Below are 143571 nucleotides of genomic sequence, written 5' to 3'. Positions count from 1 at the left end.
GTCTGTTCGGTATCACCGGATATCATCACCCCATGTCATGGCTAATTCATTTTGCTATCTATGGAAAACACTGTTTATGGTAAGCAAACTTGATAAATGAGCAGGATAGTGCATGGCATGGGAATTCACAGAGCAATCTGAAGATCTGATTTTAAACAGTGAGCTTTTTCATTACCATTAACTAAATGGCAGTCCTCACTTTATTCTTCTTGGGGTCCAGTCAAATGTCTACTCTGGGCAGCTTTCTTGTTGGCCCTTTTTTTTTTTTTTTTAAACCTTTTTTGCATTGAAAATGGAAAAATTGAGACCTATCGCATTTATTGGCGCAGATCTTTACTCAGTGAAAGGTAGGTGAGCACCCTACTGGGCACAGGCCTCAGATACTATCTGTTTGGGAACATTTGCCACCAAGACACAGTCACAAGATATAGTTATGAAATGTATGTTTACCTTGGCTTGGAAACATCCCCCGGTACTAGGCAGGTGCAGTTTACTTCTTGGCATAGACCTGAAGTGCTCACCCTGTGTGCACCATGGAGGTAATGGAGCTGTTCTCGTTTCAGGCTGCAGTCACGTTCAACGATGTTGCTATGTGTTTCTCAGAGGAGGAATGGAGGGGACTGGATGACTGGCAGAAGGAGTTATACAGGAATGTGATGAGGGAAATTCATCATGTTTTAATTTCTCTGGGTAAGTTTGCGCTCTTTATCATTTGCTTTCTTTTCCTTTTTGGATCCACTTTTGGTTTATTTCCAAGTACTTTAGAATGGGTGCTAGATGTATGGAACAGCCTACATTTGGAGCCTGGGGGAGCAAAAAAGGTTAGAATTTAAGACAGCATGGAACACGCACAGGGGTCTCTAAAAGATGGGGAAGGCAAATTGGAACTTGAATCAAAAAACAAGCCAAACCTTTTATTTTTTTTCCAGAACTGGAAGAGAACCTAAACCATTATTTGAACCAGAACAAGCCCATGAAAAATATTTAGGTTAGCAATTCAGAACAAGGGTTTAAAAACTGATGTGATGCATTCACTGGCTTGAGAACCAAAATAGATCAGCATATGGACAGAAATCTAATATCTGGGAGAATGTAATAATGTTGGGTTTGATAGAGAAATAAGCATTTCAAATTCATTATTTAGTACTTACAATTCATTTTCTGTTTCATGTATGCTTCATACTACTTATGGCTAACACTAGTTGTAACAGGTTAGATCTATTAGCTTGTTCTGCCCTATTTTGCAAAAGATTATAATGACCCTTACAGTTAGATTTTCTCATGTGATCCCTAATTGAACTGCTTGATTCATATGTGCTGAACTAGTTACTCAGCATTGATTGCCCTGGACCTGGAACCTAACCAGAACCACTTTAGTCACAGCTGGAAGTGGAACCAAAGAATGTAATTGTTTGTTTGACTCCTGGGGGCATGATCTGTAGTAGAAAAAATGAATAGACTGGATAGGCCTAGCAATCTTTATCTACTCTATTTATATTAAGAAAGGTAGAGGGGGTATTTTTTTGTTTATAATCCTCTTTATTCATCTTATGCAATGCTCTTGATTAAACAAGTTTTTTAAAATTATTTTCTCCCTTAGCAGCCTCTACTGCTCCCCCTGCCTCAGATAGCATGCCTAGGTAGCTGAAGGGCTGGAGGGGCATGCCAGTGGATCCTCATTAGTGGCAGCTCTCTTCCAACCGTCTCTAGGTCTGAGCGCACCACCTGCATTACACACCTAATACCAACCCTCTCTGAACTTGCCTGAGCCGCAAGGGGCCCAGCCCAGCAAACAGGTTTTAATAAACTTGAAACCATTTGATATGTTAAGGTTTGAGATTGCATTTCCAGCCCATTCAGGCAGAAAACTTAACATTTCCTAGCGTGTAAGCAGATGGACTCAGTACCAGTGGGGTTATGCTCCTCTGCCAGCAGATGGAGACGGATCAAGCTGATGTCACAGTTTATATAATCCTGCAGTTTCCCTAGCCTGCCAGTATTCTGTCTCCAGCAGATGGTGGACATACATATCTCTATGGTGATTGCTGTGAATTTTGAAAGGATAATTTTTATATTGAGAAATGAAAGTTGAGAATTCCTGAGGTGATTTCCGTGGTCCCTCAGAGGCATGCCTTGGTCCAATAGCCGGTTCCCGGCATGGGCTTAGCTGCTTGTACAGCTGAAAGCCAGTGGGTGTAGAAGACTGAGCACAGTAGTGACGGTAGATGCCCTCTCCCCCTGCATCCGAAGACAGTCTCTGTACTCAGCCGGTAAGTGCTGAGCCCTGGTAAGTTTAAAAAAATAAATAAATAACTTTTACCTGCAGAGACAGAGGGTTTTAGGCCTTCCTTCGGTCTTCATACTCTGTGTGCCGTCCCGATATCGTTCCTGCTCCCATTGGGTTTACGGGAACTAAGCAGCCTGGCAGGTTGAGCAGCCCAGGTGGTCTTGGCCGCATGGTAGTCTTTTCTCACTGTGCTGCGTGGTTGGCTGCGGCGGCGTTTTCACATGCACTTGTTCTTGCTTTATTGCCTTGTACAGGACGTCTGTGTGTGCCACATTGGGCGCGACCTTTGTGTACATAACCTTTTTGTGTATGGTGATACGCTCCAGCAGAGCACACTAGTAGTGCTTGGACCCTCCTAAGGACAAGCGCCCGTTGCGGGGGGCCCCGCAGAGCGCGGACACGGACTCCTCCTCGCCGGAGGACGCGCAGTCTCCCTCAACGCCCCTGGGAGGGGCCGAGGAGGCGGAGGAAGAGATGGCAGCGCTCCCTGGCTCCGGTAAAAGCCCTGCAGCGGGTGACGGTGATGACCCGAAAGTGGTCAGGCTGTTTCGGAGAGAGGAACTGGGACCACTGATTCCGGCCATTCTGCAGGAGCTAGGGGTGGAAGCCCCCCCAGTACTGGCCCGGCAAGGGGCAAATATGGATCCAGTGTTACTGGGCCTCCGTGGTCCAGTGGTGGCTAAACTTCAAGGCACACATCAACAAAACAACTAAAGACTGCTTCTATAAACTCCAGGTTCTGAAAAGGATAAGACCTCTCTTCCACGCTCAAGACTTCAGAACGATCATCCAAGCAGTCATTTTTTCGAAATTAGACTATTGCAATTCTCTATTGCTAGGTCTTCCCTCATCCTACTCCAAACCACTACAGATGGTACAAAACTCAGCAGCCCGACTACTGACAGGTGCAAGGAAAAGAGACCACATATCTCCCATCCTGAAAGAGCTTCATTGGTTACCAGTACACTTCCGTATCATATACAAAGCCATATCTGTCATTTACAAAACCATACATCAACTCACCACCCTTGATCTACAAATCCCTCTCCAAGTGTACAACTCGAAAAGACCTACCAGAGATGTTTTAAGAGGCTCCCTCAGAGTTCCCCCTGCGAAAACAACCAGACACATTACACTAAGAGATCGTGCCACCTCCACAGCTGGCCCTCTCCTTTGGAACTCCATTCCTACAGATCTCAGACAGGAGCCCTGCCTCCTAACTTTTAGGAAAAGACTTAAGACTTGGTTGTTCAAGCAAGCTTTCCCAGACACAATCTAATGACACAATCTAATGACTCCTCAAAACATTCAGCCCTTAACCATGCCTTTTGTATATAGTATTTAATTTGTATATTGTTTAACCATTTCTATCCTTTCCTCTCTCCTCCTTCTTACGCCAAGTTCTGCTACCCTTGTTAAATGTAACTGCATCTTCGGTCACCATAGTTCTAGTTTGATGTATTTACTGCACTCCCGTTTTATGTAAACCAGCAAGATATGTTTTCATGATTGCCGGTATATAAAAACCTTAAATAAATAAATAAATAATGTTCCGGGAATGGGACACTCCGGAATTGGGCCTGAAGGTGAGTAAGGCCATGGATAAACTTTATCCGCTGCCGGAGGACGCGCTGGAGCTTCTCCGTCTTCCCAGGGTGGACGCAGCCGTCTCGGCAGTTACGAAGAGGTCGACCATTCCAGTAACAGGGGCCACGGCATTGAAGGACATCCAGGACAGGAAGCTAGAACTCCAGCTGAAGAAGGTTTTTGAGGTCTCGGCCCTTGGAGTCCGCGCAGCCATATGTAGTAACTTTGCCTTGAGGGCAAGCTTACGCTGGGCCCAGGTACTCCAGGCCAATACGGGTCTCTCAGATGAGGAGTCAGCCCAAGCTAACCTCTTGGAGTCGGCGATCGCTTACAGCGCGGATGCGCTATATGACTTGTTGCGCACTTCGGCCAGATCTATGGTCTCGGCAGTTACAGCACGTCGTCTCCTGTGGCTACGGAACTGGGCGGCGGATGGTTCCTCCAAAGCTCACCTAGGTTCGCTGCCGTTTAAGGGGAAGTTGTTGTTTGGCAAGCAACTAGATGATCTGATGCAGTCGCTCAGCGAGAACAGACCATTTAAGCTCCCGGAGGACAGACCTAGGTCGTGGAGTTCCTTCCCCGCTTGGACACGTTTTCGGGGCGGCAGACGGTCGCGCCCGCAGAGATCTTCTGGTTTGTCTTACCGTTCCAGAGCAGCCAAACAGTCGTCGTGGACTCCGTCCTTTCGAGGGAAAAGATTTGGGAAGCAGGGCGGAACCCCGTCAGGTTCGGGACCTAAAACTTCCCAATGAAACGCGTGTGGTCCATTCCTCTCAACAGCTCCCAGCAGTGGTACCAAACGTGGGAGCCAGGTTGGCGTTTTTTTCCGAGGAATGGACAAAATAACGTCGGACCAGTGGGTCCTCAGCGTGATAAGTCACGGTTACGCTTTAGATTTTGTATGGATCCCGGCGGACAAGTTTCTCGTCTCGCCCTGCAAGTCTCGAGAAAAGAGAGTAGCGGTGCAGGAAACTCTCCGCCTGGAAAGCTTGGGGGCGATAAACCCAGTTCCTCCCGAACAACACTGCAAGGGGCGGTACTCCATTTACTTCGTAGTGCCCAAAAAGGAGGGTACGTTCCGGCCGATTCTGGACTTGAAAGGGGTCAACAGATGTCTTCGGATTCCACGATTCAAAATGGAGACGATTCGCTCGGTTGTTGCGGCAGTTCGTTCAGGCGAGTTCTTGGCCTCCTTGGACCTCACAGAAGCGTACCTTCATATAGGCATTCAGCCGGAGTATCAGAGATTCCTTCGGTTCTGTATTCTGGGCAGTCATTATCAGTTCAGAGCTCTTCCCTTCGGTCTGGCTACGGCACCACGCACGTTTACCAAGGTAATGGTAGTGGTGGCAGCCCAGCTCAGGAGGGAGGGGTTTCTGGTGCACCCCTACTTGGACGACTGGTTGATTCGCGCGAAGTCCCAGTTGCAGTGTCGGGAGGCGGTCGCCAGAGTCCTTCAGCTCTTGCGCTCTCTGGGATGGGTGGTCAACCTTGCCAAGAGTTGCCTAGAGCCTACCCAGACCCTGGAGTATCTGGGAGCGCTGTTCGACACGCGGCAGGGCAAGGTCTTCCTATCCAAGGGGCGGATGCTCAAACTGCAGGGACAGGTGAGGCGACTGCTATCTCTGCAGATCCCACAGGTTCGCGACTTCCTAACGGTCTTGGGCTCCATGGCGTCCACACTAGCGTTGGTTCCTTGGGCGTTCGCTCATCTACGACCCTTGCAATCAGCATTGCTCTCCCGCTGGAAGCCAGTGTCCGAACAATTCCACCTACCGCTGCCACTCACGGAACGGGCGAGGCGCAGTCTCGACTGGTGGCTAGCGCCGGATCATCTGATGAGCGGAGTTTCCCTGCTCATGCCCAACTGGACGGTGGTCACCACGGACGCCAGCCTTTCCGGTTGGGGTGCGGTCTGTCTTGGACGATCGGTGCAGGGACAGTGGTCCAGGGAGCAGTCACGGTGGTCCATCAATCGCTTGGAGACCAGGGCGGTGACACTGGCGCTGCAATCCTTCCTTCCGCTAATACGGGGGAAGGCGGTCAGAGTGTTGTCGGACAATGCAACGACAGTGGCGTATATCAATCGCCAGGGCGGAACACGGAGTCAGCTGGTGGCGGAAGAAGCGCATCAGTTAATGTGCTAGGCGGAGCAGAATCTCAGCAATATTGCCGCCTCTCACATAGCCGGAGTTGACAACTTTCAAGCGGATTTCCTCAGCCGGCATCATCTAGATCCCGGAGAATGGGAGCTGTCGGAAGAAGCGTTTCAGCTCATCTGCGACCGGTGGGGATCTCCTCACATGGATCTGATGGCCACCTATCACAACACGAAGGCGCCTCGGTTTTACAGCCACCGAAGAGAGCCGGGGGGCTGAGGGAGTCGATGCCCTAGTACTTCCCTGGCCAACAGACATGTTACTGTATGTGTTTTCTCCTTGGCCTCTGATCGGGAAAGTTCTACGGAGAATAGAACTGCATGCGGCGGAGGTGATTCTGGTGGCGCCAGAGTGGCCGAGACGACCGTGGTTCGCGGATCTTCTGCTGTTGGCGGTGGACCCTCCCCTTCGTTTTCAAGGGTCCGCGGCTTTTCTCCACCAAGGCCCCGTTTACTTGGAGGAGGCGGATCACTTCTGTCTCGCGGCATGGCTTTTGAGAGGAAACGTTTGAAGAGTAAAGGGTATTCGGATGCGGTAGTAGCCACGCTGTTGCGGTCTCGGAAGCAGTCCACGTCCTTAGCCTATGTTCGGGTGTGGGCGGTGTTTGAAGGTTGGTGTAGAGATCACAAGGTAGATCCTATGAAGGCGGACGTCCCTGACGTACTGGCTTTTCTCCAGGGAGGCCTCTCGAAGGGCCTCTCTTGTAGTACCCTACGGGTCCAGGTAGCGGCGTTAGGTTGTCTCAGGGGTAAGGTGCGGGGGGCGCCTCTGGCCCTGCACCCGGATGTTGCTCATTTTCTTAAGGGTGCTAAGCATTTACGCCCTCCGTTGCGGCAACCTTGTCCGTCCTGGAATCTTAATTTGGTCCTCTCGGCTTTGTGTTCGGCGCCTTTTGAGCCTATCAAGCGGGCGATGATAAAGGATCTTACGCTGAAGACGGTTTTTCTTGTGGCTATCGCGTCGGCGAGATGTGTCTCAGAACTGCAGGCTCTGTGTTGTAGGGAACCGTTCTTGAGGATCTCGGATTTGGGAGTTTCCTTGCGCACGGTTCCCTCCTTCTTACCAAAAGTGGTGTCGGCGTTTCACTTGAATCAGTCGATAGAGCTCCCCGCTTTCCCGGTGGGGGAGCTGACGGAGCCGAAGGCAAGGGAGCTAAGGAAGCTCGATGTGCGGCGGGTTCTCCTCCGCTATCTGGAAGTGACTAATCCTTTCAGGGTGACAGACCACCTCTTTGTCTTGTTCTCCCGTCCGTAGAGGGGTGGTACGTCCTCTCGAGCTACAATTGCCCGTTGGCTTAAGGAGGCCATTGGTTTCGCATATTTGATGCAGGGCAAGTCTGTTCCCGGGGGTCTCAGGGCCCACTCGACTCGATCGCATGCTGCCTCCTGGGCTGAAGCTTCACAGGTGTCGCCTCAGGAGATTTGTAGGGCGGCTACCTGGAAGTCGTTACATACTTTTACTAGACACTACTGGCTGGATGTTCAGGCCGCTGACTCTGGGGGGTTTGGTGAGAGGGTACTCCAAGCGGGACTCTCTGGTTCCCACCCTCGGTAAGTGGCTCTGGTACATCCCAGGTATCTGGACTGATCCGGGTACGTACAGGGAAAGGAAAATTAGTTCTTACCTGATAATTTTCGTTCCTGTAGTACCACGGATCAGTCCAGGCTCCCGCCCGTATTGTCTCTGCTGTCAGTGTTGAAGTAACGGAGAGCCCGCTCGTTGGATTATTGGATTGAATATGCACATTCTTGTTTTTCTCCTATCGTTCTGGGAGTCCTGTTCCAGTTGGGAGTTCGTGAATGCGGCCCTTGTTGCGGGCAGTTTAGCTAGATGTTCATTTTCTGCTTTGACATTACGTAAGACTGAGGGGCTGTGGGTGGCACCTTGCTATATGTAGCTGAGCCCGAGAGATCTTGCTCTGTCTCCATCTGCTGGTGCGGAGTCACAACCCAGGTGTCTGGACTGATCCGTGGTACTACAGGAACGAAAATTATCAGGTAAGAACTAATTTTCCTATATATACCATAAAACAACCCAAAAAACCCCAGCAACCATTCTGTAGACACCATAATCATCTACCTACTTAATGTAGACTTCCCACCTCAGCAGCAGTTCTACTTAAATGAATCAGTCTGCCTCAAGTATCTAACTTCCCATCCCCTTCTCACCCTGTAACCCTATAAATAATGACTTTTTGTTTCTAAACCAGGTCACATTATTGTGAATTCCGAGATTTTATTCAGGTTTAGAAGAGATGAAGATCTTTTCCCTAGGGAACACTGTGACTTGGAGGGAAAGGCGTGCCTTAGTGCTGTCACCCCAGGTAAGCTGACAGGGCGGGTTTTTAAGCAGCTGATTGGCTTTGATGAGGGAGGGACATCTTGGCCATGTCCCCTTTTCAATGATTCTTCACTGTTTTGTAATGGGTTATCTTTATTTAGCTGCACTGTATGGTCAGAAACTGTCATATACAGAGATGTAATTCTACATCACCTACCAGTTGAAAGGGAATGTTTTTTTAGATCTTACCTTAGCTTTTCACACTGTCTCGCGTGTGGTTTTGTTGTCTAAGCTCTATGATTTTGAGATCCGTGGAACAGCTTATAGCTGGTTCCTTGTACGTACCTGGATCAGTCCAGACTGCTGGGTTTTGCCTCCCTTCCAGCAGATGGAGACAGAGAAAAACTTGTAGAGCACCCCCTCTTAACCTGGTGTGCTACCTGCAGCTCCTCAGTATTTTTCTGTCTCCAGCAGATGGAGGTGGTGCAAAACCTGCGGTCTGCACATTTTGATTGATGTGTAGACAATTCTCCTTTAAAAAAAAAAAAAAAAAAAAAAAAAAAAGAATTAGCAAATTAAGCTGAGTGACAGGAAAGTTTAGAAACAAAAAAATCACAGATCAAGCAGAGCAGCCGCAGCAGCCTCCCGGGGGGGGGGGGGGCTGGCAGATCTCGGTGAGACCATCCCCCCCCCCTGGTTGCAGGTATTTAGGAGCTGGGGTTGATGATCCCGCGTAGCTCCTTGATGGTAAGGCATTGGGGGGATTACCTGTAGTCCAGTCCCTCCTCCCTACTCAGTCCCAGTTGCATTAAAACAAAAAAAGAGAGCTTTTCTTTTGCCTTATGGTTTCGGGCTGCTGCTCGTTTTTTTTACATTAAAGACCGCGCCGGGAGACACAGGCAAGGGGCTTGCCTGTGGGAGCACTGGGGTTGCAGGGCCCATGTTTCTGCTCTTATTTCTCCCCCCCCCCCCCCCCACTTGAATTCTGCATCCTTGTCGATGTACTGCCTGTGGGGAGTCTGATTCGCGGCTCTCCCATTCAGGCCTCTGTATTCGGTGCCTTCCCAGCGGGGAAGGCACCTCGGAGGTGCTGCCTAGGTCTCGCAAGAGGCAGGCCATTCCGGGCAGTCAGGCCAACCCGTTCCCCCTAAGTGCGGGAACGGTGGCCATTTTGAATACCTTCGCCGAGGCACAGGCAAAAGCATTGGGGGGAGGGGAATTCCTGATCTTTCTCCAGTCCCTGGAAGCCCAGAGGACCGGCAGGAGCAGTCCAGGGAGGGCTCTGACGGAGATCATGATCCCCTACCGTCGGGGGGGTCCCTGAAGCTTTTTCACTGGACTTTGTGCTATTCATGCACAAAGCATTTCTAGCCACCCAGGCACATCAGACTGGAGCTTCCATACAGGGGCAACCTGAGAGGCCCCCAAGTAAGGTTCCCTAGAGTCGAGTCCCAAGGCTCTCTGCGCATCAAAAAGCTTCGCAACTCTTCCCTTCCGAGGGTGGGAGCCCCAGTACCTGACGCTGAGGGTGCTGGTCTGGCGGATGCCTTTACATCTCCTACACCCCTCTCTAGAGGGGATCTGGATGAGGACCCCGGCAAGGCGCCTCCTTTGGAAGGCAATGATCCGAAAGTGGTTCGCCTGTTTCATAAGGAGGAATTGGACTTGCTTATCCCGTGGGTCCTGCCGGAGCTCGGGGTGGACCTTCCTCACGAGGTTCTGCCCCAGGATTCGGTGGACCCGGTCCTCATGGGACTGTGGGGTACATCTAGAACTTTTTCCTCTTTATCCCATGCTCCAGCAGTTAATGACACAGGAGTGGGACGTCCCAGAGGCAGGCAGGCCTCAGAGTGGGTCGAGCGATGGAAAAATTGTACCCGTTGCCTGAAGAGATCTTGGAACTCCTGAGGTTTCCCAAGGTGGATGCTTCAGTGTCGGCGGTCACAAAGAGGACTGCAATACCAGTGGCTGGAGCAGCAGCCCTGAAGGACCTTCAGGATAGAAAGCTTGAAGTTCTACTGAAAAGGATTTTTGAGGTTTCCGCTCTGGGTATTCGGGCGGCTGTTTTCAGTAGCTTTATGCTCCAGGCGAGCTTACGATGGGTTCAACAGTTCTTAACTTCTCAAGAGCTCCCGCCTCAGGAAGCGGTGCAGGCAAACGTCTGGAGGCTGCGGTGGCATATGGTGCGGACGCCTTATATGACATCCTGCAGACTTCCTCCAGGACGATGGCGGCCGCAGTCTCGGCCAGGAGACTTATCTGGTTATGCAACTGAGCTGCTGATGCTTCTTCTAAGGTCCAGTTGAGCTGTTTGCCTTTCAAAGAAAATTTGTTTGGAGAGGATTTGGAGCAGTTGATTAAGTCGCTGGGCGAAAATAAGGTTCACCGGCTCCCAGAGGACAAGCCCAGACCCTCCAGGGGTTTCTCTGCTTCCCGTGCTCGTTTTCAAGGCCAAAGGAGTTCCGGCAGAGCAGGGCACCAGTGGCGACAGCCCTCCGGGCAGGGCACAGCCATGGTCTCATTCCTTTCGTGTCCGATGGCCCATTAGGGAGGGGGTCGGTTCCGTGCCACCGGGATCCAAATCCACTCAATGAGATTCAGTCGGCCATTCCTTGGTTCCCAGGGTGGGAGGACGGCTGTCCAGTTTTTATGAGGAATGGGTCAAGATAACCTCTGACCAATGGGTTCTAGAGGTCATAAAACACGGCTACGCTTTGGAATTTTCTCGGCCCATCTAGGACCTCTTTCTTGTCTCCCCTTGCGGTTCCTGCAAAAAAAGGTGCTTTGTACAACACTCTCGACTGGCTGCTGGCTCTGGAGGCCATAGTGCCAGTCCCTCTGACGGAGTGCGCAAAGGGACGCTATTCCATTTACTTCATCGTCTCAAAGAGGAAGGGGGTCCTCCTGGCTGATCCTTGATTTAAAAAAGGTCAACAAGGCCCTCAAGATTCCACAATTCTGGATGGAGACCTTGCGCTCCGTCATAGCGGTGGTCCACAGTGGCGAGTTCTTGACTTCCCTGGACTTGACTGAGGCGTATCTACACATAGCCATTCGCAAAGATCATCAGAGGTTCCTTCGATTCAAGGTCCTCGGCAAGCATTTCAGTTTTGTGCCCTGCCATTCGGTTTGGCGACGGTACTTCGCACATTCATCAAGGTAATGGTGGTAGTCGCAGCAGCTCTTTGGAAAGAAGGAGTGCTAGTTCACCCATATCTGGATGACTGGTTTATTCGGGCAAAGTCAAAGGCACATTGCAAGGCAGCGATCAGCAGAGTTATGGGTCTCCTAGAGTCTCTGGGATGGGTGGTCAATCGGGCAAAAAGCAACCTTCTTCCGTCCCAGGTTGTCTCTTCCTGTGCCCAAGGTTTGGGACGATTTACAGGTCCTTGGTTCCAAGGCATCAACACTTGAGCTGGTCCCTTGGGCGTTTACTCATTAACGACAGAAAAGTGCGCCAAGGGAGAGATAGAGAAAAACCGTGCCGAGACCAGAGGCGTCGCACGCCGAAGGGGGTGTACAAAAGGGCATGCCCCTTTGTATGCCCCTTCGTACACCACTACGAAAGCTACAGCTCTTTCTACCGATTGTGCACCATCGGGCTATTCGGGTCCTCTCCGACAATGCAACGACAGTGGCTTACATCAACCGTCGGGGTGGAACCAAAAGCCAGCCGGTAGCCGCGGAAGAGGAGCAACTCATGGACTGGGCGGAAAAGCATCTCGCCGTTCTGGAAGCATCACACATCGCGAGCACAGACAACGTTCAAGCGGATTACTTGAGTCAACAAATCATTGAGCCCGGAGAGTGGGAACTCTCCGAAGAGGCGATGGCCCTCATCATTCGCAGGTGGGGAGTTCCCCATCTGGATCTGATGGCAACTCAAAGGAATGCCAAGGCCCCTTGCTTCTTCAGTCGCAGAAGGGAGCATGGAACAGAAGGGGTAGATGCATTGGTTCTTCCGTGGCCGATCACAGTACTCCGCTATGCCTTCCTGCCATGGCCACTCGTCGGAAAAATTCTTCACCGTATAGAGGTGCACACAGGCAGGGTAATCCTAATGGCTCCGGAAATCCTCTGTGCCCGTGGTTCGCGGACCTAGTCAGTCTTGCAGTGGACGGTCCCCTGTGGTTGGGTCATCTTCCTCATCAAGGCCCTATATTTTTCAATCAGGCGGATCGCTTTTGTCTAGTGGCCTGGCTTTTGAAAGGAGGTGATTGAGAAAGAAGGGTTATCTGGAGGATGTCATTACTACCTTTCTACAGGCTTGCAAACCTTCTACCTCACTGACGTTATGTTAGGGCGTGGAAGGTGTTCCAGTATGGTGCAAGGAGCATCTTCCTCGCCATTCTTTGGTGCTGCAGATTCTGGCGTTCTTACAGAAAGGCTTAGCTTAGTGGGAGCACTGAGAGGAAAGGCCACTGTTCGAAACAGGATGCTGGGCTTGATGGACTCTTGGTCTGACCCAGTATGGCATGTTCTTATGTTCTTGTCCTTTAATTCCCTTCGGGTCCAAGTGGCAACCTTGGGATGTCTTCTGGGCAAGCTTGGTGGTAGTTCTCTCGCATCACATCCGGATGTGGTCCGTTTTTTGCGGGGGGGGGGGGGCGAAGCATTTGAATCCTCCGGTCTGTCCTGTCTGTCTTGGAACCTGAATTTGGTGCTTAAGGTCTTGTGTGATGCCCCTTTTGAGCCCCTTCAATGGGTCTACCTTGAAGGGCCTCACTCTAAAGGCGGTGTTTTTGGTGGCTATTTGCTTGGCTTGCGGGTTATCCGAGCTCCAGGCCCTTTCTTGTAGGGAGCCCTTTTTGCGCATTTCTGATTCAGGGGTCTCTCTCAGAACAGTTTCCTCTTTCTTGCCGAAAGTGGTCTCGTCATTCGATTTGAATCAGTCTGTGGAGCTTCCTGTTTTTTTCTCACATCGATTCGGAGACACCGTATGCTAGGGAGTTGAAGCGTTTGGATGTCAGAGAGCTCTCCTGCACTATTTGGAAGTCACAAATTCTTTCCGGGTTTCGGATCATTTGTTCATCTTGTGGAATAGAGCTCTGAAAGGTCAACAAGCATCCAAGATGACTATTGCCCGATGGTTAAAAGAAGCAGTCTAGTCAGCTTAAATTTTGTTGTGGCCAGCCTATTCCTGAGGGCTTGAAAGCACACTCACTACGCTCTCAGGCTGCTTCTTGGGCTGAGTGTCAGTTGGTGTCACCGCAGGAGACTTGCAGGGTGGCATCCTGGAAAATGTTACACACTTTCGCTTGTCACTACCGTTTGGATGTCCAGAATCCAGGGGATGGTAGTTTCGGCAGTGGTGTTCTTCAAGTGGGTCTCTCTACGTCCCACCCAGTGTAGGGAAGCTTTGGTACATCCCAGCAGTCTGGACTGATCCGGGTACGTACAGGGAAAGGAAAATTAGTTTTTACCTGATAATTTTTGTTTCTGTAGTACCATAGATCAGTCCAGACGCCCTCCCTTGAAAGGTTTATCAAGAGAGTCCGCTCTGATGTTGAAGTTTTTGCTGAAGAAACCAAAAGAAGGCTACAGGTTTATTCTGTTTCATTATTCAGTTCGACAGTTTTTTGGTTGGTTTTTTGCTTGATCTGCAATTTTTTGCTAGTTTCCTACAAGTTTTCTGCTTTGATACTGATTATACTGAGGAGATGCAGGTAGCACACCAAGTTAAGAAGGGGGGGTGTGCTCTACAAGTTTTTTTCTCTGTCTCCATCTGCTGGAAGGGAGGTAAATCCCAGCAGTCTGGACTGATCTGTGGTATTACAGAAACAAAAATTATCAGGTAAGAACTAATTTTCCTTTTTGATTTTTCTTGGGGACGGGATGTAAATTTTATGTTCATTTGACTAATAGGACCGCTCAACTAAGGTCGTTACAAATAGGGGGGGGAGGCCTTATCAGGCTCCCTATTTAATATGTATTTAACACCACTTGTGAAGCTTTTAAGATCCATGGGAGTGAAATTTTAAATTTCCTAGCGTGTAGCCAGATGGACTCAGGACCAATGGGTTATGCTCCCCTGGCAGCAGATTTCAAAGCTGACGTCACCCTAGATTCACACCCCTGCAGTGACTTCAGTGTTTCTCTATCTCCAGCAGATGGTGGATGTACCTCTCCCTATGGGGATTGCTGTACTTTTTGGAAGGAGAAATTCTACATTTAATTGGAGAAAAAATTGAGCCTTGCTATTCTGCGGTAATACCTAAAGGTCCCTCCCCAGCTGAGAATTCCTGAGGTAATTTCCGAGATCCCTCAGAGGTGTGCCTTGGCCCGGTAGCTGGTTCCCGGCATGGACCTTTTTGCTTAAGCAAGTGCAGAAAGCCGAGCGCGGTGGTGACGGCGCCCCCACAACCAGAGATCGTCTCTGTACTCAGCCGGTAAGTGCTGAGCCCAGGTAAGTGTAAAAAAAAAAAAAAGAGAGAGAGGAGAAAATTTACTTCCCGATGCTGGAAGCCATCCAGGAGTTGATTAACTTGGACTGGGATGCCCCAGAAGCCAGTTTTAAAAGAGGTCGGGCCTTGGAGGCCTTGTACCCTCTGGACCTGGTGGCCAAAGAACACCTGCATTTCCCAAAAGTGGACGCCCTGGTTTGCGCCATCTCGAAGCAAACAGCCCAGTAGATGGAGGAGCAGCCTTGAAGGATGCACACGATAGGCAGTTGGAGTCCATCCTTAAGCATGCCTTTGACGTGACAGCAGTGACACTGCAGATCGCTTCCTGTTGTGCCCTGGTGGTTTGCTCGTGCCTGCTTCTCTCGAGAGAGGCAGATAGCTCAGGAGCGCAACTGATGTAAGCTCTTATCTAGTGCGTACTTCGGCCAGAGGAGTAGCCTCAGTGGTGGCGGCCAGAAGACAGCTATGGCTGCGAAATTTAAGGCTACCTTTACAAAGATGCCCTTTAAGGGATCCCTTCTATTCAGAAGCAAATTGGAAAAGCTAGCCAGTAAGTGGTGTCAATCTCCAGTGCCTCGGCTACCAGAAGATAAGAAAAAGAGGTCACAGCGCCCCTCGCCCATGAGGGGTCGGGCCAGGAACTTCCACTGCTTCCAGCCCTACAGAAACTCATCATTTCAGATATCTCGGTCTTCGGGAAGGTCTCAGTCCTTTCGGAGCCAACAACCAAAAAGAGGAAATGGTTCGGGCTCAAGTTTGACCCAAATTTCCCAATGAAGTTTGGCCGACCCATCCATGGGACGAGGAGATAGGGGGCCAACTATCCCTCTTCTATCAGAGGTGGGTCAAGATCACAATGGACAAATAGGTACTGGACATCATACGAGAAGGATACGCTGTAGAATTTCGCAGCATCCCTTGGTGCATGTTCATCATATCACCTGGCCTTTCCCAGCACAAAAAAAACTGGCAATGGAATCTACATTGGATAAGGCTTCTCAGTTTGAGGGCTAAAACCTTGGTACTTATACCCCAGGAAAATACGAGGTGGTGTTCCATCTTTTCATATTACCCAAGGAGGGAGGGTTCATTTCGCCCCATCCTGGACCTCGAGTGTCAATTGTCATCTGTGGATAATTCATTTCCGCATGGAAACTCTTTGCTTCGTCATAATGGCCATATAACCAAGAGAGTTCTTAACATCCCTAGACCTCTCGAAGGCCTACCTTCATATCCCAATTCGTCAAGACCATCAGTGTTTCCTACATTTTGCGGTACTGGGCTGCCATTATCAGTTCCGGGCGTTGCTCTTCGGCCTGGCAACTGCCCCCAGAAAATTCTACAAACTTACGGTGGTTGTAGCGGCGGCACTGAGGAAAGAAGGGATCCCGGTGCACCCTTACTTAGATGACTGACTGATCTGGGTGAAGTCTTTGGAAGAGAGCCTTCAGTTGACCAGCAGGGTCGGGTCCCTGCTTTAGGAACTCGATTGGAACGTGAACATGGACAAGAGCAGTCTCAAGCCCTCCGAGTCCTTAGAGTACCTGAGAGTCCGGTTCAACACCAAGCAGGACCCTTCCTGCTTGATGTTGAACCCTTCCACCCTCCCTTGAGGATAAGGAAACTGATGTGCCAAGTGCGTCGGTTAACGAACACAATGTGCTCCAGGTTGTGGAGCTATCTCTAGGTCCTCTGCCTCAAGCCGTCAACCCTGGAGGTAGTATCATGGGCAAAGGCACACATGCAGCCACTCAAATGCTCCCTGCTGTCACGTTGGAATCCACTGTCTGAAGACTACTCGATGCGCCTCCACCTACTGATGGAAGTATGTTCTTTGCTCCAGTGGTGGCTACAGGAAGTGCATCTAAGCAAGGGTGTAAACCTGTCCCCAAACGGATGCAAGCCTCCGAGGATGAGGCGTCCATTGTCAGGAATTAACAACCCAGGGGCAATGGACCAGGTAAGAGGCGCTGGAACATGAACCGCCTGGAAACCCAAGCTGTCAGATTAGCATGTCTGTAATTCAGCCACAGGCTTCTGGGATAAGCAGTCCGCATGATGTCTGAGAACGCAACAACAATAACCTACATCAACCTCCAGGGTGGAACCAAAAGCCACTAAGTGTCTCTAGAGATAGGCCCTCTTATGGAATGAGTGGAGTTAAATCTACAAGGGATTTTGGCTTCCCACATTGCGGGAAAGGACAACATCAGAGCAGACTTTCTCAGCAGGGAGAGTCTGGATCCAGGGGAATGGGCGTTGTTGTCCAGAGCCTTCCAGCTCCTAGTAGATCGCTGCAGCCTCCATCGACCTACTGGCCACATCTCACAATGCGAAGGTGTCCGTCCCCCCGTCCCTCCCGATACTTCAGTTGCAGAAGAGAGCACTACCAAGGGATCAATGCCCTTATCCAGACCTGGCCAGAGGAGGTCTTACTGTACGCCTTCCCTCCATGGCCTCTGCTGGGCAAGGTCATTTACAAGACTGAACATCACAGATGATTAGTCATGCGGAGGCTTCTGGTGGAGAACCCCCTATGCCTCCCCCCACACAGGGACCTTCTCCAACAAGGTCTGATCCTTCACGAGGACCCAACTCTGTTTTGTCTTACAGTCTGGCCCTTGAGATGGCTCGCCTGACGAAGCATGGATATTCAGCGGCTGTAATCACCATCTTGCTCCAAGCGTGGAAGTTCTCAATGTCCCTGACTTTCGTGCAGATCTGGAGAATATTTGAGTCCTGGTGCAAGGAATGCAGGTGCCCCCTCAGATGACAAAGATTCCTAATGATTCTGGAATTCTTACAGGACGCCTGAACAAAGGACTGTCCCTCAACTCCTTGAAGGTCCAGGTGGCAGTGCTCTCCTGTTTCAGAGGCGAGGTGAAAGGAGGCTGCCTGTTCACACATCTGGACTTGGCCCGTTTCCTAAAAGGAGTTAAACACCTCTGGCCACCCTTAAAATGGCTGTTCCAACTGTAGACATCTTAGCTGGGCCTTCCTTTCGCCTGCTGCGTGTTCTGTCTCTACGCCTGTTAATGCTGAAGATGTATTCTTGATGGCGATATGCTCAGCTCATTGCATCTCTGAACTACAGGCGCTGTTATGTCAGAAGCTGTACCTCCGGTTGACTCCTGGAACATTCCATCTTGCCAAAGGTAGTCTCGGAGTTTCACCTTAACCAGTCCATTTCCTTACCGTCCTTAGATAGGTCTTGTGCACAGAGCTGGTACACAAGACTGGACCACTTGTTTGTTCTCCAAGGTGAAAAGAAACAAGGCGAGGCAGCTCCGCGAGCTATCTTAAAATGCTGGATCAAGGAGGTGATCTCGAGAGCTTATGTAAAGACAGAGAGAAGTCATTACCCTTTCAGGTTAAAGCTCATTCCACTAGGGCCCAGCAGTATCCTGGGCATAAGCTAAGCTACTGTCTCCCGTCGACATCTACCAAGCGGCGACGTGATCTTCCTTGCACACCTTCTCCAGGTTCTATCGCGTGGATGTTTGGCCCCGAGAGGAAGCAGCCTTTGCAAGGGCGGTGCTAATCAGATTGTGGACAGCCTCCCGCTCCGTCTGGGAGTAGCTTTTGTACATCCCATTGGTCCCCAGTCCACCTGGCAACATGCTAGGAAATGAAGAAATTACTTACCTGATAATTTTGTTTTCCTTAATGTAGACAGATGGATTCAGCATCTTGTCCACACTGCCCAAGAGCGGTGCCAGGGAATCGCCCATGGGGTGAATCTAGATTCCAAGAGGTTATGGGTAAACTGTCACCCAGTCCCTAAATCAGGGTGTCTATAATCTTCCTTTGATTCAGCGCTTATGTTTGGTTGAGTACAGTTACGGTTATCCATTTGTAATCAAATTTTAATCAAGTTTGTCAATAGTATGTCCACAGTGGCTTTTGAAGAGAATACTGGAAGGCTGAGGTCACTGCAGGAGTATATCTAAGGTGACGTCAGCTTTGAAACCTGACTCCGTCTCCATCTGCTAGCAGGGGAGCATAAACCCATTGGTCCTGAGTCCATCTGACTACACTAAGGAAAATGAAATTATTAGGTAAGTAATTTCTCCATTATTGTAACATATTGTATAATAGTTTATCTCTGAAAACTTTGCTTGTGTTATAAATCATCCAGAACACTGTGGCTAGTCTGTTTCAGAAAGTCTCTTTCCGAGCCCATATTACACCTACTTGGGTAACCAATGAAGGCTCGCCATTCTTACAGATAATTAAGTTTAAATGCCTTATCATGTTTTTTACAGCCTGTCAAAATGGTGGTCCTAAATATCTAGAGCTACTAATTCATTAGAAGCCTAGAAGGTCATTACATTCATTGGACCAAGATTTGTTAATAATTCCCACTGTTTAGACTTGTCGATTATGCAGCTTTTGGAAGAGGGTTTCTGCCCTTGGTCCAATCCTTTGGAATAGCCTTCCAAGTTATCTGAAAAAGGAAACAGAATTTAAGGAATTTTCATAAAGGTTTCAAGGCTCTACTGTATCAAGAAGCTTTTCAGGTTTAATTGAAGGTACTGTCTCACTCTGGATCTTATTGAAATGTATTGCAGAGAATTTTTTTTTATAATTTTGTTTACTTAGTGTTTTATGTTTTATACTTTTATATCTGTTTTACATACTGTTTTGAATGTGTTGTGTGATCTGCATCAGACAGCATTGCTGAGAGATTGCGGAATATAAGTTTTATAAATAAGCCTTTACAGCTGGCAGTTGGGATATATATTTGCAGTCTGAACTGGAATAACTGGTTAGATTGGATGAATCAATTGGGGTTTTTTTGGTGGGGGGGGGGGGGGGGTTGCTGTCATCTACTATGTTACATGGCATGGTCAAATTCTGGCAAAAGCCTTGGTCATAAGGACTTATGCAAAGCACTGTAAGTGCAGTTTTTCAGTACATAATCTAAAAAAGAATCTATCTTTGTGTAACAGGTTATCCAGTTCTCAATCCTGATGTTCTGCTACGGGTTAAGCAAGAGCTTGAGCCCCCCTTTAGTGACCTACTGGAGTCCGAGGGACAAGGAGACTTCACTTCTCCCCCTATCAGTAAGTAAAAAAAAAAAAATGACTAGAATAAGACATGAGAATGTTAAATCTCAAGTTATGACACAATGCCCTTGTTAGGCTGAGGGTATGCAATCCTGAAAAATAACGTACAGCTTGCTAATGGATCCCAATTGGACTACAAAACTGTTAACATGAATCTGTAGCACAAGTTTCGCTTACAAAACAAACTCCAGTCCTCTGCTGTTTCTTTACTGTTCAGTCATTGTTAAGCAAGAACTTTCAGTTCTCTTAATATTAAAATACACTAATTTATTCAAGACCAGATGGAGTGATTGACACTTAAGTTGAAAAGTGCTCAGGCAGTATGACAGCATCATTTGGATTTTTTATTTTAGTTTGCATTTTCATCTCTTTATATCAGGCTATCCCACTGCCAGTCCTGACGTTTTGTGGAAGGTTAAAGAGGAAATGTCGTGCTACAGGGCCAATTGTAAAACCACTGGAGAACAAAAGGGCAATACAGGTGAATAGATATTCTGGGTAGCTTTCCTATAGTTCATGGAATTCAAATTTCTCTTACAATGTTACATACTTCAAACTCATGTTATATGTGAAATTTGTTTACCCTTCTACCTATGGGCAATTACAAAACAAATGAATAAAATTGGAAATACCAGCAAGACAGCAGAATAACCTTGGTTAATACACAAACCCCTTTCCAACACACTCAAAACTTGAGATCCCTGTACATACCCAGATCAGTCCAGACTTCTGGGTTTTGCATCCCTGTCAGCAGATGGAGCAGAGAAAGTTTTACTGACACTGCTACATGATCATGTATGCCACTTGCAGTTCCTCAGTATTTCTCTGTCTCCAGCAGATGGTAGAAGGTGAAAAAACCTGCAATTCTGCAGTCAGGAGACTAGTTTGATCTTACAAGCCTTCCTCCCATGGGTTGTTTGGGTTCTAGTGGATCCTTCCCTCGTTGCGGATAATACCCTTGTTTTTACCTAAGGTAGTATTGGCGTTTCATGTGAATCAGACTGTGGAGCTTCTAGCCTTTCCTGTTATGGACTCTTTCAAACCTCATGCGAGGGAGCTTAAGCTTTTGGATGAATGCAGAGCTTTGTTGTGGTATCTCAAGGTAACAAATGATTTCAGGAGCTCTGATCATCTTTGTTTTGTGGAGGGGTTCGAAGAGAAGTTCTCAGGCATCTAAGACTACTATTGTGTGGTGGCTCAAGGAGGCCATTGGGTCGATGTACATAACCAAGGGTCGTCTGGTTCCTGAGGGTTTGCGAGCCCACTCTGTGTGCTCTCAGGTAGCCTTGTGAGCAGAGGCTCAGATGGTTTTGCTGCAGGAAATTTGTAGAGCAGCGACTTGGATGTCGCTGCATACTTTTGCAAGCCACTGTTGCTTGGATGTGGGGTATCTGGAATCCCGGTCTTTTGGCGAGAGGGTTTTGTGAGCGGGACTCTCCAGGTCCCATCCTAAGTAAGGAGCTTTGGTACACCCCAGGAGCCTGGACTGATCTGGGTACGTTCAGGGAAAGGGAAATTGGTTCTTACCTGCTAATTTTTGTTCTTGTAGTACCACAGATCAGTCCAAAACTCACTCGATCTGAAAGGGTGGAGAGTCGTCCATCATCCAATTTTATTGGTATGGAATACAGACTTGTTTTTCAAAAATGTTTGGGTTTTTTTTTAAATTTGTTGGACCCCTTCGCTCTGGACATGGGCGGAGATGTGGACACACATGTACTGGTAGAGGGGGATGATCCACAGATACTTCGCTTATTTAGCAAGGACGAGCTGGATCCTTTAATTCCACATGTGGTGCGGGAGCTGGAGATCCCGGCACCACAACCAGAGGCAGATTCTTCTCCTGAAGATTCTGTTTTAGCGGACCTTCGAGATCCACCGCAAACTTTTCCATTTCACCCTAAGTTGTTTCAAATTGTATCCAGGGAATGGGATTTCCCCAAAGCCTCATTAAGGGTCAGCAGGGCTATGGAGAAGCTTTATCCGCTACCGAGCGAATCCTTAAACCTTCTCAAGCTTCCTAAGGTGGACTCTGCGGTCACAGCTGTAATTAAGCATACCACCATTCCCGTGACTGGCTGAACGGCGCTTAAGGATCTTCAGGATCGGAAGCTGGAGATCTTACTGAAGCGCATTTTTGAGGTCTCTGCGCTCGGTGTCCAGGCCGCGGTCTGTAGCAGTCTCATGCAGAGGGCCACTCTCCGCTGGGTTCAACAGTTGCTTCCGGCCCAGGAGCTCCCCCCAGAGGTGGCAGAGTAGGCCAACCACATGGAGTCTGCAGTCGCCTACACAGCAGACGCCTTATATGATCTTCTACGAACTTCTGCACGCACTATGTCATCGGCGATCTCCGCAAGGCGGCTACTATGGCTCCATAACTGGTCGGCAGATGCCTCCTCCAAATCCCGGTTGGGTTCCTTTCCCTTTAAGGGAAAATTGCTATTTGGGTTGAGCTGGAACAGCTTATTAAGGACTTGGGGGACAACAAGGTTTATAAGCTTCCTGAGGACAAGCCCAGACAGTTTCGCCCTTCCGGCGTGTTCAGGGGCCGTTTCCGTGGTCAGTGCCGTTTTCGTGCCGGGAGGGATTCTTCCTTCTCACAGATAGTCGGCGTCTCGATCACAGGCATGGGTGCATTCCTTTCGAGGCAGGAGGCCTCAGCGTTCGGGGGCCTCTCATAGTTTTACCCCCAACAAGACCCCACAATGAAGGGGCGCCGACCCATTCCTCCGTCCCACAGGTTGGGGGACGGCTGTCCCTGTTTTGGGAGAAATGGGTCAAGGTAACATTGGACCAGTGGGTTCTCGACATTATAAGTCACGGTTACGCTTTGGATTTTGCTCGCCCGTTCAGCGATCTGTTTCTAGTGTCGCCTTGCAGTCCCCCTGCAAAGCAACAGATGATTGCGCAGACGTCTCTGTTACGAGCACTGGGAGCTGTGGTTCCAGTCCCATCAGCCGAGCGTCGAACCAGTCGTTATTCTATTTACATCGTGGTTCCCAAGAAGGAAGGTACGTTCCGACCAATCCTGGACCTGAAGCAGGTCAGTCGGGCCTTGTGCGTTACGCGTTTTCGGATGGAGACGCTGAGGTCGGTTATTGCGGCCGTCCACAAGGGCGAGTTTTTGGCTTCTTTAGATCTGACGGAGGCTTACCTACACATAAGAATCTAAGCGCATCATCGGAGATTTCTCAGGTTCATGATTCTGGGGAAGCATTATCAGTTTTGTGCCCTGCCTTTCAGTTTGACGACGGCCCCCAGAGTATTCACCAAGGTGACGGTAGTGGTCACGGCTTCCCTCCGGCAGCAAGGAATTTTAGTTCACCCCTATCTGGACGATTGGCTCATCCGAGCGAAGTCGGAGGCACTTTGCAAAATAGTGGATTAGTCGATGTTGGACCGACTGCGATCGTTAGGTGGGATAGTCAATTTCACCAAGAGCCAGCTGGTTCCGTCCCAGGAATTGGAATTTCTGGGAGCCCGATTCGACACTTATGCGGGCAAGGTTTTCCTCCCCCCACCAGCGGATGGAAAATTTAATGTCTCAAGTTCGGCGCCTGTTGGTCCTCCCTTTGCCTACGGCATGGGACTATTTGCAAGTTCTTGGACATATGGCATCTACTCTGGAGCTAGTTCCTTGGGCCTTTGCTCATATGCAACCTTTGTAGAGAGCACTGCTTTCCCGCTGGGATCCCAAGTCGAAAGACTATCATCTGCCCTTACCATTAATGGAACCGGCCAGAACGAGTCTCAGTTGGTGGTTGGTACCGCGGCACCTTCTTCAGGGGTGAATTTGGAACCTCCACCTTGGATCATCGTTATGACGGATGCCAGTCTGACAGGTTGGGGAGCAGTCTGTCAATCCAGGTCAACGCAGAGACGGTGGTCCCCTCGACAGGCCAAATGGTCCATCAATCGGTTGGAAACCAGGGCAGTTCGCCTGGCCCTACGTCAATTTCTTCCCTTAATCCATCACAGGGCAGTCAGAATTCTTTCTGACAATGTGACAACCATGGCTTACATAAACCGACAAGGGGGTACAAGAAGTTGTCTGGTGGCCTCTGAAGCGGATTTGTTGATGGCCTGGGCGGAACGCCTCCTGACCCGTATCGCGGCTTCTCACATCGCAGGTGTGGACAATGTCCAGGCGGATTTTCTCAGCTGACAGCATCTGGATCCAGGAGAGTGGGAGCTGTTGCCTGAGGCGATGCAGCTCATAACTCCCCGCTGGGGGACTCCACGCTTGGATTTGATGGCGACTCGGCTGAACGCCAAAGCGGCTCGCTTCTTCAGTCATGGGAGAGAGCACAGGTCAGAAGGGGTAGATGCTCTGGTGTTTTTGTGGCCTCCAGACATTCTCCTCTATGTGTTTCCCCCTTGGCCACTGGTGGGAAAGGGTCTAAGGCACATAGAATCCCACCGGGGTCTGGTCATTCTAGTGGCTCTGGAGTGGCCACGAAGACCGTGGTTCGCGGATCTAATCAACCTAGTGGTAGACGGTCCTTTGCGTCTCTGTCATCTCCCGGATCTTCTGAGGCAGAGTCCTGTATTTTTCGATCAGGTGGATCGCTTTTGTCTAGCGGCTTGGCTTATGAAAGGAGACAACTGAGAAGCCGTGATTTCCAGTCTTCTTAGGGCGCGCAAGACCTCGACTTACCTTGCCTATGTTAGCGTCTGGAAGGTTTTTGATTCATGGTGCAGTGGGTTGAAGGTGTCCCCACGGCAGACCTCTATACTACATATTCTCACGTTTTTGCAGGACGGCTTGAAAAACTTGCCTACAGTTCGCTTCGAGTGCAGGTGGTGGCCTTGGGCTGTCTGTGGGGTAAGATTGAAGGCTCTTCCATTGCTGGTCATCCGGATGTTGCTCGTTTTTTCACTCGGGGTCAAACATTTGCACCCTCCGGTATGGGTACTTTGTCCATCCTGGAGCTTGAATTTGGTTCTCTGTGGTCTCTGCGCTTCGCCGTTTGAGCCTATCAAGCATGCCACCTTGACGGATTTGACTCTCAAAACAGTATAAGAACATAAGAAATTGCCATGCTGGGTCAGACCCAAGGGTCCATCAAGCCCAGCATCCTGTTTCCAACAGAGGCCAAACCAGGCCACAAGAACCTGGCAATTACCCAAAAACTAAGAAGATCCCATGCTACTGATGCAATTATTAGCAGTGGCTATTCCCTAATTAAACTTGATTAATAGCCTTTAATGGACTTGTCCAAACCTTTTTTGAACCCAGCTACACTAATTGCACTAACCACATCCTCTGGCAACAAATTCCAGAGCTTTATTGTGTGTTGAGTGAAAAAGAATTTTCTCCGATTAGTCTTAAATGTGCTACTTGCTAACTTCAAGTATGTCTATTGCAGGAGAGTCCGCTCGTATTCTTGTTGTTTTCTCTTTACAGTTCCTGCCGCTGCGTTGGCTTCGGCAAGTTCTCGGGTTACAAAAAGGAAGACAAGTTTTCTTGTATTTTTAGAGTTTTCTTACTTTATCTAGTCATTAGTTTAAAAAAAAAAAAAAGTGGATGAATTATGTTTCATTCTGCTTTGATATTGATTATACTGAGAGATCGCAGGTGGCACAAGAGTATATCTGGGGGGTGCTTTTCAGCTTTTCTCTGACTCCATCTGCTGGAAGGGAGACATAACCCTTCAGTCTGTACTGATCCTTGGTACTACAGGAAGGAAAATTATCAGGTAAGAAACTAATTTTCCTCTAGATTTGAGGAGCTTCCGCTTGTACCTTAACAGGGAAAGGAAGGAGGGTAGCTTTGCCCAAAAAGAAATAAAATGAAGCAAGAGTTTCTTGGCAATTATAGGAGAAGCTTACTTCTCAGTAAGAATTTAGGTTTCTCAAATGTTAATTTATTAATTCTTCCAGGTAAACCTAGACCTTACATGCTAGCATCTGGAAATTCAGTATTAATGTTTCTCCAAAGACAAGGAGGATTGTAGTCCTCACACATGGGTGACATCATTGAATGGAGCCCCGGTTCGGAACTTTGATCTCAAAAAATTCTAGAACTTTCAAACATGCCCTAGTGAGCATGTGCAGTTGCAGTCATTGTCCTGCCCCCCTAGGCAGACTCCCTCAGTCTTTTTTTTTTTTCTTTTTCCCCCGCGGAGCTGTGTGGTTGCAGGAGCCATCTCTCTCTCGGTATTTACTTTGCGCACTCACAGTTTTTGTAAGTGAATTTTTCTAGAGCTGCAGCTGTTTTTTGGTTTTTTTTTCCTTTCCCTTATGGTAGTTTTATTTTCTTTTCCTTTTTCCTCTTCTGCCAGCCGCATGGCGGGCCTTAGTTGCTATTCAGTCTGGCAGAGTCTATTATTATCCCTTATTTTTATAACTTTTTAAATTTTTTCTTAAAATAGTCCTCCATCCATAGAGATTATCACAACCCAGACTCTTGAAAATAATTTGTTTACATAGCCCAACACGGCCAGTGTTTCGCTTATTAGCTTCCTCAGGGGCATGCGAAAAACATTTGAACAAGAGTCTCTAACCTGTAAAAAAAATAATACTACTAATCTTTAGAATAATAGCATCAAGAAGAAAATGGAAAAAGTACTTATCTTGAATCAATAGGGCTACCAATTTAAACGGGACATAAGGTTTAAAGAGACGCGAGCCTCGGCTTCAGTTCCTCCTCTTTGTTCCTGATGAGATGGTTGAGACGTTACGTCTCGTTTAAATGGATGGAGGACTATTTTAAGAAAAAATGAAAAAGTTATAAAAATAATTTTTGAAGTATTAAAAGATGATGAAGGTGAATGATTAGAAGACCGGTTGGTGTCTTTTACTTATAAGTCACACAACATCAGGCTTGCTGACACCTTCTTAGGCTATAATCTAAAGTATTTGTTGGGTTCCATATTGTTTGGATTTGACTTTGTTTGTTGTGGTTAACTGCTGACTCCCTCTGTTTAAGTTGTGTGAGACTTCAATTACCCCAGTATTGGCTGGGTAAATTTATCATCGGGACACGCTAGAGAATTAAAGTTCCTGGATGGAATAAATGATAGCTTTATGGAGCAATTGGTTCAGGAACTGACGAGAGAAGGAGCAATTTTAGATCTAATTCTCAGTGGAGCACAGGATTTGGTGAGAGAGGTAACTGTGGTGGGGCCGCTTGGCAATAGTGATCATAATATGATCAAATTTGAATTAAGTCCCCAGCGCACCCACGATTTCACATCGGATTCGGCTTCACCCTTGCATCTGCCTGCAGGGAGGGCCTTAAAGAGGCCACCTCCATTTTCTTCACATCGGAGAAAGTTATTTTTCACTCAACGCACAATTAAACTCTGGAATTTGTTGACAGAGGATGTGGTTAGTGCAGTTAGTATAGCTATGTTTAAAAGGATTGGATAAGTTCTTGGAGGAGAAGTCCATTACCTGCTATTAATTGAGTTGACTTAGAAAATAGCCACTGCTATTACTAGCAACGGTAACATGGGATAGACTTAGTTTTTGGGTACTTGCCAGGTTCTTATGGCGTGGATTGGCCACTGTTGGAAAAAGGATGCTGGGCTTGATGGACCCTTGGTCTGACCCAGTATGGCATGTTCTTAACAGTGGCCAATCCAGGCTTATAAGTACCTGGCAAGGACCCAAAAACTAAGTATACCCATGCTACTGATGCTAGTAATAGCAGTGGCTATTTTCTAAGTCAACTTGATTATTAGCAGGTAACAGACTTATCCAAACCTTTTTTAAACCCGGCTACACTAACTGCACTAATCACATCCCCTGGCAACAAATTCCAGAGTTTAATTGTGCGCTGAGTGAAAAAGAACTTTCTCAGATTAGTTTTAAATGTACTACATGCTAACTTCATGGAATGCCCCCAGTCCTTCTATTATTCGAAAGAGTAAATAACCGATTCACATCTACCCGTTCTAGACCTCTCTTGATTTTAAACACCTCTGTCATATCCCCCCTCAGCCATCTCTTCTCCAAGCTGAACAGTCCTAACATCTTTAGTCTTTCCTCATAGGGGAGCTGTTCTATCCTCTTTATCATTTTGGTCTCCCTTCTCTATACTGTCTCCATCGCAACTATATCTTTTTTGAGATGCGGCGACCAGAATTATACACTATTTAAGGTGTGGTCTCACCATGGAGTGATACAAAGGCATTATGACATTTTCAATTTTATTTACCATTCCCTTTCTAATAATTCCCAATATTCTGTTTGCTTTTTTGACTGCCGCAGCACACTGAACCGACGATTTCAATGTGTTATCCACTATGACACCTAGATCTCTTTCCTGGGTGGTAACTCCGAATATGGAACCTAACATTGTGTAACTATAGCATGGGTTATTTTTCCCTATATGCATCACCTTGCACTTATCCAGATTAAATTTCGTCTGCCATTTGGATGCCCAATTTTCCAGTCTCACAAGGTCCTCCTACATTTTATCACAATCTGCTTGTGATTTAACTTCATTGAATAATTTTGTATCATCTGCAAATTTGATTACCTCACTCGTCGTATTCCTTTCCAGATCATTTATAAATATACAAGCCGTTAAGCCCGTTAAAACGGGCTACATCCCTCTGTCTCTCACCTCCCCCTCATTCTCTCTCCCCTACCTCCCTCCCACCCACTCACCCACTCCTCCCCAGCCTCCCTCTCCTCTCACTCAGTCCCTCCCTCCCACTCAGTCTCACTCACTCCCTCCCCCTCTCTCCCTCTCACTCACACTCAGTCCCACTCACTCTCCCTCAGTCCCACTCCCTCCCTCCCTCTCCCTCAGTCCCACTCACTCCCTCCCTCTCCCTCAGTCCCGCTCACTCCCCCTCACTCAGTCCCTCCCCCTCACTCAATCCCTCCCTCTCACTCAGTCACTCCCTCCCACTCTCTCTCTTCGTCCCTCCCACTTAGTCCGTCCCTCCCTCCCTCTCTCTCTCTCCTCCCTCCCTCGCTACTGGCCGCTGCCGCCCGCCACCGCCGCCCGCTACCGCCGCCACTGCCGCCCGCCGCTACCGCCTCCGCTGCCGCCCGCTACCGCCGCCGCCGCCCGCCCCCCGCTGCCGCTACCGCCGCCGCCCCGCTACCGCCACCGCCCACCACCGCTGCCGCTACCGCCGCCGCTGCCGCCCGCTACCGCCGCCGCTACCGCCCGCTACCGCTGCCCGCTGCCGCTGCTACCACCGCTGCCGCCATGTTTTTTGGTTTTTTTTTGACGCTGCCTAAGACTGACGTGCTCGCCCGCACATGCGCAGTAGAGCTGCTCTCTACTGCGCATTTGCGGGCACGTCGGTCAAGCTTCATTTATCTAGTTAGATTGAAAAGCATGTGTCCCAGTACAGATCCCTGAAGCACTCCACTGCCTCAGGGATCCTCACAAAACCCACCTGCCTCCCCTGAGACTTGATTTCTCCATATATTAGCTATATCATGAATTGAAGAACTCTGCCTAGGGGGCAGGGTGATGACTTCAGCTGAACATGCTTAGTAGGGCATGTTTGAAAGTTCTAGAATCTTGGAAATCAAAGTTCCGGACTGGAGTTCCATCTGATTATGTCACCCATGTGTGAGGACTAACATCCTGCTATCCTCTGAGAACACCTACGCTTAAACTAATCTCCCAAACAAAACATATAGGAGGCAGCAATCAAATGTTTTGATGTAGGTAAATATGTGCTTACCTGTGTAAAAATATGATTTATTTTTGCCCTCTTTTCTTCCCTTATGGATAAAAGTATGTGCTTGTGCACTTTTTGAAAATTGAGCCCAGTGAGTGCAAGTGACAAAGCAGAGGCACAGCAGCAGCAGCATTCAAAACTGATTTTGGTAATGTAGGTTTTAAACAAGTGTTTTTTTTTGTTTTAATTTTCAGATCATCCACTTTTCACATCTAATGCTTCATTAAACATTAAAGAAGAGCAAGTGCCATATTGTACAGAGCACCACACGGAGACAGAGAACATGAATTCCACAGCAAGTAGGAAATAATTTGCAGGTTTCTGTTTTCTGCGATAGTATGTTTGGTTGACCTGCCATATCTGAAAGAGTGCTGTATGCTGAAAATTTCCATTTGAATTCATTAGTAATTTAAAAGAAAGCTGTACTTGCTTGTGTACCATGCAGCATCTGAAAAATGCTCACAAGTAGTCATTCTCCTCTGTACTAAGTGCAGTTCTAGTAGGCATATTATTCCTGGAGAAAACTGGAGTCAATTGGCTGCAATATGTTTTTTTAAAGGACCAACAAAAAAGATGTTTCTTAGCATGTAGCTAGATGGACTCAGGACCAATGGGGTTTATGCTCCTCTGCCAGCAGATGGAGACAGAGTCAGGTTTCAAAGCTGACGTCACCCTATATACACTCCTGCAGTGACATCAGTCTTTCAATATTTCTCTGTCTCCAGCAGATGCGGACATGCTTTCCCTATGGGGATCGCTGTACCGTTTGGAAGAAGAAATTCTACTTTTAAATTGGAGAAAAGATTGAGCTCCGTTCTACTGTGGCAACACCTAAAGGTCCCTTCCCCAGTTGAGAATTCCTGAGGTGATTTCCGAGATCCTTCAGAGGTGTGCCTTGGTCCGGTAGCCGGTTCCCGGCGTGGACTTTGTTGCTGAAGCAGCTAAAAGGCAGCACGTGCAGGAAGCCGAGCACAGTGGTGACAGCCGAAGCTCTCTCCCCCCGCAGTCGGAGACCATCTCTGTACTCCGCCGGTAAGTGCTGAGCCCAGGTAAGTAAAAAAAGAGAGAGAGAGCGAGAGAGAGAAGAGGATTTCCTTCCGATTCAGAGACGTTGGAGGGGTTTTGGTAAGACTTCCTCTGTTCTCCTTGTTCGGCACGCTGTACTGACAACGTTTCCGATCCCGTTGGGGTAAGGGGAAGTGGCTTCCGAATGGGTTGAGCAGCTTCCTCGGTGGGCTAGGCCCTGCTTTAGGTTTGGTCGGCACACCGCATGGTAGGCCTCTGCAGCGCCATCTTACATGCGTTTTTGTGCCTGTATTGCCCACCATAGAGCTTTGGTAGGCACAGTGCGTGTCTGCTCTGCGCACGTGCTGTTCGTATAATATCGCGTGCACACAACTTACTAGGCGCAGAATACAAGTAAAGCTGGGCACACAGGCTGTGCATGTGCCTTGTTGTGGCCCACATAGGCGCCCAAAATCTGTGCGCATAAAACTTTAAGCGCGAGCTGTCTGAACGCCTTATTGTCGCCAATGGCTCCGGTAGCAAAGAAACATAAGCGCCTTTCTCTCTGCGCTGCTTGTCACATTAGGACTGCACAGTCTGACCTGGATTCTTGCTTATGTCAGCACTGTGAGGAAGCCCAGGGAGAGTGGCCTCCTCAGACTTTGCTAAGCCCGGCTCCTCCCATTCAGTGGATGGGTCAGCCACAGCCTTAACCAGAAGTACCCCGGATCTGAGTAACCCTGGGACTGGGACATCCATGGTAGAGGGAAATTTAGTGGCATCTACCCCAGTACCACCTGGGCTAGACATGGACCTGGCCACCTTCTCTTGGGTGGAATTCTTTCAAGGTCTTCAAGCCTTCATACAGGTGCAGTCTGCTAATTCTCTTGCCCCTGTCCAGACGGAACATCAGCCGGTAAGCCTTCCCTCTCCTAGTCCTATCAGCAGACCTCAAGGCATGCCTCGACTCACCAAGGGTATCCTTGGCAGGGACCTGGATGGCATGGATGAAGACGAAGATCCAGAATCCTTGGAAGATGGGGAAATCCCCCCCTGGTTTAGAACTGTATTGGACCATGTTCTGTTTTTTCCATAGAGACAAATTGCCGGCCCTGGTTTCCCAGACCCTGAAGATGCTGGGAGTTCCTGGCCGCACCTTTTCCTGGGTCTACTTTGCTGAGAGGCCCGCGTTCCATTCTTGTTGGTCTGTTTCCGGACTCTGTGCTGCCGTGCTGGTGACGTCGGAGAAGGAGGAGCCGGGTAGACTATAAGATCCTGTCTACCCCGGCGCGACGGTTAAGCCGCGCGCGGTCAAGGGGCGCGCACGTACGGCTTTGTCCGGATTGGGACGGTATTGGACGAAATAATATCGGAGGAGAAAGGTGCGGCCTTAGAGAAACGGCGACAAGCTAAGTAAAAAAAAAACTTTTCTTCCTGGTTTGATTTGAAATCAATCTTAAATTATCTGATATCTGAAAAAGAGGTATTACATTCCTGAACGGGCTGATTGTATGTCCTCGTATAACTTTGCCATGCCCCATACAAATAAGAAGGCAAAGTTAAGAGAACTTTCCCTTACCTCAACTCCAGTAAAATTGTATCAGCCAACCATTTCTGATTGCTTTCAAACTCCTTCTGTGAGAACACCGGTTGGAGCGGCTAGCGGTATAACCCAGGAGCAGGAGTTTGCCGCTTTGGCTAGTGAAACATCATTAACCCCCAGTGCCCCGGAGAAACCAGTTCCCCCTTCAATGGAATCTGAGAAATCCATGATAACAGCTGGAGGACCACCCGACTCCCTAAGAGATGTTGGGAAACCAACAAGAATCTCTGTAGACAATGAAGATCTAAAGTCCTGGGAAATTCGGGAAGGCTCGGATACAGGAGGAGGAACTAGAACTCCGCAACAACCAAGAGATATTGTATCGACTCTAATTGGTCAAGATATAATAGAGATTACGCCCAGAAGCAAGTTTTAAAGGGGGATGAGTATTAGAAGCTCTATACCCACTGAATCGGGCAGCGAGAGAACGTTTTTTTCCCTAAAGTGGATGTGCTCGTTTGTGCCGCCTCTAAGCGAACAGTTATCCCAGTGGAGGGAGGAGTGGCCTTAAAGGATGTGCATAATAGGAGGATGGAGTCCATTCTTAAATAGTTTTGCATCCCATCCTCGGAATGATGAAATAGGGTGTTTGCTGTCCCTCTTTTACCAACAGTGGGTCGAGATCACTTCAGACAAAAGGGTACTGGAGCTCATACAAGAAGGATATGCGCTGGAATTTTTCAGCACTCCTCAGGACAGCAGTCAGTGGAGACAACCCTGTTAATGCTCCTCAGGATGAAGGCTATAATCCCAGTCTGCGTCCCAAGAAAATACGGGGCGTTATTCCATCTATTTCATGATACCCAAAAAGGAAGATTCCTTTCGCTCCATCCTGGACGTCGAGCATCAACAGACATCTAGGAGTGATTCATTTCCACATGGAAACCCTACACTCCATGATAATGGCCGTACAATCAGGAAAGTTCTCAACCTCCCTGGACCTATCCAAGGCCTACCTACATATTCCAATCCGGCAAGAACATAGTTTCCTACGCTTTGCAGTACTGGGTCACCATTATCAGTTCCAGGCATTGCCCTTTGGCCTGGTCACCGCCCCCAAAACATTTTCCAAGATTATGGTAGTTGTAGTGGCAGCATTGAGAAAAGAGGGAATCTGGTGCACCCGTACTTGGATGACTGGTCGATCCTGGCAAAGTCCATGGAAAAGAGTCTCCGGGTGACCAATAGGGTGACCTCCTTGCTTCAGGAACTTGGGTTGTAAACCTGGACAAAAGCAGTCTCAAACCCTCCCAGTCCTTGGAAAATCTGGGAGTCCGGTTCGATACCAAGCAGAGCAAGGTCTTCCCCTCGACCACGCAGTTAAGGAAGTTGATGTACCAAGTGCATCTGAACACAATACACCCGAAGGTGTGGAGCTATCTCCAACTTATTGATTTGATGGCAGCAACCCTGGAAGTAGTGCCGTGAGTGAGTGAACATATGTGACCATTTCAGCAATCACTACTGTCACGTTGTAACATGCAGTCTCAACACTATTCAGTTCGCCTCCACTTATTGATGGAAGTATATGCTCGGCTCCAGTGGTAGCTGCAGGAAGCTCATCTGGGCAGGGGTATACCCCTGTCCTCTCCAAACTGGCTGGTACTCATGACAGATATAAGCCTCCAGGGCTGGGGAGCTCACTGTCAGGAACTGATGGCCCAGGGGTGTTGGACCAAGGAACAGGCCTTCTGGAACATAAACTGCCTGGAAGCCCGGGCAGCCAGATTGGCGTGTCTACAATTCAGCCACTTACTCCAGAGTCAAGTGTTCTGTGTAATGCCGGAAAACACCACAACAGTAGCCTACATCAACCACCACAGTGGAACTAAAAGCCAGCAAGTGTCACAGAAGATAGATCTCCTTATGGAATGGGCAGAAATACATCTACAGACGATCTTAGCCTCCCACATTACAGGAAAAGACAATGTTAGAACAGTCTTTCTAAGCAGGGAGAGTCTGGATCCAGGAGAGTGTGCATTGTTGGTCAAAACCCTTCAGCTGGTAGTAGATCGCTGGGGTCTCCCCTCTGTCAACCTGCTGGCCGCATCTCACAATGCGAACGTTCCCCAATTCTTAAGTCTCAGAAGAGATCTGTCAACCCTGGGAATCAAAGCTTTCATTCAGACCTGGCTAGAAGAGGAGCTGCTATACGCCTTCCCTCTGTCCCTTGCTGGGCAGGGTCATTCGCAGAATTGAGTGCCACAGAGGTTAGTCCTACTAGTAGCTCCAGATTGATCCAGGTGTCCGTGGTATGCGGACATGTGGAGACTCTTGGTGGAGACCCCCTGTGCCTCCCACTGCACAGGGACCTGGTACAGCAGGGACTAATCCTTCACAAGGATCCGACTCTATTCTGACTTACGGTCTGGCCCTTGAGAGGGCTCGCCTGATGAAGCGAGGATATTTGGCGGCAGAAATTGCCACTTTACTTTGCGCGTGGAGATTATCTACGTCCCTAGCTTATATAAGGTCTGGAGAATATTTGAGGCCTAGTGCGAGGAACATGGTGTTTCCCCTTGTACGTCAAAATCCCACTAATTCTGGGATTTTTGCAGGATGGCTTGAATAACTCTTTGAAAGTCCAGGTAGCGGCTCTCTCCTCTTTCAGGGGTGAAGTGAATGGAACCTACTTGTCGGCTCATCCAGATGTGGCCAGTTCCCTTGGAGGAGCTTAATCTAGTATTGGAGATTTTGGTAAGGCCCTCCTTTCGGCTGCTGCGCAGTCTTTCCTTGTGTTTATTAACCCTGAAAATGGTGTTCCTGGTGGCTATATGCTCAGCATGTCATATCTCTGAACTACAAGCATTTTTGTGTTGGGAACCGTTCCTCCAGATGACTCCAGGAGCGTTATAGCTTCGTACCGTTCCATCCTTCTTGCCCAAGGTAGTCTCGGAGTTTCATTTGAATCAGTCCATTTCATTGCCATCCCTAGATAAGCACAAAGAAGCAGAAGGATACCACCTCCTCTGCCATTTGAATGTCAGTAGGCTTTTGTTGCAGTATCTGGAAGTTTCAGAACAAGTCCGAAAGATGAACCACTTGTTTGTCCTTCACAATGGAAGGAAGCAGGGTGAACCAGCTTTGCGAGCTGCCATAGCTTGCTGGATTAAGGAGGTGGTCACAGGAGCTTATATAGAGGGTGGAAAGCCATTACCCCTTCAGGTTAAAGCTCATTCCACTAAGGCTTAGGCAGTCTCATGGGCGGAAGCTAGACTGCTGTCTCCCGTCGACATCTGCTGAGCAGCGATGTCCTAGTTGCATACCTTCTCCTGGTTCTTTTGCCTGGACATTCAGGCCCGGCAGGATGCAGCCTTTGCAAGGGTGGTTTTAATCGGACTGCGGGCAGCCTCCCGCTCCAATCGGGAGTAGCTTTTGTACATCCCATTGATCTTGAGTCCATCTTGCTACACGCTAGGAAATGGAGAAATTACTTACCTCATAATTTCGTTTTCCTTAGTGTAGACAGATGGACTCAGCATCCTGCCCAAGAACGGTGCCAAGGATTCTCCCGTGGAGTGGATATAGATTCCAAGAGATTATGGGTAAGCTGTCATCCAGTCCCTAGATTTAGGGTATCTATAATCTTACTGGGGTTCAGTGTTTGGTTGAGTACAGTTACGGTTATCTGTTTTTAATCAAATTTTTAATAAAGGTTTTTCTATAGTATGTCCACAGTGGCTTTTGAAGAGAATACTGAAGGGCTGAGGTCACTGTAGGGGTGTGTCTAGGGTGACGTCTGCTTTGAAACCTGACTCAGTCTCCATCTGCTACCATGGGAGCATAAACCCATTGTTCCTGAGTCCAGCTGTCTAAACTAAGGAAAACGAAATTATCAGATAAATAATTTCTCCACTCCCCCTCTGCCTCAAATTCATCTTTGAGGTCCTGAAAAGACTTAAGCTGAGTACTGTCATCTTCCCCCAATTGTCCCAGAAATTTTAGGCCCAGTTTCCACTAGCTGGCAACAACTTGATAAAACATAGATGTTGCCAATCTAAGATTCCCGTGTAGGGGAGTAAGTGCCGATAAACCCTGCGCTGTCCCATTCAGTTTTTTACTTTGAGCTTTCCAGATTTTCAGTGTGTAAATAATGTGAAGGGCTAGCACCACTGGTTTTCTTAGCTCTTATGAGCAAGTCAGGCTACAGGAGCAACATTAGCAAGTCCACTTCCCCCACCAGTTGACATTCTTTCAAGTACCAGGGTACAGTATGCCCTGTGTAACCACAGGGCATAAACAGAGGATCTCTGAGGGAGTGGTAGGGAATAAAAAGCTGAATAGTTGGTGTGGATAGTCAGACTAGATAGGCTATAATGGTCTTTTTCAGCCATCATATGTCTGTATTTCCAAAATGGGAGATATCATAATGCCTCTGTATTGATCCATGGCGATGTGTGCATTGCTGGTTGTTCCATCTTAAAAAAGATATAGCAGAACTAGAAAAGGTGCAGACAAGGGCTGAATAGGTTTTGGTTCTTCAGCCTGGAGAAGAAACAGCTGATAGAGGTCTATATAATCATGAGTGAGGTGAAATAGGTAAATTGGGAACAGTTGTTTACCTGTCCCAATAGTATTAGGTCTAGGGGACACTGCGTGAAGCTAAATAGCACTTTTAAAACAAATAGAAAATGTTTTCACTCAGCACACAGGTAAACTGCAGAATTTGTTGCCAGAAGATGTGGTAAAAGCAGTTAGCATAGCTGGGTTTAAAAAGGGTCTAGACAAGTTCCTGGAGAAAATGTCCCTAAATCACTATTAACCATGTAGATCTGAGAAAGCCACTGAGCAAGGAGGACTGGAAATATACTTTAGGATCCTACTGGGTACTTGTGACCTGAATTGGCCACCATCAGACATAGGATGTTGGGCTTGATGGGCTTTTGGTCTGTCCCTATATGGTATTTCTTATGTTCGTATGGCAGGGGAAGGTGATAGGCATGCCAGATGACAGGGAAGATGATGGGCATGAAAGACAGTAGGAAGTGACTAAACATTAGAGAACAGGGCACAGGAGCCAACAGTGAGTAGAAGTCAGGAAAGGTGCTCACTTTTTTAGTTTCATTTTGGGTCTGTAAATGTTAATGCTTTCTTTGGTAAATATAGATAGTCTCACAGGACTCCTGCTTATTGCTGCCCCTCATGTATGTATCTATAATGTTGTGTGTCTTTCTGTTACTACATGAGGTAAATATTTGCTTTTCTATTTAACAGAAGATGGATCCATTCATTGTAAGGTGGAGAGGAATCTGGCAACAGTCACTGTAAGCAGTGAGGGTGAGGCAGTATTGGAAGCCACCAATGAATATGTTCTGCACAACTCCACCAGAAAGAAAAACAGCAAAATTCATCAGTTAACAGAGCAACTGAAACAATTCCCAGAGTACAAGCAGGACAGATTGGCTGCAAGCGGGGGCAGTTTCAGGAAGGAAACCAGTGCTGGAGAAGAGAAGCCTTTTGGCACAGAAGGATTGTTCTCATGTTCAGAATGTGAGCAGCTGCAAGGGAAGCACACAGCACAGGGCTCATGGCGCTGCAAAGAACACGAAAGCATTTTCCAGAGTGCATCGTTTCTGAATGTACAGCATAGCATTCACTTAGAAGAGAGGCCTTATCAATGTAATGAATGTGTAAAAAGTTTCCGAAGCCCTCAGACACTTAAACTTCACCAGAAAACACACAATAAAGAAAGTCTATACATATGTACTGAATGTGGAAAGGCGTTTAGTCAGAAGAATAATTTGATAAGACACAATAGAACTCATACAGGGGAGAGACCCTATAAATGTTCTCAGTGTGAGAAGAGCTTCATCTGCAGTACACATCTTATACTTCATCAGAGAACCCATACGGGAGAGAGACCTTTTGCATGTGCTGTATGTGATAAAAGCTTTTATAACAAGCAAAATTTAACAGAACACATCAAAACTCATACAGGCGAAAAACCCTTTAAGTGTAGCGAGTGTGGCAAACGTTTCATGAGACAGCTGCACCTAAAAGATCACCATAGAACTCACACTGGAGAAAAACCGTATAAGTGTACAGTATGTGGTAAAAACTTTACTCAGAGCCATCATCTTGTAGGTCATCAGCGAATCCACACCAAAGAAAGACCATACAAATGTAATAACTGTGTTAAACATTTCAGTCGTAAGGATTCGCTTATACGACACCAAAGAATTCATTCAGGAGGGAAACCCTATAAATGTACTGAATGTGGAAAAGGCTTCACTCAGAATCATCATCTCTTAGGACACCAGAGGACCCACCTAATTAAAAAAGAATTGCAGGTAGTGACAATACTATAGGTCCAGTAAGATGATGCATAACATAATGAAATTTGAAAAAACAGATCTCAGTACTAGTGAAAGACTGAATAATGGCAGCTTTGAGTATTGCTCCAGTGACTGAATTTATTATAAACCTAAGGGGGGGTATGATCAGAATATTGGGTTAGATATCCTTCTTTCTTATTGGCTGAATGCTTAAGAAGGCTTTTTTTTCCTGCCAAACAGGCTTGTAACGCATTCAAAATCTACCTCGGCTGCAGTACAGTACTATGGTTCTTCATTTGCAGCTGCCTGGGCCTCATTTTTAAGCCCATTCTCCTCTGTAATCCAGCCATTAATGCAACAGCCCTCAACAGGGGGCCACAAACTAAAAATCCCTATGGACCTCAATCTACATGTCTGGATACCAATTATAAGTGTTGGATTTGGGTTTTAGATTTGATAACTTTCCAAACCTGAGCTCACGATGAATTACATTTCAGGTACATAGAACCATAGAAATGACGGCAGAAGAAGACCAAACGGTCCATCCAGTCTCCCCCCCCCCCCCCCCCCCCCCCCCCATACTTATCTGTTACTCTTGTCCCTTGTAAGTGACTTTTTTGTTCTATTTCCCTTCCACCCACCGCCATCTATCTATTTTCCTCTTCCCCAAAGACTTTATAATCTAAAGGCCCTATTTACTAAGCATTTTTCTCATAGACACAAAATGGGAGAAAATGTTTATTAAATATGTGCCTGAGCTTGAGCAGGAGGCAAGGGAGGAGGAAATGACTTACCCAAGGTCACAAGCAACATCAGTGGGAGAAATGGGATTTAAACCTGGCTTCCCTAATTCTCAGCCCACTGTTTTAATCAGTAAGCTACTCTTCTTTCTTGTTTTATTTTGTATTTATGCTTATTCAAAAACAAATACATACATTAAGTTTGAGGTATTCAGATACCTTAAATTTCTAAATACATAACTTTAATTTGTTTAATCTTATCTGATATTCAATGAAAATTTCAAAGAAGGTAGGTGAAAAACTAAGCGGATTTTAAGGACAAATAAGGAGTTCCCTATCCCCCAAACAACTGAAATTGAGTTACATGTGGGATAATTACGATTTTGGATCAAGTCCCATTTCTTCAGTACTCAGGTGTGGAAATCAAGAAAAGCTCAGAGTTGTAATAATTTAAAAAAAACCATATTTTTGATCTTGATATCCTACTTCGCATTTACATGGAAACTTTAAAAACATTTTACCCCCCATAGACTCAACTTGTGATCTCAAATCAAGGAATCTCCATCTCCTTTCTTGAGTCGTTCTTGAAAAATCCGGATAAATCCATAATTTGTCTCCATGTTATACAGTGGTAGGGATTCCCTCTTCATCCTGGGGGCTGTGTGTGGCTCCTGCCAGTCCAGTAAGCAGAAGCTGGATCCTGGTATCAAACCCAGGCCTCCGACAGGGCAGCACACAGCATAGCAAAGTATCATTAATGACCAGGTGATACTATTCTATATTCCTTTCTATAAAAATTAATAGATCAATATTCAGCAGTACAGTGAGTGGACAATTTATCCAGCTAAAGTTAACTGGATAAACTGTCATGTATATTCAATGGAGCAATTTCAATTAGGCGCTCTGCTGAATATAGTCAGATAAAGTCCCAGTTAGCCGAATATTCAGCTAATTTATGACTGCCCTCTAGTGTGACCCGACTTAGCTGAATAACTCTGAATATTAGAGTTGGCCAGATAAGTAGGGACCTTTGTTTTCAGTTTTTAATTTTATTTTTCCCAGGAATTTCTCAGTATTTATCACAATGAGCAAAAATGTGAGAAAATCAGTAGGGGAAGAAATGACACTCTCTCTGCTGATTTTTCTCACATTTTTGTTCATCATGATAAATATTGATAAATTCCTGGGAAAAATAAAATAAAAACAGAAAATGAAGGTTCATATGAATAAGCTAGCCAGCTAACCTAACTCCTCCCTGGAAAATGTCTAATTTAGCCAACTAACTTATATCAGGCTATTCATTTAGCCAGATAAATTAGAACAGAAAATTTAAAGCCCTTGGTTTTTCCGGCTAAGTCCTAAACTTAGCCAGGCTATCTGAATATTGACCCTTAAAAGACATACCTTTAAGAGCCTGGACACCTAGGTTGTGTGTGCTCCCTTTTGGGGCAACACAACCCATCCAGATCTGACTTGTCCCTAGATCAGTCTGCTCCTCCCTGACATCAGGTGCCAAAGCTGCTGCTGCTGCTCCTTGTTTCTTAAGGAGCAAGAACTGTTGAGCATCAGGCACCGCATGTTTGAATTTCTTGCAGGATCCAGGATTTCAGAAGCGGAGCAGGGAACAGCAGACTTCCATGTTTGTGCACTGTAAGTTACTTGGTCCTGATAATTTGGGCACAGAAGCAGCTGGTAGGTAAGCTGCAGAGAAAGGAAACATGGCAGCATATAATCAGGCTTCACGGTTCTGCAGTCTAATGCTTTTCATTAGGCTGAATGGTCAGTTCCCTGTACGTACCTGGATCAGTCCAGACAGTGGGTTATGTCCCCAATCCAGCAGATGGAGTCAGCCCAAAGCTTCGAGGGGGCGTCACCATAAATACTACTACCCCCTCTGCAGGAGTTCAGTATCTTCTGACTCCAGCAGATGCGAGTAGTGGAATCTGGGCTTGCTCCCGATTCTCTTTTTCCTTGGTTCTTTTGCTTCCCTTGGTTGGAGGTTTTATTGTTTGTAGGTTTGTTTGGTTGGATCAAGTTGTGTTACAAAAAAAAAAAAAAAAAATTAATTAAGTTAATTGATTGATTGGGGAGGCGTGGCTTCTGTATTGTTCTCTGTCTCTCCCTTCCTCTATTTACCGGCGCTGTCCGTGACTGCTGCGGGGTAAGTGTGATTTTCTTCTTCTTCCCTTGCAGCTAGGTTACACGCGGCTGCCGGTGCTCCGGCCTCCTCGCGTCTTCACCCTCTCCCGCGGCCATTTTGCGGCTCCACGTGGGCTGCACCGGGGAGAGGGCTGCTCCTCACCGGCGGGTCGTGCGGCCAGGAAGGCCCCCCCGCGGCGCCGTTTCTGTCTTCGGCGGGTAGCGCAGGCCACCCGGGCCCCCCCGCAGCGGCGATCCATTTCGCGGCCCCCCCCCGGGTTTTTCAAGGCGTTCTCGGCTGTCGGGGGCTGTTTCCCTTGCGCTCCAGATGCCGCGGCCGGCGCGTTGCTCGGCCTGTGGGGAACCTGGATCGCGCGTTTCAAGGGAGGGAATTTGTGCTCGGTGCCTTCCCGGAGGAGAAGGCACCTCTCGGTCCCTCACGCATCGGGCCTCCATGACAGCCTTACCCGGGCGGCGCGGGCTGGCCCCTCCCCCATTCCTGGCGGGAACGGCGGCCATCTTACATACGCTCCGTCCTGAAGGAGCCCAGGCAGCGCAGGGGGACGAGGTGACTTCAGAGGGCTCTCCCCCGAGGTTAGTACCGGAGACAGACCCGGAGGAAGGCCCGCGGGGGCAGGGTCCCTCGGGGCCCCCACCCGCGGAGGCCCCCCCGACTAGGCCGGGGTTTTCGCCGGAGTTCATACGGCTGATGCATACAGCCTACCTGCAGGACCTGGCTGCGCCCGCGGATCCGCCACCACCCAAGCTCCCGCGACCTTCGTCCGCCTATCCGGCCCCCCCCCGCCCCGGCGGGTGTGGGGGCCCCACAGCTCCCCAGCCAACCACGGCTCCCCGTGGGCTCGGGGGGGCCTGGGTCGCCACCAGCCTCCCCTGGGTCGGACCCCGCGGCGGCGGGCCAAGGGGACTCCACTTCAGAGGGTGAGGACCCACGCACCCTGCGCCTCTTCCAGCGGGACGAGCTGGATGACCTGATCCCACAGATCATTCAGGGATTGGACCTTGATCCCCCGCCGGACCCGCCAGCTCCCGTCGCGCCTGCTGTAGTCACCTCCTCGAAGAAGGGAGACCCGGTGCTGGCAGCCCTTCGCCCGAGGGCTCGGGCTTTTCCCATTCATGAGTCGTTCCTGCAGTTGCTCACCAGGGAATGGGATGCCCCGGAAGCCGCTCTGAAGGGTAGCCGCGCCATGGAACGGCTATATCCGCTGCCGGAAGATTTTCTGGATCTCATCAAGGTACCCAGAGTGGACTCCGCGGTGTCAGCGGTCACGAAGAGGACGACCATTCCGGTGACAGGTGGAGCAGCGTTAAGGGATACGCAGGATCGCAAGTTGGAAGTCTTCCTCAAGCGGGTCTTCGAGGTTTCCGCAGTGGGGCTGCGGGCTGCGATGTGCAGCTCGCTTGCCCAGCGAGCCAGTCTTCTCTGGGTGCAGCTACTGCTCACGTCTCAGGTGTTGCCACCCGAAGAAGCCGCCCAGGCGGATAGACTGGAAGCTGCGGTGGCGTACGGGGCAGACGCTTCCTATGATCTGTTTCGGGTTCTTGCCCGCTCCATGGCCTCGGTGGTGGCGGCACGTCGACTTCTATGGCTCCGCAACTGGGCGGCGGACACGTCCTCCAAGTCAAGTCTGGGTTCCCTGCCATTCAGGGGTAAGTTCCTGTTCGGCGAGGATCTGGACCAGATTATCAAGTCTCTGGGGGAAAACGCGGTCCATCGCCTGCCGGAAGACAGATATCGCTCCAGCAGGGCGTTTTCGTCCTCCCGGACCAGAGCCAGAGCGCAAAGGCGCTATAGGAGTTATAGGCCGGCGGCGGCTCGGACCTCTGCCCCCAGGTCTCAGCCCTGGTCTCGCTCCTTTCGCGGGCGCCGCCCTGCGCGCCCCGCTTCCACGGCAGGACAACCTTCGCCCAAGTCCTCTCAATGATGTTCAGCCCGCCCACTCCGCCGTCCCCAAGATTGGGGGGCGGCTGGCGTTCTTTTACGAGGAGTGGGCACGGATCACCTCGGATCAGTGGGTCTTGGACACCATAGGACGCGGCTACGCTTTGGAACTTGTCCGCGCTCCGAAGGGTCGATTCATCTTCTCGCCCTGCGGCTCGGCCATCAAGCGAGAGGCGGTGCAGGCGACGCTGGACAGACTGTGGGAGATAGGCGCCATTGTGCCCGTACCCTCCGGAGAGGTGGGCTCGGGCCACTATTCCATTTACTTCGTGGTACCAAAGAAAGACGGCTCCTTCCGCCCCATACTGGACTTGAAGGAAGTCAACAAATCCCTCAGAGTGATCCGGTTCCGCATGGAAACGCTGCGTTCAGTGATCGCAGCGGTACACCGAGGGGAGTTTTTGGCCTCCTTGGATCTGACGGAGGCCTACCTTCATATCCCCATTCGCCAAGAACACCATCGCCTTCTCCGGTTCAAGATTCTGGACCAGCATTTCCAATTCGTGGCGCTTCCGTTCGGCCTAGCAACGGCCCCACGTACCTTCACCAAGATCATGGTAGTTGTGGCGGCTGCCCTTCGGAAGGAGGGTATTCTAGTTCATCCTTACTTGGACGACTGGCTCATACGGGCAAAGTCCTTCCGGCATGGCCAGGCGGCAGTGGCCAGGGTGATAGAGTTTCTGCAGTCCCTGGGATGGGTGGTGAACTTCTCCAAGAGCTCCCTCGTGCCTTCGCAGCGCTTGGATTTCTTGGGGGCGACCTTCGACACCCGTCTGGGGGCGGTTTTTCTGCGGCAGGACAAGGCGCACGCCCTGCGGGAGCACATACAGCGGTTCTCTGCATTACCAGCGCCCACTTCCTGGGACTATCTACAGCTCCTGGGGGTGATGGGTTCCACCATCGACATGGTTCCCTGGGCCTTTGCGCGCCTCCGGCCGCTACAAAGGGCACTTCTATCCCGCTGGAAACCACTTTCGCAGGACTACCAGGTGATACTCCCGCTGCCCCAGTTTGCACGGAGCAGCCTGGACTGGTGGATGGTCCCGGAGAATCTGGCTCGAGGCATGTCCCTCGATCTACCAAATTGGGTGGTGGTAACCACAGACGCCAGTCTCGTGGGCTGGGGGGCAGTCTGCGACCGCAGCGCCACGCAGGGGACGTGGTCCGCGGAGGAGTCGACGTGGTCCATCAATCGTCTGGAGACCCGAGCGGTCAGGCTGGCTCTTCTTCACTTCCTGCCACTCCTTCGGAATCGGGAAGTCAGAGTCTTGTCGGACAACGCGACCACGGTGGCCTATATCAACCGACAGGGCGGAACCCGCAGTCCGCAGGTCGCGCTCGAGGCAGAGATGTTGATGCAGTGGGCGGAACGGCACCTGGCCCGCCTGGCGGCCTCGCACATAGCGGGAGTGGACAACGTTCAGGCGGATTTCCTCAGTCGCCAGCTCCTGGATCCCGGAGAGTGGGCCCTCTCCGACGAGGCCATGCAGCTGATCGTTCGGCGGTGGGGTCCCCCCCACCTGGATCTTATGGCATCCGCTCAAAACACCAAGGCGCCTCGTTTCTTCAGTCGCCGGAGAGAACGGGGGGCGGAGGGCGTCGATGCCCTAGCGCTCCCGTGGCCGGCCGAGCTACTTCTATACGCGTTCCCCCCGTGGCCACTGGTGGGAAGGCTACTACGACGGATAGAGGTTCATCGGGGGACTGTCATCTTCGTCACGCCAGAGTGGCCGAGACGTCCTTGGTTCGCGGACCTTCTCCACCTAGTAATCGACGGGCCCATACGGTTGGGACATCTTCCCCGCCTCCTCCACCAGGGACCAGTATTTTTCGACCAGGCAGAACTCTTCTGTCTTGCGGCCTGGCTTTTGAGAGGCGTCGCCTTCGACGACGGGGATACCCGGAGGCGGTAGTATCCACGCTGCTGCGGTCTCGGAAGACCTCGACGTCGGTGGCCTATGTGCGGGTCTGGAAGGTGTTCGAGCTGTGGTGTACCGGCCTGAACACAAGACCCTCGGAAGCATCTGTTCCTCAGATCCTCCAGTTCCTGCAAGCAGGGGTGGACAAGGGGCTCGCTTACAACTCGCTTCGGGTTCAAGTGGCCGCTCTTGGCTCTCTCCTGCGTGACGGAGGATCTCTGTGGCGACACCCGGACATCGCCCGTTTCCTCAAGGGGGTCAAGCATTTGCGGCCTCCACTGCGCGATCCTTGTCCCTCGTGGAGTCTCAATCTGGTACTACGCTCTATGTCAGGACCTCCGTTTGAACCGCTGCGGAATGCGACGATCAAGGATCTCACCCTCAAGGCGGTGTTCCTAGTGGCCATCTGCTCCGCTCGGCGTATTTCGGAGCTGCAGGCCCTGTCGTGTAGGGAACCTTATCTCAGGTTCTCCGATTCGGGTGTTTCACTTCGCACTGTCCCCTCCTTCCTTCCGAAGGTGGTGTCTGCGTTCCACGTGAATCAGACGGTGGAACTTCCATCGTTCTCTTCGTCGGAGCCGCGGTCTCTTCGTCTCCTTGACGTCAAGCGCACCCTGAGGCTCTACCTAGAGGCTACGAATGATTTCCGGACTTCTGACCATCTCTTCGTCCTTTGGTCCGGTCCCCGCAAGGGATCTCAGGCTTCGAAGACGACCATTGCCAGATGGCTGAAGGCCGGCATTGCCGCCTCCTATATTGGGGTGGGGCGGACTCCCCCACCCGGCATCGTAGCACACTCGACACGCGCTCAGGCGGCCTCCTGGGCAGAGAGCCACTCGGTGTCTTCGCAAGAAATTTGTAGAGCGGCCACCTGGAAATCGTTGCACACGTTCTCGAGACACTATAGACTACATCTCGCCTCGTCCGTCCAGGGACATTTTGGCGAACAGGTCCTACGAGCAGGCCTCGCAGGATCCCACCCGGGTTAGGGAAGCTTGGGTACATCCCACTGTCTGGACTGATCCAGGTACGTACAGGGAAAAGAAAATTATTACTTACCTGCTAATTTTCGTTCCTGTAGTACCATGGATCAGTCCAGACGCCCACCGCTTTGGGTCCTAGGGCCTACTCCTGCTCGGCTGTATGTGGATGCTGAGTCTGTTCAGCTGTGTCTCCTTTTACAGTAGTGCACTTACTGCTGTTGTTTGTTGTTACGTGTTTCCAGTTTTCCCTCTGTCACTGTTTTACTCCCTTGGAGGTTGACACGCTATGTTCGTGTCCGCCCACCCGTTGGTGGGTCGGTTTTTCAGTTTACTCAGTTATCACTCAGCGGCTTATTGTTGCCGTCCTGTTTCAACTTGATCCAAGCAGGGGGTTTCGGTTTACTCGGGCTTTGATATACTCGATACTGAACTCCTGCAGAGGGGGTAGTAGTATTTATGGTGACGCCCCCTCGAAGCTTTGGGCTGACTCCATCTGCTGGATTGGGGACATAACCCACTGTCTGGACTGATCCATGGTACTACAGGAACGAAAATTAGCAGGTAAGTAATAATTTTCTTTTTGCCTCATCCCCTTGGATGGCTTGTTTTGGCAGGAAAGTAGGCTTGTTTTGGTTTGTTTTTTTTCATTTCTGAATGAAATAATGGCAATACAGTGACTGTTTCTTATTTCTAGAGTTTGGAACTGTATGAATTTGCGCCTCTCTGTTGCCCCTTTTTGCAGGGTGGGATGTCTGGTTGTGTGAAAGAGGAACTTATGCTGTGCCAGTGTTTTCCCTCTCTTTATTCAGAAGATATAAAACATTTCTCCCAGTGTACTGGCTGGCCGAAGTCTATGACATCTGGTGTAGAATAAGATGCAGGTACAGTCAGTCTCTGTCGTGCAAGAAAAAGGGGGAAAAAATCCATTTAGAATGTTAAGAGTAAGACTTGTGCACAGAATGTAATGTTTGCATACACTTTCACCTGGATTAATTCTGTTAAACATTTCAGTGTTTGAAAGAGACTTCTGATGAGTAAGCTCAATCTTCTAATTCTCAGTTTTATTTTAGAATATTTTCTCTTTTGGAAGCATTTCAGTCTCATGTACCTCTCCTGAAAGTGTGATCTTAACTTGGTAAAGACTTTAAAGAAGCGAGTGGACTATGATTTTTCCCCAGAAACAACTCTAGTTTTTAGCACTAGAGAGCTTTTAGAGGGAAAACAAAACTTCCTCTTCCTCCTAAGGCTGATTCCAGCAACGATCTGATTTCATCCAACAAGCAGAGCTCCTGCTTCTGTAGGATCCCTTCAGGGTATATGTTTGTGAGGGAGGTTGAAGCATTATTCAGAAAAGTGGGTGCTGTCCAAGCAGAGGAACTTTAAACATCTTCTAGAATGAGTCCCAAAGCAAGTCTTGGTGGCCTTGTTTGTTCACTTCTTCTCTCCAGAATTCCTGCCAACCCAGAGAAAGCTGCAGCTCCACGTCACCATTCAACATTTGCTGCACATTAAGCATTTCCCCCAGTGCCCACACAAGAAAGAGCTCATAACACATGTTTAGATGACTTCATTGTGCTAGATAGATTGGGAGGTTGTTGACTAATGCTGGACTTAAATAATTTGAATGAATGCATTCGGACCAAACATCTTGAAGGAAGTCTGACCAGGGGCCCTATCACTGTTTGGATTTTCAAGACACGCTCCTACATATCCAAATATCAGTCACACCAAAGGTTCCCAAGCGTTTGCTTACAAGAAGACTACTACTAGTACAGAGCTTTTCTGGTCAGTCTGGCATTGGTTCAGGAGTTTTTATGGTTTCACTTGTAGCAAGTCTCAGGTGCCCAGGGAGTTTTGTGTTTGTGTGCCCAGAAAACTTGCTGATCAGTTTACACTCCTTTCAAAAAAGCAGAGCAGATGAGAGGTAGCATGATAGATCCCTTGAATAACCTCATTTAGCTTTTAAACTAGAGCAAGATTGATGGGCCTCCCAAAACTGGTGTTATCTAGCGGCCAGAAAAAAATGTAGTCCTTAAAGATCATTGTTGTAAATGTCTGTTTCAGTAGTTCAGTATTTGAGAGTTTTTGAAGTTAATAACAGCAATTGTAGAGAAAGTTTCCTAGATCAGACTTCACATGACCACTGCAGAATTACCGTTGGCACAGTAGTCCATTCTGAAATGAAATCTTTTTCTACAATTATCATTTTCTCAAGGGATCAAAAGCTCTCTAGGCTGGTGGGTGATCCAGCACAAGTTATGCAAGAACAAACTCTTAAGGCCTCAGCAATTCATATATGTAGGGTGGACAGTCCAAAATGTGTGGTCTTGCAAGGTGTCCTCATTCTGTATGAACATTTTGGAAAATACAGTATTTTGTCTGTTTTATAAAGATCATGTGACTGAGAAAAATGTCATGATCAGATTCAACAGCTTTGTTTTTGCACAAGCCTTTGGTTCTTGATATGAAGTGATTTAGATACTGCCATGGTTTCTGATCACTGTCATGATGATCATTTGCTTGTATGTTTTTATGATTGGTTTTAATATCGTGTGTTCTGTTACTGTGGACTGAGCAAACCGGTTATTTCCTGGACGCGTGCATGTTATAAAATTCTCTCACGTGTGCATCTCACTGCCAACATTTCCCTGCTGTGCATGTACCTGTGCGCTGAGCCTATCTTATAATGTGCGCAGAATATAAAATTTTAAACTGGCGCATAGGCACACATATGTGCGTGTTTAGCCCACGCTCAGGGACGCGGCTATTTTATAACATATGTGCACGTGTGCGTGTGAAGGCCGCTTTTACTGCATAAGTGGGATTTTAAAAGACGCGCACGCTGACGCCATTGGCCATTTTCCCAGTTTGCCCAGTTAAAGAATAGGAATTCCAAACCCCCCTAGTTTAATAGACTTTCTTCCCCTCTGTTATTCCTGATCTTTAAAACCCCTGCTGATCTGCCTACTTACACATCATCCATAACAGAAGTAAAGTTACGTGGCACGGAACCCCAGCATGTGCCAGTATATGTAAGTATTTCCGTGCTAATTTCAAGTTTAAATCCAGGTTATGCCCGTGTCCTGCCCTGTCCACGCCTTGCCCCTTTTTTTCATTTGTGCACGCAGCGGCAAGTAAGCGCTTATCCAGGTGGCTTTTAAAATCTGCTTGGCACAGCAACTGAACATATTCGTGCATCCCCAAATTTCAGTGCACATCGGGCTTTTAAAATTCACCTTTAACTGAGCAGAACAGATAGACATAGGGGCATAGGAATAGAATGTTTTCCTGTGGATCTATTCACATTGGGATGCTCCTTTGTGAACTTCATTGCTTTCTGACATAATAAGAAATTGAGCTGTTGCTACAATGGCAGTGTGGATTTGCTAGCAGAGACAACAGATGCACTTTAACAGACATGAGAAACAGAGCTTCCATTTGTTTTATTACAGTATTATGCTGGTGCACTAACAAATTTTTTACAGATCAATTTGCTGTCTGGTTAGTGTTTAGGTTGCTTATTGTGAGATTTCCCAATGAGCAGAAGCTAGTGTACTATCTAATTAACTGTGATGTGGTGGTGATGGTGGTGCTCTGATGGCTTTGGGTGGTTGTTCATCTTAGGAATAGTCAACCATGTCTTCCTACCAGAATAGATCGTCTATATCTTTGATCAGTTCTTTCCATTTTGGCTACCTTTCTTCATGGAGCTTATTAATTAGTGCTCCCCTTGCCTCAGTATTGTGTTCTGAGAAATGGCTAGAAAATGTATTGGTATTTTTTACATTTAGCTGCTAGCATAAGAGTGAACCCTGGGTTATGCTTAGTTCTGAATCTTCAAAGTATATACCACTTAGAGGAATTGTGAAGAGCTTCTAATTTTCAGGAGTTGGACCATTGGAGGACTTTTTTTTTTTAATCAGTCTTTTTAGAGAAGGGGCCATTGCAGCAGTGCCCATATCACAGCTCCTTTCAGATTCCTATGAATCTAATTCTGCTGCATACATTAACAATTTCAAACAAATATGGAAACCTCCAACTCAAAGCAAGCTGACTTGTAGTATTAAAACAATAATCCCTTTCCAGGGCTGGCATTGACAGTTGTCTCTGCAAACATCGAAGAATTCACAATTGTCAAACTAGGACATCCAAGGTAAAATGTGCAGCAACTACAAATGTCATGCACTTTCTCTAAGGGACAAACTATGATAAGCCATCAAAAAGCAGCAGAACACCTATAGCAGCACTCACTATTAATACACATCTATGATGGCGCATAATGGCATTGAAGTCTTGACCACTGATATCTTTTGTATGTGTTACTGTCATCATGAAATTATGAACGTTCGTTATAATCCACCCTGAATGAAAGAAGGGCGGAATAGAAATCATTTAAAAATAGTATAAATAAATAACATCCATTTACAAGCACCCAGGGAAGCGTTTTACCTTTTAAGAGCCCAGGAAACTTAGACCACCACAAAGTACATGTGATTGATGACTTGGGGTTACAGCATAAGTAATGAGAATGGCAATTTGGTTAAGATTTGAGTCAAGGCATGCAGCTTAAACCTGATCAATGATGCAAATGTAACAGGTAATACTTAATAACGAACATCATATAATGGAAACGATTTATGTAGTGAGTGTATAATATTTATGTAGTGAGTAAAGACCTCATATATAATTTAGTGGCGGCAGCTTATCTTACTCACACTAAATAGAGATGGTTCTCGCTCAATGTGTCCTATAATTCAACAGGGGCATTAAATCACCATCTTGGGATTGTATATAATCATGGGTCTTACTCACAATTATTTAAATCTCACTCTTACCATTTTTCTTTCTTTTTCTTTTTTTGTAGAGATGAGCAAAAATGAAATTTTTCAAAACACACACAGTTCCTTGGTATTTTTAGCTACTAAGTGCTTTAACGCTATTGCTCAGAACTCACGGTTCTTTGATGTTCTTTATATTTCCTTGATCTAAGCTCTTTAATGCTAGTTATTCAATGTTCATATGTTATGTCAGTAATTGCTACACAGTTCCTTGATATTCTTTACAATTCCTTGATGTTCTTTTAATCAAGAGCTTTAACATGATTTTAAAAATAAAAAACGCTTTGCTCTTCTGAGAGTTGAGCGAACGCTGAGAAAAACAAGTAGAATCTCCTGCCCGACACGGCTTGTGTTTCGTCGGCTGCTTCATCAGGGGCTGGCACTCTTCCTTTGGTTTTGCTAAGACTAAAAAGCATGTAATTATTGCCCTTTATATTTGTAACAACCAGAAAAGACATAAATAAATCGCCATACATACTCTCCACTGGTTTTCACGTCATCCTGCTCATTTCAATCTCGCTACAGCGTTTCCCAAATATGAACCTCCATTTTATTTTTCCTGGGCTGTATTTAAACCCTCAATAACTAGTTATGTAGTGTGGTGTTTGCTACCAAAAAATTATAAAAGAAGTTGGCTGTTAAAATAAATTTTCTTTATTAATCTTAAAACTTTTATGTGTTTCTGGCAATGATAATTTTTTTTTTTTGTACTAGAGAGAAGACCTCTGTATTGGCAAGAGATCTGAATTTTCAGAAACTTCTTATGAGCCAATTGTTATAATCACTGGTCGGGCCTTCATCTTTGCCGCAAACGGAGCACATCCCGCGGCACACGCAGGATGCGCTTCGTTCACAGTATGCCGGTGAGAGAGAATGTGTGGGGGAAAGAGGGGAGGGGTGTGGGGGGGGGGTGAGAGAGAGCATGGGAGGTAAGGGGGGGTGGGGGGGATGCCGGTAAAAGAGAATGTGTGTGAGAGAGAGGAGGGGTGTGGGGGAGGGGAGGGTGAGAGAGAGCAGGAGAGTGTGAGAGCATGGGAGGTAAGAGAGGGGGTGGGGGGATGCTTGAATGTGTGGGTTTCAGCGAGGGAGCCTATATGAGGGGAGGGGTGTGGGGGAGGGGAGGGTGAGAGAGCATGGGAGGTAAGAGGGGGGGGGGGGGATGCTGGTAAAAGAGAATGTGTGTGAGAGAGAGGAGGGGTGTGGGGGAGGGGAGGGTGAGAGAGAGCAGGAGAGTGTGAGAGCATGGGAGGTAAGAGAGGGGGTGGGGGGATGCTTGAATGTGTGGGTTTCAGCGAGGGAGCCTATATGAGGGGAGGGGTGTGGGGGAGGGGAGGGTGAGAGAGCATGGGAGGTAAGAGGGGGTGGGGGGGATGCTGGTAAAAGAGAATGTGTGTGAGAGAGAGGAGGGGTGTGGGGGAGGGGAGGGTGAGAGAGAGCAGGAGAGTGTGAGAGCATGGGAGGTAAGAGAGGGGGTGGGGGGATGCTTGAATGTGTGGGTTTCAGCGAGGGAGCCTATATGAGGGGAGGGGTGTGGGGGAGGGAAGGGTGAGAGAGAGCAGGAGGGTGTGAGAGAGAGCATGGGAGGAAAGAGGGGGGATGCTTGAGTGTGCGTTTCAGAGAGAAGGAGCCTATATGAGGGGAGGGGTTGTGGGGGAGGGGAGGGTGAGAGAGAGCATGGGAGGTAAGAGAGCGGGGGGGGGATGTTTGAGTGTGGGTTTCAGAGAGCGGGAGCCTATATGAGGGGAGGGGGAGGGTGAGAGAGCAGGAGGGTGTGAGAGAGAGCATGGGAGGTAAGGGGGGATGCTTGAGTGTGGGTTTCAGAGAGAGGGAGCCTATATGAGGAGATTGTGAAGGAGTGTGTGTGTGTGAGAGATTTGGAGCTCGTGTGTATGAAAAAGGGGTTGTGTGTATGTGAGGGTGCTAGCTTGTGTGAAAGGATTGTGTATGTGTGAGACAGAGCCTGTGTGAATGGGTGCGTGAGAGAGAGGCATGGGTAGCCTGTGTGAGGATGTATGTATGAGAGAGAAAGGGAGCTTGTGTGGGTGTGTATGTAAGAGAGAGGGCCCTGTATGAGGGGATGTGTGTGTGTGAGAGAATGAGGGAGCCTGTATGAGAGTGTGTGTATGTGTATTAGAGAGAGGGAGCATGTGTGTGAGAGAGGGAGGGACAGAGGGAGTCTGTGTGAGGGGCAGTACTGAGAACTGGGTCAAACTCTGGGACTGGCAATAGAGTAGAAGGGGTTGAGCCTAGAGGTGGAGGGGAGAGATACTGGCAGGGGGAGGAGTTGGGGCCTGAGAGGACAAAGTGGCCAGGGGAGTAGGGAGAGCAAGTGGAAGGGACATTCTTAAAGTGAATTTCTAGGGAAATTCTGCTCAAAATATTTAAAATTCTGCATCTTTAAGTAATAACTTTTTTCTGTATTAATTTAAAATGTAATTACTTAGACTGTCATGTAAATTGTGTTATTTTGACCAATATAAAGTTTGCAGAATTTTAAGTTTTTGTCCGCAGAATTTTAAATTTTTTTGCACAGAATTCCTCCAGGAGTAGCTATACCGTAAGACAAAACTTTGACAGATCTTTGTGAAGGACAGGTCCCTGCTGCAACTGATTCTTGTGTGGTAGAAGACAAAGAGGGGTGTCTACCAGGAGTCTTCACAGGTCTGCATACCATGGGCTTCTGGGCCAATCCAGTGACACCAGGAGCACCATCCTCCTATGGCCTTCAATCCTGCAAACTATTCTGCCCAACATGGCCCATGGAGGAAAGGCATACAGCAGTTTGTCTTTCAGCCAGACGTGCACAAAAGCATCGATACCGAAGGACCTCAGATCTCTCCTGTGATTGAAGAATCGAGTAACGTTCACATTGGTAGAATTCACCAGCAGGTCTATGAATGGAAGGCCACAGTGATCCACTATCAACTGAAAAACTTCGTCCAACAATATCCATTCTCCTGAATCCAAACTCTCCTTGATTAGAAAGTCTGCTCTTACGTTTTCTTTTCCTGCAGTATGAGAGGCCGAGATCTCCTGGAGATGCCCTTCTGCCCATTCCATAAGTTGGTCTATTTCCTGCGACACTTGCTGTCTCTTGGTTCCTCCCTGCCGACTGATGTAAACTACCATCGTTGTGTTGTCCAACATTACTCGGAATGCTCAAACCTACAGTCTGCTGCTGAGCTGCAAGCATGCCAACCGGACCGCCCAGGTTCCAGGCAATTGATGCTCCAGACAGACTCTTCTGTATTTCAGCATTCTTGTGCCATTATTCCCTGACTGTGAGCTCCCCAATGCTGAAGACTCACATCTGTTGTGAGTACCACCCAGTCCGGTGATGTCAGGGAATCTCCCTTTCCCAGATGATCCACTTGCAACCAGCAGTGGAGGTGAAAGCAGAGTTCCATCGGCAAGTGGAACTGAATCAAATAGTCCTGAGACTGCATGGTTCCAACGAGACAGCAGGGAGCGCTGAAGAGGACATATATCCACTCTCACCCACAGCCCCTTCCAGGATTGCTGCCATCAAACTGAGTACCTTGTAGTTAGGACCACATTGTCAGGTGTATAGTGTTCACTTATCAAAAAAACAAGAGAACTTAAGTGTTCTGCTCATCTATTTATCAATCCTTGCACACTGTATCATGAATAAATCTTTTCTTTCAAAATATGTGTATGAAAGTTTAGCTATATCAAACTTTTCTTTTGTTTAGATTGACATACTTGTACCTCACTCATGCTACTGTATATCCCTTGCTTATATTATCCTACCACACTGAATATATATTGATTTATTCAAAATCAAACTTACACCCTATATTCACATAATCCCGCCCCAGTAAAAATATACTCATCTATTGAAAACCCACTTTAAAGACTTATCAAATACCCCAAATTTTTGTCAACATTTTTTTACTTTGTTATTTTAACATAAAAATCTTTCAAAACACAGTTGTTGTTACAGAATACCTTCTTATTTTAAAAGACATCTTTTTTATATATTTATATATAGATACAGTTCCCAATGATGGAAATATTAAGATGGTGTTCCAGAGAACCAGTTCTATTCCAGATGATGAAAATGAACAGATTTCATTTCAAAAACACTTTTTAAAAAAAAAAAAAAAAATTCCCATTGGTGGAAACATCCAAACAATATTCCAGAGAACCAGCTCAATTCCCAACTAGAGAATGTGTCCAGGTATTATTTCCAAAAGACCACAGTATTCCAGAGAATGTGTCCATGTATTATTTCAAAAGCTCGACACCATGGTGTTTCGGCGGAGTCCTGCCTGCATCAGGAGCACTTCAACCAGACGTAGACACATATATCCACCAAAGAAGATTTTTAAACCACCAATTCCACTCTTATTCAGAGTTATTGTAAAATCTTCTAATGCTGACTCTACGCAGATGGGCTTCAACTGTTTTTTACAGTTGCATTAAAAATGATTTTACTTTTGTACCAGTTGTGTTAATGTTCTCCTTCAAAACACTTCCTCTGAAGACAGTTTTATGGCTGACTGAAAATGGTTATACTTTTGTGATAGTTGCGCTAAAGGTTCTCCTTTAGAACCACTTTCATTGAGAACAGTTAAACGGCTCATTGGCATTCATTGAAATTCAAATTATCTCCATCTTATCTGAATATCTTATTTATACACACCGATCTCTCAGCGGCAGTGAGCTGTGCTGTATTGTTTAAGCGGCTTATCGGCATTCATTCAAATTCAAAGTACCTCCATCTTATCTGAATATCAATTTCTTAACGGCAGTGAGCTGTGCTGTATTGTTACCATACCCCTCCCCCTTCCCTCTAGTAGGTGTACAGTGATCACCAAAAGATGCACCTGTGATATTAACTTCTGAATACAAACTTCTGGCAGGAAAACTTTGCCCTGCCTCGTGTCGAACCGAACACCCAGATACTCTAAGGACTGAGATGGCTGAAGACTGCTCTTGGCTAAGTTTACCATCCAACTGAGCTCCTGCAACAGGGAGATCACCTTGCAGGTCACCAGGCGGCTCTCTTCCAGAGACCTGGCTTGAATCAGCCAGTCTCCAAATACGGGTGTACTAAGATTCCCTTCTTTCTAACTATGCTGCCACCCCCATAACCTTGGAAAAAGTTCTGGGAGCGATGGCTAGACCAAAAGACAGCGGCTGGAACTGATAATGGTGCCCCAACACCGTGAAATGCAGAAAACATTGGTGTTCCAGTAGGATGGGGATATAGAGGTACGCCTTGGCCAAATCAAAGGAGGTCAGAAATTCTCCCGACTGCAAGGCCATTATCACTGAGCGCAATGTTTCCATGCAAAAATGTGTCTCCCGCAAATGACAGTGGACTCCTTTGAGATCCAGGATGGCTTCCTTTTTGGGCACAACAAAATAAATGGATTATCACCCTGTACTTTTTTGATATGAAGGGACTGGAACCACAGCCCTTAGATTGAGGAGCCTTGACAGTTGTGATTCCACTGCCTGCTTCTTCTGCAGAAGGTATAAAAACACTGGGGTAATGTTAAAAGAGTCTTCGCTAATAATATTCCTAAGTCACACACAGAAAGAAGAACTATACTTTATAATATATAGTTTCATCACTTTTAATATACAATCACATATATTATGACTAACTAGACATTTAAAATCTATCTACCTCACACATACCCATACATTCCTCACTCATCTCACATAAAATCCAATAAATACACGTTTTGAATATATGCTTCTCATACAGAAATTTTCTGTTGCTCCATTAAATTCATTAACAAAGTTATAAAATGAATCCTTCTGCTTTTAATCAAATCAAATCCTTGTACATTGAGTCAAGTCCAACAAAGAACTTTGTTTCACCCTATTGAAAAAGGGCTTCTTCAGGGATGAATTAAAGAGCTTCAGCGTCTTCAATGATCTAATTCTTCAAGGAGCAAGCTTCATCACCAAAATGCAAATATCCACGAGGATTCTTTCAACACACGACTAGTACCGAAACTTCAATATCTTCAAATTTCTTCAAATGTCAGAATGCTTCACGCAACTTCAACGGGCGGATTTTCAAAGCCCTGCTCGTGTAAATCCGCCCGGATTTACACGAGCAGGGCCTTGCGCGCCGGCGCACCTATTTTCCATAGGCCGCCAGCGTGCGCAGAACCCCGGGACGTGCGTAGTTCCTGGGGTTTTCGGAAGGGGGCGTGTCGGGGGGAGGCAGGACCCGATGATGCGGCGTTTCGGGGGTGGGACCGGGGGCGTGGTGCCGGCCCGGGGGCATGGTCCAGGCCTTCGGACCAGCCCCCGGGTCGGAGCACAGCGCGCCAGTCTGCTGGCACGCGTAGATTTACGTCTGCTTCTCGCAGGCGTAAATCTACGGACAAAGGTAAGGGGGGGGGGTTTAGATAGGGCCGGGGGGTGGGTTAGGTAGAGGAAGGGAGGGGAAGGTGAGGGGAGGGCGAAAGAGAGTTCCCTCCGAGGCCGCTCCGATTTCGGAGCGGCCTCGGAGGGAACGGAGACAGGCTGCGCGGCTCGGCATGCACCAGCTGCCCAAAATCGGCAGCCTTGCGCGCGCCAATCCAGGATTTTAGAAGATACGTGCGGCTACGCGCGTATCTTATAAAATCCAGCGTACTTTTGTTTGCGCCTGGTGCGCAAACAAAAGTACGCGAACGCGCTTTTTAAAAAAATCTACCCCCAAGTGTACAATAAAATTTCTACACCATACATGATCTTCCACAAATTGAGAGTGAAAGGACTTCAAACCATTAATCCAACATGTTCTCCCGGAACTGACATTCTCCTCAAAATACAAAAAAGACACAGTCTTTCTGCGGAAGGGGCAGAGAGACACCATGAACACTTCCTGAGGAATAATGCGAAACTCCAATGCATACCCTTCTTGTATCACCTCCAGGCCTCACTGATCCAATGTGATCTCAACCTACCTCTGATAAAAGAGAGAAAGGCGTTCCCCTATCTCCGGTTCCCGAGGGTGGGCCAGCAGACCTTCATTGTAAGGCTCAGGAAGATCTGCTACCCAAGCCTGTAGCTCGCTTAGGCTGTCTTGGACGAAAGGACTGAGACCTACTGAAAGGCCAAGCCCTCTGAAAGTTTGGCCCTCTGTAGGGACGAAACCACTTAGAACCCTGAGACGACTCCTCATACCAAAGAGGTGAAGTAACTGCTTCTTATCCTCTGGCAACTGAGGAACTGGGGCTTCGCTCTATTTACTGGCCAGTTTCTCCAACTTGCTCCCAAACAAGAGCGAGCCTTTAAAGGGTAATTTTGTAAGATTAGCTTTGGAGGTCATGTCGGCTGACCAATTTTGCAGCCATAACTGACAAATACCTGGCAAGTGCTAGGTATTTGTATCCTGGATTGGTCACTGTTGGAAATAGGATTCTGGGCTTGATGGACCCTCGGTCTGACCCAGTATGGCAACTTCTTACATTCTTATGTACAATTCTGGTCATTCTATCTCATAAGAGATGAAGAAAGTACAGAGAAGGGGGGACAAAATAATAAAGGAGATGGAAAACCTCCGTTGTGGAGAAAGTCTTAACAGATTAAGACTGTTTAGTTTAGAGAAGAAATGACAGATGGGATATGACTAAGATCATAAAGTCATGAGTGGGATAGAACAGGAAAAATAGGGAACTTATTTACTGTTTCAAGCAACACTAGAACTGGCGGACACTCTTGAAACTAGCACCCATCAGCTTTAAAACAAATAGTAGGAAGTATTTTTGCTTTCAGTGCACTATCAAGCTATGGAATCTGTTGCCAAAGGACTTCGTCAAAATAACTAACATAGGGGCAGATGCAATAAAGTGTCCCTAGCCTAGCGCACATTTTGGATGGGAGATTGATGGAAGGAGATTAGAGCACCCAAAAGGCATGCACTGACAAATGTGTAATCAGTGTGTAATCAATAGCACCCATCACATGTAATAAATAGCACCCATCAATGTGTAATGTCAGCATGCCCTGACAAATGTGTAACCAATGTGTAATCAATAGCACCCATCACATGTAATAAATAGCACCCATCAATGTGTAATGTCAGCATGCCCTGACAAATGTGTAATCAATAGCACCCATCACATGTAATAAATAGCACCCATCAATGTGTAATGTCAGCATGCCCTGACAAATGTGTAACCAATAGCACCCATCACATGTAATAAATAGCACCCATCAATAGCACCCATCAATGTGTAATGTCAGCAAACCCTGACAAATGTGTAACCAATGTGTAATCAATAGCACCCATCACATGTAATAAATAGCACCCATCAATGTCTAATGTCAGCATGCCCTGACAAATGTGTAACCAATGTGTAATCAATAGCACCCATCACATGTAATAAATAGCACCCATCAATGTGTAATGTCAGCATGCCCTGACAAATGTGTAACCAATGTGTAATCAATAGCACCCATCACATGTAATAAATAGCACCCATCAATGTGTAATGTCAGCATGCCCTGACAAATGTGTAACCAATGTGTAATCAATAGCACCCATCACATGTAATAAATAGCACCCATCAATGTGTAATGTCAGCATGCCCTGACAAATGTGTAACCAATGTGTAATCAATAGCACCCATCACATGTAATAAATAGCACCCATCAATGTGTAATGTCAGCATGCCCTGACAAATGTGTAACCAATGTGTAATCAATAGCACCCATCACATGTAATAAATAGCACCCATCAATGTGTAATGTCAGCATGCCCTGACAAATGTGTAACCAATGTGTAATCAATAGCACCCATCACATGTAATAAATAGCACCCATCAATGTGTAATGTCAGCATGCCCTGACAAATGTGTAACCAATGTGTAACCAATAGCACCCATCACATGTAATAAATAGCACCCATCAATGTGTAATGTCAGCATGCCCTGACAAATGTGTAACCAATGTGTAATCAATAGCACCCATCACATGTAATAAATAGCACCCATCAATGTGTAATGTCAGCATGCCCTGACAAATGTGTAACCAATGTGTAACCAATAGCACCCATCACATGTAATAAATAGCACCCATCAATGTGTAATGTCAGCATGCCCTGACAAATGTGTAACCAATAGCACCCATCACATGTAATAAATAGCACCCATCAATGTGTAATGTCAGCATGCCCTGACAAATGTGTAACCAATGTGTAACCGATAGCACCCATCACATGTAAATTCCATGTAGATGAGGACATTAGCTATTACCCCTGCCCCCTCCTCCCCCCCGATGCAGGAAAGGGCTGGGCGCCCAAAGCACACTTTTTAACACGGGGAATTTACCGCCAGCCCCGGAGGTGGAGTAAAGTCAACTTGCAGTCAAGGGCTCATGAGAAACATAAAAAAAAAATATTCCTCTCTTTTACGATATGTGTCCTCCTTAGTATCGCTGTGACATTTTAAATTTACTGCTTGCGTTGGAGAAAAATAAATGTATATTTTGACTCGATCAGAAGAAACCCATTTTTCTTTATGGCCACGCAATTTAGACGTCTGTAGCAAGGGCTGCCTAATATTTATTTATTTATTTACTTATTTAGAGACTTTTTTATACCGAAGTATAGCAAATGCCTTCACTCCGGTTTACATTTTAAACAACTTAATACATGTAACACTTCCGAATGCTAAATTTACAAGTTTACAATATAACTAGAAAACTAAAAACTAAAACTAGTTACATTTTGGTCTCAGTTAATAGAATAGAATATAAGTCGGATATATCAAGAGAGACTCTGGAAGATTGGTAGAACATGATATGTAATATAGATGTTTACTTTACGATGAAAGGCGTGTTAGTTGAGCTTTTAAGGTGAGAGGTGGTAGAGGGGCGGATAAGTGAGCAGGAGGAAGCCACCTCGGCAAAATAAAAAAAGAAGTGGGATCAAAACAGACTCTCGTATTGAGCACCCGTTGTAATAAACGATGGAGTGATATGGCTGCACAATTCTCCTTTAACATGCCCTTTTTAATGCTGCCTCTCACTTAAATACTGCATCAGATGCCCAGGGAGATGTGGCTGCGCTTGCATTAAGACAATGGGCACTCCAATATTAGCGCCCGTTTTGAGTGTGCATTTTACTGCATGGGTCCCTTTCAGTGGAGCTGAAAGGGACCCATGCAGTGCACTGTTAACCGGCATTTGGACGCGCGTTTTCGATGTGCTAGCTTTACCCCTTATTCAGTAAGGGGTAATAGCGCGTCGAAAACGTGCATCCAACCCCCCCGTCCATAGCGCCTCCTTTTAGCCCGGAGCGGCGGCTGTCAGCAGGTTTGACAGCCGACGCTCAATTTTGCCGACGTCGGTTCTCGAGCCCGCTGACAACCACGGGCTCGGAAACCAGTCGCCGGCAAAATTGAGCATCCGGTTTTCGGCCTGACAGCTGCGGACCGAATTCAAAAATTTTTTTTTAACTTTTTTTACTCTTCGGGACCTCCGACTTAATATCGCCATGATATTAAGTCGGAGGGTGCACAGAAAAGCAGTTTTTACTGCTTTTCTGTGCACTTTCCCGGTGCCGGAAGAAATTAACGCCTACCTTTGGGTCGGCGCTAATTTTTTAAAGTAAAATGTGCGGCTTGGTTGCATTTGCATGTTGAGGGCGCTATTAAGTGCCGCGGGTTGGACGCGCGTTTTCCTCCCCTTACTGAATAAGGGGTAAGGGAAAACATGCGTCCAAGAGCAGGCTAACAGTGCGCTCTGTCGGAGCGCACTGTACTGTATCGGCCTGTATCGGGGAACCCCAGTGCGACTGAAAAACAGAAGCAAGCAGCAAATCAGCATCCTGCCACTCATCAGGTCGGGGAACCCCAATGCAACCGAAAAACAGGAGCAAGCAGCAAATCAGCATCCTGCCACTCATCAGGTCAGGGAACCCCAATGCAACCGAAAAACAGGAGCAAGCAGCAAATCAGCATCCTGCCACTCATCAGGTCAGGGAACCCCAGTGCGACAGAAAAACAGGAGCAAGCAGCAAATCAGCATCCTGCCACTCATCAGGTCAGGGAACCCCAGTGCGACAGAAAAACAGGAGCATGCAGCTTCAACGGGAAAGATGCTGTGCCACTTGTCAGTGCAGAGGTGAGGCTCCAGGCTCCCACTGGAGAACCCCGAACTTTTATAGGGCTTTGTAAACAAGTGTATGTGCAGTCAAGCGAGCCCAGGGGCGGATTGCCCTATCGGGCAATCCGCCCCTGGGTCTGCCGTGCGTGGCTGTGACAGAGCCGCGCTCGGCAGACCACTTGACGTGTCCTGGGCCGGCCTGGGCGGTGAATACCCGGGCCAGTCAGACATCGTGAGTCCGCTGCTGAGCCAGCCTGAGAACGTCCCGTTTCAGGAGAGGACTGCTGGGCAGGCATCCCTCTTCCTGCTAGGTCAAGGTCTCAGACACAAACCAGCCCCTTTCTTGCACAACAGCTTGCTCCAGCCCTGCTGCCACAGCTCTTTGCTTGAGAAACAAGTTTCCCCAAGTTCAAACTATAACAGGACGGCATCATGCTTGTTCTGAGAGCATTCTTTAACACATCGTGAACACCTAGCTCTGCATGATGGCAAATTCAGCCTCGGAGGGTCAATGTAATACTCCGCACGAGTCTGTGTTTCTTTAAAACAAGAGGCTGGCTGTCCTATTTCCCGTGTGGCTGTTTCGCCGGAATGTACTGACGAGAGAAGCCGTTGTTATCGCTTTCAGTTTCGCTTTACTGCCCAGACTCGGAGTGGCCGTATGTCAGCCTCTGAAAGGGGGGATCTGATGGGAATACGGAGCTGCGAGCCCAGGCTGATGACACGGAAGGCGTTTGCTCTCATCGCCAACGATCGGGCCGCGTCTGCTTTCCCGGGAGCAGGGAGAGGCATGTGAACGACAGCACCGCCGAGCCGAGCGGATTCCGCCTGAGGCCGGGGTGCACAGGTCTGCTGGAAACCATTGCGCGCTCCTGTTTCATGACCTAGGTAATGTTTCCATACGTTTCCGGTAGCGCAGTCCCTGGAGAAGCCTGGAGCAGATCGGTAAAGGAAACGGAATGGCCCAGCGGGAGATGTCTCTCCCCCTCCTGCTCAGGCAGGGTGGCAGGAAGTTCCTTGTGCAGGTCCTGCCTGCGGCCACTGTTTCTTACCCCCTCCCCAAGCAGCTTCTCCGCCGGGGCCTCCAGGACCAGGCTGCTTTGTGCAGGGGCGACAGCAGCGTCAGGCAAGAGCCCGCACTCGCACCCTAGTTTAAATGGTACTGACAGCTGACTTCGTCTTTTCAGAACCGGATGCCCCAGTCCTGGTTTTGCTGTACTTGTACTGGCTTTTCCAGCAAGCCTACCCCTTGACACCGCCCAATTCATGAAACCCCTCTCTAATTGATTCAACGAACTATGATTAAGTATGTGCTACGACTAAGAATGCCTTTTGACCACCGATGTATGCCTTGTGCTATTATGACTACTGATGCCATGTATATATGCATATAGTTTTATGTATGTTTATATCTACAGTTTTCAATATTTAATTGATCTATTAATTTGCATCGCACATCATTTGAAAATTCACCTAAGTGTGTCTCTAGCAATCCTCTCCCCTGATGAAGATTGCCTGTGGTACTTACTGAGCTATGGGAATGATTGATTACCAAAAGAGACTTTACAAGAGTAGTGCTAATTTATTTTTTTAATTTCATTTTGTGTCCATATTCAGAACATTTATATTAAATAATATATTAGTTCATATTTATACATCAGCTAGCTTCATAGTCTCACTGGGAAGGAATCTGCTGGTTTGTGCATATTTCCTTCTTCTCATGAACCATTTTTCTCACTGTAATCTAAAGTGGATTTCTGCTATTTGTTTCAGAATAGATCTTACTGTGAAGGCTTGCAAGAGAATGAGGGAGAGGGCTTGTCGTCTGCATTATGGGAGGAAAGCCCCGTTGCTGGCTGCTGGGTGCATTTATTCCTTGTCTCATTCTAAATCTCCGCTCCTCAGAATCTGGTGAGAATTATCAAGGCTTGTGTTTAAAGTTCATGGTTGTGCAGCACAGAGACATGCAGTATGTACAGCAGATGGGTCCTTTAGCTGAATTTCATTAAACCTATTATAATAAAGTCAGTCACAGTAAATTCATTGCAAAAAAGTTTCAGCAACAGTAAATCCTACGGCATGTAAGTGTGCTCCTACCTTCCTAAAATTCTTACATTTGCTTCGAAATAATGCTGCTTTTATGCACGTACCGTCTTTGAAAATTACCTTCAGAAGAAACAGAGAGAATACTTTTAAAACAAGCGCACCCGTGTCTGTATACTCAGATCTATGACACTCACGCATTTTATGTTTACGAATAAAGGCCAAACTATCACATGCGATAGGAAGAGGGGCATGTTTTATGGTAATAGCTTATTTATCGCAAAGTGCACTATCTTAGCAATTCGCATAGGTATTACCGTAAAGTGCGATAACGTTTTCGCACTTTGGAGAGAGAGAGTAACTAGGTGGGCCTCCTATAGAGGTATAAATACCTAACTACTATGAGGGCCTTGTAGCTAGGCTCTCTCTCTCTCTCAGCTTAAAAGACTAAAAATACTATGTGCGAAAACATCACAAAGTGTGATAAAGCCATGTCGCTGTTAGAGACCAGCTCCCCAGAGAGGAGGAGTTAGCAATCTGATAGAGGCCAGCTCCCCAGAGGGGAGGAGTTAGTAATCTGTTATGAATCTGGATGCTGGATACCTCCGTTGAAGGAGGAGTTAACAAGCTATAAATGATCACCCCGCCAGGGGGCGAAGTAGCACTCTGTATGGATTTTACTAAGGAGTAGCAATCTGTTAGTGCTCTGCTCCTCCAGAGGGAAGGAGTAGCAACTGTTATGCCTTGTTCCTGTAGAAGATGAACCAGCAACCTGTATGATTCCCACGGGGAGATAGCTATCTGATATGAATCAGCTTCCGCAGAGAGAGGAGTGATGGTCTGATGTGGGTTGGCTCCCACAGAGTGGTAGATGATGATACCGCTCTTATTAGTGTAGGAATAACACTAGTAGAATTGGTGAATCCCTGGGCCGATGACAGTCGACAGCGCCCTCAAGTGGAGATCCTGAGAGGGACCACCGGCTAGGCTGGAGTATTGAGACAAACACAGATAGTTCTTTATTAGACTGGAAGTAGAACCACCAGAGGTGGCAGTAGTAAGTTGATATGCCCGGCAGGGCTGAAGTCCCTCTGATACTGGAACCACGATCTCTGAGTTGTTGAACTGTAAGGAGAGACTATAGGTAGTGAGTAGACAGGATATGCTGGGCATAACCAATGATAGATGATACACTCACAATAGTAGATCTCTGTAGTGTCTTCTATATGCAACAGAGAGTCTTCAGCATTCAGTAACAGGAGCTGCAGGCGAATACTGGTTCTTGTAAGCAGTCTGAAATAGAACTCACAATAACTGTGATTGGGATGGCTTCTGGAATAGAAGAGAGGCTAGGAGAGATTTAGGAACATAGGCTCTCATGGAGCGAGTACCGGTTCCTATCTGTTAATCTGTAATAATAATCCATAAGATATAGGTAAGTGATATCTTCTGAGGAAGAAGAGAGTTTGAGAAAGGTATTGGAACATAGGCCCTCGTGGAGCGAGTACCGATTCCTATCCGCAATCTGCAATGGTAACTCATGATCTCCGTACCTGCGATAACGTCTTAGACTTAGCGATTAGGAACAATGGCCCTCGTGGAGCGAGTACCGGTTCCTGTCTGTAATAGGACTCTTAGTTCACATCTGCAATCGCTTCCAGCAATAGGAGTCTTCTGAGTCTTCGGGAACGTAGGCCCTCGAGAAGCGAGTACCGGATCCCGTCCAACAATCAGAAATCAAGAATAGAGAGAGCGGAGCCCCCGAGGAGCGGGTATTCCTGGTAAGTTTGAAAAGGCCGAGGAGTGGGGAAAAATTCCCCTTGCTGACTCGGAGCGTAGTTGCAAGTAGCGTGGACTGCCGAAGCAAGTCCCGTTGGAGTTCCTTGCTAACTCATTTGTAGTTAGCAAACAAAGACCTTTTAAATTGAAAACGGATGACGTCAGTACGGGGGGACGCCCCCGAGGTTCGCGCCCTTGCTGGTACAAAGTCTGGAGTGCGCGCGCCCTTACGTCATCAGGAACATGGCGGATCCGTAGCGTCAAGCCAGCCCGGGGACACCGGGACCAAAAGGCATTGAGAAGCCGCGGCTGCATCTGTCCATCTGAGCCGAAGGGAGTTACCACAAAGGTAGAGAGGGAGGAGCGAGGGCGAGATTAGGCACGAACGCAACAGTCGCACAGCTTAAACCAAATGAAAAAGATGTAGTTACTTCCCGCGTTAAAACAGTGCAATATGCGGTTTGGAAAATCGCCCGCCTGCGGGTAAACTTATGCCAGAATGTTCCCTGGAGGAGGGGTTTGTACTTACATGCATGCTTTTCCATTTTAAAAAATCTGCATTTAAAATTTCCAGACTTTTTTCTCCCCACCTAATAGCAGATATAATTGTGTAGGGTAAATTTGGAGGGCTAATTTTCAAAGCCAGCTCATGTGCATAAATCTGCTTTGAAAACTGATGTGACTTGTGCACGTTTTTGCTTCTATTTGAAAAGTACCCACTAAATACTCATTTCATGAACATGTATTTATTGTGATTGACTTCTTTATCTGAACTGTGCAAGGATAATTATATTATCAAACCCTCTGAAAATATAGAGAAGACCATACACAACATTTCAAAAAAGAATTAAAAAAACAAACCCTGAAGTGTTGATATTTTTGAAACAACCTCTCTGATCTCTATTTGAAAGGAATCTGTTTAAGTTTAAAAATTGTGTCTATCCTATGTGCCTATCTCTGGCTGTACCTTCATGATCGGTATGTCCAGTTGCAGTATCTATTTCTCTATAGTACAAAGTTTTGCAGTTCACATTTTAATCCACTTGAATATGTAGAATAAGCGTCAACAAACAAGTTGTAGGCAATATCTTTTTATTGGGCTAACTCAGTTGATCTGTGTTACGATTTTAAGGCCTAAATTCCTTTCATTAGGTCTATATTCCTTTCATTCGGTCGTCAGAGTTAGTTCAATATCTGCTTCTTTAGTATTGGGGTAGGTCAATCCCAAGTGGGTTATGCACCTCTGCCAGCAGATGGAGACAGAGCAAAAGCTGACACCACGGCCATATAACCCACCCCAAATCAACCCATCAGTATTCTCCATCTCCAGCAGATGGTGGACATGCATTTCCCTTTAGGGGATTGCCTGTGAGTAAAAAAGAAGAAGGAATCAATGGAGAAAGACGAGATGTTTATATAGCACCGCTTGCCTCCTGAAGTGATACCGTGCGGTCCCTCCCTCATTAGAGTGCTTCAGTCCGGTAGCCTTGAGTAGCGTTGACCTAAAGTTTGATTATCTATACAGGCCGAGAGAGGCTGTGTGGTGAAGGCTTAGCTGTATCCCCATTGGAACCCATTCCTGCTCTCAGCCAGGGAAGGCTGAACTCAGGTGGATGTTTTTCTTACTTAAAAAGAAAAAAGAAAAACATTGGCTATCTCGCTTATGTCTCTGGAGAGTTCCGTGAGGTGAGGAGGCAGTGCAGGCATGGTGGGTTGAGCAGCTATTTGACTAGGCCCCTTTTTGAGCATGTGGAAGGCCGTGCGGTGTGTGTGCGCGATTTTGTGCTGTGGGCCGCTCAGCGCATGTCTGCGCTCCCGTTTGTGCTTCCTGCTTAGGCGCCTTTCTTTGTGTCGGTACCTGGTTCCCAGATTGGGCATCTAATTGGACATGCGGCCTAGGCACGTATACTTGCAGCTGTACTTTAGCGCACATTTTTGTATGCCCAATTTGGGTGCAGGTTTTGTGCCTTCATATTCTAGGTGTGAGCATTTACCGTTATGCACGCTTACATCTATGGTGCCTGTTTATGAAGAAACCTAACTGCTTATCTATCTGTGCTGCATGCCACATCAGGGCCATTCAGTCGCAGCTGGCTTTAAGCCTGGGTCAGCGCTGTCTGGATGCTCGGGGCAATTTACCCCCTTCTGATTTTGCTGGCAATGATCCATCTCCTCAGTCTGTGGGGACTGGGACAAAAGGAGACACCTTAAATGGATGGGCAGAAGGTCACATGTTGTTAGGGGGGGATTTTAATCTCACTCGCTACCCTTTTTTAGATAATTCTCGTGTCTCGTTCTCAGCAATTTTATCTAAAAAATTTGATCAATATTTGGGGACTACAAAACATCTGGATGATGAGGAACCGTTCATTAAGCGATTACATTTTCTACTTGGCGCCCCATGACTCCTATTCACGTATTGATTATTTCCTATTGGATAAAGTGCTGGTGGGAGGTGTTCATGCTACTGGTACTGGACACATCACGTGGTCCAGTCACACGCTGATTTGGGTAGAGTTTCAGGTGGGCCAGTTACAGACTGGTAGCAGTTTTTGGAGGTTAAATGACTCCTTACTCTCCGATAAGGAGTTTAATGCAGCTCTTATAAAGGATATTGAGGACTATTTCTTACTTAACGATACAGGGGATGTTAACACCTGCATTCGAGCTTAGGCAGGCCGCATTGTGCCATGGTGCTTGACTGTGGAGACAGGTTGAGGAGCACTTGGCGCGCAGGGACCAACCTTAGTGGGCACTGCCAATTCAGAAAACCAGCCTTGAAGAAATGTCTACAATCTCTGGAAGAATTCTACCCAGGAAACGGAGGATGGGTTCATTACAGGCCCCATAGGCCCGAACCTGACATCCTGAGAGATAGCGGCTCATGAGGACTCTACCCATGGATCTATCAAAGGAGGGGACTTAGCGAGGCTTCAGACGTATCTCGCATGCTGTCCCTTAGTGGCATTCCCTGCCGATTTACATGGGCGTCCATGGGGCCGATTCTGGCTGAGGTCGGTGAGGAGGTGACAAATCTCGCTTTCCTCTTACGTCCCATTCGTCCTGGAAGATGGTTTTTCAGGTTCTCTTGGTCAAAGAGCAGTCAAAGCTGGTCTAAGCTGCACGCCCCTTCGGCACGCGCGGCTTAGACAGCACGCCGGCGGTAGCTGCGCACCGGCATGCCTCGGGTTTTAAAGATCCCAGGCCCCTGGTGATGATGTCGAGTCTCTGGGTCAGCTGTTTTCACTTCCTCCTTTCTCCTCCCACTCTCAGCGCTCGCTTTGATAACAAGCAGCAGGTGTTCCACGCTCACAGAGCGTGGAACACCTGCTGCGTGGAAGTGAAGGGACATCAGGATGGCCTGATGTCCCTTCACTTCCACAACCGGGCCCCCCAGTCCAGGTAAATTTATAAGCAAATGTGAGATAGTCGTATAAGTTTATCTGCATGTCGGTGGGTATTTCGTAAAAGGCCACTTCTGTACATAAAACAGACGTTCGTTTTGAAAATTACTCCCTTCATGGTTCAGAGCTGGGCAAGCTCCAAATACTTTATTATACCGATTATTGCCCATTTCACTGCTCCATTCGAGCTTTGAATAGAGATTTCTTTTTTGTTATCAATCAGCTTTCCCAAATGACTATTTGTTGCGGCTTCTTTTCTGACCTCAAACTGGATGTATCAGCTTCCAAATACATTTTTAAAAATCCTTTCCTATATCTTTAGCCAATTTTTTCTTTCATACTAAGTGAGCCTTTTCTTATAGTGGTTAACACATGTGTTGCCATTATAGAACTACAGCATCCGTTTATTTCTTTATATCTGCCAGGACCGTCTATAGGCTCAGATTGACTGAAGCTGCAAGGAAATTGAATTGAACCTCACCACCAACATAGCTCTCTACCATCCTCTGAACCCGAAATTGAAGAATGTATTTTCTGAGCCAAAATTATGTCATGCATGGAGTAAGGAGCTTATCTGAAAGTCACCATGCACATGCTCAGGAGCTACGTTCTTTGTGAATCTAGTGTTTCCTTCCTGATTCTACAGCACTGCCCTCATTTATGATAAAAGGGCAATATTCAAGGCTATTTCTGTGGGTTTTTCAGACAGCTGAAAATTGCTCTTCCTCAGCGTTCCTAAGCGTTTGCATTTTTTTGCACAGTGCATGGCACAACTTAGCTGCATTTAGAGGAGCTGTTCCTGGGGGCATATTTGGGTTGGGGGAGGAAAATTAACCGGCATAGATGGCATTTTCAAATCTAGGGGTGTTATTTGCCATGAGAAAAGTGTCGAGTAAAAAAAAAAAGGGAGTTGCAAGTGTGCAGGGGACTAATTTCAGAGCGGAAATACGCGCAGACTTTTGCTTTGAGAATTGGTGCAAAGTCCGTGTGCAAAAAGTACCTGCAGGCTTTGTCCCAGTTGTGGACAGTTTTAAAATTGCCCCCTAAGTTTTAAGAGCCCAACTTTCAGAACTGCCCGGGGTACACCAGTTGCTTGAGTAAATGGATGTGCGGAGATTTCTGCAAGTATTTTATAATCTGAACTTTTGGAGCATATTTCTATCTCAAAAGTACCCGTATATGCTGTAGTAAACACGTATATTTCAAATGCAAGAAAAAACTCTTATTGTCTTGACCTATTTTATAAACACACACCTGGATATTTTAGGCATTTAAGCGTGGGGCAGGTGTTTTCTAGTGCGTGCCTATACCGTTCTGAAAATACATGTAGGCCTGTGTACTTGGAATCACCAGTTCGCCTATACCTCTGCCAGTTCATCCAATCCTTTTCTACTTCACCTACTCCCTCTAGCACCACCCTGAGTCCCCACCGGTTCCCTCAGACCTCCCACCCAAAATACAAAGGCAAAAGGCAAAGCCACTTTAAATTGTGCAAGTCCATGAACAAGTGTCAAAATGTTTGGACGCATTTGGTAATATATGCACATGTGCTGCTTATAAAATAGCAACTTGTACATAGACTTTTGAACCCAGCCCTGTAATGCTCCAACCAGTCACTCCCCCCTGGTAAAGTGTGCACGCCGACAGCAAGTACACACACTCTCAAGGTTTATAAAATAGCATATATGCGCATATGTGCTATTTCTAAGTTTTGAAAATTCACCCGTCTATTCATTTAGGGTGAAATATGCAATGGTTCAGGCATGCATTTCTGCTTTGAATTTCATCACAAAGTGCACCTCAAATTCACTGATTGGAAGGAAAATTAAAGGTTTAATATTCAAGCAGAATATATTTCAAACACGTATAAGAAAAATGAAATTAGAACTGCACTATACAGTCTTTAGAGAACCTGTAAGTAGAAGTCAATCTTCCTTACCCTTTAGACTCTGTTTACTATGAATCTGTATCCCTGCTGATCCTTCCTTCTCCTCTGATTTTGTTTTCCCTTTCACAGCACATTTCACGGTGATTGCTTCACATCAGCCCGTCACTGTTGCCGTGGGCAATGATGCTGTGCTATCCTGCCACCTTTCCCCTAGGATCAGCGCGGAGGACATGGAGGTGTCATGGCTGAGTGCCAAGCATCGTTTACTTGTGCACGTGTATCAGAATAAGAAGGATCAGCCTGAGCGACAGAGCCCAAAGTACCAAGGCAGGACAGAGCTGATCCGAGATGGGATCACAAATGGAAGCGTGTCCTTGAGAATCTTTAACATCACACCTTCTGACGAAGGGCAGTACAAGTGCTTTTTTGCATCTTCTGATTTCTATAATGCTGCAGAATTGGAGCTGAGAGTGACAGGTCAGTGACTTGCCATGTATTCTTGTGGCTTCCTCTTATCTTGATGAGGGGACGGGCGTCTGCCTAGGAGCAGCTGCCCTGACACAGGAAGTACGCCCCCGCTCCTGAAGGAAGCCCTACAACATGAGTACTTTTAGCGTTGTTAAGAGAAGGCGTTACCGGGGGTGGGGCAGAGTTTAGGCTGGTGGATGAAAAGTGCACGTGCAGATGGCATCTTGAAATCTTTGACGGTAACTTTCAAACGGGCACGTGGGTGCACGTATATGAGCGTCTGTGGGCACACGGGCAGATATGCTGCAGTTTGAGATCCTGCCCGCACGTACACATGCGTGTTATAAAAGAGCCCTGGCGCATGTATGTGTGCACCTAATTTTGCAAGTGTGCCTGCACAGCCGTGTAACGTTGGCTTTGAGCCACGCAAGTGAGGGAATTTTATAGCAGGCGCGCGTCCACGCCGTGACCAGTTTCACCAGTTTGTCCACCAGCTTGCCAGGTGTATTGCTAGGTTCTCCAACCCCCCCCCCCCCTAGTTCTTTAGACTGCATTTCCCAACCCCTCAAATACCTCAGAGATGCCTGGAAATAGTTTTATTGAGACTTACGCCTCCTCCACATTAGAAGTAACTTTACACTCAAGTATCATAGGAGGTGCTCTCAGGCATGCAGGTACTTGTATGCACAAACGCCCACCTTCTGTCCCTTTTTTGCCTGATATGAGATATTCGCCTATCGGGACTTGTGTGTGCATGTGGGCAGCTTATAAAATCGGGTGGACACATGTATGTACTACATGCGCCTACATCTCCCGACGTTTGGCGCATGCCCGGCTTTTCAAATTTCACATTTGTGCACATACTTTTCAAGCATCCTTTCACTGTGAGAACTGGGGTAAAATCAATGTGCGGTCCAAGTCCCAATGCAGACAGTTTGAAAATGACTCTCCTAATACGGTTTAGTAATGTAACACTCTTTTGTAAATAGTTGTCCAACAGCTCACTGTCACGGGTGCTGGGATCTGGGTACACCACCCCAGGAGCTGTGCAGGACTGCAAGATAGGACATTGGGTTGAACAAGGGCTGGTCTTCCGCCTAGCCAGCCCCCTCCCCTGCAGGTTGAGCCCTTGGGATCTGGGGGCCAATTGGGCTTTGCTGTGGCAATATAACATGGTGAGTCCAGGCTGGCTGAAGCAAGGCTTGGTCAGGCTGGACGAAGTGAGGCTTGGCACTGTGGACAGAGACAGGCTGGAGCAGGGTTGGACTGGAAACCTGAGCTGGACACAGGACAAGGGCTGGGGCTGAGTACAGATACAGACTGTGCAAGGATCTTATGGCCAGGTTCTTATGGCCTGGATTGGCCACTGTTGGAAACAGGATGCTGGGCTTGATGGACCCTTGGTCTGACCCAGTATGACATGTTCTTATGTTCTTAAGGATACTGGTCATGAATTAGGGCTGGGGTAAGGCAAGGCAGGGATAGGATATTAGGCTAGGCTGGCAGGGCAGAGCAAGACAAGACCAAGCAAAGTAAGGACTAGACATGACAGGACAAGACCGGACAAGGACTTGGCAAGACAACACAGAACAAAGAACATAAAAGCCTTTCGGCAGCAAGGCTGGAAGTCAGTAGACCACTAGGCCAAAGGCCCAGAGGCCTGTAGGTACAGAGAGGCCACAAGGTAAGATACAAGACAGAGCAGGCCCAGAGGCCACAAGGCAAGGTGAGGCCTAGAGTAGGCCGCAAGGCAAGAAGCAAGAAAGCAGAAGGCTCGGAGGCCACAAGGCAAGGTACAAGTCAAGAATGGCCAGGTCAGAGAGCCGAGGGTGACTCCTTGAAGAGGCAAGGTTGTTCTGGCAAGGCAGGGTTACATAGGGCTGAGAATTGGGCGTGGCAAGAGAAGCAAGAAGGAGCTTAGTAAGGTTGGTAGTGAAGGCTTGCTGAAGGTATCTCGAGGCAATGAGGCTTCCTAGCAGGCAGGATCACGGCACAGAAAGGCTGCATGGCAGGTGAAACCATGACACTCACATTAGCTAAAGGTCTGCAGGTATTTTATTATCCACGGACTTTAGCTGGAGTTTTCAAAGTGGATTTATGCGCACACATCTCTGAAAATTCACAGGCATGTGCAGAACTGGCATCAATATATACCCAGCTGCTTGAGTATACTTACACGCACACTTCTAGAAATGAAAAGTGTGCATGGAAGTTCTGCCCCTGCCCCAACGTCATCCCTCCTCCCCCCGAACATCTCTGTGTAGTGTGCGTAAAGGTACGTGTCACATGGCTTTTGCACATATTTTTACATGCACAAACCCCGCCCCCCCCACTTCAGGCAATTTCCAAAGCCATTTGCACACACAAAACTGGAGTTCATGCGTGTAAATCCTTTGGAAAATTACCCCTTATTCTCTCATTCAGATTCTCTCATTCCATTGTATCTCTTCCACATTTATTTTCATTTGGTTCCCTGCCTTTCCTACTAATGGCTGCCAAAATAAAATGAGCTGGCCTCAGATCATTATTCTTATCTACATCCCGTACAATTGCTGGCGAGATGAACTGAGTACGATTTAGCTGGAAAAACTCTCTCTTTTTTTTTTTCCCTTTCAAGAATATCCTTTACAAGCTTCTCCTTTAAAAGACCATCCTTTAATGACTAAGATGAGTTTCTACATCTGCCTATCCCTTTTTAAATGTGGTAACAGGTATGTGATCAGACCAGGTGATGGAAGCATTCTATGTCCTTTCTGAATAAGCAATCATTCTTATGCAACATAGAATCAAATCAGTTTTTAATTTGAGTTATATTTCACTGTTCCTAATTTTAAAGGGCTCCAGTCAGGACTGCCTCGACGGGCGCCCCCAGAGAAGATTTTGGCCTGCTGCGTGGCCCTTTAACACAATGGTGGTCCCGGGTGAAATGGGTTGCCATTGCGCATTTTTCTCTGTTTCCCCACGATATTTTTTCTTATAGGTTTTTTTATGCAGGAAAAAATATTGCGGGGAAACAATTGTGATATTTTACCAGGGAGGAGCCCAGTATTGTGGGAATGCTCCACTGTAATATTTTTCCCCCTGCAATAAAATGGAGCAGTATAGTAAATCTCCCTCTTAGTCTGTAATTCATAGAATTATTACATTGAGCTTTGGCAATTTATTTGCCTCACATGTACTCAAAGTACACTAGTGGAAAAACTATATAAATGGATAACAGATTTGTTTTTGTCTTTCCTTGCAGGCTCGGGTACAAATCCCCAGATTTACATTGAAGGCTATGAAGGTGGAGGAATAAAGGTTGTGTGTAGAACCTCAGGGTGGTATCCAGAACCAGAAATGATATGGCAAGAAGCAAATGGACAGCATTTACTCTCACTTGCTACAAACAAAACCCATGATCACTATGGGCTGTTCACTAAAGAAACATCTCTGATTGTAAGAGAAGACTCCAACAGGAAATTGTCCTGTTGCCTAAGACACACCTACACAAGGGAAGAAAGGGAGTCAACCGTTTATATAGAAGGTATGTGCCGAAGTGCTCTACTTGTTTGTGATATTGTTATTCAACAGCTCTCATTGAAATAATGTATGGTAATTTAGAAGACTTGACTGTTAGATGTACAAAGTATTTCTCCCTTAGACACAGAATGAAAAAACATGCTTTAGTACACCTGGTCTAAAATGTTCTTATTTTGAGACCTTAAGTTAAAATCTGGAGTGACTTATCTATCAGTAATTCCCCTTGGTCCTCCATCCCACTAAATCTCAGGGTAATCCTGTCCTTGCATTGCAATGTACATACCAGGATAGTGGATGCCAAAACTCACACAACTCAAGTTATTCCATGAGCAGTCACTGAGATCCATCTGCAGTATAAAGGGGCAAGAGAGGATCTCCAACAAAGAAATTCTTGAAAGTTGCCAGATTACCAACAATGATGAAAGCTGAGCTTCATTGGGCAGGTTATGTCATAAGAATGGAGTACACCAGAATTTCAAAGCTGTGTTCTATGAACAATGGGCACAGATCACAGGGAAAACTTCGCCTTAGATTCAAGGTCACCCTCCTGGTCTTTTAATTCATAATATCTCTTCTTTTTTTGAATTTCATCTGTCCCAAAATATTGATCTCTCCAAAACTATAATTTTCGGTGATTTAATGTTCACATTGATCTGTTTCCCACACTGGGGAACTTTTATTTGAAACTGTGGAGACCTGTGGATGGAGCCAAATTCTTTCTGATCCCACCCGCAGGGCAGGCCACACTCTTGATCTAGTTTTCTTTAATCATTCCGTGTTCTCTCTTAATTCTTCTAATATTATTCAAGCTATAACCCGGTCTGATCATTATTTGTTAATTTTTCTTCCTCCTCTATGCATTCGCATGCCTCACTACCCTCCATTTCGAGATGTGGACATATAGATTCCTTCCACTTCAGAGAGATGTAACTACCCCTACTTAACCCTTCCTCTGACAATCTAGATCTGCTTATCACTTATTGGCAGAACTCTATTTCACATGTTGCTGTTACCCTGGCTCCTATCAAAACTTGGTACTCTAAACACACAAAGGATGCCACCTGGTTTTCTCAAACTTTACAAATTCAGAAACGTTTATTATGCCAATCTGAGTCCTCTTGGTGGAAACACAGGTCACAATATGTCTTACATTCTTATAGGCAGCATCTATTGTCATATTGTAATGCTATTAACTCTGCTAAGCGTTTATACTATAATAATAGAATCATGGCTTCTGTCAACAATTCCTTTGAGCTTTTCTGTGTTAAGTCTCTCACTTTGAGTAATTCATCCACCTCTTTTCCTGCTCCTTCTGATCCAAATCTGTCGATAGCTGATAACTTTGCTTTCTTTTTCATATCCAAGATTGATACGCTTTGTGCTGCGTTCATCACTCCTATATCTTTACCCTCATTGGCACTTTGTATAATCCATAAACTAATCCACGATGATAAAGCCGACTGGCTTAACACGGCACTGCACGTGCATGTACCACAAAGAAACCTGAGATCTGCAAATAAAGCTCTACTAACTGTCCCCTCTGTCAAATCAGCACATCTCACGCAAGTAAGGGAAAGAGCACTGTCACTGGCTGGTCCTGTACTCTGGAATACCATGCCACTCGAAATAAGACTACAGACAAATCTGAAATTATTCAAAACTAATCTGAAAACCTGGCTTTTTAAACAAGCATTTTATAAAGATAAAGAAAAGGAGAAAAATAGTTGAGCGATAAGGATGCACCAAGCTAGAAGTTTTTAGTAACCTACATAAGCATATTAATGTTAAAATCAAACTGCCTAATTTGTTCCTAACAATCAGGTTTAATTTACACACCTAGTTTATTATTTTACATTGTTACCGTACTATGATGGCACACGAGCAATTTGTAATCTATACCACCCATATTTGTCTTTATCGTGCCCTTCTGTAAACCGTTGTGATGGTATTTAACTGAACGACGGTATAGAAAATGTATAGAAAACAATACAAATAAATTATAATTTCTCAAACTCATTTCAACTAGCACAAACATAGCAAAACCAAACTTATTTATTAGCTAACCCTCTGTAATGTTTGAGTAGAAAAAGCTAAATAAAAGGGAAGGATATATAGCAGGGCTAGAATAGGAATGGAGTCAGTGTGACACACCTCATTAGTTTTTTGGTAAATAAAAGTACAGCGTTCTTAGAGTACATCAGCTAACACATAAGTCCAAGAGAAGTTCACATCACAGTTCTTGTCTAGTCAGAAACACACTTGAGTAATAAAGATGCTGGTTTCATTGCTCTACCTCCATTCCCTGAGGTATTTGTCATTGTGCCTGCTGACTTGGTTCTGAGTTCTTCACCGCGAACCAATTTATAATTTTTCTTTACACAGCTTGACTGGGCAAAGGAAATCCTTTTGCCTCCCATGCTTCCTGGAGAAACTTGGTACAGGCACTATGATGGTGGCTAGAGCTACTATTAGGTATTGGTAACAGCAGTCTATGCAAGCCCAGAGAAATCAGTTTCATTGCTGTACCAGGAACACAGTCCACAATATAAAAGCCAGTGTGAGTCGGTCACAAAGTTTCCCCACTTACCAGAGTGATTGCAGATCTCTGCTAGTAAAGTGGAATGTCAGGATATTGTGGAGGTACAGTGACATCACAATAGTGGGAGGTGTCTGTATGCTCAGAGTATAAAACCCTGGGTACTAGCAGGGACAGGGTTCGTTTCTCTGTCGCCAGCCCCTGGAACTGCAAGGGCTGCAAGGCTGGGAGCACCTGGGCCTTCAGGGTGATGGATCCTCAGTGTTAGCTGGGCCCGAGGTGCGCAGAGAGTGTTTGTGTGCTGAGAGTCTGTCTTCACTGCAGATCCAGTAAGTGATTCAGTTAACCAGTGGAGTAGAAGAGGTGATCGAGAAAAAGCTTGCTAAAAGATCTGGCACTGGACCAGAAGAGCAGCATCCTCCTCTGAGGGAAAAAAAAAAGGAGACTGCCTGCTTGTGGTCTCTGAAGAAGCCTCTGTCTGGTGAGAGAGTCTGAGAGGAAGTAGAACGTCTGGAGGAATTTTCAAACAAAGCATCCTGGCTGCCACCACTTGATGTGAACTGCAATCTGCTATTTTCTTTTTGTATCTTTTCTTTTTTTAAAATGGACTAATCCAGTTTTCAGTAAATGTCCTTTTGCTGGTACAGCTTCCAGCATATCTGCTTAGTGATGGCAAAAGTGCTGAGCTCGAATTGTGCTAGGCTCTTACTGAGATTTGGGCAAAAGCCTAACCTGAAATAAAGGTACTGGGAGGATAGGAGGGTAAGGGTGAGGAGGGGGGGTCCTGGAGAGTACTCATTTTTACAACATAGACACGACCTGGGAGGGGGAGAAAATGGCACCAGCCCCTGTCCTTACATTTTTAAATAATGACATGGAGGGGTTTTGGAAGTGTAACTCCTTCAGAAGGAGGATGCAGGCTTGGCCGATCCTTTGGCGCATGGGTGGGAGGGAAGAGGAGGGGCTGTGTTAGAGCCAGTAAGCCAGCTACTTTTTTTTTTTTTAAAGCCAGCACTTTGTCACTTAACTTGGTATATTCTTTTGAGTATAGCCTGTTAAGGCTTAAGTTATCCAGCTAATCATAGCCAAACTACTTTAGACCTAACCGGCGATACTATGTTTAAAGTTATCTGGCTAGAGTAAAGCCAGATAGCTTTAATCGGGGATATTCACTGCAGCGTTCATTCCCCTGAATATCACGGATAACGTTAGCCGGACAAGTTATCGGTTTTCCCAGTTCTGGAGTACAGACTTTGGTAACCCTTCTCTGCTGCATGGCTTTCTGAAGCTGAGGAAACAGAATCGTGAGAGAGAAAAAAAAAAAAGCCGACATGTTTAGGAAATGCTGATCTCCTCCAGCTGGCCTGCCCAGGAGGATCAGGCCACATTGGGAAGGAGATAAAAACTGGGCTGCAAGGCGGAAGGGAAGAATCGGGAGGAAGGTTTTAAAGAGCAGAAACCGGTGTGAGGTGAAGAAAAGGGACCTGAGCCTCAGAGTGGCTGGGCCCAGGATTACCCTGCTCCTTTGCTATTTTCCCTCTGCTCCAGGGTTGAAAAGAGGGAATCCTGCTGCCCCATCAAGGAGGTTAAAAAAAAAAAAAAGCCTAGAGCCAGGGGAGAAGACTGGGGGATGCGATCCTTGGGCCCCGGGAGAACAGAGTGAGTGCGGGGCTAGCGGATCCAGGCCTCAGGACCTAGAATGACCACTGTGAGGGCCATTTTGATCTTTTTCTGCCATCATTTACTATGATACTATGTGTGCTGGCCTGAGATTAGATGAGTATGTGACATTTTTTTTTTAATCATTTCTGATTACTTATAGGATTATAAATATATGTATATATATATATATATATATATATATATAAAATTAAGTCAGAAAGACTCTAGTTATGATCTAAATGATGAATGACAGGCTTTTATCACTAAAATAAAAAACGAATCCCAGATATCTAGTCTTAAGGTTTGTGAATCATGAATCACATTTGATTCTTGAGGGAGCTTTCATTTGGGTTGAACTGGGAAGAGCAGGAGAACGGGTGGAATCGAATCTTATCCACATCATTCGTTTCTGATTTTTTTTTGTAACACTTGTTATGTTTAAACTTGGATCCAAGTTCTCCAACCCCAGTTTACCCGTTAGGTGCATTTGACACCAAAGTGAAAGTGCCTATTGGGATCAGATCACCATATATGAACGGATTTGGCTAAAATTTGTTTTGAGAGACTCCTACAAAAAAAGGAGACAAAAATGATACTTTGGACCCAGCAAAAAAAATCTCCTATAAGGCCCAGTTTCCCCATTGACATAAATGAAATGCACCTGCTTTGTGGTACGCAGCCAGCCCTCATACTGCCAGCTTGTTGTTGTTGTTGGTGGTGGTGTTTTTTGTTTTTGTTTTTTTGCTATTTTGGGTTTTTATGAGAAGGGGAAATCAGGAATAGTAATTATTGAGACAGACTTGCCCTGAGCTGAGATAACAGCATTGTGCTCCAAGCCTCTTTTTAATCTTCCTTTGTTTTTCTTCTCTTTTCAGCACTGTTTTTCCCACGGATGTCCCCCTACTTGGTGTCTTTCATTGTGACCCTGTTCGTTTTCCTAGGCTTCGCTGTCCTCAGCGTCCATTGTTTCAGGAGCCAGCGACATGCGAAAGGTATGCCTTAGGAAAGGAAAACGTTCTGTCTGTTACGAAAAAGATCCCGGGGGGGGAAACATGCAGGACAGCAAACAAGACACACATAAGGGTTGAGTTGCTCAGTGGATTGGTGCCAGGATTTAGCGCCCTGAGGAAAACCTTATCGTTCCTCTTGTTGCTAGCCCCTCACACAACTAGGCTGGTTCAGAGGGAAGTGTGGTTATCCAAAAGGGGGGATTTAAAATACAGCAAACAGTATAGGAAATGGTATCTTGGTGGGGGGGAGGGGCGGGCCTGCGATAGCTGGCAGCGATTGCATCACCGCGGTGTTATCGCTGCCGGCTTTTGCACCCAATAGCGCCATCGTAAAAGGTGGTGCTGTTGGGCGCCCTACTGGCAGCGATAAGGGTTCTTACCTTTTCGCCGCCAGCGATGTTTCCGCCGCGTCCGCCCCGACTCCTCTTCTGGTGCTGATGCCGCCCCGACTCCACCCCGATTTAGTCCCTTTTCGCATCCCTTAGATGGTCATCTTGCAGTATCTACCTCAATGAGATCCATATTCAGAGAGCTGTTAAGAGGATAAGTTATTGGGATAAAGTTATCTGAATAATTATAGATGGGTATTCCCGGATCAATGTTCCACTGAATGTACTTGGATAAAATTATCCAGATAGATTTTAAGGCAGGTATTTTTCCATCCAGGCTTACTTGGTTGAGTTTGAATATCAGTGCTCACCGACTAAAATGTAATCATGCACCCCGACCATCTCCATCACCGCCTCTTTTTATGTAACTAATTTTGTGCGGGCTATGAATTACCCGAACAAAATGTAGCCAGACATCAGGGGAAATATTCAAATATTGGATTTTGTCTAAGTAACTTGAAAAGTTACCCGGACAAACCCTCTGAATATCGGCCTTAGTGAAGTATTCTGTAGAAATGTGCAAATGCTGTGCCGTTTCTTTGCACAAGGGGCAGATAAAAACATACATACCTAAATCTTAATGTCTTTTTTGCTTTTCAGATAAACTTTTGAAAGAAAAAGGTGAGTTATTTCATTACAGTGGTGAAGTGGAGGAAAAGAGAACTTCCGAATGAAGGTGTGACGGGCTTTATGGGGACATTTTCAAAGGCTTAATTGGGAACTATGCATGACAGGCTCTGCTGTATGAAGTCAGAGAGAATAGGAGCCCTTACTGTTCCTGATATGCCCCAGTAGGAAGCGTCTCGTCAAGGAGTGTGTTTAACACCAGGGGAAAGGCTAGGGAAACATCCAATTCTCTCAAGGAGCTCAAGAAGCATGCAAATCAGCTCTTTAAGTGATTTTGCATTAGTAAAAGGCCCCTTTCCTGAGAAACAGTTGCTGCTCAGAGTTTTTCTGAGACAAAGCTAGTGATTTCTCGCAAACATTTTTGCTGGAAACTCACTGCACGGCGCACTTGAATAAATGTTGAAATGAGCTGGCAACCTTGAAATAAGCCTTTCACGATGGCTGCGAGGGAATTGACAGCTTTAGTACATTGGCCCCGAAGTTTGTACCTGAGGCAATGGAACATTAAGTGACTTGCCCAAGGTCACAAGGAGCTTCAGTGGGAGAAGCAGGATCTGAATGCTGGTTTTCCTGCTTCTCAGTCTGCGCTCTAACCATTAGATTACTCCTCTCAAGCATCCACCAAGAATGTCCCTGTGATCGATGTAGGTAGGTTAACTGTATTATATGCAGAGAAGCAATTTTGTGTGTAGTTTTATGTGCACTGCAAAGAGGCATGCCGGGGAGGATGGAGTTGGGACAGGGAGAGAACTGGCATGTATACTTTGAATTTTCAAAAGTATAAGGATAGTGTGAAAAGGAGTTACACATGTAAATGTAGCAATTTTAAAAACCATTTACATGCATAAAGTGCACTTACACAATGGCATATATTGTAGCAATTTTTAAAAGCCCACTTACACATGTAAAACCCAGTTTTAAGTGTGCAAATGCTTTGAAAATCAGGCTGTTTGTACGTAAATATACACAAACAAAGTTACTTGTGCTCCCGAGTAAGTGTAATTTTTTGCATGTACTTTGGCACCCATTGCATGCATGCCTGTGTATTTTCAAAGCAGATTTATGTGCGTGCACCTGCTTTGAAAATTCTGGCCAGAGTCTGGGGGTAAAACGTACTCCCAGATTTTAGCATATGTGGGCTGTTTGAAAATGGCCCTCAGAATGGACTGGCGTCGTGAGCATTTCCAAAAACTACAAACACTTGGTTTAACTTATGAAAAATAGAAAGGCAGAAAGGATAGATACATGGCTTATTGTATTTTTGTTTCAGTTATCTACAAACTGAATTATTTAAAAAAAGCGTAGTACTTCTTTGTAATAATCATGCTACCCTTCTGTTTTTCTTTTTCAGAAAGGCTTTCTGTAGAAATTGGTAGGTAAGATGTGAAAATTGGTAGAATTTCTCTAATGTAGGATGAAACAATTTTCAATCCCTTGTCATGATAACCAGGTGTTTTAGACTTCCTAGATTTCTAAACCAGTGGAGTAGTACATTGGGTTCCCTGTAGTGGCCAAGATAGTGGGAGTAATTCTGACTCCAGACTGTTGATGGAGCTCCTTCTTGAAGCAGTGTGGGTGGGCATCATTTGCTTCCTGACACGGAGCTGACAATCTTGTCTGTGCACTTTTCACCACAGGGTCCATGACTAGTCCTCTGTACGCTTTACAGATATGCTGGATTTGAAAGATATTAATGCAAGTTCAAAATACCAGTGCCTTCAACACACACAACCTGGAGGGTTTTATTGCCTATATTAAGTGGTACTTAAGTGGATCAATAAGTTTTAATAAAATAGATGTTTTAAAGACAAAGTAATGTATTGTGCATGCATCTGTAAGCCGACCTCCCCCCTCCCAGTTGTCCTTACTCCCACCAAAGGTTGTGTGCGTTAGATGCAGACAGCATGCTTTAAAGCACCTGGTGTATATTGCATTCTTGTGGCATGTGCACTTCTGGAGGGGGTAAAGTAGGGTGCCTGAGTGAGGTCAAATTTGCATGCATTAAAGCATGCAAGTTTTTTTTCTTTTTTTGGGGGGGGGACACAGTAATTCCCTCCTACTCCTTTTATAATACCAGTTCAGTCAGAACCAGGGCAACATGAGGCTTCATTTGCATTTTCTTTTCTGTTTTATATCCTGACCTCTCTCAGTCCACAGTAGGGACAGTCCTCAGCCCGGGTCTACAGACTGCAGCTCTCGCTGGAACATAACGTGCACCCGGAGTCTGGCCTCTAGGTGTCATTGCCTTCACAGCATCCCCAACCCTGCTCAGGAGAGTCCTGGAGGCTTGAACCCACGAACAACACTGCCACTGAGGCACCGGGCTGGCCCCTAATACTGCTAATTTTAATATTGCCAGAGATTAAGTTTACTAACTATGAAAACATCTCCATACGGAGTCTTTGCTACTGCTAGAGACTGAGTTCTGCTCTTTTGGAGTCCAGACAAATCCAGAAAAACCTCAACAATGAATTACCTACTTAGCATAAGATTAGATTTAAGCTGTGGTGCCAAACAAGAAAGTCCTTAAATCCAAGAAGCAAGTGCAGTGCTAAGTGCTTGTGTGGCCAAGCTCTGCCTTAGCTTACCCAAATAAAAAGCAGTTCGATGCTGATTTATTGCAGCTCACATTATTATTCTGTTTGACAAATCCCAGAGCTTCAAACAATCATAGTAATTGACAGCCAACATTGATTTCTTCTCATTAAAAATGTATTCCCGATGCACACTTCTTCTTAAAGTCTCCATGAGGTGTCAGGTGCTTCTACAAGCTCAAAGGAGAGATAAAAGCACATAATACTTCATATGGAGTAAGGACACAAGTTCCAAACGTTCACCAGTGGTCCACAGTGTTCCGGTGCTGTGAGGTTTTATATTTAGGCTGCCTTCAAACTTCAGGCCCCCACCTGGCCAAGATGGACAGTGAAATGCTAAGAGAAATTAGGGAAGCTAACCAAATTGGTAGTGCAGTAATAATGGGAGAATTCAATTACCCCAATATTGACTGGGTAAATGTAACATTAGGACATGCTAGAGAGATAAAGTTTCTGGATGGAATAAATGACAGTTTTATGGAGCAATTGGTTCAGGAACTGACGAGAGAGAGAGCAATTTTAGATCTAATTCTCAGTGGAGCACAGGATTTGGTGAGAGAGCTAACTATGGTGGGGCCGCTTGGCAATAGTGATCATAAATGACCAAATTTAAATTGACTGGAAGGGGGACAGTAAGCCAATCCACGGCTCTTGTGCTAAACTTTCAAAAGGGAAACTTTGATAAAATGAGAAAATAGTTAGAAAAAAACTGAAAGGAGAAGCTACAAAGGTAAAAAGTGTGCAAGAGGCGTGGTCATTGTTAAAAAATACAATCCTAGAGGCGCAGTCCAGATGTATTCCACACATTAAGAAAGGTGGAAAGAAGGCAAAACGATTACCGGCATGGTTAAAAGGGGAGGTGAAAGAAGCTAGTTTAGCCAAAAGATCTTCATTCAAAAATTGGAAGAAGGACCCATTAGAAGAAAATAGGATAAAGCATAAGCATTGGCAAGTTAAATGTAAAATATTGATAAGACAGGCTAAGAGAGAATTTGAAAAGAAGTTGGCCGTAGAGGCAAAAACTCACAGTAAAAACTTTAAAAAATATATCCAAAGCAGAAAGCCTGTGAGGGAGTCAGTTGGACCATTAGATGATCGAGGGGTTAAAGGGGCACTTAGAGAAGATAAGGCCATCGTGAAAAGATTAAATGAATTCTTTGCTTCAGTGTTTACTGAAGAGGATGTTGGGGAGGTACCCGTTCTGGAGAAGGTTTTCATGGGTAATGATTCAGATAGACTGAAGCAAATTATGGTGAACCTAGAAGATGTGGTAGGCCTGATTGACAAACTGAAGAGTAGTAAATCACCTGGACCAGATGGTATACACGCCAGGGTTCTGAAGGAACTAAAAAATGAAATTTCAGACCTATCAGTAAAAATTTGTAATCTATCATTAAAGTCATCCATTGTACCTGAAGACTGGAGGGTGACTAATGTAACCCCAATATTTAAAAAAGGCTCCAGGGGCGATCTGGGAAACTACAGACCAGTTAGCCTGACTTCACTGCTAGGAAAAATAGTGGAAAGTGTTCTAAATATCAAAATCACAGAACATATAGAAAGACATGGTTTAATGGAACAAAGTCAACATGGCTTTACCCAAGGCAAGTCTTGCCTCACAAATCTGCTTCACTTTTTTGAAGGAGTTAATAAACATGTAGATAAAGGTGAACTACATGTAGGGGCGGATTTTAAATGCCCTGCGCGCGTAAATCTGGCCGGATTTATGCGCGCCGGCGCGCCTATTTTGCATAGGCACAGAGCCCGGGACGCGCGTAAGTCCCGGGGCTTTCTAAAAGGGGCGTGTCAGGGGCGTGTCTAAAATGATGCGGTGTTTCGGGGGCGGGACGCGGCGTTTTTGGGGCGGGCCCGGGGGCGTGGTGCCGGCCCGGGGGCGTGGTCGAGGCCTCCGGACCAGCCCCCGGGTTGGGTGATGGCGCGCCAGTGCAGATTTACGTCTGCTTTTAGCAGGCGTAAATCTGCCAACAAAGGTAAGGGGGGGTTTAGATAGGGCCTGGGGGTGGGTTAGGTAGGGGAAGGTGGGGGGAGGGCGAAGGAAAGTTCCCTCCGAGGCCGCTCCGAAATCGGAGCGGCCTCGGAGGGAACAGGCGGCGCGTGCTCGGCTTGGCGCGCGCAGGTTGCACAAATGTGCACCCCCTTGTGCGTGCCGACCCCGGATTTTATAAGATACGCGCGTATCTTATAAAATCCAGTGTACTTTTATTCGCGCCTGGTGCGCGAACAAAAGTACGCAATCGCGCACATTTTTAAAATCTACCCTGTAGTGTATTTGTATTTTCAGAAGGCATTTAACAAAGTTTCTCATGAGAGGCTTCTAGGAAAAGTAAAAAGTCATGGGATAGGTGGAGATGTCCTTTTGTAAACTACAAACTGGTTAAAAGACAGGAAATAGAGAATAGCATTAAATGGATAATTTTCTCAGTGGAGGGGAGTGGGCAGTGGAGTGCCTCAGGGATCTGTACTGGGAACTATGTTTTTCAATATATTTATAAATGATCTGGAAAGGAATATGACAATTGAGGTAATCAAATTTGCAGATGATACAAAATTATTCAGAGTAGTTAAATCATAAGTGGAGTGTGATAAATTGCAGGAAGACCTTGTGAGACTGGAAAATTGGGCATCCAAATGGCAGATGAAATTTAATGTGGATAAGTGCAAGGTGTTGCATATAGGGAAAAATAACCCATGCTATAGTTACACAGTGTTAGGTTCCATATTAGGAGCTACCTTGAATCCTGTATACAATTCTGGTTGTCGCATCTCATAAAAAATATAGTTGCGATGCAGAAGGTACAGAGAAGGGCAACCAAAATGAGGAAAGAGTAAATGGGTTAGGACTGTTCAGCTTCGAGAAGCGATGGCCGAGGGGGGGATATGATAGAGGTATTTAGAATCATGAGAGGTCTAGAATGGGTAAAAGTGAATCGGTTATTTACTCTTTCGGATAATAGAAGGACTAGGGGGCACTCCATGAAGTTAGCATGTAGCACATTTAAAACTAATTGGAGAAAGTTCTTTTTCACTCAACTCACAATTAAACTCTGGAATTTGTTGCCAGAGGATGTGGTTAGTGCAGTTAGTATAGCTGGGTTTTAAAAAGTTTGGATAAGTTCTTGGAGGAGAAGTCCATTACCTGCTGTTAATTAAGTTGACTTAGAAAATAGCCACTGCTATTACCAGCATCAGTAGCATGGGATAGACTTAGTTTTTGGGTACTTGCCAGGTTCTTATGGCCTAGATTGGCCACTGTTGGAAACAGGATGCTGGGCTTGATAGACCCTTGGTCTGACCCAGTATGTAATGTTCTTATGTTCAGTTCTTTTTGGTACACCAAGGCCCCAGCGTGTATTCAGATTTAATGTCATCATCAAAAAACATACACCTAAGTTCAGTCTTCCACCTAAAACCACATAGAAACAGTCCTTCCGTGTATACTCCTCACTCTAGGTTTCCAGGACAGGACTACACGCATATTAACATATTTTACAAGTGGAGAATTTGCATGCATTATCAAATGTGCGCATGCTTTTATTCCTGCTCATCAAGTCGCGAATATTAAATCTGACTTTTCTTTTGTCTGCTGTTTTTGGGTGGGGTAGAGGGGTTCTGGAGTAAGTGGTGGAGGATATGGGTGAAATAGTTAAGGACTGGCTCACCTGGTAGAAGCCTTGGCGAGCTGGTGCTTGGAAGTACGCACACAATTGTTTTCATAAGCGACTTTCAAGCATACACTATGAAATATCTGCTCCATGCATAAACTGAGGGTTATTATGCACACATGCTACAATTATTTAACTTGGAAAATATGTGTGTACTTTTATAAAATAGATGTAAAAACTATGTAGATCCCGCCATTAGAAAAAATATGTGCGTACTGAAACATACATGCATACTTTTGGAGCAGTGACATGCGGTGTTTTATAAACTCTGCAGCTCCTGTGGTTCAGTTTATAAAATTCAGGTGTAACCTTAAGTGCACCTACCGTGCATGTATGTGCTGAGCTATGTACGCTACTGAAACTGACGTATGCTTTTAATGTGAACTTGCTGACAGGCGAATTGATTAGTTTTCAGGGATCATAAAAAATGTTGGTCCAGTAGGCACCTGCAAAATGACCAGTTATACTCTGAATACTCATTTGGGCCTTTCAGCAGACACAAGTTTAAGCAGTTAATCTGCTGCCATTGTCTTTTGTAATCTCCTATTCTAACTCCTACAAATGTACCTTATGGTAATTTGTACATGAGCTCCAGCGTCCAGATCCACAAATCATATTCAGAATGTCTTTTCTCTCCTGGTAACATTATTTTTGCCTAGTACTGATTCCTGACCCCGCCTGGAAATGTCTGACTGACGGTGGTACAGAAGGACATCAAGCCTGACAGCTGTATTATGAAATCTTTACATGAAAGAATCTAGAAAGTATCCCAACATAAATTGAGTTACAGTTAAAATAAAACATTTCGCTTGAAATCTCACATTCCCAAAGCAAGCTCATGTTATCGTAAACTGGCAGTGCTCACTGGTTAGAAAATGAGCCTGTACGTTCCTTACCTAGCTGTCAGGCCAATGCTATATATTGCGCTCGGCTGAGTGCAGGGCTTTTCATGTGCTTGGATCATTTCCAAAACCCTTCATGCATTAAGGGGGATTCGTGCGTCCAAACCAGCGCGTAGCTAATAGCACTCGTCACATGTAAATTCATGTTGATGACGCGATTAACTATTATACCTCAATGCAAAAAATTCCACATGGCCCCGGTGCCCATTTTAACTGCAAATTTAAGAGCTGCCCGGGAGCATGCATTGAAGCATGCGGCGCTCAAGAGCTGACGAAAAAAACAAAATAAAATCCTGTTTTCTATGATTTCTCCTATTAGTATCCTAGCGATACTAAATTGGAGGAACCACAGAAAGCAGAATTATGTCCTGCTCAAGGGCTTAACAACAACAACAAAAAAAATCCTGCTTTCTGTGCTTCCTCATAGGGGGAACCACAGGAAGCAGTATCCCCAAGGTCTGGCCCAATCCGTACCCCTGGAGGCAGCGAGTGAAGGAGTGAATACTGGAGGCAGTAGGAGTGATCAGGAAGCTAGAGAAGAAATTATACGTCATGATATATTTACAGCTTTTCAAAAGAATATAACTGACAGGGCTGTCAGAAGGGGTGGGCGAAATGGAGAACTCCTCCAGCCCTAACTTTCATTGAGTTCATAATTCTATGAATACTGTGCTGTAATGAACATTGCTTAGTATAAAATAAATCCTGGCCTTTGAATTCTCTTCGCTATGTTGTAATTGAGTGTGCACCAAAGAAACTTTAACCAGGTTAACTGAGCAAATAGAACTTAAAAGTTATAGTGTGCGTGCAATCAGTGGCCATCCTAATTGGGAATGCATTAACTGAGTGTGAAATCTTCAGACAGTAAATGCATGATGGTATGTTTGATTCTTTTAACTTTGCTGGGGCCAAGCAGCTTCCCCATGACGTGGATTTTTTAAAAAACATTTTCTTCACTAATCTAAACCTGTTATTTTGTGATTTCAGAGTGGAGAAAAGCTTGCAGCCATGCAGGTAATATTGATATTTCTTTCATAATTCTTATGCACAGCTAGAAATCCGTTCCCTCCAAGAAGCAAACTGAACAGACTAGATGGGCCTGTACATTTCTTATCTTCCGTCATACATTTCTAAGAAAGAAAGGGAGAGATCCATTCTGCAGTAAATTTTAATAACGCGAGTTTGAGAGCATAAAGGGATGGAACAGTGACTAGCGTCAATGATATTTGCCAGAAGCATTGTAAAAACAACAGTCTATGACTGACTTATTTATTTATTTATTTATTTATTTATAGATTCTTTTATACCGCGGTACGTATAGTTATACATCACCTCGGTTTACAGTTAAACAATAATTTAGCAACAGGCTTTACATATAACAGTTTAAACAGTAAAACATTTAACAGCAACAGGCTTTACAGAAACATTGGATTTCAAGGGTAATATGCTAACATCATTAACTATAATAACCATAAAATATTAATAATCAAGTATTACGCTGGAGTAAATTAACTGTCAAAGGCAAGACCAAAGTCATATTAAAGTCAATAGCCAGAATTGAATAACAGAGGGGGGGAATGGATTAGCAGAATGATAAATACAAATGGTTAAGATAAGAACCTGGTGAAGGTGAGTAATAAAATGGGATAGTTGAATTTTAGGTTAGATATGATTCATAGAATGAATGCTTGTTCAAACAACCATGTTTTAAGGTTTTGTTTGAAAGTTTTGTGACAGGATTCAAGACGCAGGTCCAACGGCATGTTGTTCCAGATATTGATACCAGCTATGGAGAATGAGCGGTCTCTGGTGGACACGTGTTTGATGTGTTTTAGAGTATGGACAGCTAATTTCGCTTGGTGAATATTTCTAATTGGTCTGTTGGATGTGCGAAAAATGAGCTGATCAGAAAACCATTGCATCTCTTGGTTGTGAATTGATTTGTGGATGAGTGAGAGAACTTTAAAAGTAATTCTGTAGGATACGGGTAGCCAATGTAGGAACATGAGTGCTGGAGTAATATGTTCATGCCGTCGAGTATTAGTAATTAAACGAGCAGCGGCATTCTGCAACATCTGTAAAGGTTGAATTGAGCTTTTAGGAAGACCCAGTAGTAATGCATTACAATAGTCAATCTTTGGTAGAATTGTAGCTTGTAACACAGTCCGGAAGTCCTGAGAATGTAATAACGGTTTAATTCTTTTCAGGGTATGTAACTTGAAGAAGCCACTCTTAATTGTGGTCGAGATGAAATTCTTCAATGTAAAGTGATTATCAATAATGACCCCAAGGCTGCGGACATGCTTCAGCTTGATATGGTCTGTTGTTGAGGACGGAGAATGTGGCGAGTTGGATGTGGTGTTCTTGTGTGGCGTTATGATGAGGAGTTCGGTCTTGTTGGTGTTGATTGCAAGAAAGTTTTCCATGAGTAGATTTTTTATTTCGGCAAGAGCCGATTCCCAGGTTTTAATGGCCTTAGAACGTGATTCATTGATTGGGATAATGATCTGGACGTCGTCCGCGTATATGAAATGACGGAGATCCAATTTCTTCAGTAGTTTACAGAGTGGAGATAGATATACATTGAAAAGGGTTGAAGAAAGGGAGGATCATTGAGGGACACCTTGTGACAGATTTCTAGGTTTTGACGTATGGTGTCCAATCTTGACACTGTATGTCCTATCTTTCAGAAATGATTGTATCCAGGATAAGGCAGTGCCGGTGATGCCAATTTGTGAAAGGAGAGAGAGGAGTGTAAAGTGGTTGACCGTGTCAAATGCTGAAGAGATATCAAGTAGGGCCAGAATATAAGAGTGACCAGTATCAAGAGATTTTAGAATGGAGTCTGATAGGGACACTAGCAGTGTCCCTATCAGACTCTCCTGTACATTCATTGGTGACCCTCTTTTTCTATATTATTAACTGTGGCATGCTTCTTATGTATCACCTCATTGAAGTGATGACTATGGAGCCTGACCAGTTGTCTCACAAATAATTTCCAAGTTAAAGCATTCATTCACCATCCCTTTACCTATCCTGTGTGAATGTAGTAGAACAAAGAGCCTCTTACACACAGAAAATGCACAGCATGGCATTGTTAGCTTTCTTTCTGAAAATGCACCTTCCATTTTGATCAGCAGAAAGTGGATACACCATGCCCCATCGCTGTGTTTCCCAACCAGTATGCCATAGTACCTGGGTGTGCCTTTAGACCTGATCATGAAAAGTCATTCCTGACTGCTGTTCAGATCCAGACCAGAACCTGAGCTGTGCTCTCAGCACCTCGCAGCAATAAGAGACACCAGCAGTGGCTCTTAAACATATAGGAGCTTCTTTCTGAGGACATGTGTAATCATGCATGCCTCTTTTTTTTTTCTAGCTACAGCCAGACCCAAATTTGTGCAATGCGCACAGCAGCTCCTCATCTGCCATTCCTGTACTTCCTCCATTGAGTCCTTCCAGCCTGTATTCCAGGGCTGAGTGAGATGGAGAGAGTGTACACGGAGCACTAGATGTGACTCATGCTGGGACCGATTCTATATCATTGCATAAAAAACGTGTGTCAAAACTGGGCGTATGTTTTTTGAACACTTGCACATCTGTCTATCCTGGCGCTCATTGCAATAGGCAAATGAGCTGCTATACTAAAACGGACACGCAATGGGTGCCCAGGAGACGTGGCTGTGCGCCCCTAACAGCCTGGCCAGAGTTCTGACCCACCCCTGGCAGGGCTGTTCCCGATTGGTCCTATTCACTGTCACTTGTCTGTGAAAGAACCAGTCCCCTTTCAGGACAGCCTTCTGAAAAGGGATTGATCCTTCCACTGACATGTGACAGTGAATGGACCAGTCGGCAGTATTTTTATTTATTTATTTATTTTATTTATTTAGAGATTTTTATATACCGCGGCACGTTCAGAACATCACCTCGGTTTACATTAAACAGTAATGCAGCAACAGGCTTTACAATAAAATATTGAAAATTAAATAAAGGTATGAAACAAAAGTATTAAACAAAAAAAAAAAGGATACATTCAACAGGCTTTACAGTCAATTTGGAACTCGAATCATATTTCAAATAATATATCAATAATATACACATAATTGGGATAACATAATTGTTTGGTAGAGGAACCAAAATTGATATACGTATGGGAGATTTACAGTAGATATATTTTTTCTAGGGAACAAGTGCTGAATAGGATCGGACAGGGGGTAAGGGAAGGGGAAAATGGGTTATGTATACGGCAGGTAAAGGGTCCTGTCGGTCATTGGTATGCTTTTTTGAACAGCCAGGTTTTTAGGTTTTGTTTACATTTTTTGTGGCAAGGTTCCTGGCGTAGGTCAGTGGGCATGCTGTTCCAAATAGTGGATCCTGCTATGATGAATGAGCGTTCCTTTGTAGATACATGTTTGGTAAATTTAGGGGAGGGTATCCGCAGTTTGGCCTGGTGCTGTTTTCTTGTTGGTCGGTTGGTCTTATTAAAATACAAGTGTTCGGAGAACCATTGCATGTTTTGGTTATGTAAGGCCTTGTGTATTAGCATAATGGTTTTGTATATAATCCTGGATGCAATGGGTAGCCAGTGTAGAGACTGAAGTGCGGGAGTGATGTGATCGTGGTGGTGTGTGTTGGTGAGTATGCGGGCAGCTGCATTTTGTAACATTTGTAATGGCAGTAAGTGAAGGAGTGAATAAATTTTGTAACATTTGTAACATTTTGTAAATTTGTAAACATTTTGTAAATTTTGTAATTTTGTAAACATTTTGTAAATTTGTAACAATTTGTAAAATTTTGTAAATTTTGTAACATTTTGTAACATTTGTAATGGCAGTAAGTGAAGGAGTGAATAAATTAATATTGAGTGTCAGGCACTCCTTCTCTTACTACCGGCAGGAGTTCCTGGCCAATTGGGCCAGACCTTGGGGATGCTGCTTTCTGTGGTTCCCCCTGTGAGAATCCACAGAAAGCAGGATTTTTTTTTTTTTTTGTTGAGTCCTTGAGCGTGACATGATTCTGCTCTGTGGTTCCTATTTAGTATTGCAATGATACTAATAGGAGGAATCACAGAAAGCAGGATTTTGTTTTGGTGAACCCTTGAGCGTGGCATGCTTTAATGCAGCTTCCGGGCTGGCTTTAAATTTGCCAAGTTAAAATGGGCGCCTTGGCAATTTTTGGCATTGTGGGGTAATAGCTAATAGCCTCATTTACATGGAATTTGCATGTGATGAGTGCACATTTTGGATGTGCTAATCCCTGTATTGCATGAGGGGTTATTTTAGTATGTCCAAAATGCACATCCAATAGAGTGTTACCTGATGCGCTATCCTGACTGCACTATATTACATCGGCCTGAGTATTGAGAGCAGAGGAGGCAGGCTCAATGGTACCTAACTGAGCTGGCTGGCTGGCTGCATTACAATGGCTTCTCTTACGCTTGTATATAGAGGGAATTAGTCTACCACAATGGTGTAACACAGTGTGAGCAGTCGTCGGCTTGCCGGAGGACAGAACAGTCTGCACTCCAGTTATACTTCTAGAGTTTTATTATTTAAAAGCAAATTAAACCAAAAAGCTTGCTTACCTCAGCAGTACTGGAAACATAAATAAGGTAAGTTGGTTTAGCATAGTTCTTGCTTTCTTCTATTCTTGTGTGGGGCCCATCATCCTCTCCTGGGGGAATGCCCTGCAACAAGGGATTCCCTTGTGGCTTTCTTAAGGTGGACCAGGCTAAATATCTGGTCCTGGCCTTTTAAGAACAATCTAGCATATACTTTTTTTAGATATCCACCCCCCCCTCAGCTGGATCTTGTCAGATCCACTGTGTGCCTCTACTTGGGTTAACTTCCAAGGAAGGGAATCGCCATTTCTATTTTTCTTTTCCACCCTGTACTAGAAAAGGAGGGTAGGGTCAGTAAGGGGACCCTAGGCCAGAGAGTACCTACCCTTCCACATTTGTAAATGCCTCCGACCAGACTCATGGGAACTACTTTCCAGTTGGACTTGCTTAACTTCTTCAGGTCTACCTTCTCCCATTCTTTTTGGGGAATCAGTTAAGAGTTCCAGAAATAACCATGATTCCCTCTGATCCATGTCCCTATGCAGAGTTGAAACAGTGCAGTCCCTGGCTCACCACTTTTCCTCTTGTCTTCAGGAGAATTTTGGTCATAGTAGTCTCTAAACACTAGGACCTCATGGATTATGTTCTCCTGTGCTGCCTCCATAGTCTGAAGATCTTCGACTCCATGCTGTATATGTTTGCATTATCCCATGGAGATGCTTCCAAAGGAAATGCTTCTGTGTCATATGGGCTGGCCTGACTGGCTGTAAGCTGTCCCCACAGAATCTCAAATTGGGTATAATTGCACTCTAGAACAATGGGATATGCATGGTCAGGAAGCATTCCCACTTCTATATTGGCTTGCCCAGTCAGAATCGTCAGTAGAACTGATTGATTGGGTACTGTTGCTGGTAACCATGTATGCAAGCGAGTGTCATCTTTTCATAATCGATATACCTCCTTCCAGATAAGAGTCTTTCTGCACCCTGAATCTACAAGAGTTTAGATACGGATCTCATCCAGCTCAACTGCGATCACTAAGTCCCAAATGAGGAATATCAACGAAGTTAAGCTGTAGAGCTTTGATAGATTGCACTCCTACTCTTCATTGTCAGGTCATGGACAGTCTGACCACATGAGGTTTCTATGCACAGTGGGAGCATGCCTGTGTGTTTAGACCTGATAGTAGTCTCACCTCCGGAGATTTTTACCTCATAAGTACAAACTAACATCTAATGTTGACTGTGTCACCAGATTAATGTCCACATGTTCACTTCCTTCATAGGGACAGTTTTTGGTCAAATGACCTCTTTCCACAGTTAAAAGAAGAAGGTAGGCCTGAGGTCTGTGACCAGAGTATGGAACCAGAGCTGTCGTCCTCTGAGGATCATTGCTGGGATCTTGCACTCTCTTCTGTTGCGTCGGAGACCCTGTGTGGGTTGCCTTTCTAGCTTTTATATTAGTTCTGACATCAACTGAGCCCGATGGAAGGCATCCACCACTTCAATGCGGTTTCCAGAGTGAGCTGTGGGTGTCGACACACTTGCTTCCACATAGGTTAGTCCAAGAACTGCTCCAGGAGGACCTGGTTGGCTACTTCAAGGCCTGTTTTCACTTCTGACTCTAGCCACTTCCATCCAGCATCCTTTAGCTGATGAAAAATGCTCTGTGGATTTTCCCTGGGCTGTAGGGTGCCATGCTAGAACCGTTGCTGGTTTGTCTCTGTAGTGTAATCTGCCCTTTCCAGGATGGCAGCTTTGACTTCCAAATATTTGGCTCTTTCATCTGGGGTGGCAGCTTGAAAAGCCTGCTTGACTTTTGCCTGTAAGCCGATGTGCCAGGTAGGTGGCCCAAGTGGCTTCTGGCCAGCCAGCTATGTGGGCAGTACTCTCAAAATTCTTTAAGAAGGCGTCCCGGTCCTCTCATGCCTTCATTTTAAACAATACTGGAGGCAATGAGGTTGTCCATGTTATGGCAGTTTGCATTGCTTAGGCTATCTGTGTCGGCTCCCGCAGTTGGACTTGAAAATTTCTCTGGTCTTGCTGCTGTCCTTCAGTACCATAGAGGCTTTTATTTCTGCAAGATTCTTGTTTCTTATTCAGGAATCCATGGAACACAACTTCTCCTTGACTCAGGAAATAAAAATAGAAAAAAAATCCCTAGCCTGTCTGGTTCTGACTGACTTTAAGTCCCTGTCTGTCCAGAAAGGGCTACCCCCTTGGCCAGCTGTACTTAATGACTGTTGCTGCAGCCAGGCCCCAGAAAAAAAGTTCCTCTTTTGCTGCTGCTGGCATGGGTTCCTGTCTGGGCATCCACTTAGAGCAGAAATATCCCACTGCTGCCACCATATGTGCACGTGAGCAGTCATTGGCTTGTCAGAGGACAGAGCACTCTGGATTTGGATTCTAGCTATTATTCTACAGAGCTTTATTATTTACAAGCAAATTAGCAAACAAAAGCATGCTTACCTCAGCAGTACTGAATACAGAAATGCAACAGATTACAGATAAGTCAGTTTAGCATAGTTCTTGCTTTTTTCTACTCTCATCTGGGGCCCACCTTCTTATCCCTCTCCCCAGGGGGATGCCCTGAAAACGGGATTCCCTTGTGGGCTGTCATAAGGTGGACCAGGCTAAATACCTAGTCCTGGGCTTTTTAAGGAGGGTCTAACATACAGTCCTTTATAGATGGATTCTTGTATATCTCTGCCCCCCCTCTCCTTTTATTTTAAAATTTGGAAGAGAGACTAGCAGGGCTTTCAGTGTTTCCCTAGCTCTTCTTTTGACCATGTAAGTCCTTTCCATGGCCTCATTGTCTGCCCCATGGAGGTTGCTGTGGCACATGTTTTTGTTAATGTAGGTGTGCCTTGGGCTTGATAAGATTGGAAAATAATGCCTTATTATCTCATCTTTTGTGCCTTCCCTAGTCCTAAATACATCCTAATAACACAAGACCTCTTTCAAATCTCCCACACAGAGGTAAATGAGGGCAGACAGAAGTGCAGAAGTATTCTGACCATTGAGCTGGTTTCTTATCTCCTACTGAAATATCTCAGGGATATGAGATGATGATGGTAGTAGTTTAATTGGTGCTAAAAAGCTATGTATTGATTTTATTTAAAATAGGTATAGATCATCTCCTTCTTCCATTGGAGCACTTTAAGCAGTACCTAAATCAAAACATAAAAATAATCATCTGATTTAAAAAAACACAACAACAAAACATAATAAGACCCAGCATATTAGTGGAGGGGGAGGGGGGAAAATAATTTTATTATGAGTAATATACTAAATTCTTAAATATTGCAAAGGTATTAGAAACTTTTGTTTATACTACTGCAGTTACATTGTCAATTATAAAGAAGATCACAGAGCACACACAGCTATGATTTGAATTGTACTAACTCAGTAGTTTTGCTATCTCTTGCTCTTAGTCCAAAACTGTAGAGAAAATAACTGGTTTGCTTTTTATTTTTCTGTCTCTCTCCCCAGTGGAAGTGACTGTGGATCCAGAAACAGCAAATCCATACCTCGTTGTTTCAGAAGATAAGAAATGCATGAGTTTTAGAGAGACAAAACAAGCTGTACCCAACAATGAGAAGAGATTTGATGTATATTCCGTTGCCCTGGGATGTGAAGGCTTTATAGGAGGGAAACAGTATTGGGAGGTAGAAGTGGAAATGGGAGAGCAGAAAAACTGGGGTTTGGGAGTTGCTAGAGAGTCTGTGCCAAGGAAAGGGTATATAAACAGTAGCCCTGCCAATGGAATTTGGTGTTTGGATTTGTACTTTGGAGAGTACCGCGCTCTTACTGACCCGGAAAGGACCCCTCTGTCTCTGAGCGAGAAACCTACAAAGATTGGAATCTATCTGGACTATGAAGGCGGACAGTTGTCTTTTTACAATGTGAACAATATGACTCATATCTATTCCTATGCACACTCCTTCACTGAGAAAATGTTCCCCTACTTTTATATCCGGGATTTAGAGTCTTCGATCAGACTGTGTTATTAATTTATGTAAATTATAGGGGAAGTGTGCAGTTTAAGTTTTTTGCACATCTTTTAAGCTTAAGCAATGAAGGAAAATGTGCATCCATCAAAGCCACTACTCAGAATGTTAAAATGTATGATGGAAGCAAAGTACTGTAAGCACCAGTGGCTATGTGAGAATAATAGTCCTTCGCCCAAGCATTTTAAAGCAAAATATTTTGAGAACAATAGTCAAAGTGATTTATGTAGGTTAAAAAAACATTGTACTTTCAGAAATCAACTGTCTGAAAAATGACCCCACCTCAATGCCACTAAAAGTGTGGACTTTTAGCCCATGGAGAGGAAGTATTCCTGGAGGCTCATCTAGGTCAACGGAGGAAAAGCATGCATTTTCAAATCTTTGGGCAAACTTTCGAAGCAAAGATCTACTCCCAGAAAAAGCAGATACAAGCAAGTGCATGTGCTTTTTACCCATGCCATGTTTTGAAGCAAAAGGATACGTGTACTTTCATTTTGAGAACTGATGCAAAGCCTGAAAGTGAAAAGTAAGAGTGGACTTTATCCCAGTGCAGACTGTTTGAAAAATCAGTCCCTGTGTGGATATGACGTAGGAGTAGTAGGTGCTGATTGGCAATCAGCCAGCCATTAAATTTGGACTAATCTAGATAAAGTGCCTCACTGCATGGTATAGGCTCTTACAGCAATATATTGCCATGTTCCAGGGAATTGGAAAAACGAAAGGCACGCAGATTAATTAACACACAGAGTCCATTCAACGTGTAGCCTTGCCACAAAGACAAATTCCTTTCCACCACCAGAAGCTCACAGAGGAAAAGTTCATACAATGGGAAGAACTTATTGAATGTGTTGGTGGACCAGCCCCATAGCTCTCCTCACTCATGGTCATCCAGAAACCCAAGCAACCAGGCAGAATACAACTGTGTGTCAATATGCAGCTACAGGGGTGCTGCTATTAAACAAGAGTCACAGTGCATGAAAATATTGCAGTTTAAATGGAGCACAGTTTTTCTCCAAATTAGACTTCATCCAGCTTCAAGGTCTATAACCCCATTCAGCAGTCTTATTGATTTGAGGCACTCTAAACTATGAACTTTGCCATTTCTTCTGCTGCAGCGATCTTCCAACCATTATTCATGAAGTGCTTTCAAGGCTTGCATGAATCCTGTCAGCAATTGATATCCTGGTACACAGCAGCCCAGTTGTAGAACATGACAGCCACTTTGTTTCTGCAGTCACTGAAAAACAGCAGCAATCTCATACTCAAGCCATTGAGAAGTGAATATAACTACCGTATACTGCTGTACCTTGGCTGTGCCTTCTCTAAAGATGGAGTGTCAGCTGATCCAGGCAAAAATCAAACCATCCATAAGGCTGGTACACCTGCTGAAGTTTAAAATATTAGGATTTGCAACCGCACTAAATCAATTCTTCACTAATGATTACTGTCATTTTGATCTCAAGAGAACTAAAGAAATTATTGTAGATGCTAGGCTTGTAGGTCTAGGAAGTTCCCTCGCACAGATTGATCCGCCTGGATGCATCAATACCATTACCTTTGCCAGCAAAGCCTCTTTTGCCAATTGGGCAGCAATACACAGACTCTGTCATTGATCACAATCCTTCTTTTCAACCATCAGCTCATTTTAAGCCCTGAATGCTCAAGTTGCAAACCTACAATTACAAAGTTAGCTATCATCCAAGCAGCAACAGACCTGTTACTTACTTGTCAGGGTAGCTGTGCCACAAATTCATAACACCTTGCCACACTACCACTGTAAGTGCTGGAGCAGAAGCTCAACTTGACTTCCTTCCTTGCCATGCTGTTCCCACAGATAAACAGCTGCTACAGCATCAGCACCTGCTTAAACAAACAAATAATTCTCCAGATCGAAAGGGGCCTAGGAAACATTTTCATGTGCAGGTGCAACTTTTAAGTATCCAAGCACTTGAAACTCTTATTTCTTTCTCCCAAATCTGAAATGAACTCACTTCCACAGGATGGCCTGGTTCTGCGAAGATCACAACTTGTCATTTCTCATTTCTTTTGGACTAGCTCATGAAGGTCGCCAAGTTATTGGTCAATCAGTCTAGCTCATGAAGGTCACTAAGTTATTGTTCTATTTTTATTACATTGGTGTGCTATAATTACACTTTTATTGGCTGTGGATCGCTTCATGGAGGTCAATATTCAAAACCATTTACAGATAACTTAAAAGTTGTCTGTCTAAATGGCAAGTTTTGGTATATTCAACCCCTTACCCAGCTAGATTTTAGCCAGATAACTTAACTCCTCCCAAACCGCCCCTTTTTTATCTGGCTAACTTAACCTATTTTTAATTAAGTGCTGGAAGTGTAACCTGGATTTTTAATTACACTCTGGAAGCATAACCTGCAGATAGTACTAGTGCTGGAAGCGTAAACAAACATGAGCGGTACGTCTTGTACTTTGCTCTTGGCAGGACTTATTAAGTATCAGGGTGGATGGGGAGGGTTCTGGGGTGGCACAGAACTTGTAGGGGGGGGGGGGGGGGGGGAAAACCATCCTTTAACAAATATCTATAGAACAGGGCAGGGGAGCCCTGATCTGTGCACCAGGACATGACTGTAAATTTAGGAGGGATTTGGGAATGGGGGGTATGTGGCCCGACAGGGCCTGAGTTGCATTATTAAAAAGAAGGGAGGAGAGTAGACCACAAGCCCATTTACATGTTTTCTTTCTTTTTTTGGTTTGTGTCAATAGTGCTGCTTAATAGGAAAATAAGTTCTGAACCTGCTAATTCTTGTTCCTGAAATACCTCGAATCAGTCCACACGAGTGGGTTTACGCATCCCTAGCAGCAGGTGGAGGCAGAGAAACCTTTGAGGCACTGCTACATAACGGACAGTGGCACCTGCAGTCCCCCTCCGTATTGACCTGTTTCCAAGCCAAGATGTCTACCATTACAAACCCCAATAAAAATTCAAGCCCCTGCAAGCTAGGCTCTCTTGATTTAACAGAGAAACTATACCAAACTATGTACACTGCTTAATAATCTGAGTATATCATATGCCAACTCCGTCAGCTCAGCCATATCCAGAAGCGAGGTAGTCTTTCGACAGATGGGGACGAGTCTCTGGCCTGATCCATGGTACTTCAGGAATGAAAATTAGCAGGTAAGAATCAATTTTCCTTTCCTGTTCATACCCCGGATCAGTCCAGACAAGTGGGATGTACCCAAGTCTCTTTATTCTGGATGGGAACCCGAAAGACCCATGTGCAAAAAACTTCCCCCAAACAGCGCCTCCTCTGGGGCTCGCACATCCAAGCGGTAATGTTTGGTAAAAGTATGAAGAGAAGACCACATCGCCGCATGACTGATCTCCTGCTGAGAGAGCAGCTGACACTTTGCCCATGAAGTTGCCTGCGCCTTGGTGGAATGCGCTCTCAACCCTTCCGGCACAGAACGGCCCTTACAGATGTAAGCCAATGCTATCATCTCTTTTAACCAACGAGCAATAGTGCCCTTGGAAGCCTTATTTCCCTTCTTTGTTCCACTGAACAGGACAAGCAGATGATCCGATCTCTGAAAGGCATTGGTCACCTTGAGATATCACAAAAAGAATTCGACGCTGATCCAAAAAGTGAAGCTCCCTAACCATCGGAGCATTGGCCGTCAAGTTCGGAAAGGCCGGAAGCTCAATGACCTAATTAAGGTGAAAGGAGGATACCACCTTCAGCAAGAAAGAAGGAACTGTACGTAAGGATCTCCATCCCCTGAAAAGTGGAGGAAGGAATCCATGCACAATAACGCTTGTAACTCCGATTTCTGCCAAGCCAAGCAGATGGCCACCAGGCTTAAATCCTTCAATGGCGTCTTCTGCATTGGTTCGAAGGGAGGCCCTCACAGCACATGAAGGCAGCCTTGGAAGCATTTCCTCTACTCGTCAGATTCCAATTGGGACAGATCTTCCATACTGGAGGCCGCAGACATTTTGCTCCTTTCAGAAAACGAACCACATCCCTATGCGATTGCTAATGGCCTACCCTGCATCAGGCCACGAAGGGAACCCAAGGCTGCTATCTGGACCAAAAGTGAATTATAGGCCAAATCCTTTGCTAAACTGCTCTGCAAGAAGGCCAAGACCTGAGAAATGTCCACCTTTAAAGGCTGCACCCTGTTCTGCAAACACCAAGATTCAAAGACTCTCCATACTCTGACATAAGCCGTCAAAGTGGAAGGACTTCTTGCCTGCAGGAAAGTTGCAATCACCGGCTCCGAATAGTCCTTTAAATGAAGCCGCTGCCTCTCAAAAGCCAAGCCGCTAGACAGAAGCGAAAATATGGGACCCTACCTCAGCAACCCCGAGAGGTGAGTCAGCAAACAGGACCGTCTACTAACAGACGCAGAATATCCGCAAACCATGGCCGCGGTGGCTACTCGGGCGCTACTAGAATCACCCTGCCTGGCTGGCCATGGGGGAAACACATATAGCAACAGGTGCGCCAGCCATGGTTGAACGAGTGTCGATGGCCCTCTGATCCGACCTCCCTTCTGCAACTGAAAAACCAATCCGCTTTGGTATTCGCTGGAGTCGCCTTGAGGTCCACCACTGTTTTACTCCACCCTGCCTGCAAGGCGAAGGCCTCTGCTGACAATTCCCACTTCCCTGGATCCAGACGTTGCCTGCTGAGGAAGTCCGCTTGCACCTTGTCCACTCTGGCCACATGAAGTAGCTATCCGCCGCAGATATTTCTACACCCATTCGAATAATTATTGCGCCACCAGATGACGCTTCATGCCATCCTGCCGATTGATGTATGCCTCTGTCATCGCATTGTCGGAGAACACTCTCACTGACTAGTCCCGGATGAGTGGAAGAAACGCGAACAAGGCCTTGCACATCACCCTGGTTTCCAGCCGATTGATAAACCAAGTTGCCTCTCCCAGTGACCTTGGGGCTGATTTCCCCTGGTAAATCGCCCCCCAGCCTGAGAGGCTGGCATTCATGGTCTTTAACACCCAGTTGGGCACTTCCAGATCCAGCACTTTCTCCAGATTGTGCTGAGACAGCCACCATAAAAGACGACCTGGCATCCTCTGGCACCGGTAAAGGAAGCTGAAATTCTTCCAACAGCGGATTCCACCGGAATAACAGAGCCCCCTGCAGAGGATGCATGTGAGCAAAGGCCCACAGCACTAACTCCAGCGTAGATGCCATGGAACCTAGCACCTGCAGGTAATCCCCTGGACACCAACAAGTCCAAAAATCGAAGGACCTGACTTTGAAACTTGAGGACTCTCACACCTTCCCCAGCCAGGTATCGACATGAGCTCCCAGATATTCCAGGGATTGGGTTGGCTCCAGATGACTCTTCGCGAGGTTCGTCACCCAACCCAGCGATTCCAGACACAGCAGTACTCACTGGACCGACTGAACACATTCCACCTCTGACTTTGCCCATATCAGCAAATCGTCCAGGTATGGGTGCACCAGGATACCTTCCTTCCTGAGAGCCACTGCCATTATCACCATCACCTTTGTGAAAGTGTGTGGCGCCATCGCCAAACCAAAAGGAAGAGCTTGAAACTGGAAGTGTTCCCTCAGTACTATGAACCTCAAACTTCTGGTGATCAATCCGAATAGAGATTTGCAGGTAGGCTTCTGACTAGTCCAACAACGCCAGAAACTCCTCTTTGGGAACCACCGCTATCACCGTGCACAACGTCTCCATCCAAAAGCACAGCAGACAGAGAATGGGCCAAAAAGTGCCTTCCTTTTTGGGCACCATGAAGTACACGGAGTAACGATTCTGTCCACTTTCAAAGGATGCACCAGAACAATGGCTCGCAGAAGCTGCAGATGTTGCAACGTCTCCTGCACTGCCTTCTGCTTGCTTCAGGAGATGCAGCAGTAGATTACAAAGGCATCCCTGAGCAGCTGAGATCCACCGGACCTCCTGTATTTGATCCAGATCATCCATCTTATTAGACGTGTCTTCTTCCACCACAGACCTCTTGAGACCCAAGAGACTCAGGAAACCTCAGGCTTCTTCACCGCCCAGGACTTCCTAGGCAAAGGCTTCTTGGTCCCAGCTTCTTTCCTGACCAAATAGGCCGTATGCATCAAAAGGATGAACTCTGGAGAAAAAGTTTCCGGATCTGAAGAAGAAAGGTCCATATCCACATTCCCTTGCGGCTGCTGACCAGCCCTGCCATCAGCAGGGTCTTGTTCTGCAGGAAAAAGCATGGAGGGGAATCTTGAGGCCCTGAAACAGCAACCTGGCTCCCAGCACATGTACACAAAATGGTTGCCGGTTCCTCAGACCCTGCCCCGGGCCTCTAAAACCTGCCCTGTCGAATTTGGGTTCCTGGCATCCCCGCCCCTCCGGAAGCACATTCTGCACAAAGCACAACCGAATTGAGGCCAGCGCGCCTTGAGCCGCAGCCCTGGCAAACTTTCCTGAGCAGCGCAGGAGACGGCATGCGAACAATAGGCCTAAAAATAAACCCTGCCTGCAAGCACTGCAGGCGATGCTGTCCGGGTGCTGAACCAGCCCCGATGCACACAGCTATTTGGCCCTGCTCACTTCGAGCTGCCTTCCAGCAGTGAAACTTGAAGCCAACTGCTGAAGCACAGCCTAAAGCTGCAGCGTCCCCTTCCTCAACATTTTTTTTTAAACAACTTAAAGGGCCATAGACAGGGAAGAAAACTGAAAATATTTCCCTGCTTCTGGTGAAGATGGCTGAGCCCAGGCAGGCGACAGGGACCCAGAGGAGATGAGGGGAATCGGAACCACTGGCTATCACCTCCCCTGAAGATAAGGGCAGAGCTCCCCAGGGATCACCAACCCCTTGCTCTACCTGAGGGATAGCCCATGAAGGATCCTATCACCTAGGAGAGATGAAATCTTAATTCTTAATCTTTAAATTTCTTGAAAACTCCAGACTGCAGGTATGCACCTCTACCATCTGCTGGAGACAGAGAAATACTGAGGAACTGCAGGTGGCTCTCTCTGTTATGTAGCAGTGCCTCAAATGTTTGTTCTCAGCCTCCATCTGCTGGTAGGGATGCATAAACCCACTTGTGTGGACTAATCCAGGGTACGAACAGGAACGGATATCTTTTGAAGATGTCCAGTTAAATTAGGAAGTTATTTGGCCATGCAAGGCACTTGCGACTGTCAGCAGAAAAAAAGCAATTTAAATCTGAATTGAAAACTTGGTTATTCAAGTGTGCTTTTGCAGAGCATGAAACATCTTTACAGAGTACAAATCTTTAGATATAAGCTGCAAAACACCAGAATATATTATGTGCTTAACCTCTATGAATTCTGTTTTTATTCTTATTTTATGTTTATAGTAATTAAGTTTATTGACCCATTACTGCTATTCATATTTATGCAATTTGATATTTTGTTTTAGATTTATTTTTATTTGATTTTATCTTTTACTCCAACAGCTAATTTATTTAATTTTCCTCTTATGTAGTTTTTAGCTGTTACTATCTTAACAAAACATTGTATTTCTTGTGTTTTTAACTTGTAAACCATTGTGAAGGCATGTCTGATGTAACGGTATAGAAATGCTAATAAACTAAACTAAACAAATTAATTCACGACGAAAAAGCAGAATGGCTGAACACAGCACTACGTGTACATGTCCCACATAGAAACCTGAGATCTGCTAACAAAGCCCTCCTAACCATCCCTTCTGTTAAAACAGCAAGACTGACCCAAGTCAGAGAACGGGCGCTATCCTTAGCCGGACCCATATTATGGGACACCATGCCTCTGGAGATTAGACTACAGAGAGATTATAAACTTTTTAAAGAGTTTAAAAACCTGGCTTTTTAAACAAGCATTTGTTAGAGAAAACGGAGTTTAGGAGAGTAATTAATACAGGCAGCAGCACACAGCACTTAATATGTGCGATTTTGTTATTTTATTGCACCATTAACATTAGTAAAATATACAGCTCTGCATAGACATGTAAAATAGGACAATATTTATAACTTTCATCAACTAGTCTTTATTATGAAACTGTTACCGGACTTTAATGGCACTTTTATAGATAGTATATGTGCCTTTCTGTAAACCGTTGTGATGGTATATTACTTAGACAGTATAGAAAAGATTTTAAATATATCAATATAAAAGACAAGTTATCCAACTACCTTGAGCTGGATAACTTGTCCATTATTTGGCCTACTGAATATGACCCCTTATGTTTGTCAAAACGGCATTGTTTTAAATTATAAATGTAAAGTTTTTAGAATGTTTGTTTATGCTGTTTTTGGTATTTTGAGTTACATAATTTATTACATTGTTGGTTTATTTGCTTTTGAATGCCTTTTGTGTTTCTGTACTCTGCTTTGAGCATATGTTTTGAAAAGACATGTAACAAATCATATAAATAAATGAAATATATGAAGTAGCCTGCCACATTCATCTTCTGGAGTAACTGATGGTAGATTACTACAGTATTTACAATGCATCCTATTGTATAATTGAAAAGAATATGTTTTTAGAAAATATTTTAATGAGCCCATACGTTTTATGATTTTCAACATATGGAATATTGGAAAGAATTATAAAATCGTGGTCTGGGTCTACTCATCCAACCATCTGGAGGCAAAATAATTCTGCAAAGTGTGTTATCAAATTTGGGTTACTCAAAGAAAATGGGAATATCTGAGTTTGAAAACCAGAAACATCAGATCAGTATTTTTGGATAACAGATCTTCTCAAAAAATTTCCATTGTTTTATTTATTTATTTTAAATGTATAGACTGCCTACCAACATTCCTAGGTAGTTTACAATTGTACATTCAAAAATTAAAAACAAGCAAAACAAAACATAAATGTCAGGTATAAAAAACACTCAAAACGGCTTAATAAATGCATAACAATAAGACAATGTAAAAAATACATATAACAAAATAGAAACAATGCTGCACTTACTAAAGGAGAGGCCAGATGACCTTAAACAGCAGCTCTACCCTAAACTGCAATACTGTAATAAGACCATCATCAGGGCCACATTTTATATTAGGCAATCATAGACTCATTATCCTCTGCTAATGAAAGGGAGACAACAGCTACAGAATGTCGGCAAATGCTCCATTCCAAAAGCCACCTCTGCTCTTCCAACAGCTTGGTCCAGAGTCACGTACACAGACAGTCTCACAGGAAAAGAAACTGAAGCAGTTTGTAAAGGATGTGCCTTCTAAACCACATCAACCTTAGCCAGACATCATAAGACATTATTGATATCTAACATTTGCCCCATCCCATGCTTTTTTTTTTTTTAAGGAAAATGGTAGAAAAAGCATGCAGAAATGCTTTCAAGCTGGGCCATGCCATTGTGTGGTAATAAGTTATACACAGAAAGGAGAGGTATTTTAGCATGACTTCTTCCCATGTTCAACTGAGGGTGTGGCAACAGAATTGGAGGGAGTGACACATTCCCTTCAATTTCTGTGGGAGGACAGTAGGCTATAAGGTGGGGGGAGAGCAGTGTTTTGAAATTGAATGGTTGCAAACCTTCCAAAAGCACTAACTTCCTACATGAAAAGAAAATTGGTTCTTACCTGATAATTTTCGTTCCTGTAGTACCACGGATCAGTCTAGACTCCTGGGTTTTGCCTCCTTTCCAGCAGATGGAGAGAGCAAGTTTCGACAGAATCTGCCTTATATACCTAGGTGCCACCCACCGTCTGCCAGTATTACATATCGTCAAAGCAGAATGGTACCAAACCAAACTACTTACAGGAATCATAAACCAAACTGGATCACTAACTCCAATTGTGAACTATGTTCATCAACCAGGGTAACAAGAATAATCTGCAGACCTGAAGAATAAATACAGAAGAAAGCAGACTCTCCTTTACCTCTCCACAGCAAACGGGCGGGACTCTGGACTGATCCGTGGTACTACAGGAACGAAAATTATCAGGTAAGAACCAATTTTCTTTTCCCTGTTCATACCCGGATCAGTCCAGACTCCTGGGATGTAACAGAGCTTCACCTACCTGGGCTGGAATCCGGAGAGGCCCACTCTGAGCACACCTTCTCCAAAATTTCCCATATCTGGAGCCTGAACATCCAGTTGGTAATGCCTTGCAAACATATGCAAGGATTTCCATGTAGCCGCCCTACAAATCTTCTGCGGCGAAATGTGAGCATTCAGCCCAGGAAGCCGCTGGAGAACGTGTAGAATGCGCTCGTAGACCTATCGGTAAAGGCCTACCTCATAATAAATACACAGAATTTATCGCCTCCTTGAGCCACTGAGCAATCATGGTCTTGGATGCCATATTACCTCGTTACAGATCACTCCAGAGAACAAATAGATGATTGGAAACTCGAAAATCATTAGTGACTTCAAGATAACGGAGCAAGATCCTGCGCACATCCAACTTCTTCAAGTCCTTAGACAGGGGATCTGACCTATCCAGATCTGAAAAGGACGGAAGCTCCACCGATTGATTCAAATGAAAAGCGGAAACCATCTTTGGGAGAAAAGACGGAACCGTTCGCAAGGAAACGCCAGAATCCAAAATCCTCAAGAAAGGCTCAAAACAGGACAGGGCCTGAAATTCAGAAACTCTACCAGCCGAGGAAATCGCCACCAAGAACACCACTTTCAATGTAAGGTCCTTCAGTATGACCAGAGATAAAGGTTCAAATAGAGCAGTGCACAAAGAGGAAAGAACCAAATTTAGATTCAAAGATGGACAAGGATGATATACTGGAGGACGTAAATGTTTCACCCCTCTAAAGAAACGAGAGACACGGTAACCCCCCAATAGAACCGCGCAAACAACCCAAAGCCGCCACCTGCACTTTCAAGGAACTGCACGATAAACACCTTTAGCTAGCCCAGCCTGAAGGAAACCTAAGACATCCGATACGGACGCCCGAGTGGGCTCCACCTCCCGAGCTACACACCAGGACTCAAAGACCTTCTAAACTCGGACGTAAGACAGAGAGGTGGAAGGCTTAAACAATCTCAACAGAGTAGCTACCACCGCATCCGAATATCCCCTGCTTTTTAGACGCTGCCTCTCAAAAGCCATGCCGCTAGACAGAAGCGATCTACCTGGTCGAAACATACGGGCCCCTGAGGAAGAAGATTCGGCAGACACAGAAACCGCAGAGGACCCTCTACCGCCAGGTTTACCAGATCCACGAACCACGGATGGCACGGCCACTCGGGAGCCGCCAGGATCACTTCGGACAGATGAGCCTCTACCCGCCTGAGCACCTTGCTGATCAGAGGCCAAGGAGGGAAGACGTAAAGCAGTATTGTCAATGGCCACGACAGCACTAGGGCATCCACCCCATCTGCTCCTGTGCCCCTGAGGTGGGCATAGAAGAGTGGGGCCTTAGCATTTTTGAACATCGCCATCAGGTCCATGCAAGGTGTTCCCCACCTGTCGCAGATGAGTTGAAAAGCCTTGTCCGCCAGTTCCCATTCTCCGGGATCTAGATGATGGCGACTTAGAAAATCCACGTGTACTTGTCGACTCCGGCTATGTGAGATGCTGCAATGCTGAGCAGATTCCGCTCCAACCAGCTGATCAACAGTCGAGCCTCCGCCGCCACTGGACGGCTCTTGGTACCTCCCTGGCGATTGATATAAGCCACCGTGGTTGCATTGTCGGACAGTACCCTGACCGACTTCCCCTTGATAATCGGGAGGAAGGCCTGTAACGCCAGCCGGACCACCCTGGTCTCCAGGCGATTTATGGACCATCACTCCTCCTCCAGGGACCACAGACGCTGCACCGATTTTCGCAGACAAACTGCTCCCCAACTGGACAGGCTGGCATCCATGGTGACCACTGTCCAGTCGGGATCAACCAAGGGAACTTCCCGGGTCAAACTGTCCAACACTAGCCACCAATCCAGGCTGGACCGAGCGGACTCAGTCAACGGTAACGGTCGGTAAAACTGTTTGGAAACAGGGTTCCAATGGGAGAGTAAAGCTGATTGCAAAGGACGCATGCGAGTGAAAGCCCAGGGGACCAATTCCAGAGTAGAACTCATGGAACCTAGAATCTGCAAGTAATCCCAAACTTTCAGAGGATGCTTAGAGAGAATTGCCTGCACTTGCCCTTGCAATTTGCCCATGCGGGTGGAGGTTAGGAAAACTCTCCCCTGCTGGGTGTCTAATAAAGCTCCCAAACGTTCCAAGGACTGGGAAGGGACAAGATGACTCTTGGCCATGTTTACCACCCAGCCTAGAGTAGTCAACAACTGTAGTACCCGCTGGATCACTCGCTGACAAAGTACCTCTGATTTTGCCCGAATCAGCCAAGCGTCCAAATACGGATGCACTAACAACCCCTCTCTGCGGAGCTGCGCCACCACCACTACCATTATTTTGGTAAATGTCCTGGGGGCTGTAGCAAGGTCGAAGGGCAGAGCTTCAAACTTGTAATGCTGACCCAAAACAGCAAACCGCAGAAACCTCTGGTGATCCGCTCAGATCCCGACATGCAAATACGCCTCCATCAGATCCAGAGAGGCAAGAAACTCCCCCAGCCAAACCGACGCATTCACTGACCACAACGTCTCCATGCAGAAGCGCGGAATGCGAAGACACCTGTTGACCCGCTTTAAATCGAGAATGGGCCGGAAGGACCCCTCTTTTTTTGGCACGACAAAATAAATGGAGTAACATCCTTGACGTTGAGCGGACCAGGGAACCGGTACAATGGCGCAGAGGTTGAGAAGGCGCTGCAAGGTCTGCTTTATCGCCTCGCGCTTTGTGGCGTACCCGCAAGGAGATATCAGAAACTATGGGCACGGACACCGTGCAAAATCTAATGCGTAGCAGTGTCTTATCACAGAGAGAACCGACTGGTCCGAAGTGATCTTGGTCCGCTCCTCGAAAAACAGAGACAGCCTGCCCCCGACCATCGGAACCAAGGAGTGGACTGGCCGCCTATCATTGGATGGACTTTCCACTGGGAGTGGACTGGGAGGCGCCGGGTCTACCGAAACGCCGGCCCCGAAAGGACGGGGACCAGGCTTGCGGCCGAGCAGCATTCTGCCGAAAGGACGGAGTGACCACTCGAGGCGTACGCGACCTGCGACTCCCCCGAAAACAGGACGGGACAAAAAGTATCCCCTGGACCAAAGGTCTATCTTCAGGTAATTTATGGACCTTATTTTCACCCAAAGACTGGATCATATCCTCCATTTCTTTGCCAAACAGCAACTTGCCCTTAAAGGGGAGAGACCCCAAATGGGCTTTGGAAGACACATCCGCCGACCAGTTTCGTAACAAGCGACGGGCCGAAACAGCGGAAACCATGGAGCGAGCGGACTCCGAAGGTCGTAAAGGGCATCCGCACTATAAGCCACTACCACCTCAAGGCGACCAGCCTGGCGAGCCTCTTCCTCAGAAAACCCTCGTTGGCCAGCAGCTGCTGCACCCAGCGAAGCCCAGCTCGCAAAGCAAAATTACTACACATAGCCGCTCGAACTCCCAGAGCGGAGACCTCAAATATCTTTTTAAGTTGCAACTCTAACTTTCGATCCTGTAGATCCTTGAGAGCCGTGGATCCCATGAACGGAACAGTCGTCTTCTTTGTGACCGTGGTAACTGCCGCGTCCACCTTTGGCACCTGAAGAATCTCCACCGCCTCCTCCGGTAGAGGATAAAGCTTGCCCATTGCCTTTGTAACCTTCAGCCCCAAATCAGGGGTGTCCCATTCCCTAAATAGGAGATCCGAAGCAGAAAAATGAAATGCCTCAATCCCTAATTCTGCCAAGATGGAGGGAATAAGAGGGCCCAGTTCCTGCTGCGACCGTCACTTCCCAACGGCTTCACTCCGCCTACCTTTCCTTTTTTGCAGCTCCTCCTGCTCTTCACGGACGCCTGGCTGCTGCGGCGTCCGCCTGCCGTCCTCTCCGGTGTCCCCAGACTGGCTTGGGCGCTGCCTCCCGCCATGTTCCACAGGTACCTTAGGGTGCGCGCGCCACACAGCCCTTATTCTTATTTCCTCATTGGTGCGATCCTCAGGGGCGTCCCCCTGTGATGATGTCACGCTGCCCGGATATTTAAGCCTACAGTTTATTGCTAGCCGTTGAGTTAGCAAGGGGGATTCTTACGGATGGGATTCGCTCTCCGTACCCAGGTACTCTGCCTTTCCAACTTCCATTGGACTCTTTCTGCTACGGGGTACCCGCTCCTCGGGGGGCCTCTTTTGCTTCTTTCAGGTCGCTATCAGGTAACCGGTACTCGCTCCTCGAGGGCCCATGTTCCCTGACTCGCTGCCTGCATCTATCTCCTCTTCTACTTGGAAGAATTAGCTACCGACACCATCAGTGAGTACTACTACCATCTACTCCTCAGAGCTGTTTCCCTGGAACCAGGTACTCGCTCCTCGAGGGCCTGCCTCCGTTCCAGCACCAGTGCCATCTCCTACGTGGAACTGCTGTGTGAGTACTTTGCCAAGTCTCTCTGCTCCCAGGGATCTGGAACTCACTCCTCGAGGACCAGCTCTCCCTATCTCGGGGCTTCTCCATACTTGGGACTCTGTGAATGTTCTATTGTACTCACTTTCTCAGTTCTCTCCACTACAGCACTGCTACCGGAGGAACCGCTGTTCCAGCGCCCTGGGGAATACTAGCCCAGCTGGGCTACATCTTCTACTCTCAAACTGTCTAAATAAAGAAATATCTGTGTTTGTGTGTCCAGAGCTGAGCCTGACCTGTGGCCCTCACAGGACTTCCCCCGGTGGGCGTGATCAGCTGCCACAGTGTCCAAGGCTCCACCCAAACCTCACTAATTATAACAGTTCCTCTCTGCGGAACAGACGGACTACTTTAGGGTCATCACCCTCGACGGCCTGGGACCCCTAGCCAGCACTCTGCTTGAGGTCCCCATCCCCCTCTACCCCCCTCGGGGGCTGGGTTGGGATATCCTGACCAGCCGGATCTGCGTCCTCCAATGACGTGTCTGAATCCTCCTGCGGAAGTGTAGACTGGACTGGGTGCTTAGATTTGGCGGCCCCCTCCATCCCTCGGACTGGGACTGCATCCGAGGATAAGAAAGGGGTACAGACAAACTCCCCCTGTCAGACTCGTGCTTTTTACTAAGCTTCCTTGTTTTAAAGACTTTGTGCATTAATAACACAAAGTCCGAGGTAGAAGACTCAGAATCATCTGACCCCGTATCAGGGGTGTCCCCTTGTGCAGCTGATATTGGCCGAGCAGGAGATTTAGGCCGTAGGGGCAGCTGCTGCGGCGATAATGGCAGCGGGAGATTCTCCTCCCCCTCCGCTATCTGAGCCGCTGCGGAACAGGACGACAAAATGGCGCCGTTTCCCGCTCCCAGCGGGAACGGCAGAGGGGAAAAGAGGCAGGGCTGCAAAGCCCATCGAAACGGTTCGCCCCCGTAGAACCACCCTTCCTGGGCTAACGGAGGTGCCTTCGCCGCCGGGGATGCAGGCTGAACACAGCCCATCCCTTGACAAACGCCCGCGAACAAAGCCGCACGCCCGACAGACCTCCCTGCACAGCATGAATCTGACCCCAGAAAAAAACGAATGCGAAAAATCAAGAAAATAAGCGCCAAACAGCCCGCTCCCGAGCCGACGCTGCAGAAAAGTTAAAGAGAGACCCGAACAGCACGAAAACGCCGCTTCAATTTATTATTTAAGTACATTTTTTTCCCCCCCCAAACCTGTCACGGATCCCGCAGGCCCTGGCGCTAATAGAGTCCAGTTGGGGTGAGTGATCCGGGCTCCTCGGTATCACCCCAAGCTCTAGTGCACTGATGGTAGAGTAGGGCCCTCGACCCTTAACCACAGCAGACATGCACAGCGGGAAGGATGGTCCCCTCAGAACCTAGCCAGCTCCCGGGAGCCTGACAGACACCCTCCGATCGAAGGACAGCTCCTGTTCCTGCCTCTTTCCTTTTTTTTTTTTTTATTATATAAAAACTTTAACTGAAAGGTCTAGCCCTAACTCCTCTCAACACTAAATGCTTTCTCTCTCTCTCTCTCTATTTTTTTTTAAAGAACTAGTACAGACTGAGTGTTGCACCCCCTACCGTCTGCTGGAGACAGAGTAATACTGGCAGACTGTGGGTGGCACCTAGGTATATAAGGCAGAGTCTATCGAAACTTGCTCTGTCTCCATCTGCTGGAAGGGAGGCAAAACCCAGGAATCTGGACTGATCCGGGTATGTACAGGGAACCCACATTACAGACAGTCTAAGTAACTTCTGATCGGGTTCTGTTCTAATCATAAAGCAGTCAAGTTCTTCATACAATAAAAAATATCCACTTGAAATTAACTGCTTGCATGCTTAACTGGAGTCAGATGACACTAGTGGGTATGCACTAACATTAGCACATATCCGCATATAAAAACGCAGGAACAACATATGCGAGTTTGAGTCATGTAATGCTATTGTACTACCCCAAACACCCATCGGGGTTAAACATTTGGCCCTTGAAGGTCCCTGCAAGCACTGCACAGGCCTGGCCACACTTGTACATGTGCCTCCTTCCTGGCAACTTCCCACCCAACTTGATTTCTGCTTCCTCTGAGCAAGCATCTTGCCAACCAGCAACTCCCTGAGGATTTCTAGGGACACTGCAACTCCACAAACTGGCGTCTCTCAGCCCACACATCCAAAAAAAAAAAAAAAATGGGATACAAACTGGCCACAAACAATGCTAAGAAACAAAACAATGCTAATACTTTGTTCTACCTTTATAATAATAATGAATGTAAAATATTTTAAATAAAACTGCATTATAATAAGGCAGAGAAAAAGAAAAGAAATTTCAAAACACCTCCAACTGGTTAAACTGAATTTATTTGCAAAGCTAAACAGTGCACTTGTCTCAAGTCAACTGAGAGGCCTGCCTGACAACGATCAGCTCAGACACTGATCCCCATCTTCCTAAGCGCTCAGACTGTCTCAAACTATTTCTCTCTCAGCTAGGTGAGTTCTCCCTGTCAGTTTACAGCTCTCTCTCTCTCTCACTCAGCCATTTCTCTCTCCTAATAGCTGAAACATTAAGGGACTCAACAGCAGCGTGACATCAACAACTGATTCTGATACTGGGGTTGGCCATGTTAGCCCTAGCTGCTGATGCCTATGGAACAGTGCACGGTCATGCTGCCACCTGCTATCCAGCTCAAAATCATCAGGAAAAAAGTTCTCCAAGAGAATTTTTGCATGACAGATAAATATTGTCAGTTAAACTCGTGTTTCACCACGGCTAGCCTTTAGCAGCATACGGTAAAACATCATGGTATGCCCGTCTCAAACAAATTACTTTAAACCCAACAAAAGTTAAAAAGCAGCTTTGGAGCAGGTGTTCATTTTATAGCGAGCACACTACATCTTGCAGTCCCTAAGTGCAAGGGCTAATCAGTACAAGGGAATTAATTTGCCTTAACCCTCTCTCCCCCCACCTAATCAAGGTTGGTTGGACCCTCTCCCCCCCCCTTCCCCAGTTCAAACATAAGGAATCAGAACCCTCCCAGGCCACCCCCACAGCTTCCTGATCCTCCTCAAGAATAAAAAATAAAAAGCTGCCCCTCCAGAACAGCCCCCTCCCATTCCAAAAGTCCTGTTATCCCTTGCCAGCAGAAGGGAGCAGGAGTCTCTTCTTACCGATATAGCTGGCAAAATCTGAATGCTGCCTAGAGGATGCTTCTTCAATATACATTGGTCGGGGGTGGGGTGGGGGCACTTCTTTATGCTTCAGGGGATTTGGGATTTTGAACAGGGGCAGGGGTCAGGCCAATCTTGATGGCGGGAATAGGAGAATTAAATTCCTTGTTCTAAATACTTTGGACCTCTTGCTACAGGGGTTTCCAAAATACAGACATGTGTGTGTCGGACCCTTTGAAAATTCATTTACAGGTCTGCGCTGCAAAGTACTGGCAAGTTTGCAGACAATGCACACGTTTAAACTACAGCCTCGGGCAAAAAGGTGAGGGGAAGGGAGAAGTGCCTGGAAATGCCAGGATGGGACTAAGAGAGAGAGAGGAGATGGGAGGGGGAGGAGAGAGGATGGATAGAAAAGAGGCCTGCAAGAGGCCAATGGGAAGGAGGTGGGGGAAGAATAGGAAGGGAAGAGAGGTATACGAGGTAGAGGGTTCATGGGGGATAGGAAAGAGAGGAGCTGGGAAAGGGCCATGGATGAGAGGGAGGGGACAAAATGAGACAAGACCCAGGAGCAGAGGACCCTTGTATGCTTAATGCCCATCCATGTAAACCTCAGGCCCCGCCAGAAAATCCATTCTGGCTGCAGCGCTGCCTTAGCCACCGTGAAATGTGCAAACAGTTATCAGGGAACAATGTTTATTAATGGACCTGTCCTCCAGAAACCTGCCCAGGTATACTACTAACCCTGGCAACAAATTACAGAGCTAGCTTCTTTTTTTTATTTTATTTTGCCTGGGAATTTCAAATGTCAGGACAAAAAGAAATCAATAGGAAACTGATTTTTCCCACTGATTTTGTTCAAGTGTTACAATAAACTCATTTTCCCACAGATTTTTTTTTTTAATGATAAAACATTGAAATTCCCAGGAAAAATAAAATAAAAACTGAACACAAAAGTCTCTTATTCACAGCTTAATTTACACTTAAATGAAAAAATATATATATTTAAAATTATGAACTTAAATATATCTTATCTCCACACTTAACTATCAGAAACACAATTTAATGGGTGTTTTACTCCATGTCCAGAAGAAAGGAAATATTCTCTCAGTGAAACGAAGACTGTACGTATATATGTGCGACACAGTTTCTACATTGTAAAATGACAGCTGTCCATTCTCATAGTCCAGATAAACTCCAATCTTTCTCGGACTGCTGTTCAGGCAGAGGGTAGTCCTGTTTGGGGAGGTGAGAGCCCGATGTTTACCGTGGTACAAGTCGATAGTCCAGATTCCTGATTCGGGGGTCAGCGTCAGCCAGCCCTTCCTCTTCAGAGATTCTTTAGCCACCCCTAGGCCCCAGTGTGTGACATCCTCCACGGCCAATTCCCAGTAATGTTGCCCGCTTGTGAATCCTTCAGAACCAAGGACACAGGAATAAGAATCAAATCTTTCAGGATTGTCAGGTACGTTTTGAGCGGTGTCACTAAATCTTGCACATTTTTGATCTTCTGTCACAATAAGATACTGATGTGCTGTTCTAAGATCCAGAGTCACTTCAACTGGAGAAACAAAAAGAAATGAATAAACTAGACCATACTGAAGTTGTTTTATTTCTTTGATTTATATTCTGCCTTGCAGGCACTTCAATTAGTCTTAAAGAATTAGCATTTTAGCATCACAGTGATTTGGGATAGGTGATTTTATCAGTAAATTAAATATGCTTATTACCCTGAATTTCAGATCATCTTATTTCTGTAAGAGTCTCACACGGAAGTTAACATTGCAATTAATGTTGCTTTCTAATATAGCGTACCCTGCCTTGGGTGAATTCCTTAGTCAAAATGATGGAGAATAAATGAAAATTAATTTAATACTGTTGCACCGGCACACAGCACTATTTTCATAAATGTGCATTACAATATTTTAACAAATTGAGTACACAATGAATGTAATAAGATAACACAGTAAATGTGATTTTTTTTTTACCTGTAAAAGTACCTTCTAGGTACACCTGGCCAGAACCTACATCACTAAACATTTGTATGTATTTTTATGATTTAATGTAACTGAAACTTAATGGCACCGGTTAGAATGTACTATAGTACACTTACTCCAAAATTACTTATGTGCCTACATGTAAACCGTTGCGATGGTATATAACTTAGCGACAGTATAGAAAAGACTTTAAATAATATGTTTACACAATAACTGAGAAAAGCAGAGAATCTGTTGTAAGTCTTTATTGCATCTATTCTACTGTCAATTTTGTTATTGTACATGCTTCACAGATGCTGTATGGTTTTGTATTGTCGGTATTATCTTTCTCTAATAAACCTTAAATTTCAAAAAAAAAAAAGAAAAGACTTTAAATAAATTAAATAAATAAAATAAAAAGCAACAAACTTTTGCATCATCTATAATCAATAAGAGAAAAAGCTTTATAAAACTTACTTATGGCAGAAATACTTACTATTCATCAGAAGGAGGAGCGATACCATGAATCTATTATCCAACTACCTTGAGATGTGGGCTAAGTCAGATAACTGGAAAAGTCAAGATATCTGGCCACCGGTGGTCTAGTAAATGTCCTGCTGATGCTGTGACATATGAAAGAGCCATTTAAATATTTCCAAGGTTTCTATGCACAGGAGGCAAGCCTCTCACCAGAAAGGAGGCTCTAGAATGAGGGATCATGGGATGAGAGAAAACGGAAGTAAACTCAGGAGTAATCTTGGGAAATATTTCTTTTCAGAGGGGATGGTGGATACATGGAACCTCCTTGAGGTGGAGGTGGTAGAGCAAAACTATATCTGAATTCAAAAACACAGGGGATCTCTAAGGCAGTGATGGGAATTGTAAAGTTAGTTGGGAAGATGGGAAAACTAGATAGGCCATAAGGCCTATTTCTGACCTCATGTTCTAGGTAACTGACAAAGGCGCGGCAGGGTCTGATCAAAGGCAAAGACAGGCCCCAAGGCAGCAGCGGGAGTGGCAGGCTCCACATGAAAGAGACTAAGTATGGTGGCTTCCGAGGTTCAACAAAAGTGGCTGGTGCTGATCGGTTAACTGGACAGCCACCAATCCCATAGATAGTTGTTGGATAATAGGTCAGTTACTGTCATAATATTTATTTTCATTTTGTTGTGCTTACATCAAAATATTGTACAATATAACTCACCCACATGTCTTGAAAGAAGTACAACATGTTTTCACTCCAACAATCACAACCTTAATTAATCAATCACTATCAGAAGGAATTATACCACATGAATTAAAACAAGTGGTGATAAAGCCGATCCTAAAAAGTAAGACTGGAAAAACTGAGGATTGGGACAACTATCATCCAATATCCAACTTGCCATTTCTAGCAAACGTTCTTGAGAAAGCAGTGTTATCCCAAGTTGTAAATCCCCTGGAAGATCAAAATATTCTCTATCCAAATCAATTATTTTCATAAGCCACAGGCTGATATCCTGTCTTCCCCATGACATAGTGGACTTACTGGCCATTCTCTCACGAAAGGCCTCGTTGTAGTTGAGCCATGCAAAACCACTGTAATTCTTTGTATGCACCTAGAATAGTGTCCAAGTATGACAAAGGCTGTACCGCAGCAGGCTCTGCACACACCACGACTGAGGCCATTTGTGCGAATGCCCGCACCCAGTTTATGATCTCTCTTTGCATGGGTTTGGCTGCTTCCAGCTCCTTTTTCTTTCCCGCTCAGTCTGGCCCCACCTCCTATGTCCTTCCATTAAGCGGAACAAGTCAATGTTATGCCTGTGCCTTATTCGATGTCTGGGGGTTTTGGGTATCAGCTTCCAGAATTCGGGTTCTGTTTCCGGCAACTTGGGGCAGACGGTGTCCTCTTGGTCTAATCCACAAGCTGTAGATGAGGAACCTGAACTCCAGGAGGAAGAAGAAAACGAGCTGGAAGAGCCGCTACGTGAGGAAGAGGAAGAGTAAGCCTGCCTATGCCTTGACCACTGGCATCTCTCCCTGCCTCTGCACTCCCTTCAAGAAATTTTTTCTAAGCTTCGCGCGGCCAACGTACCATGTTCATCGGCGGGTGGTGACACCGGTGAAGGAATGCTTGGTAGGGGCTTCGGTGTCAAAGATCTGCGACCAGCGTTGCTGCGTTGTGACTCGGCTGAGTGCCATGACGACGAGTGATGTCACAGATTGCAAGTGCCAACTCCATCTCGCTATGGGCAGTCTAGGGGAGCTGCAGCTACTCTCTGCGGTCGTGCCTACATCTGTACAGGTCAGGGTAGTGTGTGCACTCTGTGGACTCTTCACCGCTACTGGGATATGGTGAGGAATCCCAGTATGGGTATGAATAACTGGGCCATTTTTCATGCCTGGGCCGGGGATCGACATCATAAGGCCTGTACCCCTAAAAATGCCAGAAGCTGTCCGGATCCCTATAGTGGCGACAGTCATAGGTGGGCCACCAGTACGACTTGTGTCATGGATCTGGACTGGCGTGGAAACACTCGGATGGTAAGTGGGAGGCCAGCCATGATGGGGATGTTACCGTGGATCCTCCTTTGGGCTACGTGAGTTCCTGACACTGGGCTCATGAGACGATGCCGAGGCATGTTCTGCATGGCCAGCCGGACATTGCGCACCTGTATCAGGTACCGCATCAAGTAGGATAGATGGGACAACTTGCATCTGGATAACCACCTGATCCCTGATTTTTTGGGGAGTGAACTGCAACACATCAGTGCTAAGAGCACAGACACCGCTGCTGCTACCCTCTGATGCTTTTCCCCTTGACCCCTTTTCTTAGCCGAATTACACTTTCAGTTTGGGGGTCTTCCTAACCTTTACCCCATGCTTCACGATTCCCTTTTTGACCCCTTTTGTTCCTCGAGGCGGCCCAGGTGCCCTACCTCCTCCCCATCGGCTTCTAGCTCCCCTCCGGTCAGAGGGCGGGAGGGCCATGAGGTCGGGAGCAGAGGGTCCCAGACCTATGGGCACCTCGAGGACAGGGGTGCCTAAAATCCCCACAGTGCATTGTGCTGGGGCCTGCCGAGCTACAGCCGAGGAATTGGACCACAGGGACATCTGTCACAAATGTTGGCAGCACCTCCCTAACAACGTAAAACTGGCGCGAATCATTCGAATAGACACGAAATAAAAGATTTTTTTTTTTTGGAGCGGGGTTGCGAACTTAATAGAGAGTAGGGCTGCAAAAGTGATGGGCAGCTCTAATATTTAGAGCCAAAGGGTCCCAAAAGGAAAGCTGAAGGAAGATAAATCTTCTATTAAAGCATAGAAGCTTCAGTCTTCTTGAAAAAGGAGTGGAAGTGCAGAAGCACTGCTCACCACAGGAAGAAGCAGAAGCAGCTCAAGCAGGAAGTAGCAATTCCGGTCAGGGCCGAGGAGCAAGAGGCTGCGCCGAGGGGAGCTGGCGGGTTTTAAATTGCCCGCCGGCCACTCTCCCTTTGTCGGCAGTGTCGTGCGCTCCCCAGAGCCAGTCAGGTGGCCTGGCGACGGGGGCGCACCTTGATGACGTCACTGCTCCCCAACGCCGGACCAACGTCGCCGGTGGCACCACCGCAAAAATAACCCCACGGCACCGGCAGCACGATACCGGTGCCATCATGATCGCCACGTGGAGGGGGAGAGGAAAGGGGCCCTCCTTTCCCCTCCGCCCAAGTGGAGGTAAGGTCGTGGCGTGTCGGGGTGGCCGCCCACACGGATGCAGGGCGCTCACACATCCGTGTGTGGGGAGACCGCCCACTAGCATTGCTATCAGAGCAATACAGGACGCTTAGCCACTGAATATTCAGCTAAGGTTATCCAGGATTCCTTTACCATTCACCAGCTTACTCAATATTCTTTAGTTTTAAAGAGGTAACTGTCATAAAGGTGCCGTACACGTCAGCAGCACGTAGCTGCCGTCTTTGGGCCATTGAGGAGGTCAGTTAGAAAATACATTCCAAGCAAACAGCTGAGGATATGGAAAGGGCAGAGAAATATCTGGTACTTACCTGCATGGCTGGCCGCTTTTCTCCACTCTAAAACCAAAAAAGAATAGGAAAAGATTAATAAGTGCCACCCCCCCCCCCCAGTAATGTGACAAAGCTATAAAAAAAAAAAAAAAAAGTTCAATGGGACGGACTTGTTCTATTTCCTACATAGGTGCCAAGAGATGCAATGTCTCAGGGTCTGATGCTCTAGATCAGCAACAGTAAACAGAAAAAGCCCCAAACTGTTGTCACTTTGACATTAAAGCCATTGGCATATATTTCTCCCTTTAAAGAAGCCAGGCAGTGTTACAAAGAGGATCCCTGCACAAGGCCGCAATGATCTTTTCATTTTGTTGCGATAGTCTCCACTCGCAACTACCCTGGGAATATCTGTCCCCTATGGCAGAGCGCCTGGCCCCACCGCCCTTCCCAGTGTACCTAGTCTGTTGAGCCAGGGGCCATGCACCAGGATGCTCTCCAGAGCCCTGTAATTATGGACGCTGAAAGCAGCCATTAGGCAGCATCCCCAGCCCAGCCAGTGCTCATTCTGTCGCCGTTCAGCTGCTCACTGCCTGTATCAGTCACTACTAGTAAACGTCATGTAACGCAGGCAGCTTTGTGAAACCGTCAGATGTCAAGGTTCAAAACTAGAGAGACTTCCTTTTACTAGGACATACAGCGACCGACAACAATTCTGCTTTCCCCATTACCCCAACAAATTAAAGTCCAATCAGGCAGTAAAGGTAACACCAGGATTAGATCGGCCCATCCCTTGAGACATGGAATTGCTGGCAACCCTATGTCTGCTGCACACACACCAAATCTCATTTCTCTCTCTCCCACTCACCATTTTCTTCACGTAGCTTATCTGAAAAAGCAAATAAAATGCATTAAAATGTCAATTACAAAGCTGTTATATATAATAGCATAATCTTGTTCAAAGCTATTCTTCACATAGTAGTTGAATAACAGTAATTTTTTTTTTTAGACACACACTTCTAAAGTGAAACTCCAAGGAAGGAGCTTCATGTGGTCTAACTCACCTCCCATCCTTCAGCAACCACTAGAATACCCTCCAAACTGCAGACAGTGATAATATATCATGGTAAGTGGACACCAAGGGCATAATTGTGTAGAGCTGTGTATAAAACGTTGGCAAATGTGTGTGCAAGCCACACCCTTTTTCCAAAGCGGAATTGTGTGTTAAAGTCCTCTTTGAAAATCATCCAACTCTACCTGCACAAGTTACACCTAACTGTAACAGCCACGCCAACTTTTTGTGAAAACGTTATGTGCCTGCTTTTACAATTTCAAAGGTGTGCACCTAAATCCAAAACCCCTCCTCCACTCCGTGCTGGTAAAGTTAAAGAGGAATACGACAAGCGCACAAGTTTCCCTGCATAGTGGGCGGGCAGCCTTTTAAAAGGTCATTTCTGAGCAGGAAACACCGTTTAAACTGCAGCGGTCCCTTTGAAAATTACCCTCCCTAATTTCTTTTTTTTTTTTGTCAAATACAAGAATGAGGAGAGAAGAACTGAGCTGGGCCCTACTGAAGAGGCAGAGAGAGCAAGGTCAGAGACAGGCAAGGGAGAGATGGAGGATGAGACAGAAAGGTGGGAATGAAGGGGTGAGAGATGGTGAAGAGTTGGTAGCAAATGGAAAGAGATAGCTGGAAAGGAGAGACGGGGAGAAAAAAAAGGAGTAAAGAAAGATGTTAGAGAGACAAACTGAGGAGGAGGAGGGATCGATGAAGGAGAAGCAAAGAAATAAAATGGAAAGGCAAATCCTGAAAAGAAGTTAGAATTCAGAAAAGATGAAAGCATAGAAGACACGGGGGGAAAATTGCAGACAGCCAAGACAGGAAGAAGAAAACATTTTATTTTCAGTTTAGTTCCTGGAAACTTACTTTTCGAAGTATTACATTATTCTACATTCTATGAACAACTAACATTTTCAAAATTACAAGGACAATTTTCAAAGTCATTTCTCCGGGTAATGAGTGCTTTCCCTGGCTGGAAATGGCCCTGCCAGCAGCCCGTGCAGGCTTCCACAGCTGGGTTCAGTGGGGGGAGTAAGACATCTTCACATGTACCTGTGCTATCCAGCCACCTGTACAAATAGCAGGCGCAAAGGTGGTGGATACTTTTAGTATGTGCACTTTTTCATTTTCAAAGGCAAAATGCACCGCTTCCCTCTGAAAACTGACTGCAGTGTGTGCGTGCTCATGTAGACTGCAAACAATGCCGGCTATCCCAACAGCCCCCCGATATGCGGAAGAACCGGACAATGGCACTGCTGGACTCGTTCTACACTGGGTGCGACTATGTGCTACGTCAAGGTGAGGGTTTATAGGGGATGCAACTGAGGAAATATTTGCACTGCCATCAAAGTCAGGGTCAGCACATGACTCCGTTCTTTAGGGGCTCCCCAATAGGCAACAACTTAAGAGATGCGCTGTACGGGGACAAAATGATAGCACAAGCAGCATCCTTGTAAGTGAAACGTCAAAAGCAAGATACGTGTAATGACAAAGGAAACGTCTCCAGACTCATCTGAGCCACCTCCGTGGCAACCTTTGTCTAGAAAAGCCAGTAATGAACCAGCCCACTCTCTTGTTGGTAGTTACCCTTTTGGTTTGCTCCCATTAAATGCATTCCAGTACCTGCTCATGTTCGTCACTTGTCTGCACCACTTAGGGCCTTAATTATTACCACCAAGTTAGATTGCAAAGGCAGGGGACCTTCGTGTGGAGGTTTTTGCATTTGGGTTACTAATGGTCATTATATCTCTCTGTTCCTGTTCACTTATTGTTATTTAAATTTGCTGTATACCGCCCCTGTGCGATATTCTTTCAAAAAGGCAGGTAATAAATTGTCATGATAAAAGTAAATAAACTGAACTGCAAGCCTACTTTTCTATAACCTATGGCCAGACAGGTTTGGGTCCTGTATCCATCGTCATTTCTTGTACAATTTGCTGTTATTAGCATGCTTTAATATTTTTCATCCCTTGACCCCCTTGTACTTTCTTCTTCTGGACTGACACATTAGTAACAATGACTGGAGTAAAATATTACTTCGAATTGATTGGTAAGCCTTCCTAGCTAGTAACCGTCAGAAAGGACCATACAAAGAGCCTTTTTACACTGTGGTATAGGGCAATTATAATGCTGTTAAGCACTGGGCACCATTAACCCCGGTGCCATATCTGCATTAAGCCTCATAGGTTTAGTACTGGTCAATACAGTCAACTACTACCAAAAAAAAAAAAAATAAGCTTGGTACAGTTTGTACTGGGACATATTAAAAAGCAACAACAGTTCTTCTCTATCCATAAAGGAGCATGAACTAGATCTGGAAGCATTTGGAGCCAGTGCAAGGGATGGCCTCAAAGCATCACCCGCCAGAAGTGATGAATACTGGAAAGAAAATGGGAGCTGAATTTGTGGTTCACGAGCAGACAAATCCCCCCCGAACTCGGCTGCGGTCATTCAAATGCCCTCAACACAATAGCTTGAAGTTAAATCTTAGAAGCAAATCTGCGACTCTTCACTGCATCTTTGAAAAACCGACTTACCATGTTCTGCAGAAAGTTTTTCTGGAAAACAAATGAAAACATATATAGTGATATAGGCATTACAAGTATTGATCTTTAAATTATTTCTACAGCAGCTGTGAGAGAGGTTTAATTGATAATGGCCCATGAAGCAAATCCTCTAACACAGTTGTAGCTATTTGACAAAATGTTTTTAACTCCATTTTATAAAATAGCACTAGGTGCCTTAGGTGTTCAATCTAGGCTCTTATGGTCATCTTTTTTTACACACCTAAAAATCAGACTGAATATAGGAGCCTACATTAAAATTTAAGGGTCCTAAAACTAGGGTGCCTAAACTTAGCCAACTACTGAAAATCAGCCCTAAGTAGCTAAATTTTATTTATTTAAAAACATTTCTACATCAACTTCCTGTTTATAAACAGACCACCAAAAGTAGTTTATTAAATTTAACCCAATTTACAAAACAAAAATATAGAAAATTAAAACAAATAAAAACCAAAATTTAATTACAACAATGGACCCTCCAATTCCCCCTCCCCAGTCTCAGAATCCTGCCTGGCTGCCAAAAAAATGTGGGCATCTAAGCCAGGAGGTCATAGTCTAATGGTTCTTCTGGTTTATATCTACTGTGGTACTGCAGCAACAATAGTAGCTAGCTACTGTTAGAGCAATGGTAATTGCCAAACCAGGAGACCCGTCCTCTGGGCTTAGTTATGGAACCTTTTGGGGTGGCCAGGCAGATGGCATCGGAGGGGCACCATTGGATGTGCATCCGGTTTTTTATCTTTGGACCCACAGGAGAGGGAAATTGGAGGGGCTGTTGGCTTAGGAATTTAATTTTGCATTTGGTGGGCAGGAGAGGCATGACAGGCGGCTAGATTTAGGGCTGCTCTGGTAACAACTACATTTGGCCAACCAAGTTAGGCACATAGTGTTGAAAATCAGTGCTGGGTGACTAAATTCCTCCCCCTGAACTGCTCCCACTCTTAGCTAAACTTACATTTAAGTGCCGGGTGAATTTTAAAGAGCCAAATCTAGGTAGGCATTTAACTTTTAAAATGTTTCATCTCTATTTAGTGGTTATGAGAGGTGACAGACTGTGACAGCATGGGAATCAGAATTCCTCTATGGACCCACAGACAAATACATGATAGGCAATGATGACACAAGCCTTCTCTCACACTGACCCATCACAGACAGCAGGGATGCAAGCTTCCCCTGCACACTGCCCCACCACATAACAGTACAGCTAGTCAGCAGGAACAGTTCAAACTTCACTCACATACCATAGCAACACAGAACCGGAAGCAACAGAAAGAACATAAGTACCATGCTAAGTCAGAACAATGGTCCATCGAGCCTAGCATCCCATATGACAATGGACAAGTTGGGTCTCTTCAGTTTATGGGGAACATCATGGCTGTTACTCAACCCATAATCCTCAGGGTGGGTCTCTTTCATCACAAACAAATCTCATTTTATGTTCTTCGAAGGTCTGTCAACCCACTGGTCTTGGGTCTACCTCGGCTTCAGCAACATGGCCCCACTATAGATTGGTGCACAGGAGACCTCCAGTCTGGGAACCCCCTACTGTGTTCAGCAGTGCCTCTACTCAGTCTACTACCATTACACTTTTGGGTTTTTGCAGTGGCCTCTGGTCTCCCTCGGGCCTATGCAGCCTTCATGGACATGTTCAGTAAAAAGCAAGGAGAACACCTTCACCTTCATTGCCCCTTTAATCTCCAACCTGGGAAAATGCCATCTCATTGAAGGGCATATCCACTGTTGGTTCCAGAAAACCAGGCGATGTCTGAATACATCAGGGAAAACATGAAACAGGGTTTCATTTACCCCTCATCACCAGCAGGAGAATATTTTTTTCTTTGTTGGTAAAAAAGATGTGTCCCTTAGACCCTGTATTGACTACTGTGGTCTGAATTCCATAACGATCAAGAATAAATACCCACTGCCTCTCATTTCTGAGCTGTTCAATAGATTACAAGGTGCCAAGATCTTCACCAAGTTAGACCTTCATGGAATTTATAATCTGATAAGGATTAAGGAGGGAGATGAATGGAAGATCGGATTTAACAGGAGAGACGAACATTATGAATATCTAGTCATGCCATTTGGCCTATCCATTGCCACTGCGGTGTTTCAGAACTTCGTAATTGACATGTTCAGAGACCTCCTACACTCGTGTTCTGGTGTACCTGGTTGATATCCTAATCTTTAGACTTTCACACAGCACCACTTGCAAATAAAAAGTTTTCCAGCAGGTTTGCAAAAACAGGCTATATGCAAAATTGGAAAAATGTTCTTTTGAATAGTCGGAATTACCCTTTTTAAGCTATATCATCCCAGCTATATCATCCCAGCACAACGTCTGAAGATGGACCCTGCTAAATTCTTGGCCATCAGAGGCCATCAATAATGCTTCCTGGTGTTTGTGAATTACTATCGCCAATTCAGTCCCCACTACTCTTCACTTACGGCCCCTCTTATAGCCTTCACCTGCAAAGGGGCGTTCCCTAAGGATTGGCCTGAAGACTCAGTCCGGGCCTTTGAACAACTCAAAGGGGCCTTCAAATCTGCATCTTTCCTTCAGCACTCAAGACTCCAACCAGCCCTTCTTCCTTGAATTGGACGCTTCTTCCATTGGGGCTGGGGAGATTCTTTCACAAGCAGCACCTGATGGAAAGCAGAGTTGCTTACCTGTAATAGGTGTTATCCCAGGACAGCAGGATGTAGTCCTCACATATGGGTGACATCATCGATGGAGCCCTAGAAACCTTTGACTGGCCCACTGAGCATGCCCAGCATGCCATGATCCCTGCAGCCACAGGGATCTCCCCTTCAGACTCGTTTGTAGCAATAAGTGCGAGCGAAAAAATAAAACAATAAAACGGCAACAGACCCAACTCCGTGGGGTGGCAGGTGGGTTTCGTGAGGACTACATCCTGCTGTCCTGGGATAACACCTATTACAAGGTAAGCAATTTTGCTTTATCCCAGGACAAGCAGGATGCTAGTCCTCACATATGGGTGATTAGCAAGCTACAGGCTGAGTCATCTTGAAATAGGTCAATGGCACGTAACTCGTGCAACAGGCACAACAACTGAGGTGCCATTGACTAAGATGAGGCAGACTGAATCACAGCAGGCGGTTGTGGAAGGAGTTGGGTATTATACTGGAAATAGGTTTTTCAAGACAGATTGTCCAAAGGCAGAGTCTTGTCTTCCTTCTTTATCCAAGCAGTAATGTGCTGCAAATGAATGCAGAGAACTCCAAGTCGCAGCTTTGCAGATGTCTGTGATAGGTACTGAACAGTAGTGTGCTATGGATGTTGACATAGCCCTGAGTGCGCCTTTACTCGCCCCTGGAGAGGAAGGCTGCTTTCTCATAGCAGACGCCGATACAGTCTGCTAGCCAGTTGGAGAGAGTTTGTTTGCCCACTGCAACTCCTGGTTTGTTTTGTCAAAAGAAACAAAGAGTTGGGTGGATTTCCTATGGACTGCAAGGCGGTCTAGGTAAAAAGTGAGTGCACGTTTACAGGTGTGCAAAATTCTCTCACCCTAGTGAGAGTGAAGCCTTGGAAAGAAAGTGGGCAAGACTATAGATTGGTTAAGGTGAAAATCTGTTACCACCTTATGCAGAAATTTGGGGTGAGTGCGGAGAACCACTCTGTCATGCAGGAACCTTGTGTAGGGTGAGTATGTGACAAGAGCTTGTAACTCACTGACTCTCCTAGTAGATGTAATGGCTATAGGAAAAGGACTTTCCATGTAAGAAATTTTATGTCACAGGAATGCAAAGGCTCAAACAGAGATCACATGAGCCTTGCAAGAACTACATTAAGGTCCCATTCTGTAACTGGTGGTCGAATGGGAGGCTTAAGTTGAAGTAAGCCCCTCATAAATCGACTCACTAGGGGTTGCGCTGTTATTGGGGCATCCCCTTTACCCTTGTGGCATGCCGCAATGGCACTTAGGTGTACACGCACAGAATTCAAGAAAGTACAGGGTAAGGACAGAGGATGCTAAGATGTAAAATATTAAACGAAATAGTCAGAGATCAACTGTGCTTAGGCAGCACTAAAGAAGGCAAAATTGGGCTAACTAGATGGGCTTTCTGGTTCTTATCTGGCATCATATTCTGTTTCTCTGGTAGTCCTCCTCAAGACTGCTTCGCCTTTTTCAGATGCACTCTCCCGAGTTGGACACAGTATAACACAGAGGAGAGCAGCGGAAGAGAGCAGCATCCGCGGTGCAAAGATGTGAATCAGAATGTCATCAGCGAACAACAGAAGCTGTTGATCCAGAATGTCACTGGCAGGAGACAGGGGTCAGCAGCCTGGAGGGCGGCCGGCAGACGGAGCTGGTAGGTATGGGCCAGAGATGCCGCCACCAAGAGGGAGGAGGCACGTGACCAGCAGAGGTATCGGGGGCATGAGAATCTGTGGCCTGCACTGGGGAGGGAGGAGAAAGAGATGCTGCTGGGGGTGGGGGCAGAGAGAGCAGACAGGCTGCTGGATGGAGGGGAGCAATAGGAGACGCTGAGGTGGGGGCAGGGACATACTGCTGAGGGGAAATGCCGATGCGAGGGTGGTAGTGGTGTGCAGAATCGGAGAAGAGTGAAGGGAGATGCTCCCGAGACAGCGACCACTGCCTCAGCAGCTTCCATAGTGTGGCACGGGCAAAAAAAGCGGTATGTTTATGTGGAGGACAACAGCCCGCATAATTTCCATTTTCAAACGTATGTGCACTGTTTTGCCCCATATCATCTGCCCGCACAAGTGGCAGGTGCAAAGTACGCAGGCACTTTTAGCATTGTGTACTGCATACTTGCTAATATTCACAGAGAGAAAATGGCCCCTTTAGATAAATCTTTATCCATCCACCAATCGCTCTGGCATACGTCTAACAAAATACTACGTAAAGGATGTATTTCTCCACATGTGCCTTATTACCTTTGATTCGGTACTGCTTCCAGTACCAATAAACAGCAAAGGAAAGGTAAGCGAGGGTAACGACCAGGATCGCAAAAAAGGCCACCCGGAATGGCTCCAACCGCTGGAAGAGAGACGCTGTAAAAGAGAAGAAACCAAAGAATTATGAGGGGGGAAGAGAAAGGGGAAGGGGCAGAATAAAAAAAAACTCTTCCCAATATTAAAGCTCAGAAAAAAAGACAGGATCTCCATGTTTGCTTAAGTAAAACATGGCATTATTGGTGGGAAACAGATAGTGTAAGGGGTGTACGTCACAGCAATAAGGCAGTGAGCGGGGTTAATAATGATGGAGACTCCAGCTTGCAGTCTGAAGATCTTCTCAACTGTCACTTAGTACTTGCTCCAAGGAGAGTGCCGACACAGCTGTGAGACACGGAAGACTTCAGTACGCACCTTCTAAATAAACTGTTGATTCCCTTTCTTCCCTTGTGTAGGTGTGTCTTAGGCAACAGGACAATTTCCTGTTGGAGTCTTCTCTTACAATCAGAGATGTTTCTTTATTGAACAGCCCATAGTGATCAAGGGTTTTGTTTGTAGCAAGTGAGAGTAAATGCTGTCCATTTGCTTCTTGCCATATCATTTCTGGTTCTGGATACCACCCTGAGGTTCTACACACAACCTTTATTCCTCCTCCTTCATAGCTTTCAAGGTAAACGTGAGGATTCGTGCCTGAACCTGCAATGAAACAAAAACATGTTTAGTATTTTATACAGCATTATCAGTACACAACATTGGCCACGGTAAACAAAGATGTGTCAATATAAGCCTAGTCCAGCTCTAAGATACTGCTACTAATGCTGGTATTCAGGGGGAAGGGGAGGACAATCTGTTAGGGCATTCTGGGGTGTATGACACCAGAAGCAGGAGCAGGGCTGGACCCAGGATTCAGGAAGTCTTCTGCCTATACCGGCCACTTTCCCCTCAAGTTGAGCCCTCAGGTGCTGGTGGCTGGCATAACTTAGCAAAAGCAGGAACACACACAACAGGAGAAGGGCAGACCTGTTACAAAACAGGGACCAGAAGGCATCCAATAAAACAAGACAGGAACTAGGGCCAAACAAAAACAGACAAGAACACTATATACAGAAATAAGACTGAGGCAAGTCAAGGACACCAGAATATGCAAGCCTGAAAATAGGGACAATGTAAGGCCTCACATTAGGGTCACAACAATCAGGATCTTGGAGCACAAAGATCAAGACAAGATTGTGACAAGGACCAAGACTAAACTCAAGCTCTGCCAGAGAACATCCTGCAAAGTCAGAATATAACTAGAACAAATAAGAATAGCATGGCCGCCAGCAGGAGCTACAGGCCATAGAGCTGAGAGGAACAGAGTGCCTCAGCAGCCAACCATAGTGTTAGGAGGACTAGACAGACAGCCAACAAGGCCCACTGAGGAACCCTACTGGCGGGAGGCAAGAACTGCCCGACAGGTTCTCATAGAATCAAGGTGATGTTCCCAGCCTTATGCTGTAGTGGGCCCTGCACCACCATGGTAGCTCTACCCAGATATCAGAGAGCCAGAGGGGTGGGACTGATTGTAGTGGGAGATAGCCACCATGCTATTATTTCTTTTTTTTTTTTTTTCAAAATAAGACAGACAGACTACAAGGTGCATGCTATATTATACATTCCAGTCAATACATTCAAAAAATAGAGAGCAGACTAAGAGTTACAGAAGTACTTACTCACTGCCTTACTGAGCAGAATAAGACCAGAACCTGCCCCATATAGAGAGAGCGCAACAATTTCTCAATACAAGCCACTTCAAAAAGCTGCTTTTTCCCACTCTTCAAAACGGCGAACGTGGAATCCTTTTCCAGATATGAGCAACTGGAAATCCTGCAGCTAGTGGTTTGATTCACAAGCATTTTCTGCTTACAACTCATTGAGACAGATTTTCCAATAGCCCAACAGAGCCAACCACAGAGAAGGAGAAAGCTCAGATCCAATCACACTTGAAATCTCTTCAAAAACTGCTACCCAAACTTCCTGCACATGAGGGCACGTCCACTATATGTGTAAATGTGAACAGAGAGGCCCACAACCACTTCCGCACAAAATATCATATTTAGGGACTTGCATCATACATGTATGTATGATGTAAGACCCTAACCATATGAGAGCACAAACCCCCCTCCCCCCAATCATCCTCATTAAGACATATAAGCAATGCAGAATTCCATGTGTGAATTAAGTGTTGCACTCTAGAATCACCCACCATGATCTCAAGTAATCCCCAATATAGCAATGAAATCGCTTTGAACTGGGGTTTGACATCTCGCTCACACAATGCCAGATCAACCAAGTTTATCTGTCTAGGAGCCCATCCATCCTTTTTTTTCAGTTTAGATAAAACCTTCTGAAGCAATTTAAAGGGGTGAATTTGTTTTTAATTGTATATTTTATTGAAATATTAGCACTGTATAGCTGGCTGCCAAATGTATATCAGACATTGCTAGAACAAACATTTCAATAAAATCAATACAGTTCACAGTTTTTCAATTTTTCCCCCCATGCCCCCCCCCCACCTCATCCAAAATATCAATGTATCAAACTATATAATAGTTATAGGAACAAAAGTGCTATACAGTGGTGCGCTTGGATTATAAAAGTAACCCAAAAAAAAATGAAAAACGAATCATCATCATCATGTATAACAGTCCTGAACAATAAAATCAACCCATGTTCCTATTATTCCACTTAATACATGGTTCCTATGTGCACATAAACTGTTCCAAGCAATTGTTGCGCAAAGTGGAAAGTGTCCCCATGCAGAATACATTTCAAAATCTAATGACCACCTCTGAGGTTGGTGGTATTAATAGCTTTTATCCAATAAGCTGCTATGTTAGGTTCCATATTAGGAGCTACCACCCAGGAAAAAGATCTAGGCATCATAGTGGATAATACTTTAAAATCGTCGGCTCAGTGTGCTGCAGCAGTCAAAAAAGCAAATAGAATGTTAGGAATTATTAGGAAGGGAATGGTTAATAAAACGGAAAATGTCATAATGCCTCTATATCGCTCCATGGTGAGACCGCACCTTGAATACTGTGTACAATTCTGGTTGCCGCATCTCAAAAAAGATATAGTTGTGATGGAGAAGGTACAGAGAAGGGCAACCAAAATGATAAAGGGGATGGAACAGCTCCCCTATGAGGAAAGGCTGAAGAGGTTAGGGCTGTTCAGCTCGGAGGGGGGATATGATAGAGTCTTTAAGATCATGAGAGGTCTTGAATGAGTAGCTATGACTGTTATTTACACTTTTGAATAATAGAAGGACTAGGGGGCATTCCATGAAGTTAGCAAGTAGCACATTTAAGACTAATCAGAGAAAATTCTTTTTCACTCAACGCGCAATAAAGCTCTGGAATTTGTTGCCAGAGGATGTGGTTAGTGCAGTTAGTGTAGCTGGGTTCAAAAAAGGTTTGGATAAGTTCTTGGAGGAGAAGTCCATTAATGGCAATTAATCAAGTTTACTTAGGGAATAGCCACTGCTATTAATTGCATCAGTAGCATGGGATCTTCTTAGTGTTTGGATAATTGCCAGGTTCTTGTGGCCTGGTTTGGCCTCTGTTGGAAACAGGATGCTGGGCTTGATGGACCCTTGGTCTGACCCAGCATGGCAATTTCTTATGTTCTTATGCTAGTTCATATTTGGCTGCAAAAATCATTTGAGCCACCAAACATATGGTAGAAACTGGCAAGTCCTCAGGGAATATGCTTAGTAGAAATACTTTCGGATCTGCTGCAATGTCTACTGACAAAATCTCCATAATCAAACTAAACTGCTCCTAGAATTTTTGAACTTTATGGCATGAGCACCATAGGTGGTAAAATGAACCTGTTTGTCCACATGGTCTCCAACAAGCATCAGATTTAGATGGGTGTAATTTATGCAGCTTTTCAGGAGTCCAGTACCATCTCATTAATTCCTTACAACTATTTTTTAAAATCATCGTAGAAATGGAACTCTTTGCAGACCACCAGAAGAATCTATTCCAATCTCCTTCATCAATAGCTTGTTCAAATCCTTCTCCCACTCTATTTGGTATTTAAATTTATCCACAGAGTGGGCGGATAATTGCCCATAAATCAAAAGGGTGAATTTTAAGAGCGGCTCATGTCAAAAGGCCCAAATATACAAGAATCCTAGCATGAGCTACTCGTATTTTAAAAATGGCCTGACTACACATGAGTGGATTGGCCACTGTTGGAAACAGGATGCTGGGCTTGATGGACCCTTGGTCTGACCCAGTATGGCATTTTCTTATGTTCTTAAGTATCCAAAGCAACTCAGTCTAAAAGAAAGCGATTTTTGCTTATGCGTTCTGCTGCAATTAACTTGGGAGTTATTATGGCTGTATTTTCCCAGTAAATGCCTAGTTAATTTCAAAGGGTCAAATATGGTTTTTTTTATCCTTCCCAGTTAAATGTTTTTCTTAATGATAGGATTAAGCTATGTCTACTTGTAATCCATAGCTTTGATTTGTGTTTTTGTGATTTTGAATTTTGGCCTTTAGTTTAGACTGCCTTTTTTCTTGTGTAATTTGTTTTCATATTTCTTCTCTTAATTTCTATTGATACCTCCCCCCATTAGTGGTTTGACAGTGTACTATTGAGATCATATAATTGCTACTATTTCAATTTCCTCATTTATTATATTTTGATCTCCTATGTACCTTTGCTTGTCAAGTTGCATTAACTTGTAATTTGATTTAAAATGATAAAGTATTAAAAAAAAAAAAAAGACTTAATGGACTGCTCAAACCATAGCACCTGCAAGGAATTGTTCCCACACTCTTTAGAAAGAGTTTTAGACATCATAGGGGCAGTTTAGGGTGGTAAAGTGAAGATTTAGGTTATTTGTTAATTGCTGCTTTAAGAAAAAACTACCTCATGTTAACAAGTAACTGGAATAAGAAGGCCTGAAGAGAGAAAAATGCCAAGGCTGGGAATGGCGTGAGAGTGCAGAAATGAATGTGAGATAAGGAAGGTGCCAAGAATGTTTCTTGTTTAACCAAGTACTGAGCCAAGCAGAATGTGTGATGTTTGAAAGACGCATGAAGGAAAATTACCAGCTGACGTAGGGGATGAGCAAGGGGAGTGGTACAAGCATATGAGAGCCATGTTTAACAATGTATAAAAGGGTAAAGCAAATAAATGGCATTGCTTACAGAATACCTAATAGCCTCATTCACATGCATTTGCATGTGATGAGCGCTATTAGTTTCACTCCGCATGCAACAAAAATTATCCCATAGGTATAAAATATTGTATTCTTCAACCCACATTCAGCTGAGCGCACTGTATTGCAGCGGCCCCACATTTAGGTATTGTAAGAGTGAGTTACACAAGCTTTAGTCTGAGATGGTTTAAATACAGTGGATCCTTTCTGGAGACAGGAAGAAGCCACAGCTGATGCTAGGTTTTCCTCATTGCATACAGAGAGTTGTAGTTCTGATTTTTCTAAAAAAAAAAAAAAAGTAGGGCTGCATCTCTGTGCATGCAAAAGGACATAACCAGGACAGCAGTAGTTTCTTTGCCTTGAGCTTGGTGACACTGCATCCCCTGGATTAAGTGACCTTGGAAGATCTCTTCCACCACTACCTTCCTATAATTTTATATCCTAAGCCTCTTAGAATTTGTTTGCTCTAGAGCAGCAATCCTCAAACTTGGTCCGCAAGGGCCACAGCCTAGTTGGGCTTTCAGGATTGTCATAATGAATGTTACTGAGATCCAATTGCATGCATTATCTCCACTACATACAAATAGATCTCAAGCATATTTATTGCAGAAATCCTGAAAACCTGACTAGGTTGTGGCCCTCGAGGACAGAGTTTGTTTTAGAGTGCTTGCCACTGGATTGGAAGACTGAATGGTATTCAACCAATGAGCTATTTCAGTCATGCACCAAGATTTAGAAGTGTACATTTAACAGTATCTTCTTTTCACCTAACATTAAAGTTTTAAAACCACTGTGAATTCTACTTTGTGTAAGCGTAACAGAGAGGGTCCCTTAAGTATTGCTTTATATAATGAAAATGAAATACCACCTCAGATCACTGTAAGAAGTCATAAGCCACTGACCTGTCACCCTCAGTTCCAATACTGCTTCATTATAAAAGTCAGAAGATTCGAAAGAGCACTGGTACTGCCCTTCGTCAGAAGGTGTGATGTTATAGATTCTCAAGGACACGCTTCCATTTGTGATCCCATCTTGGATCAGCTCTGTCCTGCCTTGGTACTTTGGGCTCTGTCGCTCAGGCAGATCCTTCTTATTCTGATACACGTGCACAAGTGAATGATGCATGGCACTCAGCCATGACACCTCCATGTCCTCCGCACTGATCCTGGGGGAAAGGTGGCAGGATAGCACAGCATCATTGCCCACGGCAACAGTGATGGGCTGATGTGAAGCAATCACCATGAACTTTGCTGTGAAAGGGAAAACAAAATCAGAGGAGAAGGAAGGATCAGCAAGGGTACAGATTGTTCCGCGATTCTTTCCCACACAAAGATACAATATTTTATACCTATGCGATAAATTTTGTTGCATAGAAGTTGAGCTATGATTGTTCCAGTGTTAAAAGTTGTATCAGGAATAGCACATGTAAGAGTTACATTAAGAAGAGGATCAGAGTACACATCAAGCAGTACATTTTCAAAAGCTTAGCCGGGACCTCCGTGCATAAAAATAAAGACTAGGGAGGATAATTTTTAAAGCCAATCAGCCAGGTAAAATGTCTTAGCAGGAAATTGCCCTAGTTTACCCAGCTTCTATAGTGTGGGTACTTTTAGTACTGAAACAACTGGATTAAATGGGAGAATCAGTAATAGAGCAAAAACTTTGGACGGTTGTGGATGAAGGCTTATGGCATGGCATAGCAATACCTAGTTAGGCTGATTTTGATTGAGCTGGAAAGAGGAAACCATAAAGAACGAGGAAACGGCTGGGCCAAAAGATGGTTCTGGTATTAGAGCCAAGCAATCTTTAATCCTGGTCAGGATCCAAGCGGGGGCAAGTTATTTTGGTTGAAATAAAAAACTGGTTCATGGTCATCTCATCCAGCTACAGCAACTGACTAAGGCATAGTCACAAAATGAAAAAAAAAAAAAAGACATGAAATGTAAGTAGTTCTCACCAGGTTCTGATGCGTGCAGATTTAGAATAAAAAGAGCGATGCTGAATCCAGCAGGCACCACAGATCTTACCATCATCCTATAAAATAAAGTGCAAATCCTCTGCCTTATGATTTTGAAACACCTGACAGTCAAATCCGATATGAACAAAATATTTAAATGATAATTAGAAAACAAATGAAAAAACAAAACAAAACAGTACAGCAGATTCCCATTTACCAATCCCACCACTACTAAACCTACAAATACGAAAAGGGAGAAGGCGCTAAGTGGAAGACAGAGCTTCGGAGGATGATGGTTAATTAGTCCAGCTCTTACATGAGGCCCAGTGATGTTTAATGTTTCAGCAGAATGAGGTCTATGATCTCACAGAATCTCGTTGGGACATGTGACAGTGAATGGATCAATCGGCAGGAAGTGAATGAGTGAATGCATTAAGTCTCTGGGCACTTGATATTTATCCTCTCCTTCATTTCCTGCCGATTGGTCCATTTACTGTCACATGTCAGGGAAAGGGCCAATCCCCTTTCAGAAGACTGTCCTTCACTCACTGCCAGCATGGGTACTGATTGGGCCAGACCTTGGGGATGCTGCTTACTGTGGTTCCCCCTATGAGGAACCACAGAAAAGATTGTATTTTGTTAACCCCTTGAGTGGAACATAATTCTGCTTTCTGTGGTTCCTCCTATTTAATATCGCTAGGAAACCTTTAGGAGGAATCATAGAAAACAGGATTTTTTTGTTTTTGACTGCCACATGCTTTAATACCTGCTCCCGGGCAGGCATTACATTTGCAGAGTTAAAATGGGCGCTCTGGCAATTTTTTGCATGGGGGGGGGGGGGGGTGTAACATGAATTTACATGTGATAAGCGCTATTAGCGACATACTGATTTGGATGCGGGTTTTGGCTGCGCTAATCCCCTTATTGCATGAGGGGTTTTGGATGCATATCCAAAAGGCGTGTCCAAGCACATGTAAAGCCCTGCGCTTGGCCAAGCGCACTATGTTGCATTAGTCTGATTATGTATCACGAGCTGTATTACCGATTAACATTAAGCAGCTCATTTAAATCACAATTTAGTTAAAAAAATGTATTATAAAAAGATACCTGCATTTAATATCTTTAACTCATGTTAGTTTCTGACCAAACATGCTTTAAGCCATTACACCATTTATTAAACAAGCCTCTAAAGTAGGAATCATCAGAACATTTTCATCTCCCAAACCCATCTCAATGATTTTAATGTTGTATATTATTGTAAATCACTTTGAGCGATTTGATTTAAATCAGGAAAGCGGTTTATAAATTTCATGAAAAAAATAAATACATAAATAAAATAAATGAGGACCAGCGTCTACTCAGGCCATGTCCCGAAATTGCATAATTGGATTAGGAATCAGTGGACACGGGAAGTACCTTCAAACAATTGCAGGTTTATTTACACATGTTGATAGATCAATAGAAACTCTAGGAGAGCGCCTCCTGCCGGTGCATTTAATAAAACTCGTCAGGAAATTATTATACGCAAACCGCAGAGAAACATGCACCCTTTCCCATGGTTCACTGATTCTTCTTTATAGAGTCTCAACTACAGAGAAATATGCGAGATGCATCAAAAAGATAAAAGTATTTAAATATCGGGGAGGAATGTTCACGGATCAAAATCCCATCCTATACCTGTTTAATCCTAGAAGCGTGAGGGTTTGTTGCAATGTCAGGCAGGATCCGCTGCTCTGCTCAGCCTTGCCGCTCCTGACCTTCCTTTCCGAATTCTCTTTACGTTGGAAGTGACTGCATCCTGGGTGAAATCCGGCATCTCATTTCTCGGTGTCTTCAGATACTGGAATGTTGCCTCGGAAAAAGGATCAGTGAATTTCTTCTTTTTGACTAGGTATGGTTTTTTTCTCCTTTTTTTAAAGTGGCTTTTTCAGCTACTAAAAGTGAAAGTGCAAGCTTTGACTAACAGTCTCTCAGTGACTTCTTGTCGCCAGATCTTCTTAAAGGAGCACAGACACTGACGCTGGATGGCACTGAACAGACAAACATTACCAACGGTCTCATATTATACCAGAGGGACCAAATCAATAAATGAGGCTGTTCCGTTTGCCCTGCACTTTCGAGCACAGGCGTCCACGTCTGTGCATCTCCCAAATTTTCTTCTTCGGTAAACCAGGAAGTTGCCCTTCTCTTCTACTGCTCCCGCCTCCCCCTGCAGCCTATTGGCTGGCTCTGGAACGTCTAGCCAATGGGCGGCAGGAGGAGGCGGGAGCAGTATCAGGTAGCGCAAACAGGCTGCCTGCTTTTCATCTGTCCTGAGGTACAGTGTAATGAGAAAGGCAAGGAAAGCTTGAGGGAGGGTCAGAGGAGCTGTTGGGTGGGGGCTGAGAGATTCAGATACGTTTATTGGCATAAAAATTTTACTTGTTTTGTCAAAATGATTAAAATAAAGAGGAAGAAAGAAAAAAAATACAAAATAATAAGTGGAGTAAAAGGTACAGGTTACAAAAAGTGCAACAACCTGGACAAAACTCTGGTTTTGGTGTTGGTCCATATTGTTGTTCCTGGTCAGAGACTGCTAGGAAATTAGGGAGAGGAGCAGAGGGACTGTCTGCTAGAAGATAGGATGAATGATTATTAAAAGGGATACTGCTGGGAAAGAGAATACCATTGTGAGAGGAACTGAAAGAAGAGAGGGTGAGGAATAGATCCAGACTGTGAGGGCAAGAGGGGCTGAGATGGGAACAGTTGCTGGGAAAGGACTGTTACGATCGTGGACCCTTGGGCCAGCTAGAAGGTGATGATGAAGCGCTGGGAGAATCTCACAGCAGAGTTGTAGCCGGGAGGTGGACTTGCAGAAGAGATCCGAGAGTTGAAGCAGAGATCCGAGGAAGTCTTCACCACTGGGAGCCCGTGAGGACCCGAACCGCCTGAACTTAGGCGCGAAGAAGAAGTTGGAGCCAGGAGACCAACAGGAAGTTCACCACTGGAAGCCCGTGGTCCCCCCGGGGAGGAGCCCATGAGGACCCGAGCCACTTAGACTTAGGAGCGGTCTCGGAAGGACGAAGACAGAGAAGTACTGCAAATCAAGGCAGGCTGCAGAGATGCCAGAAGCAAGGCCAGGCCAAAGGTCAGGGCAGGCAGCGGACAGCAGAAGCCAAGGATGAGCCGAAGTCTGGAACCAGGAAGTTGATCTTGAAATCAAAGTCAGGAGACAAGCCGGGGTCAGAAGCCAGGAATATGATCCAAAGACAAAGTTAGGAGACAAGCCGGGGTCAGAAGCCAGGAAGACACAGGAACGAAGACAGGACAGCAACTAAGCAACTCAGGAGAGTGGAACCTCGTTGCAATGCAAGGGAGAAGACAGCCAGGCAGGTTTAAATACCGGCAGTGTCTGACGTCATCATGGAGGTGGAGCTGTCCTTTTCCCGCACTGGTCCCTTTAAATTACAGAGCCCCTGCGCGTGTGCATGCCTAGGGGGGTTGGGGCCGGCTGCCGAGCATCGGCGGCATCTCAGTGAGGAAGGCCGCGGGAAGGGCCTAGCGAGGCCCAGACGGAGCACCACGATCCCTGGAACGGCCTTGGGGTGAGTGAGGGGACCGACCGAGGACCTCCACGGGCCGGCCCGCAACAGTACCCCCCTTACGCCCCCTTCCTGGGGGCCTGGGTTTTGCAGGATGGTCTAAGTAAACTGGTGAAGAAGGGTTTTATCCAAGATGTTGGAGGCTGGCTCCCAAGAATTCTCCTTGGGGCCATACCCTTCCCAGGAGATAAGATACTCCCATCTTCTATGAAGGAACCGAACATCCAAGACTTCCTTCACTTGATAGATGACATCTTGCTCAGCTTCTAGTTTAGAGGGGTCCGGAGGTTTATCATGGAAGACCAACGGAATCAAAGGCTTGAGTAAGGACACGTGGAAGACGTTGTCAATCTTTAATATGGACGGAAGGCGTAGACGTTAGGAGACAGCGCCCATTCGCTCCGCAATGGCAAATGGGCTGATATACCGGGGAGCCAAGCACATGGAAGGAATCCGTAATCGGATGTTCTTGGTGCTCAACCCCACCTTATCTCCAGGGCGAAATACAGGAGCAGGGTGTCGCAGTCTGTCTGCATGTTTCTTTGAGGTAGCAGCGGTCTGCCATAATTTCTCCCGTGTGGTCTTCCAAAGGTTATGTAGCTGTCGGGCTGAGAGTTGTGCTGCAGGAGAGGTCTGGGTTGTTTTCCATAGACCAAGTGTAAAGGAGACCTATTGATGGCAGAATGTCGATGGAGATTATAAGAAAATTCTGCCCATGGCAGTAGAGCCATCCAGTCGTTTTGTTGGTCCCCTACAAAGGCTCGAAGGAATGCTTTCAAGGTTCGGTTCATGCGTTCTACTTGGCCGTTGCCTTGTGGGTGGAAGGCCGTGGTGAAGTCTAGCTGGACCCCAAATTTCTTGCAGAGTGCTTTCCAATATTTGGCCGTGAACTGCGGACCTCTGTCCGAGGTGACATGGAGAGGGAGTCCGTGTAGGCGAAAGATATGCTAAGTAAAGAGCTGCGCAAGTTCAGGCGCGGTCGGTATTTTGGCAAGAGGCACAAAGTGAGCCATTTTCGAAAATCTGTCAACCGTGACCCATATCACAGTTTTTTCCTCCGACGGGGGCAAGTCCACTATGAAATCTGTGGAGAGATGAGTCCATGGCTCAGTTGGAATGGGTAACGGTTGGAGGAGACCCCAGGGGTGGACGGGCAGGGGTTTTTGTCATGCACAGGTAGGACAAGAATTAACATACAGATGTACATCTTTCTTTACATGAGGCCACCAATAGTATTCGGTCAACAGTTCTAAGGTCCGGGCGACTCCGGGATGACCTGTGGTTAAAGAGTCGTGAGCCCATGACAATACTTTCTTGCGCAGGTGAGCAGGCACTACCATCTTGCCTAGGGGTACTGCCTCTGAAGCTGCAAGGATGACTTTGGCAGGGTCTAAGATGTATTGAGGCGGATTAGGGGTATCTTCAGTTTCTGCAGTGCGAGAGAGGGCATCTCCCGAACATTCTTACATGCTGTAGTGGAGGAGAAAGTTGAACCGGCTGAAAAATAGAGACCAGCGAGCTTGCCGGGGGTTGAGGCGTTGAGCCCGGCACAGAAACTAAGTTCTTGTGATCTGTATAAACAATTGCGGGATGTTGGGCCCCTTCAAGCCATTGGCGCCACTCTTCAAACACCAGCTTAATAGCCAACAGCTCCTTGTCCCCGATACCGTAATTCTTCTCGGCAGGTGAGAACTTCCGAAAGAAATAGGAGCATGGCAAGGATTTACCTCCACTGGATACTTGGCTTAGGACTGCTCCTACCGCGATGTCGGATGCGTCCACCTCGATGACAAACTGACGTTATGGGTCTGGGTGATGAAGACATACGTCCCGGAGAAAGGCTCTCTTTAGCTCCTGGAAGGCTTCTTGTGCCGTCTGCGACCAATTTCTGGCATCTGCTCCTTTTTTGGTAAGAGCAGTGAGTGGTGCCATTATCCGGGAGTAGTGCGGTATAAACTGGTGGTAGAAGTTGGCGAAGCCTAAGAAGCGTTGAAGGGCCTTCACCCCCATTGGGCGAGGCCAATCAATAGCCTCTACCTTATCCGGATCTATATGGAAGCCTGTGGAGGATACAATGTATCCAAGGAATGGCAGGGATTCTTGCTCGAACTGGCACTTCTCTAGTTTGGCAAAGAGCGGGTTGTCTCGTAGTTTTTGTAACACTTCTCGAATGTGCAAGTGGTGTGTGGCCAGATCCTTGGAGTAAATCAGGACATCATCTAGATATACGATGACTGACGTATGCAACATATCCCTCAACACCTCATTCATAAGGTTTTGAAAAACTGCCGGGGCATTACATAAGCCGAAGGGCATGACTAGGTATTCATAATATCCATCTCTCGTGTTGAAGGCGGTTTTCCACTCATCGCTGGGTCGTATCCTTACCAGGTTGTTCGCACCCTAAAGGTCCAATTTGAAGAAAAGCTGGGCTCCTTGCAGTCAGTCAATCTAGAAGGTCCGGAATCAGCGGCAAAGGAAACCTGTCTCGTCTTGTAATGGCGTTGAGGTCACAATAGTCAATGCAGGGCCTGAGAGATCCATCTTTCTTAGCCAGAAAAAAGAACCTGGCTCCGGCTGGAGATTTGGAAGGCCGGATGAAG

At 45.9% G+C, this 143571-nt stretch overlaps 3 protein-coding genes across 12 annotated transcripts in view; 2 read left to right on the top strand and 1 right to left on the bottom strand.

Annotated features, from left to right (window-relative positions):
* The window catches only part of LOC115094265 (zinc finger protein 436-like), a 69173-nt gene extending 14100 nt beyond the window's left edge, over positions 1-55073 (top strand). For 2 of the 7 annotated variants that reach the window (XM_029607138.1, XM_029607139.1), the window contains exons 3-10: positions 564-690; positions 8243-8356; positions 19670-19783; positions 20166-20267; positions 29637-29741; positions 37265-38340; positions 51619-51767; positions 54917-55073. In XM_029607138.1, coding sequence (XP_029462998.1) covers positions 564-690; positions 8243-8356; positions 19670-19783; positions 20166-20267; positions 29637-29741; positions 37265-38340; positions 51619-51767; positions 54917-54932 — 1803 coding nt within the window. In that variant the 3' untranslated portion in view covers positions 54933-55073. Of the gene's footprint in view, positions 1-563; positions 691-8242; positions 8357-19669; positions 19784-20165; positions 20268-29636; positions 29742-37264; positions 38341-46808; positions 51389-51618; positions 51768-53481 lie in introns of those variants that run through there. The other 5 variants (XM_029607140.1, XM_029607142.1, XM_029607144.1 and 2 more) reach the window with 5 other exon arrangements.
* Positions 55074-62199: 7126 nt separating this feature from the next.
* Positions 62200-100562, top strand: LOC115094269 (butyrophilin subfamily 1 member A1-like). 3 transcript variants are annotated; one of them, XM_029607153.1, is made up of 9 exons: positions 62200-62874; positions 63765-63897; positions 71230-71577; positions 74813-75094; positions 80164-80280; positions 81288-81308; positions 82666-82686; positions 89481-89507; positions 97545-100562. In XM_029607153.1, exons 2-9 carry the CDS (start codon positions 63819-63821, stop codon positions 98063-98065), a joined length of 1416 nt encoding a protein of 471 aa, XP_029463013.1. In that variant the 5' UTR covers positions 62200-62874; positions 63765-63818; the 3' UTR covers positions 98066-100562. The 3 variants fall into 3 exon arrangements, with proteins under 3 accessions (XP_029463013.1, XP_029463012.1, XP_029463015.1); XM_029607152.1 differs by having other exon boundaries at positions 63760-63897; XM_029607155.1 differs by lacking the exon at positions 62200-62874 and adding an exon at positions 62933-63292 and having other exon boundaries at positions 63760-63897.
* A 13374-nt stretch (positions 100563-113936) lies between these two features.
* On the bottom strand, positions 113937-139563 carry LOC115094270 (butyrophilin subfamily 1 member A1-like). Of its 2 annotated transcripts, none has more exons than XM_029607157.1 (9): positions 139065-139563; positions 137388-137464; positions 136333-136680; positions 130630-130911; positions 130198-130314; positions 125247-125267; positions 122518-122538; positions 121692-121718; positions 113937-117251 (listed from the first exon to the last, which is right to left on the bottom strand). In XM_029607157.1, the coding sequence occupies exons 2-9, from the start codon at positions 137461-137463 to the stop codon at positions 116740-116742; spliced, it is 1404 nt and encodes a 467-aa protein (XP_029463017.1). In that variant the 5' UTR covers position 137464; positions 139065-139563; the 3' UTR covers positions 113937-116739. The 2 variants fall into 2 exon arrangements, with proteins under 2 accessions (XP_029463017.1, XP_029463016.1); XM_029607156.1 differs by lacking the exon at positions 139065-139563 and adding an exon at positions 137704-137810.
* Between the last annotated feature and the right edge of the window lie 4008 nt (positions 139564-143571).

The sequence above is a fragment of the Rhinatrema bivittatum genome, chromosome 6 (assembly GCF_901001135.1).
Source record: "Rhinatrema bivittatum chromosome 6, aRhiBiv1.1, whole genome shotgun sequence".
Lineage (NCBI taxonomy): Eukaryota > Metazoa > Chordata > Amphibia > Gymnophiona > Rhinatrematidae > Rhinatrema > Rhinatrema bivittatum.
The sequence above is the reverse complement of the archived record's forward strand: the minus strand, read 5'-3'. Positions and strand labels throughout refer to the sequence as shown.

What these genes read in the sequence shown, in the direction of transcription:
- LOC115094269 (XM_029607153.1), top strand. Translation starts at nt 63,819, where the DNA reads ATGGGAGGAAAGCCCCGTTGCTGGCTGCTGGGTGCATTTATTCCTTGT. An exon ending in AAGGCTTTCTGTAGAAATTG is followed by an intron (nt 82,687 to 89,480) that starts GTAGGTAAGATG and finishes TTGTGATTTCAG; the next exon opens with AGTGGAGAAAAGCTTGCAGC. An exon ending in AAAAGCTTGCAGCCATGCAG is followed by an intron (nt 89,508 to 97,544) that starts GTAATATTGATA and finishes CTCTCTCCCCAG; the next exon opens with TGGAAGTGACTGTGGATCCA.
- LOC115094270 (XM_029607156.1), bottom strand. An exon ending in AAAACTTTCTGCAGAACATG is followed by an intron (nt 122,539 to 125,246) that starts GTAAGTCGGTTT and finishes TTGCTTTTTCAG; the next exon opens with ATAAGCTACGTGAAGAAAAT. An exon ending in AAAAGCGGCCAGCCATGCAG is followed by an intron (nt 117,252 to 121,691) that starts GTAAGTACCAGA and finishes TTGTTTCTCCAG; the next exon opens with TTGAAGTGACTCTGGATCTT.